This window comes from Mytilus edulis, chromosome 3, assembly GCF_963676685.1.
Source record: "Mytilus edulis chromosome 3, xbMytEdul2.2, whole genome shotgun sequence".
Classification (NCBI taxonomy): Eukaryota; Metazoa; Mollusca; class Bivalvia; order Mytilida; family Mytilidae; genus Mytilus; species Mytilus edulis.
The window spans coordinates 2187517-2320346 of NC_092346.1; the positions used below are offsets into that span (position 1 = coordinate 2187517).

Genomic DNA, 132830 nt, shown 5'->3' on the forward strand with positions numbered 1-132830 from the left:
GTTGGGTGTTGGTGGTTGAAAAGTACTTTTTGACAGTTCAATGTATTAAGTAACTTGTTATTTTCTTTTAAGCCATAATAATGATTTCAAAAACACAGTAAAATATCACCACATACCTTTTAGTAAAACCTTATGACAGGGAAACTTCTTATAGAATTTAGTACTTTTAAATACAAAGTGGGTGTATTAGTTGTAATCATAGAAATAAGATAATGACAAAAACATGAGTTTATTTACAAATAAATATGTAGATATATATCACAGAATTGACATGGAGTAGCCGTAAGCACACAAAACAATTTGTCAATAAAGATATTCTGTATACTTCAGCTTGTGACCAGATTTATTCCAATAATTGAAAGCCTTTAAGCTATAAACTTGTCAGGTTTCTATTCCAATGGATTAATAGCTTGTACTTGAGCACTTTGTATAAGCTTGTGATATAACTTTATTCTTCATTAAGTTACTATAAATGGTATGTTAGAAAGACATAATCGAGTTATCATCTCCTGACGTCAGATTTTTACAACTACAAAACAACTTGACGAATATTGCGGAAACCCCTCATTGTCTCATAATTTCCGAGGCACAATTTGAGATTAATAGGTTGTTCATTTCTTTATATCTGAAATTGAAAAAACATGATTATTCACAGTTAATTTTTCACAGATTTTCAATGAATGCACTTTCCACATGTAAAATTTTATACCGATCATTTTTTGCCAACAGATATATTCTAATCAAGTGTCAGCTGCACTTGTAGTGCATCTAGTTTTCCAAATGAAAAGTAATTCCCAGTTGAGAAATTCTATACACAAACTTTTAAGTATGAGCAATTCATTATAATTGTTTATGCCTTCCATTGTTTTATTTAATATTAAACAAATGTTAGATTTGGTGTACTTTACTACTATTGCAACCTTTAACCAATAATTTATTATACATTCATATTGTTATTTTATCACAAAAGCAATACAGAGTTACTTAATGAGATACCTGGCGAAATTGTAGCATTCTTAATTTACCAAAATCCATAAATATACAAAAACTGCATTTCTAATTAAATGTGTGGTAAACATTAAAAATACCTTTTACCCAATTTTTGTTATTTTTTTTTTTCATGGATTCTAATTTTTACTGCCATTTAGATTATGTATCCACCTTGATCAATGTCATAAGTCAAACATTAAGATCTTCACAATCTCTTTTCATTACAATAAATTACTCAGTTTTTGTTACTGATAATATCACTAATTTAATTTTAACTCTTGTTTAATAGCATAATGGAAAAGTTGGTATCTTTTCATGAAATAAAAATCAATGTGCACACACTTGAATTTAAAAGATTCAAAAGCAAATAAGTAACCCTTTAATTGCTGATCTTCAAAACAAATTCACAGTGAAGGGGTACACAAAATCTTTCTTCCCTGCAAGTTTAATAGAACCCCAATCACTGGCCATGGAATAAGCTGAGCTTTTCAATGCTATGGGTTCATTTTTATTGTTCAAATACCAATTTTTTGAATATATGCATGGGTAAAGGAAAAACCTCAAATTAAAAGGTTAAATTAAATACACATTTTCTAAAAGCATCTATACAGACTTTGTCAAATTCACAAAAACACCAATCCTCAAAAATTGGTATCCAGGAAATAAATCAATCTGCTGTAGACAGTTAAGTTGGTGCCCACTGACTGCCTTCAGTCATGCTTCAGTGATTCCCTATATAATCAACCAAATTTTGTTCACTGAAATCACCCCTCCCGCCTTTTTCCCCAAATCTGCCTCTGGTAGATGACATTCCTGTAACCCATCAATTTTGTGTTAATAACTCACCTATGAGATGAAAGTATTTAGAAGTATTCTGCCAGTCTCTGGTCGTCTCTCAACCTCCTGTCTAAAGCCATGTACTTATGTGGTGCAGTTTCTTTATGTCTGAAAAACAAAACATAATTCATTACCTGATTTTCAATCAAATAATATCTCTATTTCATGAAATAAAAATACTTAAATTTCTAAAGGAAAGTATGTATTGAGGGGTTTGAACAACACTATTGTTGTACCAAACCTAGCACAATCAGTGAATGTAAACAAGATATTGAATCGAAATAATAATTAAATAAGGATTCAGAGAACATACTTCCTTTATCCCTAGACATATCAAAAAGCTTTTAACTGTAAAAAAAAAAAAAAATACAAAAAAAAACCCACTAGTTTTGACATTGTCCAGTATTTGTCATATAAATGAAAGAAAGTTTCAAAATAAATTATTGTGTCAATCATATTATTTTAGCCAAATATTTTCTAAAAGAAAAGTATTAATCTTAGTTTGAATTTTTAATTGTTTTCCATCCAACTGTTGCTTAGTATATTTCCTTTCAGACTGGCTTTTTAAATCAGTTTTTAATTATTCTGAGGAAAGCATTTCTCATACATTAATTTTATAATGACATTGTATCACGAATTTAGTGTAAAAAGGGTTAGCACTTTTAACAATTTAACAGTTTCAATCATCAACTAAGCATCTATAAAATCATTATAACAGACAAGAGAAAGAATAATTCCCCCTAGTTTTAATCAATATCAACTAGATTTTCTCTGTTTTATTTCCAAAATATTAATCATTGACAGATTTTGACGATAAATTATTATTAAATGACTTTTAGCATGTAAGGCTTCCCATTTTCCCAATATAAATATTTACGCTTATTAGAAAAGGTCACCTGTAAATAGTTTAATGGGCCTAGACAGGAATATAAAACCATCATGCAAAAGGTCATATGCACTTTCAATGTGATTAAATATAGATCGTGTGTCTATGCTTCACTTGCAAGGATCTGCCAACACTCCTTCCTACTTTCTGTTATGGTAGATTTTATATCAACCAATGAAATTTCTGCCTCCAAATTTTTGAAGGTGTTAAGCATTATGACAAAACCTGAGGTTCCTAAAAGGTCTTCAAAACAGAAACAGAATGGAGTCTTTTCAGATCCTTGTATCAGCTGCCTCCATTTTGAAAAAAAAGGTCCCACACTTATTTGACTCCCCGAAAAAGAGGTGTCCTGAATTCAAGGTTAATGATTTAGAAACTTAATTTCATTGCACTGGAAACAAAAGATATAAATGTAACAAATTTTAAGTACCAAAACTGAACTCACTTATTTAGTATATTTACATAATAAATACTAACCTTGCTAGTCTGAGTTCTAACATGTGGATTTTAAATAGTGTTTCCTGACAGAATGTCATATATTTTTCCTCGTCTTCCTTATTACAAGATAACTGGTTCTGGTGGTACCACGCCTGCTTCTCTGTTAACATTTGAGTTTCCTGTTAAGTATATGAACATATGAATTAATGATTACCAAATTAGCTGACACGTTTCTTTTTATTACAGGTACAGCTATTCTATTTTTTCATAATCTGTCATTTCTAATCTAAATGCAGTTTTTATTTGCATCTGCTCCAGCATTTTGAAGGCTGCATAAATTTTTTGAAGGGAAGAAAACATCATTAATAATAGGATTTCAACCATTTAGATAAAATTACAAAATCAAAACATACATGATACTGCATGAAATAGTTATCAAAGGTACCAGGATTATAAATTAGAAGCCAAAGGCGTGTTTCGTCTACATAAGACTCACCAGTGACACTCAAATCGAAATATTAATAAAGCCAAACAAGTACAAAGTTGAAACTGATCCTAATATGTATCAGATATTAGAATTCTATTTGAGTATCATTGAAATACTGACCTAGTCACATTATTGTATAAATAAAAAAAACCTTGAAAGAAGTTTTTAATCTACACTATGACAGTGTTAAGTACATTCATGAATCATACACCATTAATAATTTATCCATCAATTTATTCCTAATTGGTAAATGGGATTGGAAGTAGTATTTTTTTAATTTTAGATGACATTCATATAAACTATATATACATGATATATATAGACTCAAGTGATTTAAACCATTGATACTGGTCCTATAGGCAATCTCACCTTCATGTAAGTTCGAAAAAAAGAAAGCTTATTTCAATGTTTTGTTATAATTCAACCGGATGTTCCTGAAGCTACAGTCTGGATGTTATACATCAGACATAGGAAGTGATGTTTAGTTTTTACTTATGTTACATGAAAATTACAAGAAAGTATGTCAATAAATCTATGTTGGACATATATCAAATATAGAAAAAGGGATGGAAAAAAATCCTCACTGAAAGCCATTTTTATCTTATTTAGCCTTTTTCCAATAAAACAAGTCATAGATCTGAATGATTTTTGTATGATGTAACATTGAGAAAGGAAATGAGGAATGTGTCAAAGCGACAACAACCGTGCATATTTTGTCATAAGATATTCTTTGACTTGAAATCATTTTCCTCCCTTTAATCAAGTTTCAAAGACAATGGATATTTAAAATGTTATTTTCAGCAGCTGTTTATGTTATGAAACTTTTGTAGAAATCCTCCCTTCTACAATGTTAACTAATTTGTTTGCAACATTTTCAGTTTTAATTTAAATTCCAACTTCTGTTATTACATGTACAAAATATTTATTAAAAGTATTTTGAAATTAATATTGTAAAGCATTTGATTTAGCTTGCAGGCATCAAAACTTTAATATACTCAAGTTTCACCTGAGCAATTTAATAACACCTGACAATTTTAGCTTTTCATTAAATCAAAATAGAACAGATTGTTTCTGACAAAAGTAGTTGAGTATTATTAGCTTGGTTGCAAATAGTGTCATATGAATAAAAGGAGATTTGGGGTATGCAAGTAATGAGAAAGAATAGAATGACACACACACACACAACTGAGGCAGTCAAGATTTCATCCATGTATCAATTTAGGACCCTGATTTACATGTTGGATAATATGATATGGATAAAAATAAATACAGAAACCTAAACAAAAGATAAGGGTTTAGCTATCTCAAACTCAGGCTGAAATAACCTATTTTAGAATTAAACTAATCACAGTAAATATATTTAGACATGTTATTCTCTGTTAACTAAATAATTTACTAAGATAACTCATTTTCTAAAATATTTTGATAAAATTGCCCAACATTATTTCCCCTTGTATTCAACAAATTCATTTTCAGATATCTGATATTAAATTTATAAAAAAAAAACACTTTAGGCTATGTCATCTGATTTAGATATGTAATTATGTGTAAAATAACATTTTGAATATTTTAGGATTTCTACCTCAAAGCTAAAGTCTAATATTGCATTTTTTTAATTTTCTATTCCTGAAGATTTTTAAGCAGCTAACAAACTGTCAGATTATTTCATATAGTATAAATTATCCACGAAAAAAATAAATTCATGGCCAGAAAGTCCAAAAAGGTAAATAAATGTAAATCTGTAAAACAATATCTTCTAACTTGTTCTTATTACCCTAAAAAAAATTACGTTAACTCAGCAAAAACTTTCACATGAAAATATATATTCAATGTTACGTTTTCTCAAAAATTACCTCAGGTATACTTATAAAATTGAAATTGGAAACTTCTCTAATGTTACATTTCAAGTTTGTATCAATGCATAGAGAATAAGAGAAAAGAAATTTAAGGGAACTGATAAAAACTTAAACTAAACTTGAAAAACACAGAAAGTTCAATACAAGAACATTTACTGAAATCAAAGAAAAAAATAGCTCATATCTGTGTTAGCTTAATGCAGCCTGACTTACTTTATTTTATTTAAGTAGGGTCTCAGAATCTATTATTTTTAGCCAGACATTTCCATAAAAAAGATGGATATCCCTGTCGATAGCAGAGACCACCAGACAAGATTGACAACACACCATTGTGACAAAGTAATTTTAAGACTGAACACAGTTTTATCTTCTGACAACTCATGAATTACAAATCTAGCGACTATATCTGTTTTAATTTGAACCCATGTTTTTACTGTTATCAGATCATCAACGTATTGATTTGAAATTTCCAAGCTAATTGACTAAGTTCTGACCTTTTCATATCTAGCTTGAATCAAATTAGCTTTGTTAATCAGTCTATCTTTCAAATCTTTCAATGCCTCGGTCTTCAATGTGTACGCTTCCTCTCTCGTTATTTTATCGCCTTGAACGATTCTGGCAATAAATGGCGCTAAATAATCTATTTCCATGTCTTGTTTTCTCATCTTCTCTTCCAACTGTTGTCGTTCCTACAATAATAAAATTGACAATGAAAACAAAAGTTCCTTTAATAATTATAGACAATGAAAACAAAATGAAATTTCTACAGTAATAATTATAAATAATAAATAAACTTTCCAATAACAAAATGAATTAATTCCCTTGCTACCTCCCACAACATATGCAGAGTGGTTGCAAATAACTTCAGACATTAAGAGATGTTTTATTTTAGGCTTTACAAGGCTTTTATTACTTATGTATGTATAACCATATGAGGTATACATCAATTATACAGCAACCCAACAACTCAAAAAAAAATAGAAAAATTTGAAATTACATTTCTACAGAATATAGTATGATGGTTGAAAACAAAATTGAGTTTAGCTATCACCTCTATGATAGCTTAAAGTGAACATCAATCATTTTACACAAGCATAAAGATTAGACCAATAGACAAAATATTATCAGTTGCCCTTAAAACAAATTTCCATGGTATTTAGTCAAACCCGTCGCTGACATTCATTAACTATATTATCATGTCACATCTTAAAAAGTCCATTAATTATAATCATCAACGATCAATACAATTTGCTTGATATTTTCATGTAACCTTAAAACAGGACATTTCACCGCTGTTGTTTCCTAATGATGCATTACAGAAATTAAAATGTCTTTTGGTACAAGGCTCACACAAAAAATATCTTAATGCAATATTGGAGTAGCTTTATGAGGGTCTGGACAGGGCTATTTAACAGAATAAAAATTAATGAGCATACACAATAATGAAGAAAAATGAGCAAAAACAATTTTTGAGAAAAATGATCATAAACAATTATTACGAAAATTTAGTGTAATCAATTACATGTATTCAGAAAAAAGCAAAAACAATTTTTGAAATAAAATTAGCATAAATAATTATTGAGAAAAAATAGAATAAATAATTATTGAGAAAAATAAGCATAAATAATTATTGAGAAAAATTAGGATAAAGTTTGAGTAGTTTTAAATTGGTCATTTCATTGCCTTTTATAGCTGACTATGTGATATGGGTTTTGCTCATTGTTGAAGGCTGTGCAGTGACCCATAGTTGTTAATTTTGGTGTCAATTGGTCTCCTGTGGAGAGTTGTCTCATTGGAAATCATACCACATCTTCTTTTTGATATAAAACAATTGTTTAGAAAAATAAGCAAAAGAAATGATTGAGAAAAATGAGCAAAACAAAAAATAGAGTATAGTGATAAAAAAAAAAGAATACTGCAAGTAAACCACAAATTCAATTGTTTAATGAAGAACAAATTTTCTATTAGCATGTATCGAGACTTTTGCAAAACCAAGGAATTAATTATCCATTAAAACATTTTTTTTTCTTAATTAATCTATGTAAACTAAGTTCTTGAATACCAATGAAAAGAAATGAATTCCACAGAAGATTTATAAGATGGTGAACTTATACATAAAGAATAAAAAAAAAGACTTATGGAACGAAAAAATGATGGTTCAGAAATTAAGACTAAACTCAATCCAGACCCTCAAAAGAGCTTAAAGACCATGTCATGTTCAATTTTATAAAGTTATACAAATTAATTTAAGGGCATGGTCTGAATTTTATAAAAATTGTATCAATTGAGAAATATCTAATTATCTAAGTGCATTGATTGCTTTGTTTTCTTTTCATAAATAAGAGATGTTCGGTAAATGTTAACGAGACAGAAACTAAACAAATTAAGTACACAGTAAATACTCCAATAATTCAAAGGTAAAACTAATGACACAAAAAAGAGCATTTGAAATGCATGGCATGTAAATGATGATAATATGCGGCAAACATTTATCTGTTTGTTCCGCAGAACTTTGCCCTAACGGAAATTAAATCTGCTGAAATGCAAAATGCCATCGATTGTAGAAAATTAGCAGGATTCAATACTGCGTGTAGTTAATGGTAAAATTGATAACACCAGTGAAAACAAATTAACCAAGAACATCTAATGAAGCTTAATGGTTTGTCATCCAAGTTTCCTCCTTAACACGATTACCGTAATTGTCAAAACTTAATGTCCATTTGTCTGAGTAGAAAAAATTGTCTTCAAAAACTCTAGGTAGACTACTTTTGTGACATAATTAGCTTGAATTGGTTTTCTGGGATGATATTGTAAAAATATAAAAGATAATGTATAAAAGGGGTGGACGATCCAAAAGGTAGAAACAACATTGATAAATAGAAGGTAGACAGACAAAATAACAACAACAACAAAAAAAGACAAACTACAGAACAATTTTGAAAATTGATATCCTGGCCTGGTAAGAACTTAAAATAAATAATCTTGAAAGAGACAGGATAAAAAAAATTATTCTGCAACGCAAAATGCAGAAAACATGTGATTAAAGTGAAAATAAATCCATTTGCCCTCCTCCAAAGAATATAAAATTGTCATCTCCATACAAAAGTAAAATTCCCCAAGTCAGTGAACATTTAATCATTCATTTTTTATCATAATATTAATTCTAAAATACCAAAATCACTATTGGACGTTTTATTTTAGAAATACTCTATTATCTTTATGACTGTATACAAGGGATTATGCAAATATGTTACAGAAGAATAACTCATAGCAATTCACCTAAAAAATATTGCATATCAAAAGCTAACACCTGATTTTAGATTCTTTAAACCTGAGAACCATTAAAATATAAATGTCACAAAAGCATTACAATTTTTGGTACAAAGCCATTATATTCCTCTCGTTTGGATATTAATTTATAATCAGGAACCAATATACAATACACTCTGGATCCATTGATGAAGTAACTATTTCACCTGCCTACGTAAAAAAATGTTACGATAATAATATTACTTTTTAGAAATTGATTCTCAAGGGAAAATGAGAAGTCTATTTTCTCTGGCTTACAATTTTGTATAACCAACCATTATTGAAAACAAGTATGGAATTCAATCAGGTTGTTTTGATCATCAAAAAACTTAAGTACCTTTAGGTATAACCACACAAACCATCTTCAACAAAATAATTAAAGCATCGAGTTTTATGGATAGTCCAGAGGCTATCAATTAATTCAGTCAGAACAAGCAGAATAATTATATATAAGGCCAAATAAAAATATATGTGTGGTTCCAGTTAACATATCTACCCTAGTTTTTAGTCTTTATAATAGCCTACTCTAAAGAATTTTGTGTCATTTTTCATTAAGTACTGTTAAAGTCAAAATGTTGCTCCCATTGTAAAATACAAACACAAAATTTAAAAAATCCCTACCTACCTACTCTAACAGGGGCCTTGATGGCCTTGTGGTCTAGGTAGTTCTATAACTGTAATCACAAGCCAGTCAACACTGAGATTGTGAGTTTTGAACCTTGCTCAGGCTGGTGCACTTGACTTCAATCTTATTTGACTAGGATAGTGAGTTTTCCAATTGAAGGTCTTATGTTATCTCTGGGCACTCTGGATGCCTCCACCAATAAAAACTGGCCTCCACAAAAACAGCCCAAAAGTGGCGCTTTAAAGTGACATACCCAACAATCAATCAATTAATCAACCTACCCTAACTTTTTTTTTAGATGAAGCTGGAACCACAAATATGATTTTAGTTGGCCTTACTCGACTGGCTGCCATGTTACACCCACTTACAACAGAATCAAGGACAATTAGACCAATGATTCATTATAATCTTGTCTGTTTAGATCGGTCAGTAAACAGACTTTCCAACAAGTAGCCTTGAATGTTTTGTTGTCAGAGTTGTTTTTGAAAGATAAATGTCTACTGGCAGTTAAAAAGTTGTTTTTATTGTTATGCGTTTACTTTCTACATTGGCTAGAGGTATAGGGGGAGGGTTGAGATCTCATAAACATGTTTAACCCTGTCGCAATTTTTCGCCTATCCCAAGTCAGGAGCCTCTGTTAGTCTTGTATGATTTTTAATTTCAGTTTATTGTGTATAATTTGGAGTTTAGTATGATGTCCATTATCACTGTACTAGTATACATATTTTTTAGAGGCCAGCTGAAGGACACCTATGGGTGCAGGAATTCTAGCTACATTGAAGACCCATTGGTGGCCTTCGGCTGTTGTCTGCTCTATGGTTGGGTTGTTGTCTCTTTGACACATTCCCCATTTCCTTTCTCAATTTTATTTATGTGACTGTAATTAATGTAATGTACTTACCAACTCTCTACGATGTTTCTTAGCTTTCTCATTCCTCTCTGTATCATAGACTGATATATCTAATTCTAATGTCGTCTCTTCTTTTGTTCTCTCGTTTAGAATGTCTTTTACCTACAAGTAAATTTATGGAACCAAAATCAGTCAAACAATATTTTGAGGTAGTTACTACTGTGTATTCATTATTATTTGTGGCATACCAAATTTTTGTTGATTTCATGGGTATATCAGGGGCGGATCCAGCCATTTTAAAAAGGGCAAAGGGGGGGTTCCAATTACATGTCCCATTCAAATGCATTGATCGTCCAAAAAAAAGGGGGGTTCCAACCCCCGGAACCCCCCTCTGGATCCGCGCCTGTATATAGGTCTGGGTGAACCACAAGTTTAAACGTTGAACAAAAGTTAAATTTTCTTTAGGCTTATTTACCAATGTTAACTTATACAGCATTTGATATTTGGTGGAGAGTTGTCTCAATGACAATCATACCACATCTTCTTATCATTGTATCAAATGTGGAATATGATTAAATCACAAAATCATATACCTAAGAAAATATGATTCTCCCTTAATATCCACTAAAAACTGGAACCAACAAAAATAAATAGATCAACAGTACATGAAGTAATTTTGAGGGATTATTTTTCTAAAAGTAATTCCTGTATACAGTCAAATCTGCAATAAAAGTCACCTGTATAAAGAAACCCTGTCTCAGGTCAGGTTATCCTCTTTAAAATACTTATACATTATGAACCTTAAATCAGAGGTCACCTCTCTTACAAAGTCAATCTTTTCTATTGTTGAGAGTGTGACTTGTATATATTACACATGTTACTGTATCAGACATTAGGAGAACACTGGTGTAGGGTAAACACATAAAATAACACTAACCTCATCTTCTGAATCTCTAACTCTGGTCCTACACAAATCTTCTGATTTTAACAAGTTCAGGAGCATCTGATATAGTTCTACTTGTTTGTTTTGTCGACTTGAAGCATCAACCTTAAACATAAACATTGATTTATAGGTGAAACATTAATAATAATATTTTTTTAATATCGTGAATATTTGGACGTCGTTATGGGATTCTACAAATCATGTTGAAATTGAAATCATTTTTTATTTCAATTAATTACATCCAAATTCATACATAATTGATTATTTGAGCACTAATTTTAACATCCAGTGGCAAATGTTTCATGTATTTTTCAGGGCGAGAACAAATTAACAATAATAAACAACAAATGGTAGGGTATACAAGGTATTCTGACAGGAGTGATGGGCAGGATATCATGACTATCCATCAAAATATGACTATGACATTTTGTTTTGCAACTGAGCTTACTCAAACAAATATGGAAACTATAATAGATGCAACAATTTATAAATCAATTCAACTCTAATATTATTTCAAACAAATTAATCCTTGTAAGGTATTGAAATTGAAAACCAAGGAACAAACAACTATATTGTAGGTCACTACAGCCTTGATAGTTTATAAGCAACAACCATGTATACTCCAACTTGCCCAGCATTACAAAATATGAAACAATTTAAAGAAAAATCCAAAAGGCCTGCACGTCCACAGTGCCAAACAGGATAAGTTAAAAACAAGTATGGCAGACGGCAAAAGACAAGCAGTTAATTATATGATTCTGACTTTGTGTAAGTACATGTAGAATGTGGCAGAGTTTAATCATAGTTGAGAGAGGGTATCTAGGGAAACTTAATCTGCAACAGAAAAATCTATTTTTTAACAAATGCCAAACTTAAAGTACAATACAGTTATCTCCTAATTGATAACATTCAAATAGAGTAAACCGTGTCATAGATATCTGATTTAACACTGTATGGCTTGTCTATAAACATTGAACATAACACAAAAACAAAAACTTTTAATTGAATTTTTGATAATTCAGTTCATAAGATAAAACTATAAACTTAAAATCTAGGTCAAGTAAACAGATATTTGAGAAAGTCACAGTGTTAGCATGGACGTATTTTAGTTAAGAGTACAGACATTTCAATCATAGCTGACAGCTTAATTAACTAGTTAAGACTGTGGTATGCTTAACTTGTATTAACTGACTTTACAAGATGGATGTTAATTTAAGACTTGACTTTCAACACATATAGTGCTTACAGGCATTCTCACTTATCATTCACTTAAGAATGGCGTCACTATGTTCAAGCACAGCTGACTTTCAGATGCTCATAATAGAACAATGAAGCACATATTTTCTAAAGATTTTAATATAAACTTTGGCAAAACTTTGAATTCAAAAATCCATGAAAAGATTTCCACAATCTTTAAAAATTGGTCTTGCAGTTCTTAATTTTAACTGTTGTTATTTTTTTAACTTGAGAAAATGATTGGACAATATATAGTTTAACTGATAAGATTTTACTACACATAGTTTTCTATTGACATATTATTTGAGGTGGAGATGATTCACCTTTCCTCCATAATGACCCCTTTTGACGCCAACCCCTTTACTACATAATGACGCCTTTTGACGCCTGTGTAGTGCCTCAGTTGAAATGTCTCACATATATTGTACCAAAAAACTTTATCAGACTTAATAAGATTTGCATCTAATACAAAAAGGATATTCATGAGAATCTATGACTGGAACTTCATTGATGAAATATTTGTTTTTGCAATGCATTAATACTTTAAACCTGATGAATTTTTTTTAATTAAAAAAATCCTATGCAAATCAAGTATTTCAAAACAAGAATGTGTCCATAGTACATGATGCCCCACTCGCTCTATCATTTTCTGTGTTTAGACTATGGACCGTGAAATTGGGGTAAAAACTCTAATTTGGCATTTAAATTAGACAGATCATATCACAGGGAACATGTGTACTAAGTTTCAAGCTGATTGGACTTCAACTTCATCAAAAACTACCTTGACCAAAAACTTTAACCTGAATTTGCACTATCATTTTCTATGTTCAGTGAACCATGAAATTGAGGTCAAAACACTAATTTGGCATTAAAATTAGAAAGAACATATCATAGGGCACATGTGTACTCAGTTTCAAGTTGATTGGACTTCAAATTCATCAAAAACTACCTTGACCAAAAACTTTAACCTGAAGCGGGACGATGGGACGGAAGGACAGACGGAAGGACAGATGGAGGGAAGGACAGACGGAAGGACAGATGGAAGGAGAGACAGACCGACAGACGGATGAACAAACAAACGCACAGACCAGAAAACATAATGCCCCTCTACTATCCTAGGTGGGGCATAAAAAGTATCCATGGAGGAAAGGGTTCAGTCTGATGGCAAAATGTACAAATTTCTTTATAATTGTACCAATTTAAACTTTCAGACTTTATAAGAAGTTGTTTCTAAACAGTTATAATAATTGAAGCCTGGTATAATTCATCAGTATGAACTAGTTAGAAGGGAAATAACTTAAACAATTTTTGTATTTACATCATTATAACAGAGATATGTTGAAGACATATCCACATCCCTGATACATGTAGTTCAAAATGAAGAATATAAAAGACAAATTTTGGACTTGAGTACTAGCAAGTACCATGTTCAAGTACTTGAGTATTAAATAGCAGAGTTTTGTTGTAGAAATCCCTAGACAATATGTTAAGAGTTATCAATAAAGTAATATTCTTACCTGGAAAGCTTGTTGCATGTCAGGTGAGAACTGTAAGGTAGCCCCTTTCTCTGCCCAGTTTGCTGGTTTGACAAACTCTCGTGTTGAGGCAGCAATCCTTGGGTCTTCAGTGTGGTAGGTTATCTGCATTTTGTCTTCTGATACAAGGTAAATTAATTCAGCAACATCGTCACAAGCTGGTTTAGATACATTACGATTGAATTTCTTTACCATTTTCTAAAACATGAAAAAATATTTATGATACATATTCAATGCTTCTTAGAGCACAGGATTGAGATTCTTTTTTTGCAGAGTTTATCAAAGAACAAAATTTCAGTTATCAATTCCTGGAAATTAAAGTAAAAATTTAAGACAAGAAAAAAAGTCATGCTTAAATGCCTAATGATGAGAGAGATTATTCGATTGTAAGATGTGAGATTGTCTTCTCAATGAATTCTATATGAATAAAAAAATTGGTTGACTGATAGTTTAATGCTCTACTCTGGCACAGATTATAAACTAATGTTCAAGTTTATCGAATTCTATTCTTCAAAACACATCTACATGGAATGGTAACAATAAACCAAGAGAACAAGATAAACTAACATATAATACAAATACGGAATGCAATCATAATTACAAATAACCCAAAGACTGGTTAACAAGAGATAACTCTTTAAAAAGTATGTTAACTTTACCAAACCTCTTGACCGCCCGCCATACATCCCCAAATCAATAACCGACATTTTTGTCACAAAAATCCTGTTAAAAAGTACTTTACCAAACTTCTTGACCATGGATACCAAACTGACATATAACAATAGTTCTTGTTGAATTTCACTTTCAGCAATCACGACTATTGGTAATACATGGGTGGTCAGTAATTTTGACAATACATGGGTGGTCAGTAATTTTGACAATACATGGGTGGTCAGTAATTTTGACAATACATGGGTGGTCAGTAATTTTGACAATACATGGGTGGTCAGTAATTTTGATAATACATGGGTGGTCAGTAATTTTGACAATACATGGGTGGTCAGTAATTTTGACAATACATGGGTGGTCAGTAATTTTGACAATACATGGGTGGTCAGTAATTTTGACAATACATGGGTGGTCAATACATGGGTGGTCAGTAATTTTGATAATACATGGGTGGTCAGTAATTTTGACAATACATGGGTGGTCAGTAATTTTGACAATACATGGGTGGTCAGTAATTTTGATAATACATGGGTGGTCAGTAATTTTGACAATACATGGGTGGTCAATACATGGGTGGTCAGTAATTTTGATAATACATGGGTGGTCAGTAATTTTGACAATACATGGGTGGTCAGTAATTTTGATAATACATGGGTGGTCAGTAATTTTGACAATACATGGGTGGTCAGTAATTTTGATAATACATGGGTGGTCAGTAATTTTGACAATACATGGGTGGTCAGTAATTTTGACAATACATGGGTGGTCAGTAATTTTGACAATACATGGGTGGTCAATACATGGGTGGTCAGTAATTTTGATAATACATGGGTGGTAAGTAATTTTGACAATACATGGGTGGTCAGTAATTTTGATAATACATGGGTGGTCAGTAATTTTGACAATACATGGGTGGTCAGTAATTTTGACAATACATGGGTGGTCAGTAATTTTGACAATACATGGGTGGTCAGTAATTTTGACAATACATGGGTGGTCAATACATGGGTGGTCAGTAATTTTGATAATACATGGGTGGTCAGTAATTTTGACAATACATGGGTGGTCAGTTATTTTGACAATACATGGGTGGTCAGTAATTTTGACAATACATGGGTGGTCAGTAATTTTGACAATACATGGGTGGTCAGTAATTTTGACAATACATGGGTGGTCAATACATGGGTGGTCAGTAATTTTGATAATACATGGGTGGTCAGTAATTTTGACAATACATGGGTGGTCAGTAATTTTGACAATACATGGGTGGTCAGTAATTTTGACAATACATGGGTGGTCAGTAATTTTGACAATACATGGGTGGTCAGTAATTTTGATAATACATGGGTGGTAAGTAATTTTGGAATAATCTGAAGTGCCTGGAGAGACATTTTTGCCAGGTTAATTTTTTTTAAATATGGTTTGGGTTAAAAACATAGTAAAGGTATTTGTTATTCCTAAAAAACCAAATTACAAAGTAAATTCTGATGTCAGTCAACTGAACTTGACAAAATAAAAATGAGATTGAATTATTTTTATTTTACTTTGAAAGTTTTACTTACAACAATAGGCCTTTCATTTTTTGAAGATGAACCATCTTGAGGGCCAAACTTTTTGGGTCGTTTTCCAAAGTCAATATGTTTATAGTATAAAAAGTCATCTCTATCAGAATATTCCTCCATCATTTCTGCTGGTGTTTCTACACGCTTGATTAAACCATCCACCCTTGCTTCATTATAGAATATCATTGTCCTCTCATTTTCTGGACCAGGAGCACTTGATTTGTATTGATGCTCTGTCAAAGAAAAAACATTTAAAAACTCGTTAATTTTATATCTAGATATTATTGGTAACTTATTGCAGTCAACTTTTATTGTTGGAGGAAGAATAGACAGAAAGAAAAACTGACCCTAGCCAGGAATTCTAGCAATCCTTCTCAATCAAGATTGGAGTCAAGCACATCTTGACATGAGCTGGGTTTAAGCTCACAACCTCAATTCTAGTGAAACAGTAAAAGAACTACTTGGACTGGTCAGTTGCAGAGGCCTCAAATTAGTTTAAGCAATATTTACACAACTTGCTAGAAACTAGTCAAACTCAAAGATAAAATCCATTTACCTAAAAACAATAATCTTGAATGAATAGAATAATTTCAATTTGCTATGTCAGTGATGAGGTTCCTGACTCAACATTTCATTTCTAAATACAACAACAGTCAATCTAACATGTTACAATAACAAACAAAATGTAAATGTGACATGGGAAATAACTCTACCACTTCACAAAATCAAATGTAATGTGTTACTTTTTCAGGGGAAATAATTCTATTCCCGTCCCATAAAATGTGATCTTACAAGACCTTGATGTTTTACTTTAAAAATTTAATGTCTGACAAAAGGACCTCTTAGCATCAAATGAAAAGAAATCCATCCAGGGGAGATAATATTACAACTGATATATATAAATATTGAGATATGCCAGAAATCACAAATGTTACAAGGGAGTAATGAATGACATCACTTGTTTAAAATTATATTTTTTGCGAGTTCAAAATGTGAAATGTAAGAAATAAAAGATAACGGAGTAATGAATGACATCACTTGTTTAAAATTATATTTTTTACGAGTTCAAAATGTGAAATGTAAGAAAATAAAGAGTATTTCAACTAATTTTAATTATTAGCATAAAAATGAGCACATTTATTATCTGTACAAATTTTAGGAAAAAATCACTGATGATTTTTATTTTTCAAAATAGACAAATAAACAACAAGAGTGCACACGCTGAAATGTCTCGCCTTCTATACTAATCATTGATATTATGTTGATAGTCCTAAGTATAAAGCTTTATTACAACTGTCTCATTAACTTAACATTAACCAAAATAATTAAACAAAGACCAATGAACCATGAAAATGAGGTCAAGGTCAGATGAACCATGCTAGGCAGACATGTACAGCTAACAATGCTTCTATACAACATATATAGTTGACCTATTACTTATAGTTTAAGAAAAATTGACCAAAACACAAAAAATTAACACTGTGCAATGAACTGTGAAAATGAGGTCATGGTCAAAAGAAACCTGCGCTACTGACATAAAGATCATAAAATATTTCCATACACCAAATATAGTTGACCTATGGCATATAGTATTAGATAAATAGACCAAAACTCAAAACTTAACTTTGACCACTGAACCATGAAAATGAGGTCAAGGTCACATGACATCTGCCTGCTAGACATGTACACCTTACAATCATTCCATACAACAAATATAGTAGACATATTGCATATAGTATGAAAAAAACAGACCAAAACACAAAAATTTAACTATAACCACTGAACCATGAAAATGAGGTCAAGGTCACATGACATCTGCCCACTAGACATGTACACCTTACAATCATTCCATACAACAAATACAGTAGACCTATTGCATATAGTATGAAAAAAACAGACCAAAACACAAAAATTTAACTATAACCACTGAACCATGAAAATGAGGTCAAGGTCACATGACATCTGCCCGCTAGACATGTACACCTTACAATCATTCCATACAACAAATACAGTAGACCTATTGCATATAGTATGAAAAAAACAGACCAAAACACAAAAATTTAACTATAACCACTGAACCATGAAAATGAGGTCAAGGTCAGATGACACCTGCCAGTTGGACATGTACACCTTACAGTCCTTCCATACACCGAATATACAAGCCCTATTGCTTATAGTATCTGAGATACAGACTTGACCACCAAAACTTAACCTTGTTCACTGATTCATGAAATGAGGTCGAGGTCAAGTGAAAACTGTCTGACAGACATGAGGACCTTGCAAGGTACGCACATATCAAATATAGTTATCCTATTACTTATAATAAGAGAGAATTCAACATTACAAAAAATCTGAACTTTTTTTTCAAGTGGTCACTGAACCATGAAAATGAGGTCAAGGACATTGAACATGTGACTAACGGAAACTTTGTAACATGAGGCATCTATATACAAAGTATGAAGCATCCAGGTCTTCCACCTTCTAAAATATAAAGCTTTTAAGAAGTTAGCTAACACCGCCGCCGTAGCCGCCGCCGTAGTCGCCGATCACTATCCCTATGTCGAGCTTTCTGCAACAAAAGTTGCAGGCTCGACAACAAAAATGATGATCTTCTTTCAAAATCCTGAAAACTCAATGAAAATGACTTAATTTTCCAGAATTTTACACACATGTACATGCATACATAAAGAAACTATTCCAAATGCTCTTTACAAAAGTCTGGTTGTGTTTATCATTTAAAACAAAATAGTCCAAAGGTTTAAAATGTCCAAGAAACAAACATTTTGAGTAAATGTCTAAAATCTTAATCCCATAGATATCTTAAATACTTATTTTATATTAGGAATGGACTAGGTGAACAATTGCTGGTATGCAAATGATTGTAAAAATAATTTTTGAGAGATCAAAACTGTATTGAATGCCCTAGAAAAGCATTTTGATATCCTATGAAAGGGAGATAACTATTAAATACCTTTGAGACAATGAGATCTTCCAGGATCAAAGTGTTCTGTTACCCATCCAGATCTGTGGTTACTGACTCTCTGTAGGAGTTTATCAATACGGTGAGCGAAATATTCCTTCACTGTTACCAAATCTGTCACTGCAAGAAATATAATTTTAGCATAAAAGTTGTATTACTATTCATGTAAAAATTGAATCGTTTATGGAATGTTGAAGTTTTGACAATTTTTTATTTTAGATGAGATGGTGGGGCACTGTTTATATTTTTTAAAACTCTGCTGCCAAAAGATGAAATTAATCTGAACATTCAAATCTAAATTTTGCATTTATTAATTTCAATTATAGGCTTATAAATGCAAAAAAAACCAATTGCTTTCATCTTCACAACAGTTTTCTTCCGAGAACTAATCATTTGGAGGAAAAAATACTTTACAGAGAAAAAAATCCTTTTTTAAAGAGGCTCAACATGTGGATATTTGAGAACAGTTTTATTGAAAAATATAATTGAGTATTCAAAAGAATGAATCATTATATCACCCTATTTGTACAAAAGTGTATCTAATTTCAGACTAATTTTATTTTCAAAGGAAGACTACTGTATAAAGTAAGGTCATGAATGTATAGACTTACACTCCCTGTTTTCGTAAATTGACAACTTAGATATCAGTCCATCTTTCATCAGGTAATGTGCAAACTTCTCTAGCTTGGCTCTCTTGTACAACTTGACCTTCTTCCCATGTGGACATCTCATCTGAAAATCTGCAAATAATTAATAATACAAATATTATATTCAAATTAATCACCAATAAAAAAAATAATCCAATATTTAAAATCAGATGTTTCACTTTCCTTTGTAAGATTTCTTTGTTGATCCTATAAAATCTGAAAACCCCTAATAAAAGGTCATATTTGGATGACCTGTAATGCAAATTTTGTTTTTACCTTTAAAGTTATATCAAACGAGTGACTAGTGAAAGATAATGTTTATCCAATTCTCAAACCAATGCATGTCTACATCATAAACGTAGTCTTCTGTACACAATTTTATCACTTTTTACACATCCAAATTGTATAATCCTAAACAAAAATTCTCTCAGTCTATTATGATGTGAAAAAATGGCAGGTAATTAATTTTGAAGCCCTAGTTTACCAATTGTCATCTTAGTAAACAATCAACAAAAAAGCATTGATATTAAGCACATTTTCAACTTGTACATTAAGATATATTTCAATGACAGATCCATGCGTGTTCACTCACAGCAATCACCAGATTTTTACAAGAAAGGTCATTCTTATTTCACCGCATACAAGAAACATAAGGTGTTCTATGATTACCTTTAAGAGAGAGTTTAATTATTTCCACCCAAGATGGCGGCATATCTAAATGCTCTAATTTTTTGGCATCATTTTCTTCATCTTCATCTTCGTCCTGGGCAAATTAAAAACAAACGTGAGAAACTGTCATATAAATCAAAGGCATTGAGATACAAAGAACTGACAAATGAAATTTGATCCAATGAAGTTAAAATTACATCTAATTCAGAAGTAAGAATATCAATAATGGTGTGATAAAGGTGAGGAGTTAAATGTGATAGGTTATTATTAAATTGGAAAATCTGTTTTTTAGTTGAGAACTCATTCTCCTAATCATAATTTTAAATAATTTCTATTTGGAATTCCTCATCTTTTCTTTACTAACGTTTTAATTTTTTAATGTAATTTTAAAGATTTTTTTTAAATAAGAATAACTGATAATAAGTTATAACGAACAAATATTAAAAAATCAATTAAGGAGGCTCGAGGGTATAAAAATTTCAAAAAAAAATTAAACATTTGTTTTTCATTACACATTTTATTCATTACCTTTTGTAGTTGTTACTTTATCATATGGTACAAAAATCATTCAAAACAATCAATTCGTGTTGGCCCCAGATGATTTTTTTAAATGTATACATCATTGAAAAAGTTCCAAATTATGTCCCTTTGGTGGAAATATGCCATTTTTTGGCTTTGAAATTGAAATATCTTTTTTAACTCATCGGTGACCTATATTTTTTAATACAATTTCCATATAAGCTGTACATAAACTAAATTATTGTAAAATTTGAGCGATTTCTGTAATAAATTTCTTTTTTTATCTCGACATTACCTTTATTTCTCCTATTACTTCAACAGAAAAAAAAACACCTTTACAAAAATATATGCTTCTTTCGAAGGCAGATTGTGAGCGCAAATGAATGGTGACCCCACTTTTTTATTTTATTTTTCTATTAACTATAAGATAAAGTACATTTATAGATAAATATAGAGAAATCCTATATAAATGATTTAGACCCGTGAACCCCCTTAAATCAACAATTCCTGTTTTAAATCATATTGATTCCGACCTACATGTATGATAAAACAATAAAATATATTAAAAATAAATTTTTATAAATAAACTAAACCTTATGTATAAGAATTGTGCATGTTATCATCTGTAACTATTGTCACAAAAAAAATATCATATATTTTCCTGAATAACTTATAATCAATCTAAGTCATAGGAAATTTTTATGAAAAGAGTTCTTAAGTTAAAATATCTCAAGGCATAACCTAATATGCATGACTTTGAAGCAGAAACTTCACAAAACAAGACTGTGTTACTGACTTTTTGACATAATTACTTTCTAACAAAGAAGCATGCATTTTTGTTATTTCAACTTTCAGATAGCATGCTCGTATTATTTTAATTTTTTCTCTCAAAAAAATTTCAGTTATTATCTAAAAATCATGCATTTTTGTTATTCCAACTTTCAGAGAGCATGCTTGTAGTATTTAAATTTTTCTCTCAATAAATTTCAATTATTATCTAAAAAGGTACTGTCATGCAAAGCAAAATGGAATCTCTTGTGAATACATATCTCTACACCTCGTTAAAAAAGCCTTGTTTATACCCATAGTAAAATATTTAAGCTATATAATACACTGAGGGAATGTTTTTTTTGTCACTGGTACATATTACGATTTATTAATGATCATATTGGTTGATCATATGCAGATTATAGAATTACGTGTTAAAAATCACTCTTGTTTAAAAAATCACACCATCCAAAACCATATTAGTGAAACATGAATAATATTGTGACTCCTGAATAAAAAAAAACATTAAATAAATGATGACAATTTACACAGCAAACACAAAAAACAATTAAATCATTAACATTTCAAATGGATTCCATTTCCAACGAATTAAAACAGCAAAAATTCTGAATGTCCAGGTTCCAATGAAATAACGGTCAAATTTTTGCCTTCTCTCTGTCGATGTCATTTGCAAGTTTCTATATAACTCCACATCTGTTAACAGTACACCAAGTACCTTATAGACGTCTAAATGTAAACGATGAAGCTATCTGCCCAAAATTTTCAAATGTAAACAATGAGTTATCTCCCCATGTTATATGAATGGAACAGCTTGTCCTTTTTGAGACCAAACATCACTTTAAACAAGAACACAGCAAGCTTACCATCACTTAAATTACTAACCTGATTAAATTATAAATAAACATATTACTTTCATCAATTGTTTTCTTCACAATGTTTTCAAAATGCATAAAATACATATTTGAATTATTTGATCAGAAAAAGTGAAAAGTAGGAGTATTCTGTATAGGTTTGACATAAACAGTTCTGATCTTACAATCCCACGGTTGAATCAAAAATATTATCAACCAGAACATCTTATAATAGTCTGACTTTCCTACTGACAGTTTGTGTTTGCTGCTGCACTTTAAAAATTAAATTACTTATTTACAATATTGAAAAACATGTTAAAATAAGTCATATAAATTTAGATTATCGATCAAAAAAGAATTATGGTAATAATATGAATTCATAGTCACAATATAATAAAATGCATGATACATATATTGAAGCACACACCCCACATAAACTTTAACCTCGTTGATAGTGAATTGTGTGCTTTCCCGAGTTACAGATTTATTTGTCATATTTGTGGATGATGCAACCCTATAACTCATTGCAGTTTTGGCCCTCTGAAAAATAAGTCATGCACCGATGAATGTGACCATGCTATAATTAGTCATGCAGAACTTACTCCTATAACACCATCTGACTAACAAAAAACATCATGCTATGAATAATTTTTCATTCTAAAGCATTAAGTTAAGAAAAAGTAAAAATCAGTCAATTGTAACATTTGTAACTAATTTCTTGCAACTACATGTAGTCAAGTGAACTCATAAATATTGGAATTGAAGCATAAACCTTTCAAAAGTTAACTAAACATTTTTGGAACCGATCAATTTATTGTTGTAATTATAAGCCTTAGAAATAAAATGCTTAAGTGAGACAACTTAGTCTGGATAATTTAACCCCAGATTTAATGAATCTTTGCTTGGAGAAGCATGGTAGCAACATGCAGCCAAATTTTAACAAATCTCTCAGGTCAAGTTCTTTTTAAACATTTTACAAACATCTAAGTGTTTTATTTTCTGTAATTGGCCATGACACAAGTACAGACATTATTGCTGGAAAAAACTGAAGCACTTTTCAAAGTGATTGTTTATTGTCAATAATTCAAGCGTCAAATATTTCAAAATAGCATTAAGGTACACTTAAACAACTAACCATTTGTAAAAAAAAATTGGTTAACATTGAAATAATTTATGACATAAAAATATAAAGTGAAAAATCTCACTTTTGAGAGAATTCAAAAAAAATATAAATCTTTTCTCATAAATTTGAGTACCGAAAAATACTCACTATTTGTGAAAGACTACTTTTCTAAAGGTTTCAATATTTTGATCAAAATAAATTATGCTGTATTTGTATGATTTTTTTTTTTTGAATAAAAACTAGCTTCTTAATTGAGATATTATATATAAATTAATAAACCTTCAATTTCAATTGTGAAAAAATCAAATGACCTTAATTACACAAATTTTGTTATTCATTTTTAACTGTGATTATAAAAAATAAAAAAAATTAACTAGTTTAATACTGTAGTCAAGACCTGGCTGTATGTTTCCAAAATTTTGCAATAAACATTACATTTTCCTTGACTGCAATTTTTACAATATTTTTCAATTAACAAAGGGCCGAAAGCAATGCCATCTAAATTTGAAATTGATCTGTGTTTGGTGCTAATAAGCATAATAACATTTGGTTGAGGCAAATTAAAATCAATGTGTAGAAACAGCAAATTTAACATTTTTTCAAATTAAAAGGAACATAACTTAAGGTGGTACCCAACACTTGCACTAAAATTAATTTGGCTCGTTTAATTTTCATAAAATTTTGTCAAAGTACTTACTTTGACCCTTTAACAAAAATATACAAATTTCAAAAATTTTGAACCAACTGTTTTGTCAGAAAAATTACACTAGTTATATAGCAGTTTGACAAAAGCCAATTTTGATCATTGAGAAGCTAAATATTCCTTTTACAACACAACGTAATTAAAACATTTAGCTGACTTTACAGAGTTATCTCCCTGTAGTGTTAGGTACCACCTTAAAAATAGTGATAGTGATGCCACCAAAATTCAAACTTGATCTGTGTTTGGTGGTAATAATAAGCATAAATCATTCCCTTGGTCAAAAATCCATTTTGTTGTTGTTAATATTCGATTTAAATTTTTTATCTAAATAATTCTTTTGACAACTCTAATAATACCTCTTCATCCTCAAAGTCTTCAAATCCATCTTCTCCAGGAATCTTTAATGGTTTGTCAATGGAGGGAAACATATATTCCCACTTTGTGCAGTCTCCAAGGTCATAGGTTAAACCCTAAATAAAAAAAAATAATAGAAATTAATGCAACTGTAGGTATATGCATTAGATTTCATACATAAAACTTGTAATTTCAGAAATTATTGTGAGATTTAATTATTGTGATTTAGTAAAAACTTACAAAGATTTATATTGAGTTGAATGTCTCTGTGGTATCTTCCGCCCCTGTTTTATAATTACCTTCACTCCCTCAGAGCAATCCTGCATGTTGACCCAATAGTTAACATGATTCCAGACTGACTCTATACCAAGGTAGTTAGGACTATTGACAGGATGTGAAAGTCCTGTAAATGGCTCAATGAAGAAACTCTCTGGTACTTCTCGCTTTCCAGATAAGACTAGAACCCAGGAGTGAATTCTTAAACCATACAGTGGATCTGGTGGTGGTTTCTCTAACTCCTGAAATCATAAAATAAAACATTAATGCCCATTATGCCTTGCTTAGAATAACCCCCTTTTAATTCAAGATGTCCGGAAAAATAGAAAGGAGATGTTTGATAGTTCCAAAACATGCACCACACTGTCTATTGTGCTGTGTTTCATGTTTCAACATGATTTCACGTGATTTCAAGAGTATGATTTTGGTAAAAAAACATTTCATGTACAAATTGCTTTTGGTAAATAATTTCAAATTCATACATTTCTTTTGGAATATAGAATAAAACAATTACTGTCTTTTGTTTAGGTAAATATGTGGTTTAATTGACTTTTGGCCTCAGTGAATCTCTGTGTTTCAAAAGTCAATAAAACTACATATTTACATCATCAAAAGACAGTAATTGTATAATATCCTTTTATTGAATGGAAATTTGGAATTTTTAAAATTTTGATCAGTTTAACTTTTAATGTCGAAATAGATCACTTTGGACTTATTTTACTTTTTAATGCTTGAATATTAGGTTGTGCAGCTATAAGACAGTTAAATTATTCTTATTTGTTAGCATAGCCATGCATCTTTTATTAGCTAATGTTAATATAGAAACACTGACTAGTCTTTTGTTACCTTTCCCAAAATTTACTAAACTGTCAATAAAACAATTTTATAAATGATGACCAACTTTACAAAATATTAAAATATTTACAGCAATTTTGTCTTCTTCCTCTTTTCTCCTTTTCTCTTCCTCTGCTTCTTTTTCAGCTTTTTCTTTGGCCGCCTGCTTCAATTCAAATTTACTCCTCAAATCACGAGGAGGTTTAACTGTATATTTCTTTATTTCTTTTTTCTTCTCTTCTTCTTTTTTCTGTTTATCCAAATAAATATTAAATCGAAAGTTTAAATTGTTGTTTCACTGGTTTTGGTAAATTTATAATGATGTGTATGACATAATTGAATGTTGCTTAGGAAATGTATTATACTCAAAACATACATGCACATTTATATATTGTAAAGGTTAAAACTGTTGATAATTTCAGCATCTTAATTTCCATGTGAGTACTAAATTCTCGCGTTAATGATACATTTTTAATGCAAATCAATATTGAGTCTATCTGTAAACCCTTTCAAGAATGATTATGACACATATTTTATATGATTGTGAATTAAATAAAAAACAAGAACGTGTCCACAATACATGGATGCCCCACTCGCACTATAATTTTCTATGTTTAGTGGACCGTGAAATTGGAATAAATTCTCTAATTTGGCATTAAAATTAGAATGATCTTATCAAAGGGAACATGTATATTAAGTTTCAAGTTGATTGGACTTCTACTTTATCAAAAACTACCTTGACCAAAAACTTTAACCTGAAATTCGCACTATCATTTTCTATGTCCAGTGAACCGTAAAATTGGGGTCAAAACTCTAATTTGGCATTTAAATTAGAAAGATCATACCATAGGGCACATGTATACTAAGTTTCAAGTTGATTGGACTTCAACTTCATCAAAAACTACCTTGACAAAAAACTTTAACCTGAAGCGGGACAGACGAAACGGACAAACGAACAGACCAGAAAACATAATGCCCCTCTACTATCGTAAGTGGGGCATAAAAATAACCAGCAAACAGAAGTTTCCTTGTATACAGTACAAAATTTTTGACAAAATAACACAAATGATGAATGTGCAAGAACAAAGTTCTGCATTTTAACAATAAGTTACATTTTCTAAAGGTATAAATAATATTAAGACAGTCTGTTCTGCTCGAAGTTTAAAAAAACAGAATATTGTAATTTTTCAATTAAGTGGTATTGTATTTTATATATTCATTTTATATATATTCATTTTATATATATTCATTTTTATATATATCCATTTTATATGTATTCATTTTATATATATATTCATTTTATATATTTATTTTATATATATTCAAACCTCTTCTTTCTTTTTCATCAGTGGACAGATCTCCCTCGATTCGTCTGCGAGACATGTCTCATGTGTAGCATACCCGCTGACAACGTAAGAATCGTAACCGGCTCCAGCTAACAGGGAACACAGCAATGTACTGTACTCAAAACAATTCCCTTTCTGACGTTTTAAAACAGATGGTGGCGATATCAACCTCTTTGGCTGGAAAAAAAGACAAAGATATCAATACAATTCAATGTTATCACTACCATTTATTTTTTCAAATGAAACAAGTAATCAAATATAAAATGTTATGGCATCTCTATCCTGACTCTAGAACCATATAAGTCTTAATTTTGTTAGGACAGAAAATGTATTCTTTATGATTTATATTGATCAAGAGTACTGGTAAGTTTCTCTTTTATGGGATGTTATATCTTTACACAAGTTTATTATATTTTGAAGCTTAAAGAATATAGTTACTAACAAAAAAATAATCTATGGTTAAATCTTGACTTGATGTAATAAAAGTACAAAAAATAATACTGTTAAATCAGAAACTCAACACATTTTTCATTGGATTGGTTCACATCAAAATGATTATAATGCACATTTTTACTATTTGGATATTTAATAACATAAATTTGTCAATAAATGACATGAGTCAAACTAATAAATTTCATATTTTGTATTTTTCACATTTTGCATTATGAAACCTCTGCATTTACTACTTAATTTAATAAATCATTGAGACTTGTAACCAAATAAAACATAAATTTTTTTATTATTAAGATGTTAATTTAAACTACCATTTGACTGATGTAAAATTGTTGTTGTAAATTATGACAATTACCAATTCATATGGAGGCTCTAATGTCTCAAAATTCAGATAATCTGCAACAAATTCTGAACTTCCCTCCCAACCGTAAAATTCTTTAAATTCAATCTGTGTTGGTCTGATGGTTGTACATACAAATTTCTAAAATCACAAATAAAATATATATATATACATACATGCATTTATTAAATGTAATTTACAAATAAAATAGAAATTTTAACATGAAGAAAGCAATACAGCCTGTTAAATAAACCCTTCTAAACTCTCTTTTGCAGTGATCAATGGTGAACTCATCATACATACAAGAAAAAAATATCAAACTCAGTGGTCATATAATTAATAATTCAGGTTTTAGAAAATTCTTATACAAAAGTGATTTAATCTATTGACCAAAATAATATTACATGTACATGTAATACCTGGGTTTCTGTTTTATTCAGTTATCATGCTGAAAAATAGGTTATGTAGGAGAATGAATTTATTTTTCAAGCATTTTTTAACTGGTTTAAACAGGGAAAACAATCTGATTTTAAAAGAGCTTTTGCAATAATAACAAAATAATCTGAGGATTAGAGTTGGTCGGGTTTATAGCAGAAAAACATGTATTTTGTAAGAGCCTCATTCATAATTAATTACCTCTGTCCCACATTCATTGATTGGGTTGAGAAGAAGAGGTTTCCTGTCTCTGTATAAGTGTACATATTGTAGTCTAAAATTTTCTGCATATTGTAGCACCAAGTTTTCTTTTGGTAAATTGTCTTTATAGGAAGCAGGGAATTCTGCTGGATCAAATTCCTGGGCTGTTAGTCTGGAAAAAAATCAGCATTAAATCAAATTCATTAGATGTGAAGACTGGTCTAATAACTAGATAAAGCATGCACTCAATGTAAGGATACATGTATATATAATTTATTTGTATGTATATTGGTCTTTTGATATCCACTGTGGGATTAGTTTTATAAACTCTTTCTTTATTTGGCACTTTTCTGATTCTGGTTTTACTGATAAATATTTGATATACAAAATTATAAGCCTGGTATCTTTGAATCATATGATAGTTTATGTAGCAACTAGCAGTAGTAAGTGCCTGTGATATCAAAACAGAACAGATACAAGTTTCAAACAAGCTAGAACGAATACAAAGGCAAGCAGCACGCTTTATAACAGGCGACTACAGAACTAGGCTGCATAACAAACATGCTTACAAAAATAGAGCTACAGGAACTAAAATTGAGACGCATGAGCCCCGCTATTGATCCAGACGACTTCCTCAAATCAGCAAGACCAAGACGAACCATCACAGCTAAAAATTTTCAAGCCACAAACATAGTTGAAAAACATGTGAGGAACAATACCAGGTGTTTTGACATTCCTACTAGTAAAACACCGCAACATTCAAATTCATTTTTTGTGTCCACAATAGTAAATTGGAACCATCTAGAAGACACTATTGTTCGCGCAACAAGTGTAGAGAGCTTTAAATCTGCTCTGGTGAAACATCAATAAATCGACGGCGCCTTCACTCCCGTTGTATAAAAGCCAGAATAGGGCTCTTCACGGTTAGTTCGGCCATATTGGATAGGGAGCAGATTTTCATAATAGAGGTAAAAATGGTGTGAAAAATACGGGAAAACATCATTAAAACAGAGCTGTTGCTTGGAAACACACATAGGATTTCCCACACTTTCATACCATTTCCACCTCCTTCCAAAAAATCTGCCCCCTATCCAATATGGCCGAACTAACCGTGAAGAGCCCTATTGGTAGCTACGACGTACCCATACAGATACAGATATAAAACCATGCTGACAGTCAGCTAATTAAGTTGTGGTGATGACCATATTGAGGGCATAGTTTTTTTTATTAATTTGTTTATTTACAATTCGCTCTTTAACTTATTCTTGGCAATGGATATAATGCATCAAAACATTGCCTTACTCTTGAATCGTTGGAGGATGCACCACTATTTTGTCAAGCTCCTTTTTCAACGCCTCAGCATCGTCGGTTAATTCTTCGGCTGTTTTGCCTTCAGCTTCTTCTCCTAGTTCATCTTCATCTTTATCTGGATCGGGGGTCTTTGTATCTTCACTCGGTAAAGCGAATTCGTCCTCCGAAGCCATGATTTTACAAACGAGACGAACAACTCATTATTTAAACACAATACGCGCTCATAGCAACAAACTCTCTTTGAAATATAGTGCATCGACAATATAAAAATCATGATCGCTCAGAAAATAGATATGTACGTAATGCTAGTCAAAATTTAAAGCATAACAAATCATGGTATTTAAATTGCATAAAATACTTCTGGAAATCATAAAACAATTAATTGCTAATTAAAGATAGTCGCGCATTAATCTATTAATTTACTTCCGGTAATCTTTTACAGTTATTTCCCTTGTTTTAGTTACAAAGTTAGCTTTCAAAAAAAGCTTGACATAGTTCTGATCTCAAATATTACAAATCAGAAAATTTAAATAAGACTAGTACTTAGTCCAGGGACGTAGGTGTCTTTTTTTATGTTTGGGAATAGTTATCAAAAGTACCAGGATTATAATTGTTTATAATTTTATATATAAAAAAAATCTAAATATTTAAAATTAAAACCACTAGACTACTCTTAAATTTTGAAGTTATCTATTTTGAATTTTTATGAATATGATGTGAATAGTGCAGAATTGTTTAATTTTGTTAAATTCTTAGTTGGTGTTCGTTTTTGTCCTGTTTTGTGAGCTTCATCTTTTTTCATTACTCTGGAGTTCAGCATTTTTGTTAGAATAGTACTATTTTATAATCAGTTTGTTTTTGTAATTACCTCTGGAGATCTAATATAAAAACGAAAGAAATGATAAAAAAAACCCAATTATTATAACTACCAAAATTATACTTTTTACAGGGTTTGTAATAACATAAACAATACAATGGGTGCCTTTCAGGAGCACTTGAGATTAATACCCCGTTTTTGGTGGGGTAAGTGTTGATTAGTCTTTATTTTTGTATTTTGTGTACTATTGTCTGTCTGTTTGTCTATTGCCTTGTAGTCATGGCGTTGTCAGTTTATTTTTTAATCTATGAGTTTGAATGTCCCTCTTGTATCTTTCGCCCTTCTTCTATTATAGTTTTGTCCCTTATTTCTTGAAGTAATTTTAAATATGTTTAGATATTATAAATATGTATTAAAGACTGATGATATCCTTCTCTCTGAAGCTCTGAGTGTCTCTACATCACTAAATAGTTTAAACAAAAATAGTTGGTATAGTTGTATTGTTATTCTTATGAAATATCTTGATATATAGATCTTAAACTTGTTAAAAATTCAAAGATGGATTTAAAATCCCTAATTTACCGGAAATTAAAACTGAAATATTCTTGTATTTGGAAATCTGAACTTTACAATGATAGACAAAATAAACAGCATGGAAATAAACTAAGAACTTACAGATTATGTAAAGAAAATATTTGTATGGAAAAATATTTATTAATTTTGAATGACGATGAAAGGTGACTGCTCACTAAGTTCAGAGTCAGTGCACATAAATTAGAAATTGAAAGAGGCAGATATTTGGGGCCTCGAGTGGAGGATAGAATATGTAAATTATGCAACACCGAAGTTGAAGATGAAATTCATTTTCTTCTTCAGTGTCCTGTTTTAGAAAATAAAAGATCTGAATATATAAATTACTTAAATAAGGTAAACAAAAACTTTAAAAGCCTCCCAACTAAATCAAAATTAATATGGTTAATGTCATCTAAGGATAATGTTATAATTTAAAAAGTAAGTTTATTGTGTACTTTATTCAAAGAGAGAAATTAAATACTAGAAACAATTACGTCACCAGTAGTTTGTCCATCTATATTATATTGTAAAACTATACATATTATTCCTGTAGAAATTATTCTGCTGAGAAAGACTTGATTTTGTTTAATTGTTAAATAATCAATGTAATCAATATGTAATCACTTGTATGAAATTGAACTTAATTGGACTGCTAAAATTATTGGGCATCATGTTTGACAATAATTCTTATATGATTTGCATATCTATAAATACTTGAATTTAATTGGTCAATTAGAATTTTTCTCTAGGTTTACACTTCGATAAACCATGTTTCCAAATCTACTTTCGTAATCTATTCATGCGTGATACACATTCTTGCAGGGATACTGGGAATTTCAGCAAATTGAGATTTAAAAAAACAAATGCATAACAGTTGTTTCTATTCTAATGCATAATAACAAAAAAGAAATTAAATGAATGCACTAAAGCTACGAAAATGTATAAAAATTAATTTAAATAAAATTCTGCGAAATTTCATGAAGGATTTGGCGAATTGTCGTCATGGCAAAACACAACGTCATACGAATGAAAACTTTCAGGGGAAAGATCATTTCGTTTAATACGTCTAGCTTCAAATTCGAATAATATCTCATTTTAAAAATGAAATTTCGGAGGAAGGTGCTATTTTGTTTTAGATTCCATTGCATTTATCGAACATTAATGAATTATAGAAAGTCAAGATGGCGGCCAACTCCTTAGTTACGACCTGTCAGTTGTGCATGTGATGGTGATTATAGTAGCTTTACACCAAAAAAAATGTTAATAAAAATCGAGAATATTTGGCTTTAGAATTATAAGAATTAAACACATTTTTTCTAGAGGTCATTGATGTGTAAACGGGGCTCTTAGCCACAAACTTTACATAAGGACTTTTATTCAGTTTGTGAGTTAATCGCCCCGGTTTAATCCTATAATAAAAAATCTTTGTATTTGTATTTGTCATGTCTTTTTTTTATGTTTTCTGCATAAAATTTATATCTATCTGTATTCCTTGGGTCTTGGTTGTTTTCCCTATCCAAGACTAGGATTACTTAAGGGGGAGAAGATGACGGGATTTGTTGTGTGAAATGTACAATAGCACAGAAAATTCCTGTCAGGAAGGAAATCTTATCATGATGCTAAGAAATATAAAATATTTTAAAATCTATAGCATTTGACCTCCATGACTAATAAAACCAATGCACTTCACTGTTAAACTTAAATTGATGAGCATTTAGGCAGCAACCATTTGATTTTCTGAGGGGGGCTATGGTTTTTTTTTCTGGACAAATTATTTTTTTCGCCAAGTCGAAAACAATTTTTTTCTTTCAATTTTAGCATTACATATAGTGGCAGCTGAGGGTGAAACAAACAAATTTTTTTTCTCAGAATCAAAAACAAATTATTTTTTTCTCCTAAAAATGGAAACAAATTTTTTTTTCCAAAAAAAACCATAGCCCCCCCCCCCCCCCCCCCCCATAAATTCAAATGGTTGCTCCTTATAATGAAGGTCATATTACAAAGTGTGATAAAGATTGTGAGTGATAAAAAAAAAACATTTAAGGGTCACTTAGCTACAAGATACCTAAACAAGGGTGCACACGCTGAAATGTCTTGCCTTCTTTACTAATCATTGATATTATATTGATAGTCTTAATATAAAGCTTTATTACAACTGTCATATAAACTTAACATTAACCAAGAAAACTAAACATTGACCAATGAACCACGAAAATGAGGTAAAGGGCAAATGAACCATGCCAGGCAGGCATGTACAGCTAACAATTCTTCCATACAACAAATATAGTTGACCTATTGCTTATAGTTTAAGAAAAACAGACCCAACACAAAAACTTAACACTGAGCAATGAACCAAGAAAATGAGGTCAAGGTAAAATAAACCTGCACGACTGATATATAGATCATAAAATATTTCCATACACCAAATATAGTTGACCTATTGCATATAGTATTAGAAAAAAAGACCAAAATTCAAAAACTTAACTTTGACTACTAAACCATGAAAATGAGGTCAGGGTCAGATCTTATCTGCCAGCTAGACATGTACATCTTACAATCATTCCATTCCCCAAATAAAGTAGACCTTTTGCATACAGTATAAGAAAAACAGACCAAAACACAAAACTTAACTATAACCACTGAACCATGAAAATGAGGTCAAGGTCAGATGACACCTGCCAGTTGGAAATGTACACCTTACAGTGCTTCCATACACAGAATATACTAGACCTATATATTGCTTATAGTATCTGAGATATGGACTTGATCACCAAAACTTAACCTTGTTCACTGATCCATGAAACGAGGTCGAGGTCAAGAGAAAAATGACTGACGGGCATGAGGACCTTGCAAGGTAGGCACATGCCAAATACAGTTATCCTAATACTGAAAATTCAGAAATTAATGCGAGGTTTTTATTATTGCGAAAAATGCAACAGAGTTGTAAACGCAATAATTTAAACTCGCATTTTGAAATGTTTTATATGAATTAAACAGGATTTTTCTCAAAATGTCAAAATCATAAAAATAAAAACCACATTTAAGTCTAAAATGACAAAATCGCAATAATAAATGCACGCAATAATTTCTGAATTTACAGTACTTATAATAAGAGAATTGAACATTACAAAAAATCTTTAACTTTTTCAAGTAGTCACTGAACCATGAAAATGAGGTCAAGGACATTGGACATGTGACTGATGGAAACTTTGTATCATGAGGCATCTATATACAAAGTATGAAGCATCCAGGTCTTCCACCTTCTAAAATATAAACCTTTTAAGAAGTTAGCTAAAGTTGCTGCCGCCGCCGGTTCACTATCCCAATGTCAAGCTTTCTGCAACAAATATCGCAGGCTCGACAAAAGTTGATTTCTGAATTTTTTGTTCAATCATTAATGAAAATGAAACAGTGAAATAATAATTCAATTTAAGCAGCCAGTAGTTCTATTTTGTCAAAATAAGTGATGAAAACTTCGATGATTAGTTATTCACTTGCAAGTAAATAAATCGACTTCATTGAATTTGTATTAATGCGAACTTCAATTTAACCCCTTAGATAGAGATGGATTACACATGATTGAAGTGTGTTAGGTTACTGAAAGAAAAGAATGTCAACATTGAAAGTGAAACAAAGGTGAATCATTTAATTGACTGATTCGATCCACAAAAAATCATTCTTTTACAGGAAAAATTGTAAATTAACTTATTTTTTAACCGAAAACATGAAATCAAAGAGACATAGAAAAATCCATTTGCACGAGGACCATGTCTATTTATATCAATGTTTATGTTTATATCCTGTTATGTGACCGTCAGTTGTTCCCCTTTAATCCATTCAGAATTTCAGACACCAATTTCCAAAATTTCAATCTATTTAGCTGTGCCCTAGTGCTTTGGCCTGTTCAGATGAAAAACCAGAGAACATTGTTCATCCAATTATGGTGCAGACCTGATACTATCGGAAGAAAAAAACATTAGACCTTTGGCTCAATGACATCATTCAACATAATAAACATGTATAACATAAACAATACTAGACCAAAAAGATATATAGAGAATATACACAGTGATGACTGCTGTAACCATATTTTGACTATTTTACTGATTATGTCTGTTTTGTTCACGCATCGTTGTAAAAATAATGGAATTTGATACGACTGTCATAAAAGTGAGAGGTTTAGTGCTATAAAACCAGGTTCAATCCAACATTTTCTACATTTGAAAATGCCTGTACCAATTCAGAAATATGACAGTTGTTGTCCATTCATTTGATGTGTTTTATCCTTTGATTTTGCCATTTGATTAGTGACTTTCTGTTTTGAATTTTCCTCGGGGTTCAGTATTTTTGTGATTTTACTTTTTAGCAAACAAAAGGCTCCACGATAATATATCTTAAGCAAAATAATAAATCATATATTGTACAAATATATTTATTAATAATCAATAACAAATTTTAGTAGCCCAACTTTGCATTTAAGCTTGTTTTTCCATCTCCTGACTGATCTGAAAAAGAAAGAAGAGGAAATTTAATATTCCTGAATTTCCTGTCTATCATGTCTCAAAATAACTAAAAGGACATTTTTACTTTAAAATTCAGGGATAAATGGGAATTTTTTTTTAGACATATACCAAATATACTCAATATTTCTATCCTTTGAACAAACATACAAGAATTTTTTTTATTCAAAAGATAGATTTCGGTAAATATATTTGGAATATCATCTTAACAGGGATTTTGTTTTCAAACTTTTTATTCCATATGTATACCTGTCCTTTATGTAACACTTTTCAACCACTTATAGGTCTTGTTAATTTGTCTATTCATTTTTTTTTAAATTAACTAGAAAAACTGTAATCATTCTACCAAATTCAAACCAATCATCCGATATTAATTCTAAAACAAGAATGTGTCCCTAGTACACAGATGTCCCATCCACACTATCATTTTCTATGTTCAGTGGACTGTGAAAATGGGGTAATAACTCTAATTTGGCATTAAAATTAGAAAGATCATATCATAGGGAACATGTATACTAAGTTTCAAGTTGATTGGACTTCACCTTCATCAAAAACTACCTCGACCAGAAACTTTAACCTGAAGTGGGACAGACGGACGGATGAACGGACGAACAAAGGAACGAACGAATGAACGATCAGACAGACACACAGACCAGAAAACATAATGCCCATAAATGGGGCATAAAAAAGGGTAGGTGAACAGTGGCATTATGCAGTGAAAAAATCTAGAAAATTCACCAAAAAATTAACATGGGTTTTACCATAATCATTCCAAACAGACATAAATAAAAACATAAAATACAAAAATTACCTGATGGAGGCACCCACGTAGCATAATCTGGGTCTGTAGAATTATAGTCACCAGTTATCTTCCCCTAGTAAATAAAAAAATTAAACATTATTTTTCAAACTTGTGTTAAAAATATGTCATAGTTTTCCTAATTTGTAAACATTTAATGTATGTGATGCAAGTTCATTTGTAAAACCTCTTGCTATAAAAGTGCAGTTAAATAATTGCAATATTATTGATTTAAAAAATATACCTTCGTTGAAATACCATACTACAAAAGTAACTGAACTTGCAAACTACCCAAACTTAGAAGTGCTTAAACAAACTATGAAAATAAGGAGATGATGTATTATTGCCAATTAGACAACTATTAACCAGGAGTTCTAATGAAAATATCAGCAATGAAAAATAACCATATGGCCTTCAACAGTGAGAAAAAAAATTGGTGACTATGCTTATGTAGAACAACTCTAAAAACAAAAGCATAAGGTGAATTATGTTTCTTCTTTAATCATTATTCAGTTTCCAGTGAATTTTGGGATTAGAATAGATCTGCTTTTTTATACTGATAGTTTGATAATTGCTCGTATTACAAATATAGATCACTGATTATAATTAATCTTCATTTAGTTTAGAAACTTACTTCAGTATTTACTGGCTTCTGTTTTGGGTGTTTTTTCTTCTGTTTATCTTTGGTCTGTTTCTGTTTAGATTGCAATGCATTCATGTCATTATCTCCCATGTTTGTAAATTTGGAATTATCTCCCCCTGAAGAAGGATCTTTTAATCTTGCTGCTATTTCTTCATTAGATTCCTGTGAAATGTCCATTGCTTCTTGTTCCCTATCATTTTGTTTTGTTTTATTGTCTTTTTGAGAAGAATTCTGAGATTTATCTTTCATAGTCTTGATGTCGTCTGCATCTCCTTGAAGTCTTGATGAAGGATCTTCACGAGGAACTTTACCACTTGGTTCCTCATCTTCATCTTCTTCTTCCTCTATAAAATCGTTTTCCCCTGTTTCCTTGATTTCTTTGACTGGTCTTGATGGCTGTAATATATAAAATAACAAAAACGTAACTTTAAATTGAAATAAGAAAAAAACAATACCAGCAATGGGTTTAAAATGACTTTTGATCATATCAAAAACTAGGGTTGAACTAAGAGTTATAAAAAGATAAGAATTCCTGTTCCACTAATGGTTCCTCTATGACAAGTAAACAAAGAGATTTCTGTTTAATGTTTTGAAGACTTATGTTGTTTTTCTTTTTCTTTTTGTCATGTGTTTTCTGTATTTCAACCATTTGTGATTTTTGATTGCCAACTTCATCAAGCTTTGAGGAGACAATCTGGTTTAAACATGAGTTAAGATAATACATGCTATACATGATTTGCTGGTAATGGAATGCTGCTTGTTAAAGTGTGTGAACAAAATATTGTTTACTGTCTCATAAGATTTAACAAATTAATAGCAAAAGATTACTCAAAATACTATGGTGTATGCAAACAATATTTTAGTAGCATACTCCAAACTTTTTTTTACTTCATACTACAAAAATGTACTGTATACTCAATGTGGCTTGGTATAGGTTGTATTACAAATCATTAATTACCACTAATGGTCGCTTCTGCGTTTTAAGTGACTTGATTTTACCAATAACTGGAAGTTTAATCTGTATACCAGGTGCTTTAGGTACTATCTGAGGACTGAAAAAAAAATTGAAAAAAAAAATATCAAACTGATTTCCTAACCCCCAAAAATACCGTTACATTTTGTAAATAAATACATACATGTAAATGTTTTATTTTTGGTTTTTACAAATGATCTATTTTTGGTTTTTATAAATGGTCTATTTTGGTTTTTACAAATGATCTATTTTTGGTTTTTATAAATGTTTTATTTTTGGTTATTATTTTGTTATATTATTCTTATTATATAAATTTTTCAAATTCACTTCATTGACATTTAATGTCATTGATAAAGTTTTCCAGAGATTTGAAGAATCTTTCTGTAGACCCAACTTGCAAATTTTGCACATGAAGAGCTACACTCAACAAAGTGTTGTTAAAATGTCATGGTCAATAGGAGGTATTGTATTATCATTTGACATTTTTTTTTCCCACAACTAAAACTTAAAAAATAATTTCAATCTCACAGCCATCCTTAAAATGTTAGGTATCACATAAATGCCCCCCCCCCCACCCCCCCCCCAAAAAAAAGTTCCTCACATCACATGATAAATCAACAAAGAATTTTACAGTCATGTGACATTCAGTGACAATACCTTATTAACTCAGGTAATGATGCAGGTTTTGCAATATTGACAAGCTTTCTGATCTTCATCTCTTCCTGTTTCAGTTCCATCAGTTGTCTTTTCAATGCCATTTTAGTTTTTGTATCCATGACTCCAGACTTTATTGCCATCATATAGGCGTCAAGTGCATCAAGGTCATCATTGTCCATGGCCGCTGCATCTAAAAATAGAATCTGGTAGTACAATATACAGACTTTTTAAATAAAGAATAAATATAATCAGGTAGATTTGAGAAAGTATTGTTGTAGAAAAATCTTTCTTTCAAAAGCCCAAAAAATAAATCATTTGGGAATGGAAGTTTTATTTGTGAACATGGGTTGAATATCATTCAAGGTTGTCTTTTTCATTTGTTGTTTTCAAAATTATCAAAGAACAATTTAAGAAAGTAGGAATTCTTAAGCCCCTTTCTAGGATCCAACTTTAATTTAAATAACTTAGAAAATCAGACAAACAAATTGAAAAATATATAGAGTAATTGAAAATGAATCAACCAATCTAAATTTGAATCGCTAATTCACAAATGTTACCTGATTTAGCTTTTTCTAGCTTTGCTTCAATTTCTTGTATTTCTTTAGTAATTGTGTCATGCTTTTCTACCTAAAGAATATAATATAAAATAAATTTGTTTAAAATCAAAATGATGACAAGGAAAAAATTATTAAAGAAAATAAGAATCCCACTCAGCTTCTTCTTTTCTCTTGTTATTATCTCCCATGTTTGTAAATTTGGGATTATCTCCCCCGTAAGTCGGATCTTTTAACATTGCTGCAACCTCTGCTTTGATTCCTGTGAAATTTCCATTGCTTCTAATTTTGTTTTTCATCATCTATTCAGGCACTTTCCTCATAGAGACCAATTGAAATTAACACTTACATCTGAAAACATTTACAGTAAAATACTATTTATAACTGATTGTAAGCAAGTAATACTAACCAAGCTTTTATATGTTTCTGTTTTTTGTTCTTCTTTTCCTGCTTTTTTCATTCTTTGTCGTCTTTTCTTCTCTATATCTCCTGTTCTGTCTAGGTATAAGTCTTCATCGCTATCATAAAAATCATCATCTTCCCAATTCTTCTGTTTTCTCTTCCTGCTTTCTGTGAAACAGTGAGGAAAACATTGGATGCATATCAGTGACACTTGTTATTAAATTTTTCTTTCGTAAACAAACAATTGTTAGTCAAAAGATCATAGTTTCTAAACAGTAGGATTAAATAAGTATAAATCTGTATGATTGGTAACTATTGTGGTTTCATTATTATTTGTTGGATATCAATTTTCGTGGGTACAGGTTAACCTCGAAATTAAATGATCAACAAATGACATATTTTCTAAAGGTTTGTATGCAGACCTCAGCAGAACCACAAAATTAAGTATCCACGAACATACAAGTTTTCTTACAAGTTTTCTTTTATCATGTTTATCCACCAAAAATTAGTACCCACAAAATAAATGAATCCACGGTAGTATTTCTCAAGTTTTCATTCAGACTTAGTGGTGAAAACAACAGATAAACAATAACATTTCCGTATATTTCTAAATTACAAAAAAGTACTTACTGCCTACAGCTTTCAAGAAATTAGAGATCTTTTGGGGGAAATCGGTGGACTAAATTGGGGTATGTATCACTACAAAATTATTTATAACAATTTTTTCTTGTCATATATTTTTCTTAACAGACCCACTGATGCTAATGGCAAAAAAAGTCCCAGGTGTAATTAACCTGCAGCTTGACTAGGCTCATTTAGATTCAGAGCTTGACGGATAGTATGGACATTTGTCTATCATGAACAATATATGTCGACTTCTACATTTCTTTTTTTTCTCTTCCAGAATGCTGTTAAATAGTTTGCTACATGAAGTTTATGGGTTCCTCCATTATTAAATTTTCATCCATGAGGATCCCTCTAAATTCCCTATTTTATTCCTATTTACCATGTGTAGATGCTCGTAACAAGTTCATTCTATCCAATATTCTACATCCTTCTAAAGCACATTGTAGCACTGCTTCTTTCTTCTTACCAGAGACAATAGCCTCAGCAATTACTGGTTCCCCATTCGGTCCATCAACTGGTAACCTATAATAAGTACAAGTCATAATTAATATAATACCATTCAAAAGGTCAAACAACCAAGGAGACTACATTCCAGTATTCCAATGAAACATACATGGATCAGACTCCATTCTACTTTTAATTAGAAAAAAATATCAATGAAAGCAAATATACCAGACCAATTCTTTAACAAAATATGACATCCATCTGAAAACGCTTCAATTCAAAAGTTGCTGCATTTAATCTATCCATCTCTTTTCAAGGTCAATAGACATACCAATCACACTCAGGAGATTGTTAACATGTTCTCATCTTTATTGAAAATGGTCAAAAATAATTTTAATCAGAAATACAGCTATAAGCAATCAAGCATTCCATCATATATGCATAAGACCCATTATATCCTTAATTTGTGGATTAAACAAATTCTTTGTCATGGATTATAGAATTTGTAATAATATTTACAAGTTTTTCATTTTTTTTATTTACCCCCACTGTGTACCTTCAATGAGACAACAAACAAACAAAAATAAATAAAGATATAAATTGACTTACTCAACCGCACATTTGTATTTCCCACTTCCTCCATCTGTTACGATATATTCTGGTTCTTCGTAACCTACAAATACATGTATAATATACTACGTAATTAATCATTTATCAATAAAAGGCGAATTTTTTCTTTGTAGTAGAAACTGGGTGTTTCAAATAGTCAGTGCTCTTCACAGGCCGTTTTAGCATCATGGTAATTCTTCAAACTGCATACATTTGAAATTGTAAATTATGTCTCATTTTTAATAAAATGCAAATTATAAATGATCTTTTCATTAAGAATTTAATATGTGTGTAATTCATACAACACACTGTTTACACAGAGATATGTCTCGCCTTTAGCAGAAGAAAAAAAACACAAATCTGATGGAAAGCAACATTGTTAATTAATTCAAATTCAATGAACCATGAAAGTACAAGGACATAAATCTCTGCAGAAATGAGGTGGGCTGATGCAAATACAACTGCATATCAAGTACCATTGACTTACATTAGTGTTTTGCCAATAATGACTTATCACATATACTCGATACAAAATTGTTTGAACAAAAAGGTATTCCTATCATGCATATACACTGGTGTCAACGTGATGATCTTAACTGCAGTTACGATCATCCCAATATGGCAGACACAAATTTAGGGAAATTTTAGAAGGCTGATTTCTCTACTTTGACAGCTTATTTTCATATTTGTATTATGTCAAGAAACATCTTTATAAGCATTGCCATTTAAATATTTTTTCTTACATGATGGAAAAGCAACAAGAAAAATGAAAATCGAGATACAAAAAATCACGATGATGATGGTAACTTCTATTTATTTTTATCAACGATGATCGTAACTTTTAATTTAGATGATCGTAACTGTCTGTTTCAATGAAGCATTTTCTGATAAATAAAGCAGTCTGGTATGCGAAAAAGTGTACCTAATCACCAAATATTGTGATAACAACTTTATATTAATTACATATATTTTTATACAAATAAAATATTTGACATTACATATTAATTGCCAGTTTGGTAAGAGTTTGAGTTACGATCATGGCGATCATCTTTTTATAAAAACAAGTCCAAGTTACGATCATCGTGTTTTTTTATCTTGATTTTCCTTCTTCTGGGTGTTTTTCTATCATTTATGAAAAACACATTAAATGGCAATGCTTATAAAGATTTTTCTTGATACAAAACTAATCTGAAACAAATCTGTTAAAGTGGAGAAATCTGCCTTCTAACATTTCCCTAAATTAGTGTCCACAATATTGGGATGATCGTAATTGCAGTTACGATCATCACATTGACACCGGTGATATAGCAGTATAATTTTTGCCTCCCTAACTTTGTCATAAACAACAAAAACACAGAATCTGTAGTATCAACCTTACCCTCTCTTTCGTAAAATCCTTTCAGAGCCTTCTTAGGATCATCAACATAAAGATCTTCATTTTCTAACTTGATTTCTTCAGAGGGTGCATTTGTACCTTCATCTTCAATAGCATCATCAGCTGTAAACATACCATAATAAATATAATGTTAATTCACAAATTAATATGTGCATTATTTTGATTTTTTAACAACTTGAATTAATTTAGGATTTATTTGGTTCGGTGGATGCCAGTTTGTGCATTATAGCTATTCAATTATGAGTATTCTAATGTTATAAATGTAGACCACAGCAAATAAAATTGCAGACAATTTGAAGTGTTGTTGTCAATTTTGAGTATATTTTAATGTTATGAATATATGAAGTAGGCAGACACCTAAAAGTTAACAAGATTATTTTACTTAAAAGAAAACTTGTAAGTTGCCCATTGGCTCTAACCTTTTCTAAAACAATCAAAATCAGGTTATTCAAAAGTGCTGAATACTGGAATTTTGATATAGTTTTTTTTTACTGTTTCACTTAACAAATAAACAATAATTAGGTTTATGTACCATGTACATAAATTTTTAATGAAAACCTAAATCTGATTGAAAAAATCCAGATCCTACATGTATGTCTACACTCTGCTTACAACAACTTAACAACTTTTACAAGACTCTTGATTTATTCTCTGAACTGGTAATTAATTAGATTGCATCTCAAAAAAAATTAATGTGAGTATCATTGGGACAAACCAGAGGATCCCAAAAGATCCCTAAAACAGGTAGTAAAACAGAGTATTTAACCATTTTGAGCAAAGTACATAAAGTATGGACACAGGTTCTGTTTTTTTAATCAGATTATAAAAACTTGTGGATGTAATTTTATTTTAAATTTACCCATTCCCCAAGAACAACCACCATCATCTTCTTTCTTTCTGATTGCATCTAACTTTTTTTCTTGTGCTGCCATGTCTGCATGTCTTAATACTTCAGCTTCTTTTGTTTGTCTTTCTCTCTGTTCTTTAAGTGCAGTGACTGACAAATCTGATTCTTCTTCTTGGTCTTCACCTGGTCCCTAAAATATTTCAATTTGTAAATCTTAAATGATAGAGTTAAAAATATTTAAAACAAAGCTTTACATGTATATGAAAATTATGAAATTGGACTGTTACACCTTGAAATCAAGTTGAGAAATAACTTTTTAACAAACCAGCGGCTCTCAAGAGCCTCAGTCTAAGTTGTTCACCATGATTATTTTAAAAATAATTTGCTTTAGTTAACATTTTTCATTTTTTGTTTTTACTGTTCACAGTTTACTTCATCTATTATTGTTTTACAATCTATTGGCAGTTGAAGAAACTGTTATTTACAATTTGATATATGTTTTTTGCGTGAAAGTTGGAAACTCAGAACTTTCATATTAACGTAGTTATATATCATGTATATATGCATCTAATTGTCTTTTTCATTAACAAAATGTTCATATTGTTAATTATGTTCTCAGCAGTTTTGTATACCTATGTATTAATATAAATTTCATGTTGCTTACACATGATAATGTTGTTATTTAAATGTGCTATAGCATAATTGTGCTTATTGCAATAAACGTATTTATCTTATCTTATCTTAACACAAAATAAGTAGAAAATGTCAATTAATGGGCAATAAGCATGATAAGTACATTTACTTTAGCAATTATCAAATGGCTATCTAATTGTAGCCAAATTGCATTGGTTGTTACAGCCTAAATACAACATGTACAAGGAGATGCCCAACCCCCTTCAGCAGTATTGAGCTGTTTTGAAGACAACATAGAACAAAGATGTATAGACCTTGGGAGTTAATAATAAAGTTTGCAAAGAGCTAAATATCTGTTTCCATAAGCATCATAAAAGTTTTCAATCTCACATAGCAACTTGAAAGTACAATAATGTTTGCCAGTAAACATCTCTCAGGATCATCATGATCATGAGAATAATACTCATATTTAAAAAAAAAATATATGCATGAAGAGCACTACTACTAGTGTATTACATAATGTAAAATTTCATCAATTTATATACATGGGCTTGCAATCTCTGACAACTTTAACATGTTTACTGCTGGTAGAGCATGTGCATAAACCATTTGTAAACATGATAAACATCATGAAAAGGTAAACAAATTAATATGTCTATGTAATTACTGAATGTAGATCACATTTCGCTTTTAAAAATGCTAAAAACAACCATGTGATCAAGTCATTTAATTTTCCTTCCCTCGGATTTTACTGTTATTGAAAGAAATAACTTAAAGCACTGTTAAATGGAAGTCAATTTCCCATTTAACACAATGTTTAAATATTATCAAGAAGATATCAAATACATTTAAACAGTAAAATAATCTTGATGATGACAGGGTTAATTTTTAGTACATGTACATGTGTAACAAGTGCACACCAGCAGACAATTGTTCCTCATATGGTGTGTCCAAGACTTGTATATATATAACCAGGGATCTCCATGGCCTATTTAAAGATGGCGCCCCGCCATCGTTCAAATGTCTTGCGCCATCGTCAAATGACTCGCACCATCGTTAAATTGTCTTTCGCCATCGTTTAAATTTCATCGTTTTTTGTAGCCCGACGCCATTTTTTTTATCAACTATAATCAAATGCATGTAATTGCATAACCCGTAGGCTTTTCATGTTATAATCCAATACAGTTCTAACGCCTGAGGGATATTCGGATTAAGATCGCTAATCACTTGTACCTGAGCTTGTACAGGTAGATCAACAAACCAGACAGGAGAATACTATCTGATGATAGACGATCCATTTGTCGAATTAATCAACTAAGTTTCAGCAAATGATTATGATAATTTAGATTAAATAAATAAATTAATAATCCAGTTACAAAGAAAACAGTTTAACAAGTCGAACATGTGCTTTATTTTGACTTACGCAATCAGCATCCCCCTTTTTTGAGAAGTACAAAATAAGACGCAAAACTAAATATTATTTCATCGCAAATAACTCGAGAACTGCTGTAACGATAATTTAGAATTCCTACACTGTTTGTAATGGTGAAAGTTCCTCCATTGTTCAATTTTCATCCATGGAGATCCCTGTATAACAATGATGACCCTGTAGGAAATCAAGTTATGTATATTACCTGTAAAATATAAAGCCTTGAACTGCCTCCAAATTTCAGTACATGACCAACATGTACACGATAGTATCTGTTAGCATACACTCTATTTTTATTTATCCATGTTCCATGAGTACTGTCAAGATCATAAAGATACCAGCCAATGTTCTGCTTTTCAGATTTTATTTTAGAAAATTGAAGAACAGCATGATGTCTTGACAATGACGGATGTTCCATTGTAACATCACAACTTTGCAGTCTTCCAAACACATAAAACGATTTGACTAAATCTATTTTGTCAATAATGACCCCATTTTTCAAAACTTCAAGACTATATTTGTCATTACTAATTCCTCCCCAAGATGGCTCCTTGTACGGAATAGGTGTTGATGTCTCTTTCAGTTGTTCCGCTGGGGATAATAGGCTCAGTTTGTTTGGGATAGTTCCTTTGTCGTCAGTTTTATCTATGGCTTCTGTAGTGCCATTATTGGGTTCTAATGTGCTAGTAGCTATTTCATTTTGTTTATATGTTACTATGCCTGGGACTTTGAATGTATGTGTTTCCGCCATTTCGACAGGGACAGTGTTCTTTTCTGGTTGTTTTTCGTCACCACAAGTTTCAAACTGTGTACCAAGTTCACCATTAGCGGTCTTCGACAAATCACCAACGTTTTCTTCGGCCATGATTTTTGGAATTATCTCCCTTTGGCGTTTTCAAGTCCCTTGTGTACTCAGACAAAAACATCTGCGTTTTCCATTTGACATTAGACTGGTATAAATAAAAGATCAGAATAAATACAAAAATCAAATTAAAAACACTGTCAAGTATCAATTAAACACAAATGTATACCGTTAAAATATGTGAACTATGTTCTAAGCGGCAAATATAGGGTGCGTTCTAAAAATCCTTCTTGGGCGCATTAGATTCATACACATTAAAAAACATTTAACGCGAACATATTTTTATGAATAATTAGGTAGCCAGCCATAAGTTCACAAAATCAATTCTTTCGGTATTTAAAGAGTTCAAACAACCAGTATGAACATCCAAGAATAATAGTCTGATTGTTTGATTGGAATGTCGGAGGTGTACTGGTAAATTTGTAAACATTTAAATTTGAGAACCGTTTTCAATAGCATTTCCAGCAAAAGTAAATATAAAAAACTACAATTCAAATAAGTGAGTATAATGAGAAAATACTACAACAGATAAAATGTACGCCTATATAAGGCAGCAACCATTTGATTTTCGGGGGGGGGGGGGGGGGGGGGGCTATGTTTTTTTTTTGGAAAAAAAGTTTGTTTCCAGTTTTTTGAGAAAAAAATAATTTGTTTTTGATTCTGAGAAGAAAAAAATTGTTTGTTTCACCCTCAGCTGCCACTATATGTTATGCTAAAATTGAAAGAAAAAAATGGTTTTCGACTTGTCGTGAAAAAAAAAAATGTCCAGAAAAAAAAACCCATAGCCCCCCCCCCCCCCCCACCCCGAAAATCAAATGGTTGCTGCCTAACAATTGAAGTTTTTATACATACTTGTAAATTATTTTGTATCTTGCATATATATATATACTATATAGTCATCACAGTTCACTATTTGTTCACTACATGTTAAGTCGAAAGCTTCTTCCTAGGACGAGAAAGACTCCGGTGCCGGAGTGTGGAATATTTTGGAACTGTGGCGCTATCTACATGAAAATGGAGGTCGAAAATTGTGATAAAATTAAAATTAAATGATTTGCCACAGTTCAATTACAATTAAATTAACATTTGTTGTAGCTTTATGTTAAACATATTCACATTATGTACAGTGGCTTAAATACAATAGTTAATTAGCCAGACAGGATCCTCAAAATATTAGATTGAAGATACCATGATTCTCAGGGAGAGTGACATACAAATTGCCTCCCGGAGATCATTCCAAACAGCAATAGTGCTTGGGGGAAAGATGACTCAAAATAGTCTTTATGTAGGCCGAAACTTGTGTTGTCTTCTAGTACGCCTGTCATATTGTGCCAGGTAGTCATTATTGAATTCAACAAACAACAGATAACAGCAAACGTAACAAATGAGCAACACGAGCCCAATTAACACAAGAACTTGGGCCGAGTTCTGCTGGTAAAGGTAGATGAGGTGTTCTTGTCGGGTACAGGACAAATCGGCTCCAGGTCAATTCGTTACCAATAGAAAAGTCAAACGTGGTTAGTCAATTTTTCTTTCCATTTAATTTGAGTATAATAGCCATTTTGTTCATAAATAAATAAAGATTTTTGAAAAAAAATAGAGTTTGTTTGCTGTTTAAAATTTACTCAATGATCTTATTCATGATAATTCGTCCTTAGGTATAACAAGATGCGGTATAAGTGCCAATGAGACAACTCTCCATCCAAGTTACAATTTGTAAAAGTAAACGGCTATATGCCAAAGTATGGTCTTATTAATAATTGATTTTAAAAACTTCCAAATTTATATCAAGCAAAAAAAAGATTAACCAAATTGTTGTTTTAACTATTTTGAGGTAGTTTTTGATGTTTTATTACTACTAAATTACAAATTTCCATTGGAACTTCTGTTATGCATGACACATAACTTGTTGATTTATTATATAAAAAAAAAATTAATTTACTTGCAAAACGTAATGTTAATTTTAGCTGCCGAAATCACTACCTTGCGTGCCGAATTAACCGGGTCCTAATTAGACTAGATGCTGAATTGACCATATTTGGTGTTGATTTGACGAGGAATTCTAGTCGGCATTTCGGCACCAGATCAAATCGGCACCCAGTTTAGTCAAATCGGGAATTAGTTAATTAAGCACAGAAGTTACTTATTTCGGCACCTTTGATTAATTGTATGTTTTGCAAGTAAACATTTCGCGACGACGCTTTAATAACTCCGGTTGTGCAAATTAAAAAAAAATTACCGGCCCAAAAAGCGGCCATGCCGTTTCTAAAAGACGGAGAAATCCGCCGAAGAGCCGGGAGATCAAAGGAAAAAACTGGAGATGAAAAAAAATAGATTAAATACAACTTTGACAAAATTGAAGAAAATGGTAATAGACACAGAAGAGAGTACTGACAGTAAAGCATGGAAAGACGGAAGAAGAATTGTGAAGCTTTAAAGTCTGGCAAAAGCGCTGAAAAATTGTCAAAACTGCACGGCCGAGCTGAATCTGCTCAACGTAGAGAAAGAAAAATTACAAGGACGTGGGAGCTATCTTACTATTCGTTGCTTTAAGTGTAATATGCTGAATAACAATTTAACAAATAAGACACATTACGGAACAAAAGGACCTGCTATTTTTACATCAACACAAAAGCTGCAATAGCTAATTATGAGTATTAATACATGTAGCTGCTTAACGTCCAGCGGCAAATATTTAATTGCACATTTATGACATCAACATGTTATTTTAATGAAACTAAAAGAAATGAGAAAACGTATATGCACCCGTGATTAATTAGAAATTTTAACAAAATCTATGGCGCATATGGTGGTTGAATCGGGTCTGGTTTTGGAAGATTTGAAATATATGCATAAAAGTAATTACTACCGTGGTGTGCAGTAAGTTCAAACCGAAAGACATTATAAATGGAACTCCAAGAGTTACAGACAAAACAACTATCCTCAACAAATTTGTGCAATATTTTTCATGACGAGAACAGTTATTTTCATTCATTGATAATGAAGTCTATAATACTATCTTGAAAGGAAAAAAATCAGAATCAAAATATTTTTTATTTTTCATGCCAGTATAGCAAATTATATAGAGAATTGTCATTGTACGGCCAAATTTAACAGAATATCAATAAAATAAGAAAACCGACTGCATGTGCGAGACCCTCATGGGTGGACAAGGTCGTATAACACCCCTATTCGTAAATAAAATAATAAATAAAGAGAGCGTCTCATCCTGTTCTGGACTTGAAATTGGTACATAAAAAAATTGCCGAGTTTAATTGATATTTTAAAAATATATGATACTATATGTATGTAGAAAATCTGTCAACAAAAGTCCGTTTACAAGATTTCAAAAAAATATATTGGTATCATTTTTTGGTTTGATTTTAAGCAAATTGGTACCAATAGATGCAGAATTGTCACAGGTTAGTTTGTTTAATTGGTTGTATTTTTTGCGTCATTGGTAATCATACCACGTCTTCTTATTTGTATAAACATATCCCTATTGTACTTCAACATATTGAGAGTTCAAAATTAAGGTATCGGCAAATGTTCACTTATCTTAGACAGACAGACCAGAAAGTGTATATATACACACGTTAAAACTCGTCGCTGTTGTCAAGCTAATGAGCAAATATGAACTCATTCAGTGAGGTTGTTTCTGAGAAAAGGAACAAACATATTGTTATACGATCAAACAGCTCTACTTCTAAAGTAAACAAACGAGTAAGACTATAATCATACATATACGCCGTATAAAAGGTAATGTAACTTATCTATTGATAAAGACATCGTTCAATATTATTCCGTCTAATACCGGCTGCTGTACTTCCTATGAAATGTTATACTACAACTTCATTTTCCCTCGTTTCAATCCGTCTGAGCGTCATTATTTTTGATATACTTGTCGTATATTAATTTTGAGAAATATAATGAATTATATCAAATATGCATATAGCTGAGAAAATCCCGGTTTATCTGAAAATTCTGAGAAAAATCCGGATAATCTGAAAAAAAATCGAGATAATCCCGGGTTTATCGGAGCTTAATGTAAAATACTGAGAAAATCATAGTTTATCTGAGAAAATCATACTTTATCTGAGATAATCTATGATTGATTATCTATAAAATGGGTTCAGATGTGCCATATCTATCACTTCACAATTTTTATAGAACGCAACGTTGATGTTTACATTTTTCCCGGACACCGGGTTCAGTACACATGCAAAATTTGCATGATGTCATTTCCGATAGTGCTGTCGGTCATGGTCATCCGTCATGGGCTGAAAATAAAGATGACAGTGTTTACAAAGCTTAAGATACATGTGTAGGATGTTAATGTAAGCAGTCACAAGCATTTTATGCTATATGAGACGTTTCAAGAGCTGATAAATGCGGTCAAAGCCATTTTTCAGTCTCCTTAACGTTAATAATTTATTGGATGCAACTTCTCTGCAAAGTGACTTCATAAAGTGATTTTAGATTTCCCCTGGGTTATTTTCATCATATATCCATCCTGTATACTATATCTTACTTCTGCTTTGCCAACTTTGTATTGGGAATTTATAGACTTAAGTTATTTTTTGTCTGTTCAGATGTGTCATCCTGAAGTTCTAGTTATTTGAGCTACAAATAAGTTAGATATTGCCATTAAAAGTCTGAACATTGTTAACTTGGGAAGTTTAAACCTTCAGTTGTTGATTTTATAGACTCACTTGAGCTTGTAGTTGTATATCCTCAATCCTCAATCTTGAGGCCTGTTGGCACGAATTGTCCCAATGTGCAGTTTTCCTCTCTGGTGCGTTTTCCTCAACGTATTTTCTTCTTTGTGCTTTAAATTGGTATGCGCTGGTTAAGATTGGAATTGATGAACAGCAGTATTAAATCTGCCTGTTCTGTCGATGTAATGTGGCACTGTTTGTAGTTTGGCTTTTGTGTAAAGGAGTAAGTTTGGTAAGTGCCATATTTGGCCCCAATTATAAAGTTCATGGTTACAAGACAAAAATTGTTTTAAGTTGCCTTAAAGACATGTGAAAAAGTTAAACAGAGCTGTTTTTGTCAAAGTTTAATTCTAACACAACGATTTTTACATTCCAAAACGGTCAAGATAAGGGATTTTGGTGAAATTTGACAAAATCAGCGGGATTTCAACCAAATAAAGGACCAGGAAACATAGAGCACAGGCGTCGACAAGCTTAATATTCAAATAAGACATGTTAAATGTCTTCACAAACATTATTTTAAGGGGGTTCGCGGGTCTAAATCATTTATATAGGATTTCTCTATATTTTTCTATAAATGAACTTTATCTTAGAGTTAACAGAAAAATAAAATAAAAAAGTGGGGTCACCGTTCATTTGCGCTCACAATCTGCCTTCGAAAGAAGCATACATTTTTGTAAAGGTGTTTTTTTTCTGTTGAAGTAATAGGAGAAATAAAGGTAATATCGAAAAAAAAAGAAAGAAATTTATTACAGAAATCGCTCAAATTTTACAATAATTTAGTTTAAGTACAGCTTATATGGAAATTATATTAAAAAATATAGGTCACCGATGAGTTAAAAAAGACATTTCAATTTTAAAGCCAAAAAATGGCATTTTTCCACCAAAGGGAGATAATTTGGAACTTTTTCAATGATGTATACATTTTAAAAGTCATCTGGGGCCAACAAAAATTGTTTGTTTTGAATGATTTTTGTACCATATGATAAGTAACAACTACAAAAGGTAACAAATAAAAATTTGAAATGAAAAACAAATGTTTATTTTTTTTCTGAAATTTTTATACCCTCGAGCCTCCTTAAAAGATCTTTGTTGTCGACGTATGTGCTCTATGTTTCCTGTCAAATAATCTTTGGAATTTTACCCATTTTCATTGATTTTTTCGTGAAAAATCAGTATGAGTACAACTTGTGACGTCATAATGAAACGCAGAAACGTAAAATTTTAAACAAAATGGCTTATTTCCTATCTAGTCAATGTATTAGCTATAATTTATCGTGATATTGGTCAATAAATCCGAATTTGAAATTTACGCTAAAAAAGTGGGCCATTTTAGGACCTTATCGAACATACTCCTTTTAAAGTTGTTTATTAAATTTCCATTATCTTATAACATGTATAATCCCCAATATTGTAAATTATTTTCCACCAAATGATCCCTGCCATTGATAATTATTGCATTATGATCATGACGACCCTTCGAAAGCATGAAATGTTTTAGTAATGCTAATGAAAATATAGATTAAGATACAAAATCTTAATTCTATTACAAAGAAAAAGGTTCAACAAATCATACATGTGCTTTTATTGATTTACACAGTAATCCATTAGCTCCCGTTTTTTAAAACAGAACATAATAATAACAATTATTGACCATTATAAATCAACATAGTAGTTAAAAAGTAAATACCTGATTATTAACTGCAACTTGCTGTAACTTGATAATCTGAAGAAATTCCATTACATGATATATACATGTCATAATTCAGAATTCATTTCGTAGTAAACAATCAAATAAATACTCCTGTTTACATTCAGAATTGCATGGTTTAAATGTATTACTATCATGACTATGGAATTTGCAATTTAAAACTGACATTATAACCATTTCAATTTTAAACTTTTGCCCTTCAGAAATCAGTATTCATCTTTTAACAGGTATGAAACTTCTTGTCATTAATGATTTGCATCAATCCTCAGTTTGTGAATTCTTTATTGGATTTGCCAATACTACTAAGGGGATGGTTGACAGAAAACTGAGCCTCATTTTGAAGTCCTAACATATTTACCAAAATAGCTGGAAAATGACTGCCAAACTCCTGACAGGAAAAAAAAATTGATGCTAACTTGGATAACTATGTTAAGGCCAAATAAAAATATGTGTGGTTCCAGTGACCCTACCTTCCCTACTTTTTTGTCTTGAAATTAGCCTACCCTAAAGATTTTATTGTCATTTTTCATTAAGCACTGTTAAAGTCAGAATGAAGCTCCCATAGACTCAAGGTAAAAAAAAACCATAAAATTAAAAAAAATCCCTACCTTCCTACCCTAACTTTTTTTCAGATGTAACTGGAACCAGGGTTTCAGCTAGGATTTTGAAACCTTTACTAATGTCCCTGGATTAAAAATTACATAATGTACATGATAATATGAATGCATAGTTATCTTTTTCTTTACAGAATGGGGTTAAATGAACCAAGTTGATTGTTCAGCTACAAAGAAACTAAAATTATCCAATATGGCTGAAGAAATTGCTCAAGATAGCCCTGCTATTGAAGTGTGTCGTGTGGAGGAAAGACCTGAGCATGGAATGATGATATTACAAGGCCTCAACAAACTCAAAAATGATAAAATTCTTTGTGATGTTACACTAATTGCTGAAGGTTAATTATATTATATTTATTAGTATGTACAAGTCAGATGTTGTTTAAAAACAATATAATTAAGAATGGAAATTGGGAATTTCAAAGAAACAATAACCTGACCAAAGAGCAGATAACAGCCAATGGCCACCAATAGGTCTTCAATGCAGCGAGAAAATCCTGCACCCGGAGGTTGGCCTCAATACATGTAGAAAATCCTGCACCCGGAGATGGGCCTCATATATGTCAAAGATCACCACTATCAACATTCAATATATTTATAGGCTGATAGATAAATTATATGGTTCTTGAACATTGAAAACTTTGACTGCACAAAATAAATTACATGGTTCTTAATATACATTCAATTTATAGGCTGCAAAAGATGAATTACATGGTTTGTTTACATGATCTGAAAAAAATCTACTGTTGACTCATATTTAAAAAAAATGCAATAAAAAATGAGATATCATATATGAAACAATGGAAGCAAAATAAATGCATGCATCAATTAAGACAATTTCTAAATGTTCAGTAATTGTAAATTTCAATGTACAGTATTTAACTGAAACTAGTAAAGATCTCCCATCACCACCAAATTCCTGAATATAAAGGGACATAACTCTATAGGATAAATGATAAATAGATAAGCTTTATTTAGAGTCAGCATAGTCATGATAACTACTGGAAAAAAGGCTAATCTAATTAATGTGATATGAACTAAAACAACTATTGACAGTCATATTAACTTGTGGAGTACTTACCTTCCCCTTTTGTCTGGATAAAGATGGAATGATATGGCTGAGAAACATGCATTAGATAAGGCACAGTTGTCAAGTGACCTTTATTGACCAATACTAACATTATAAATATTTGTAAATTCACTTTACTGCATCTGGAAGTTTTCATCTAGCTAAAACTGAACTTTATAGTAAGGCTCTTAAGGCCTACTATAAACTTAGAAAGGATTTTATCAATTTGTCTCCTGGAATAAAATCTTGTGTTCATATTTTTGATCATACCCTTAAACCCATTCTGTTATATAATTCAGAGGTATGGGGAGGTTATAATGTCTCTTGTAATAAATTACAGTCTTCCTTATTTAATCTTGAAAATGTTTTTAAAAATCTTAAGTGTGAGAATCTCCATCTTAAATTTTCTAAATTTATACTTGGTGTACACAAAAGGAGTGTCAATTTTGCTGTATTGTCAGAACTGGGACGTTTCCCCTTACATTATGATATTGTAAAGTCAATTGTAAAATACTGGTATAGATTTGAAAATCTTACAACTGAATTCAGTCTATTGAAAGATGCTTATAAATGCAGCCAAGAGCTTCACAAATCTAACATAACTTCTTGGTTCTCATTTGTTAAAAAAGTGTTAGAAGTTTTTGAAATTAAACAAGAAGTAAAACATTTTGGACAATATAAATTTTTGAACATATCTAGTAAATTAATTCACACTAAATATATTAGCAATTGGTATGCTAGCCAAAATAAAGCTTCTGATGGAAAACTGTTTAATTATGTGAAATTTAAGCAGAATTTTGGTTATGAAAATTATCTCTCTTTAATTAAGAACTTTGATTTTAGAAGATCTATATGCAAATTACGTATTTCTGCTCATAAGCTTCAAATTGAAGTTGGTCGTTTTTCAAATATTCCACGAAATGAAAGAATTTGCAAAAAATGCTCCTCTGGCTGTGTTGAAGATGAAATCCATTTTTTAACTAACTGTGAAAATTTTAAATCGGATAGAGATGCTCTCTTTGACTTTGTTTGCCAAAGAATTCCGAATTTTTCTATACTTGATAATCAGCATAAATTTATTTATTTATTAAACTGTGAAGACAATCAGGTCCTTAATGCTGTTGGTAAATTTATTAAAGTGAATATGAGTTAGTAATTGTATTGTAACTGTATGTAAAAAATTGTTTGTATCTATGTATCTTTGCAAATCAATATTCTTTTGCCTTATTCATGTATGCTCTGTATGCCCCTTGTGGGCCCTTAATTGGAAATAAAATATGTTCTGTTCTGTTCTGTTCTGTTCTGTTCATACCTGCCAACTTTTGAAAGTGCCCATGGGGGTTTTAGTGCGCGACAACAATTTCAAAGGTTAAATTCTTTGCGACATATTTTGCGTGTGCTGTTTTGTGGTCTAGAAAAAGTGTCATATTTGTATGATGAGCTTAGAAAAATTACGTATGACTAACAACAATGAACAATAATGTGTTTTTATATATAATTTATTGTCACTATGGTAAAAAGTATTCAGCTTTTCATCAATTTAACTCCCTTCTTTTTCAGGTCAGAAGTTTGAAGCTCATCGTGTAGTACTGGTATCCTGTTCTGACTACTTCAGGTCAATGTTTACCAGTGGAATGAAAGAAAGTACACAGAAAGAAATAGAATTACGAGGAATAACAAGTAAAGGGCTGGACAAAACATTAGAAATAATCTACACATCAACCACTTCTTTGGAAGGGGATGATATATTTGATGTGATAGCTGCTGCCACTCACTTACAAGTGACTCCCGTCATAGAATTTTGTGAGAGAAACTTTCTTAGCGGAATGAATACAACTAATTTTTATGATTTTATTAATACGGCTAAATTGTATAGTATGAACAATGCATTAAAGCAAATTGATGTTTTTATAGCCAGAAATTTAATGCATATATCAAAGGAAGGTACGTTACATTTATTGACTAATGAACAAATGGTAAACTGTCTGAACAGTGATCAATTAGGTCTGAAGGAGATCGACATTTTCCATATAACGTGGGAGTGGTTCCTTCTCAACAGTAACCAGGAAGATCAAGCTATAGAACTAATGAAATTGATACGATTTCCAATGATAAATCCTGCTGACTTAGTGCAGACAGTTCAAAGGGTTGATATGATGATGACCAACCCAGAGCTGCGGCAAATGGTACTTAGTGCTCTTAACTATCACGTAGTTCCTCATTCACAACCTTTAGAAAAAACATTCAATGTCCAGTTACGTAGCTTTGTCGAGAGATTAGTCAGCGTGGGTGGTAGGGAAATTCATCCCAACCCTGGGCTGCATGATGAAATTCTTGTGTTTGATTCTAAAATAACGTCTAATAGTTTATTAAATAGGACCGAGTTAGCTTCCCTTCCAAGTGCACTTAGTCATATGCAGGTTGTAGTGTATAATAACTTCTTATATGTGTTGGGTGGCTGTACCACACAGTGTGCACATGGAGAATCAGCCGTAAATTCTGTGTTACGTTATGATCCTCGTTTTGATACATGGTTTCAGGTGTGCCCCATGATTAATAAGAGAGCTTACTTCTTTGCTGGAGTATTGAACGATAGAATTTACACTGTAGGAGGAAAATTTAAAGATGGCAGCTTAGCTACTGCAGAAGCTTACAATCCTACCGATAACATTTGGGAACCAATCTCTCCTATGCCGATGTCATATCATGCTCATGCTGGGGCGGTGTATGGGAACTTTATCTATATCTCAGGTGGATATAGTGGAAATCATTTTACCCCCGACATGCAGCGCTATGACCCGGCCACAAATCAATGGGAGGATATGGCAGCCATGTTAACCCAGAGAGGATGGCATGTGATGTGTGCAGCTCAGGATAAACTGTATGTGTTCGGAGGGTGTAATCTAAATGTTAACCAGCAAGCTATGCCTGTGATGCAGTCAGAGTGTTACGACCCATTGACTGATCAGTGGACAATTATTGCTCCTTTATCTGTTTCACACAAAGAAGCGTCTTGTGTAGTATATAATGATCATATCTATGTGTTAGGCGGTTACAATGTTCAGACAAAAACTGGTCAGAAACTTGTATCGCGATATGACTTGTATACTGGAATCTGGGAAACGGTTGGTGCTCTGCCACGAAGTCTAACTGGAGTCGGGTATTGTACATTAAAACTGCCAGCATATAACATCGATGAAGTTGATTAAATTGTATGATTGTCAAGTTGTTTAACAAGTTTAAGGGGGTAGACATGGGTTAAGGGGAAACAACTCTTTTGTCCGTTGTGTGTTTGTATAAGGTAACATCAATGTTTTTGAAGCTTTTTGAATCTTTACTTATTCATGAAAATGATAGTCAAAAATACTTCAGTGATTTTTAAAGAGTTCTTTCCCTTAACTAAGTTTATCCTCTTAAACAATATTGTGTGAATTTGAGGCAAGAATGTGATTTTTTGTCAGGTATGAAAAAAAAATATAGTTGTGTTTCCTGCCTTCATACATTTTATGAACATTTTTGGTTACCATGGTAATGGTAAGCAGTTTTAAAAATCCCATAATCATGATAATAATCTTCAAAAATATTTTTCAAGAAAAAAAAATATTTTGTTAACCTTGCTGCAAATGATCCTCCTACCCATAAGACATGTAAGACAGGAAAGTGAGGAAACAAGTATATGTATATATTTTTTGTAGCCTAACAAAAATTTCAAATAATCTCAATATTTCTGAGAGCTTTCATTCAACAATTTAGCATACTCTCTTTAATATTGATAATTTTAAATATCAATTGCATGAAAGTGCAGGGTCCTCAGTAAATTGGTAATACAGTGTATACATATATAAATATATCATACTGTTAATCCAGAAATTATTGCGAGTTTTATTTATGCATAAAATGTGAGTAGCTGAGTACCACAATAATAACAACAAGGATTCTGATACATGTATATATATCTTTTAACAGAATTAACTGATATCACCATATGATATAAAATAATCTTGAATGTTTGTCCATTCTTGAAAAATTGCAGTAATAAATTAACACAATAATTTCTGAATTTACAGTACATGTATATATAATAAACATGATAAACGTATTGTCTTGTGTACAATTTAGCATTTGTTAATCAATTAGAGGCACTAATATGTGACATTCAGAGGGGACTCAAACATTAATTTGACAAACCTCCAGAAAAGGACAATCATAGAGCCTTTGGCTTTGCAATATGTCCAACTAATTTATGCAGATTTTCACCAGTAAAAGACTGAACATGTTGATTAAGGCTCAAGTGACTTTTTCACCTTGTTTTATAAAGTTCTTTAGATAAATTTTAATGAAAATTGGATCTGTTTGATAAAAATTCTTAAATTTATTTTTGGGCTCAAATGACATGTACTTAACCTGTACTGTGCATGACAAAGTAATAATATTTTAAAGAACTCCAATGCAGTTGATTATGCAAATTTACTTACCATGCTTACTGTTGGTTTATTTGTTTGTGGAAACACAATTTTGTGGAATTAGGAAAACTTTATTTTTATGGATTTTTGATTTTTTGATATAGCATAATTCTGCATACAACCTAATAGAAAATATATACATTGTTTAATAATGAAATTTATGGTTTATCTATTACCAAGAAATTGGCGAATATTGGTATCACACATATAATAATGAATCCTGGTACACAGCAAGTTCATTTTATGTCTGTAATTGTTTTGTTTGCTTTTTGATATACAAATTCACATATTTTCAATACAGAATGGTGAACAAACAGATGATGATATTCAGAGATCAAACTCAGATTTATGAATATTTGTTTTTTAATTTCTTATTTTGTACTTAACAGTAGAAAAAACTAGCAGTTATCTCCCTTTTATCATGCCGATGTTACATGTACTGCTTTTTTATTCACAAACATTTCATTTTGGCAACAATTCAATAATTCACGGAGGTAACAACTTTTGCTTTAAAACTTGTGTTCTATAAAATGCCTTCTTTATTCATCTAAATATCTTTTAAAAAGAAACACAACTTTGTAACTTCATCAGTTTATATCAATAAGAGCAGTAAAACCTCATTTCTTAAAATACATGTACGGTTTTTTTTACACATTTTCAAGCAAACACATTCATTTTCGCTGAGTTAGTTCACATTTTGATACAACATCCATGTTTATAAAAACTTGACATTTTTATTCAATAGCTGCCATGCAGAAATTTTTAACAATTCAGATTCAATAGCTGCCATGCAGAAACTGTTAACACTTTAGATTCAGTGACTGCCATGCAGAAACTGTTAACACTTTAGATTCAGTGACTGCCATGCAGAAACTGTTAACACTTTAGATTCAGTGACTGCCATGCAAAAACTGTTAACACTTTAGATTCAGTGACTGCCATGCAGAAACTGTTAACACTTTAGATTCAGTGACTGCCATGCAAAAACTGCTAACAATTTAGATATGGTGGCTGCCATGCAGAAATATTTTACAATTTAGTTCCAATGATAGCAATGTTTGCAGAAATTGTTAACAAGTTAGATTCTGTGGCTGCAATGTTTGCAGAAAATGTTTGCAATTTAGATAAAGTGGCTGCCATGCAGAAACTGTTAACAATTTAGATTTAGTGGCTGCCATGTAGAAACTTTACAATTTAGATTGTGGCCACCATGCAGCAACTAATTACCATTAAGTTTCTATTACTGAAATGTTTGTGGAAATTGTTTACAATTTAGATTCAGTGGCTGCCATGCAGAAATGTTTACAATTTTGTATCAATGGCCACCATATTTGTAGAAGCTGTTCACATTTTGATTCAGTGGATGTCATGTTTGCAGAAACTGTTTACTATTATGTTTCATCTCTGCTGTGTCTGTAGAGATTGTTGATGTACAAATGATGAGTGAACGGAAATAGAGTTGGGATCAAAATTTGTTTCTTTGATTCATGTTTGTTATGAATGTAAAACACATATATACATGTATATGACAAATAAACTTTTTACAAAATGAACTTTGCAGTTTATTAATTTACTTAATGTGACGGGGGATAAGAGCCATAAATAAGTCAATTTATTTGGCCTTTACTCAAGATAATGTTATTGATAAATAGACAGATTTGTATAATTTGGACAATTAAGTGCAGACATGTAACTTGTGCTGTCAATTTTACATTATAAATTAGTCAACGTTGTTATATTTGATCTAAACAAGAGTGCACACGCTGAAATGTGTCGCCTTTACTAATCATTGATATTATGTGTAAAATCCTAAATATAAAGTTTTACCATAAAACTATCACATAAACTTAACAAGATCCAAGAAAATGATGTCACATAAACCAAACAAAAAATACATGTAGTTGTACATCTTGCAATCATTCAATACACTAAATATAGTTGACCTATTGCTTATAATTTTTTTAAAACCAGGCTTATTAAAAAAAACTTAACGACCAATGAACCATTAAAATGAGTTAAAGGTCAGATGAACCATGCCAGGCAGACATGTACAGCTTACAATCCTTCCATACAACAAATACAGTTGGTATATCGCTTACAGTTTAAGAAAAACTGACCAAAACACAAAAACTTTTCACTGAGCAATGAACTTTGAAAATGAGGTCAAGGTGAAATAAAACCTGCGAGACTGACATGTACTTCATAAAATATTTCCATACACAGTAACACCAAATATAGTTGACCTTTTGCATATAGTATTAGAAGAAGAAAAAACACTCAAAAACTTGACTGACCGCTAAACTATGAAAATGAGGTCAAGGTCAGATGACACCTGCCAGTTGGACATATACACCTTACAGTCCTTCCATACACCAAATATACAAGACCTATTGCTTATAGTATCTGAAATATGGACTTGACCACCAACCTTAACCTTGTTCACTGATCCATGAAACAAGGTGGAGGTCAAGTGAAAACTGTCTGACAGACATGAGGACCTTGCAATGTACGCACATACCAAATATAGTTATCCTATTGCTCATAATAAGAGAGAAATTAACATTTACATGTACAAAAAATCTCAACTCTTTTTTCAAGTAGTCACTCAACCATGAAAATGAGGTCAAGGACATTGGACATGTGACAGACGGGAACTTCATAGTATAAGGCATCTATATACAAAGTATGAAGCATCCAGGTCTTCCAACTTCAAAAATATAAAGCTTTTAAGTAGTTGGGTAACGCTGCCGCCGCCAGATAACTATCCCTATGTTGAGCTTTCTGCGACAAAAGTCACAGGCTCACCAAAAAGGATGGACATTTTACACGTAAGGAACTTTTAAGTCAAAATAGCCATGTCCATAGGTCTTACAAAATATATTTTACAATCATTGTCATATTTGTAAAATACATCTTTAAATTGTGAAGCATCTTCTTCGATAATCAGACAGCATTTAGAATGCTGGCTTCAAAATGATGAAGGTTCTAGGTTTGGTATTCAGCTGAGTCAAAACAAACAACATGAAAGTTGGTGTTTGCTGTTTCTCTGCTAAGCAGACATAATTTAGAATACTGGCCTATAATGTGGAAGGTTCTAGGTTTGTTATCCAGCTGAGTCAAATGGAGACATGAAATAGGTAGCTGCTGCTTCCTAAGCAAACTGTAGTCAGAATGCTGGCCTCGAATGTTGAAGGTTCTAGGTTTGATGTCCAGCTGAGTCAAAACAAAGGCATGAAAATTGGTATTTGATGCTACTACTCTAAGCTGACAGTATTTAGAGTGGCATTATGTTGGTTGTTGTCTCAATGATGTTTATGACAAATTTTATCTTTTTCCTTGGTAAAAAAAAATCAATGCAAATGATTATAAATCTTCTCTACTAAGGCTCAGATATTTATGACACAAACAAGCACATACCATTATTCAACTTTTAATCAACCATACTTATTACTAATATAATGTTTTCTCATATTTTATACAACTACATTTATCACAGTTTTAATTAAATTGTTTATAAATATGAATGCATTTTTATTATTATCTATAATTACTTTAAAAACTCAAAACTTAAATATTCTTTCTTAAACAAAAGCTAACACAGCATGTGCCAAAAATACAGTTTAAATTGTAACTTCAGTACACAGTAAAAGCTATTGCTTGAATGAAAATGTAACGCTTTATCTATATTTTCTTCAAATCCTCCTCATAAATTTTCCATTCGAAATAGAACAATATTTTCACATAAAAAATAATATCCTAAACTTCACAAGAGTTTCCCTTGTTTTCATATATTGTATATTACCCCTTTAAGAAATCCTATTCAAAAAATTTAACAGCATTTTGAATATATGTAGGAAAAATCTGTTAATTTATTGTATTTGAAATACATAGGAATTTCAATAAGGAAAATATGATGTCCTTAGACAAATTTAAATAATCTGAGACCATAGGCATACACATATTTTAACACTTGTCATTCATACCTGCCAACATTTTAAAATGCCTGTGGGTGTTTTTAATTGCAAGAAAGATTGTAAAGTCCTAAAAAAAAACTTTAAATTTACTTAAATGTTGTTTATTTGGGTCCTCATACTTCTACAATCCTATAGCCCTGCTAAAATGGATTGTTTTGTTTTAAATTGTGAATAAATTTGTTCTTTTAAAAATTTCCATTCCAAATCTTTCATTGGGGAAATTACCACAAACAGTGACAGTTGGCAGGTATGGTCATCTAATCTGCTGATTCAATAATAATAAATAATGAAAAGGGGAAGTAATACACTTCTTAAATGAATAATTTAAGACCCGTTAACATCAACAGTTATAGTTTGTCTCTCAACGAGTTTCCTGAAAAGTCCGTCTGGAATGTCCATTAATTGGCTATAACTTCCTATTTCCGATACATGTCCGTGATCTATAACGGCTATCTGGTCTGCTGACTTTATAGTGGACAAACGATGGGCTATTGTTATTACTGTACGTCCAACCATCAGTCTTTCCAAAGCTTCATGTACTAAATATTCACTCTCAGCATCTAAGGCACTAAAATATACAATGATTAATTTATAGAACTATGTTCTCAAAATTGTCTAAAAATGTTTTTTATCCAAAAAAAATGAGTAAAATAACACAAAGAGGTCATGTGGATCAAAATTTGAATTTGTTCTTGAATCTGTACATCAATTATTATTTCATTTCTTTGACTTTTTATATATTTTGGTACACCATGGATGCCCATGATTGCATTACACAAGACTTGAACAATCTCTCCACCAGCACAACATTCAAGCTAGATCTGTAACTCATCAGGGTTGTATTTTGCTATATATCAAGGTTATGTCATTTTTTTGATAATTTGGCGTAGACAGCAAATATTTGGTAGTCTCTGCTACAAGTGATCGCAACTTGTGTAAATTGAGAGTTGGGGAGTGGCCTCAAGTGATTTGTTTAATGTTTCCTTGTGTTTTGTTTATGATTAGACTTTAAATTTGATAAAGTATTGACAAGCTTTATGCATTTGTAATATTCTATTATTATAATGACATTTAAGATATTTTACATCAAATTTCTATTATGCATTAAATCTTACCTGGTTGCTTCATCAAGAATTAGAATTTTTGGGTTCTGCAATAAAAATATGTAAATTACATGTACTGGTGTTTGTTATATTATATAACTCGTAATTCACATGTACTGGTGTGTGTTATATTATATAACTCGTAATTCACATGTACTGGTGTGTGTTATATTATATAACATGTAAATCACATGTACTGGTGTGTGTTATATTATATAATATGTAAATCACATGTACTGGTGTGTGTTATATTATATAACTCGTAATTCATAAACAAAAGTAAACAAAAAATAAATTGTAAAAGTCCAGCATTATACAATGTACTCAAATTCAACATTTAAAAAAAAGGATATTTCTGGATTCAAAGTCTAGAAAAAATGCTTCCGACCATTTAAAAAAAAATGTATGTGGCCAAGTGATGACATAAAGGTAGATAACTCCTTACCAGAGACAATTTGTCAGTAAATTTCAAAATAAATACTTTTTATGAATAAAACATAAGGTATGTGCTTTAAAGCAGACATCATTCCAAAAATAAATAAGATAAACTTTCAAAGTATATATGACAAAAAACAGCACTTTTGTTGTTGCTCATCCTAATGGTTACTAAAAGATCTTAAAACAAGAATGTGTTCATAGTACACGGATGCCCCACTTGCACTATCATTTTCTATGTTCAGTGGACCGTGAAATTGGGGTCAAAACTATTATTTGGAATATTTGGAATTAAAGTTAGAAAGATCATATCATGGGGAACATGTGTACTAAGTTTCAAGTTGATTGGACTTCAACTTCATCAAAAACTACCTTGACCAAAAACTTAAACCTGAAGCGAACGGACGTACGGACAGACGAACAGTGGGGCATAAAAATGTGACAGTGTCAATAGTGCCAAGATTAGAGCAGAAACTGCGTTAATACCTTTCAGGATCACCTCAGATGGTCCATGGTACTTAAAAACATTTGTAATGTTCATTGATTAGCTTCTGGAGTATAGCTCAACAAGTCTCTTTTTAGGTTTTTTTTGTTCCTTTTTTGCTGTTGCGGGGGAGGTTATGGCCTTGTATTTGATTGTATTTTTCATTGCCTCTTGCTATCTTCATTTTCCATTTTAAGCTCTCTCATATAACAAAGCAAATGAAGATTCCAGCATAGTATGCAGGCATAACAAAGGTAACAGGTTGGACCTTTCTACAAAATACTGACACTGTGACCTAACACCACAATATGAAAATCAATAACTAAATTGCTACAGTACTTTTTAAAATTACCTTTTTCATTTTATGGAATGGGATTTTAAAGATTACTAAAAATACATTAGATAAGATTTTCAAATATTTTTAGCAATTTAGCACATATATATCATGAATTATTAATGATAACAGTGCTTTAAAATGTTGTTAGTTCTGACATTACCATCAAATTAAGTTTGTTACCTTAAGGATGGCTCTGGCTATTGCAACTCTTTGTCTTTGTCCACCTATCAAATACAAATTTTTCTATACATACTGATATGTTTTCAAGGTGCAAAATTGCATTAAAAAATTATTTCATACAATAATACACCATATACTATATAACATCTAAAAGGTAGGGTCGAAAGTATGGGGAGGGTGTTTTTGTAATATCTAAAAGGTAGGATCGAAAGTATGGGGAGGGTGTTTTTGTAACATCTAAAAGGTAGGATCGAAAGTATGGGGAGGGTGTTTTTGTAACATCTAAAAGGTAGGATCGAAAGTATGGGGAGGGTGTTTTTGTAACATCTAAAAGGTTGGATCGAAAGTATGGGGAGGGTGTTTTTGTAACATCTAAAAGGTAGGATAGAAAGTATGGGGAGGGTGTTTTTGTAACATCTAAAAGGTAGGATAGAAAGTATGGGGAGGGTGTTTTTGTACAGGAATAGTAAAAGGTAGGATCGAAAGTATGGGGAGGGTGATTTTGTACAGGAATAGTAAAAGGTAGGATCGAAAGTATGGGGAGGGTGTTTTTGTTCAGGAATAGTAAAAGATACCAACTTTCATGGATTGAGGAAAAATGTTATTATTATTATATAATAATGTTAGGGGGAAGATTTGGAACCTGTTAACATGTTTAACCCAGCCACATTCTGTATGTATGTGCCTGTCCCAAGTCAGGAGCCTGTAATTCAGTGGTTGTTGTTTATTGGTGTGTTACATATTTGTTTTTTGTTCATTTTATGTACATTTATTAGGCCATTAGTTTTCTTGTTTGAATTGTTTTACATTGCCATTTCCTTTTATAGCTGACTATGGGGTCTGTGCTTTGTTTTAAGCTGTATGTTGACCTATAGTTGTTTACTTCTGTGTCATTTGGTCTCTTGTGGAGAGTTGTTTCATTGGCAATCATACCACATCTTCTTTTTTATATAACAAAGTATAAAGATGATAAACAACGCCAGTACCTAGAATCTATACTTCAAGATCAGTGTGTATTATTGGTGAAGTTGATATGGACCAAGTGAATGTCTAAAACTTCTCATTATTATGTGAACCAGTACCTGACAAAGTCTGTCCTCTTTCTCCCACAAGTGTATTGAATTTATCTGGGAATGAGTTAATGAAATGATAAGCATTGGCTTTCTTTGCTGCCTCGTATATCTCTTCATCTGTAACTGTCGTAGGGTCTTGTGATCCATAGGCAATGTTATCTCGTACTGAGCATGAAAATAATACAGGCTCCTACAATACAATGAAATTTTATCTATCAACTAATATAGGATTTGAACTCCAAATGAACTCACACTGGCTTAATCAATTTTAAGAAAAATACAGTATTAGAACATATATTATGCCGACCTTGGGAGGGCTGTATAGGCAGTCAAGGTTACAATATTAAAAACTCCCATCATCATCATATTTCATGACATTATGCAAAATTAACTTATCCAAGTGCTTAATACATGCATCCTTAGTATGCTAACAGTAAATTAATTTTTTTTTAACCATAGACTTTTCTGATAAGATCATAAGTTTTGAAGAATAATTATATAATATTTCCCCAAGAAGTATATACTATTACACAAGCATGGATATACCACAAAGGACAATATTACTCAATATAAATTTAATAACCCTTTTATAAAATAGTGCAAAGTATTTTGACAACATTGATGATACTTTTATACTTTCATGAAAAAGAAATTCTTGCAGTTTAAAAAAAAAATTGTAGTATTTTAACTTCATATCCTGTTTTTATAATTTTTGTAAATCTAAACTATGTATATATTTTCTGTGCCTTAGTCTGCATATCTAAATAAGTACATCCAAATCTTCTTCTGAACAGAAAATTTGGCAGTATACAGATTATTCACCTTGAGAAAGACTCAAGTGTTTCATAATCTTCTTTTATGTGGTGCACATTGTAGAGACACTAAAACAATATCATTCCAAAGTTGCAACATCATTACTTACAACTTGGCTCTATTTAATGCTGAGTTCACACGTAATTCGAATTCGATTCGCATTAACTAATTCGAATTAGTTTAATTCGCATTCAAAACGTTTAACGTCCTAATTCTAATTCTAATTCGAATTGGAATGCGCGTCAAATTCCCTTTACTGTCCTAACAACGTTAACTTTTAATTCGGATTAACAAAAACGTATTTCTAATGCGAATTAGTTAATTCAAATTAGCCAATTCGAATCAATTCGAATCAAAAAAGAAGAGTTTGTCAACGCGATTAGGGAAATTGATTCGCATTTGATTCGAATTCGATTCGAATTAAAGGTACGTGTGAACGAGGCATTAGACATCTGAAATGTAACATTCAGGTCTGAAAAAGATCTTAATGTTCAAGGAGCATGACTCATTATTCTTGTTAGTTTATGATCTCTCAGATGTTTAGATCTGGACCACAACTTTTTATCAATCAATATTTTTAATGTGTATTTTGACTGAAATGTCTTGGCTAAAACCTTAATACTATACTTTACCTGACTAACTGTACCTATCTGACCCCTTAGCCAGGTAGGATCTATCTTTTTTATATCTTCTCCATCTAATGTTACTGAACCTAGATTAAAGGAATAAAACTCAAATTTTCAAAATGGCTTCAAACAGTTGCTATATATGGTTTTAAAACAATTTGTGAAAGATCAAAATGTCTTTGCTGCATTGAACATACTTTTTTTCTTGGTGTTTGGTGTTGGTGTCTCCATAGGATGAGTTCTTGTCAGTGGTTGAAAATTATGTAGTAACCTATAGATCCATTATTTACTTAATTTGTTAGGTTGCTGTCTCATTGAGGCTTAATCCGTATCTCTTTCTATTCATTTTCATTAATGTGTTTGTAAAAGTCTATCGGTAAATAATTTGCAGAAACCATTTTTCAGTACCAAATTTTCCCAAGAACCAATGTACATGGTTGCTTCAGTAACATATTTTGAGAAGAATCATTAGGTCTCAACAATGATGAACTGTAAATGTATTTGTCTCAGTCCTTTAAAAGGCTTTCATATATAGCTGATATGGTAACATAACTTGTAAGCTCATAATAAGAAAAAAACTTATTTTTTTCTATTTGCCATGGTTACAATGATTTAGAAGGACAGTAATATATCCCAGTAAAGAAAAACATTTGTTTACAAGCTGCTAGTGTAACATATCTTGTAAAGGGTAATAATATATCAGCAGTAAATAAAATATATTTATAACTTGCTATGGTAACATACCTTAAAAAGGGTCATAATATCTCAGTAGTAAATAAAATATGTTTATAACTTGCTATGGTAACATACCTTGTAAAGGGTCATAATATATCAGCAGTAAATAAAATATGTTTATAACTTGCTATGGTAACATACCTTGTAAAGGGTCATAATATCTCAGTAGTAAATAAAATATGTTTATAACTTGCTATGGTAACATACCTTGTGAAGGGTCATAATATCTCAGTAGTAAGGATCCAACCGTTGATTTCCCTGAACCACTTGGACCAACGACAGCAGTAATGGACCCTGATGGCACTAATAATGATAATTTATCAAATATCACAACATCATCCCGGGTAGGATAGATAAATCGGACATCGTTAAATTCTATATTACCTATTACTGGTGTAGTTGGAATAAGACCACCTGTAAATATAAAAAATTTAATTATTAATTGTTTTATATTCAATTCACTAATTCAATAAGACAGTTTAGATGAAGTTCTTTTGATGCATTCTGATTGGTCACATTTTGATACTGTGGATTCATTCATTTTTGTGGGTACCAATTTTCATTGATAAAGGAAAACTTGTAAGTTCCTGGATATTTAATTTCGTGGTTTTGCTGAGGTCTGCATACAAGAGGGGGGTAGGAGGGGGTCCTGATCCCGAATCGCTGGCTTAAAAAAAACAAAATCCTGAGGTCCCGAAATTTGAAAAAAAGAATTCCCAGATCCGGAAAGGGTCAATCCCGAAATCCCGAGCTTAAAAACACCCAATCCCGGAGTCCTGATAAAGGTCCTATCTCTCCTCATACAAGCCTGTCATTTGATGAACATTTAATTTTGTGGTTTACCTGTACCCATGAAATCAATGAAAATTGGTACCCAACAAACAATAATGAATCAACAGTATACTGACAGAAACAATGACAAAGTCAACACCAACAATGACAAAGTCAACAGAAACAATGACAAAGTCAACAGAAACAATGACAAAGTCAACAGAAACAATGACAAAGTCAACACTAACAATGACAAAGTCAACACTAACAATGACAAAGTCAACACCAACAATGACAAAGTCAACACCAACAATGTTTTGAGTATTTCAAAAATTGTAATCTATGGTTTTGCATAATAATCAATAACAAGAGGCTCTCAAGAGCCTGAATCGCTCACCTTAATTCTTTTGGTTAAATCTCTCATCAATGATTATTTTGGCTTTTCAATTTATTTAAATGTTTTTTGGATCGTCCTATTTTCTTCAAAAGCCAAAAAAAATAATCATTTTCTCCTATGTTCTATTTTAGCCATGTTTCTTGACATACAAGGAAATAAAATATAAAATTTATACTAGATACTCTGAAACTCATTTAGCCTAAGTTTGGCTGAAATTGATACAGCAGTTTCAAAGGAGAAGATTTTTTAAAGTAAGTCAACATGATGAACAAATTGTGAAAAAAGTCTTTAAAGGGCAATAACTCCTTAAGGGGTCAATTGACAATTTTGGTCAAATTGACTTAATTGAAGATCTTACTTTGCTGAACATTTTTGCTGTTTACAGTTTATTTCTATCTATAATTATATTCAAGACAATAAACAAAAACAGCAAAATTTCCTTAAAATTATCAATTCAGGGGCAGAAACCCAACAACAGGTTGTCTGATTCATCTGAAAATTTCAGGGCAGATAGATCTTGACCTGATAAACAATATTACCCAACGTCAGATTTGCTCTAAATGCTTTGGTTTTTGAGTTATAAGCCAAAAACTGCATTTGACCCCTATGTTCTATTTTTAGCAATGGCGACCATGTTTGTTGATAGATCATAACTTCAGATACAAATTACAAACTAGACACCATAAGGAACATTCAGTTAAAGTTTGGAAGTATTTGGCCCAGTAGTTTCAGAGGAGAAGATTTTTGTAAAAGATTACTAAGATTTACGAAAAATGGTTAAAAATTGACTATAAAGGGCAATAACTCCTAAAGGGGTCAACTGACCATTTCCGTCATGTTGACTTATTTGTAAATCTTACTTTGCTGAACATTATTGCTGTTTACAGTTTATCTCTATCTATAATAATATTCAAGATAATAACCAAAAACAGCAAAATTTCTTTAAAATTACCAATTCAGGGGCAGTGACCCAACAACAGGTTGTCTGATTCATCTGAAAATTTCAGGGCAGATAGATCTTGACCTGATAAACAATATTATCCATGTCAGATTTGCTCTAAATGCTTTGGTTTTTGAGTTATAAGCCAAAAACTGCATTTGACCCCTATGTTCTATTTTTAGCAATGGCGACCATGTTTGTTGATAGATCACAACTTCGGATACAATTTACAAACTAGATACCCTAAGGAACATATAGTTAAAGTTTGGAAGTATTTGGCCCAGTAGTTTCAGAGGAGAAGATTTTTGTAAAAGATTACTAAGATTTACGAAAAATGGTTAAAAATTGACTATAAAGGGCAATAACTCCTAAAGGGGTCAACTGACCATTTCTGTCATGTTGACTTATTTGTAAATCTTACTTTGCTGAACATTATTACTGTTTACAGTTTATCTCTATCTATAATAATATTCAAGATAATAACCAAAAACAGCAAAATTTCCTTAAAATTACCAATTCAGGGGCAGCAACCCAACAACGGCTTGTCTGATTCATCTGAAAATTTCAGGGCAGATAGATCTTGACCTGATAAACAATATTACCCAACATCAGATTTGCTCTAAATGCTTTGGTTTTTGAGTTATAAGCCAAAAACTGCATTTGACCCCTATGTTCTATTTTTAGCAATGGCGACCATGTTTGTTGATAGATCAAAACTTCGGATACAATTTATAAATTAGATACCCTAAGGAACATTCAGTTAAAGTTTGAAAGTATTTGGCCAAGTAGTTTCAGAGGAGAAGATTCTTGAAATAGTTTACGACGACAGACGACGACAGACGACAGACGACGACAGACGACGGACGACAGACGACGGACGACGACGGACGCCAAGTGATGGCATAAGCTCACTTGTCCCTTCGGGACAGGTGAGCTAAAAACGTATCAAAATACATTTCATAGTACATGTATAAACATAAAACTTGAAGAATAAATACCTATGATCAAACATTGTCAAACAGTCACTTATTAAACATTTCAAAACTGTGTACTGTTGGAGGAACTATTTTTACAGTGCATAATAATTATAAACAAAAAAAATAAGTTGATTTAATCAAAACTAAAAGTTTTAAATATTTCCATCATAAATTTCCACCTGGATAAATTACCACCTGGATGATATCAACCTGTAATAATTACCACCTGGATGATTTCAACCTGTAACAATATCCACCTGGATGATATCAACCTGTAATAATTACCACCTGGATGATATCAACCTGTAACAATATCCACCTGGATGATATCAACCTGTAATAATTACCACCTGGATGATATCAACCTGTAACAATATCCACCTGGATGATATCAACCTGTAATAATTACCACCTGGATGATATCAACCTGTAACAATATCCACCTGGATGATATCAACCTGTAATAATTACCACCTGGATGATATCAACCTATATTATTAATTCGTACATTTTAACAAATTTGATTCGTTTAGGGATAGTCACATGTTAAACTATATTTTCGAAGGTAGAGAGAAAACGGCGGATAGCAAAAAGCATATTGACCAGCAAAAAGCATATTGCATGGTAATTTTCAGAATATCTAAAAACCGATTTACTTTGTGACGTCATGTAATGAATTTCAGGATATTGTTTAACGTTTTGAAACAAATGATATCTGTGATCGATTATTTGACGAAAAAAATCTTCAAATACATAAGATGTCCAAAAAAATAGTAAATGAAATAACAACTAATATGTTGATATTGTCAAGGGGACAATGTAATATCTATAAAGTTCCAACAAACCTAAATGACGATTTTGATACAAACATGGTCGGAAATTAATAATATATCAAATATAGCCTTTGTATGAGGTCAATACAGGATATATCGACCCAAAGAAGTATATCGACCTCGGACTTCGTCCTCAGTCAATATACTTCTTTAAGGTCAATATATCCTTGTATCGACCTCATACAAAGGCTATATTTGTATAGTAACAATATCCACCTGAATGATATCAACCTGTAATAATTACCACCTGGATGAATCAACCTGTAATAATTACCACCTGGATGATATCAACCTGTAATAATTACACTTTAATACAAACCATGTACTGGAATAGAAGAAGTTCTGTCTGTCAATTCCCACAACCTTGTACTAGCACCCAGCCCCTTCATCATCTCAGAGTAAAATGATGTCATACCTGGGAAAAAGAAGAAAAATCAATTTTCTTACAGAAAATAAACTAGCAAAAAGATAAATCACAAAAATACTGAACTCATATGAAAATATGAAATAGAATGTCTCTAATCAAATGGCAAAATCAAAACCTCAAACACATCAAACAAATGCATAACAACTGTCATATTCCTGACTTGGTACAGGTATTTTTATATGTAGAACATACTTGAAACCTTCCAGTTCAATTGAGTTTACCCATTGTTTCTGCTTAGTTCAGTGGTTCTTGTTGGTTCATGTCACATATTTGTTTTGTTCTAAATTATGCCTTTTTATAGCAAACCATGAGGCATGGGTTTTCTCATTGTTGAAGGCTGTACAGTTTCCAATAATTGTTTACACCGACTGAGATCTAATACTTACCACCTAGAGAAACACCAATGTAGGCAGCATACAACAAGAATGCAGAGAGATCACCAACTGAGATTTGAGATTCTGTCATCATTGTTCCTCCATAATAAAATACAGAGAGAACTACACAGTTACCTGCCAAACCAACCTGAAAAATATCAACACAAAAAATTATATGTTTTATCTAATAATGTCTGTATTTTACAAAAAAAAACAGAATTTTGTGTTCGATTTCTTTATTTTCAACTTTGTCACATAAGGGGAGATAACTCAGATATTAGGGTAGGTAACTCTGATACAATTTATTTTAATTTAAAGAATGTGTTGTGAATGTACCTATTTTAATATATAGCAAGCAAATGAGTTCAGTGTGGGTGGTCCCATTTTTATTTTTCTTATTTGACAGCATATTATTATAGCTATCTTTTCATATTTTATCTATAATTCTATGGCTTATTTTCCACACAAAATTGGGGTTTCTATGCATAATCTATTCAAAATCTGACAATCTTTCACAATATTTTAGCATGAAAAAAGCCTGGAGAACCATACTTTTTATTATATTTTGGAAAAATGCATGATCATGATGATTTAAGCTACATTTTGACAAATATTGAAAATTCTATGGATTTTAATCTAAACCCCCATCTAACTTTAAACCTGCTTAAGAACAAGATAGGAAAAGCAAATAGATCTTTATAAATAACAGCTCTCAAACTCCTTTAATTGAACCTGTTATAATACTTTTGTAGCCTGCAAACTAAGAATCTACTGGGCCTCTACTGGTACTTACTGAACCAAAGAACATAGCCCTCATAAGAGCCTCTTTATAAGTTAAGTCAAGAACGTGTTTGATCCCTGTATTATAACGATCTTCTTCCGTAGTTTCATGACCAAACGCTCTGACTGTTCTTATATTGCTAATCTTTTCCTCTGCTATCTGTAATTTAAAATGATATGTATTGCAATGCTGTAAAGTACAAATAGTATTAATATTCTTTTTTTAACTTTAGAAGCTATAACTTTTTTGGGGGAGAGGTGGGAGTTTGTGTTTTCATCTCTTATGCTATCTGTACTTTTCAATGTGTGATTTGTTATTGCCCCCTTGACAGATAACATTGTATCTTCAAAATGTCTAACTCAACTGAGAACCAATTAAGGATGTTTGGTCTTTTCTATTCTTTTCTTTCCTATTACTGTGGATTCATTATTATTCTTTTGATACTAATTTTTCGGTGATTTCGTGGGTACAGGCTAAATAAAGTATTCAAACAAATTTACAAATTTTCTATAAGGTAATATGCAGGTTTTGGCAAAACTGAGCATCAAATAATTAACATTGAATTCACATTACAAAAGTTTTATCATCCTCATACCTGTGTTGTGTTTGCTAGTGAATCCTGAACATCTTTTGTGATGGCACGTAAAAATCGTCCATAATATCGAGCCATAATGGATACTGGTGGTACTATCAACAAAGCTATACCTGTCAACTTAGGGGACACATACATCTGAAAAATAAAAATGATAGAACTTATATATTTCAAATTTAAATATGAGAGGCTCAGTAAAACCTGCTTTTCAGCGAAAAAGCAGTTTTGTAAGGTCAACATAGCTTGTCTTGTTGTGATCTGATGTAGAATTGCTTATGTATTTTTTTTTACCTCAATTCAAAGGTCACCTTTCTTATACATGTTATAAGGCCAGTTTTCTCTTGTCCCAAGTGTGACCTTTACATGTATACATAGGTTTGACTGTAAGTGTAAAATATTTGATAAAGGCAAAATTCTTGATTTTGTTTTGCCTGTTTTTTATCTTATCTTTATTTTTGGGCAGTTTTTCTTAATCAATTTAAACCCATAAAATCTCTAGTCTAAAAGCCCAACCGTACGTTCATAAAAGCTTAAACAAATTCAAAGACGCCAGGAAACATAAAATTTGGCCGAATCAGAAGTCTAATAAAGATATAAATCCAGTAGCCATGGTAGCTGTTTGAAAATCCTCTGTATTTTTATTGACCTAAAATATAATTTAGACATGTTAAATTACTGTTAACATGGTAAACCTACCATCATACCAACTCCACCTGTGGCTTGTGCGACAGCTCGAAGTCCGTCAGATATGTTTTGAGTAACAGACTGGCCTACAAGAGTTGTGTCTGCAGATAATCTATTCACTAACTCGCCAGTCTTTGTTTTATCAAAGAACCCCATTTCTTGACGCATTATTGATGAAAAAAGTGTTTGTCGAAGTCTATTAATAATTCTATTTCCTGAAATCAGATATAACATCAAAACATGAGTCAGAAGTACATCTATTCTGACAAAATTAAAACATAAAGTAAAACAGGGGATTTGCCAACTACTTAAAAATCTGTTGGAGAGTTATTTCTTTGGCATTCCTACCACATCTCCTTATTTTAAATAAATTCTGAAATGACTCTTAGCACTCTCAAAAAACTCTCTTTGTATTCTTATCTATATACTGTGAATTCATTTATTTTCATGGGTATCAATTTTCATCGATTGAGGAAAACTTGCATTTACGGGGATATTTGATTACGTGGTTTTGCCAACTTCTGCATACAAAGACAGTCTGACTATCAATGACTATATAAAAAACTTGTAATTCGTCAAACATTTGAATACATTGTTCACTTGTATACTTGAAAACCAACGAAAAATTGGTATCCAACGATTAATAATAATTTCCACAGTATTGTTTATAATTGAGCATCACATTATTCTCCATTCTTTTAAATCTTTATCACAATTATTTCTTTTATATTCTTAAGAAAACAGAGATTACGAGATAACAATTGAGAGCATATTATTTAGTTATATAGACTTAAAAGGAGAAAAGCAGTTGTGCCAGTGCATCCACCTAATTGCTATTTATTCCATTTCGGATAAGTTCTAAAATTACATCTTTTTCATCCAGTTGAAGCTATCTGGGACCCTGTTTAAACAATTCACCATGCATGATACTTTTTAATGAGACCTGTTTAAACTACCGTAAATACTTCAAACAAAATATTTTTTTAGTTCAATTTTAATTTCGAAAAAAGTGGATCATACTATATCAAAGTTTCTTGATGATCACTTTCTAAAGTTTTTTCTCACTCAGCTCACTACTGATGACCTCCATTTTTCGGCCGGTGACCCAAACAGGAAGTTGTATAAATGACTGTTTTTCCCGGAATGGACTAAATAGTGATAAGGTGTATTGTATTGATGGTTACTTGTAATGATTTAAATTATCTCCCTTACTCCAAGGGTCATGTAAATGCATGATTATTGATGTTTTTCTTCCCTTATTTTTTCCTACCTCATGTTCATTTATTGATGTGTCTTCATAAATATCAATTCTATATGTTTATTGGAGCACCATATTATTCTACAGTCTTTAATTTTTTGTATGGCCCATAATTCTCTATTCTGTTAAGTGTTCACTCCATCCAGACCCTCATAGATTCTAGCAGTTTGTGTGAGTTAATACACCTTATTGCTATTTGTCCGTCATTACTGGATATCACACAGGTTCCCGTAAAATTTTGACGCCATAAAACAAAATATCTGATGCCACAATGGAAAAGTGATTGTTGTTGACGTCAAAAGTTCAAGCGGCCTCGTCAGCAGGGATTAGCGATAAGGTGTATTATATTTACATGGTGAACATGATGAATGTGTGCACTATTTTATTGATTTGGCATACAATAAAGTCAATCAAATTTCCAAATATTTACCTGATACTGACATTAAATAAACTCTTCCAAAGTTTGCTACGGCACCAACAATAAATACACCAACCATTATCTGACAGAAAGTAGTAAGTTTCTCTTTCATTTTTTCTTGTTCAGATGGTGAATAAATAATATCTATAACTTTTCCAATACAAAATGGAACTGCCATGGAAACACCACTTGATATGATCAATAAAACAACAGCACCTAAAAAACAATGAAAAATGATATAAATACTGGCCAGAACAAGTGATATTATTCTTTGTGTTCTTTAGGCTTGTTTGTCTAAAAGTAAAAGAAACCAAACAATATGTTTATGATTGTAATTTGCATTTTCAAATAATTTATTTCATGTGCAGTTGGTTTTTTTTTTGGTAAAAACATTATTTGATGAGGATATATATCATGTTTATCTAATTATTGCAATTCTCTAGCAAATGAATTTATAAATCACATACATGTAGCACCTTTGATTTTTACCAGTGGTAAGTCATATACATGTAGAACGTAAGCCATTTGGATTCCTCATTTGTTCCTCCAATTTTCCTTGCACTCTTAAACAAGTTCAAATAGATTTCTCTTTTTCAAATTTCAAAATGAATTTATAGAATAAACTTGTTTTGATCTTAATGGTCAACATTGAAGACCCATTGGTGACCTTCTGTTGTTGTCTGCTCTATGGTCGGGTTGTTGTCGCTTTGACACATTCCCCATTTCCTTTCTCAATTAATTTTTTTAAGTGAACACACTTATACAATGTAGTACAATTTCTTAACATTATGTGTCACTTAGTAACTTAAACAGCTGCATAAATTTACATACATGTATGTTTTATGTATTTTAACATTTTTGTTTAGGGGCCAGCTGAAGCTTGCAGGATTTTTCTGCTGTAGTGAAGACCCTTTTGTGCATGTTGTGGCCTTCGTCTGTTTTTGTGCTCTTTGTCATATTCCCCATTTCCATTCTCAATTTTATTTAAAATGTAAATGTTTATGTGCATGATAATGATGACAGTTCTCATGTATTTTATTTTCATCTATGTGTAGAATAGTCAGTTTAAACATTACTGATGAGCTGTATGTTGTACTTTTTTGTATATGAATGGGTTCTAAATAAAGATTATGATTATTTACAACATGTACAATGCAAACTAGTCTAATCTGTTTAATAAATGTTTTATAGTACACATGTCCTTTTGTGTCGTATTGTTACACCACTGTCTCGGGTTAGGGCGAATGTTGGCATCAGATAAAAAGTGCAAACCCGCTGCTTTTCTTAATGCAACTGTCCTAATGAAGGTAACAGATGTTCAGTGGTTGTCGTTTGTTGATGTGGTTCACCATTGTTCATACGTGTTTCTCTTTTCTGTTTTTTTTTAACATACATGTAGATTAAACTGTTGGTTTTCCTGTTTGAATGGTTTTACACTAACCATTTTTGGGGTTTATAGCTTGTTGTTCTGTGCTGAGACTACTATAACACAATCTCTGTGTTATAGTAGTCTCAGAACTTTTCTGTGTGAGCCAATGCTACATGTTGAAGACTGTACTTTGACTTATAATGGTTTACTTTTAAAAATTGGGACTTAGAAGGAGAGTTGTCTCATTAGCAATCATACTACATCTTCTTATAAATACTGATTAAATAAAGGTTGTTATTATTATCATTCTACAGTCAGAGCTCAGACATAAATAAGTCTGAATCTGCTTTTGACTCATAGAGGTCTAAATTTGTAAGTTTTAGGATTAGTCTCCCTTTAATGCAAGACAAAATACGACTTACATAAGTCAAATGTTGTTAAGCAAGAAATAATTGACCAGAATCAAAAAGTTGCAAATATCGACTCCTACAAGTCGATAAGTGATCAAAATTGGTTAACTTCAAGACCCACGCATATTGATAAGGAGGTCATGCATCTAAATCAAATAATGACAACATTGAAAGACAATGCTTTGTCTTCTAAAGAAAAATATGAATGAGAGTCTAAAAAATCGGAGATAATGTTAATTAACCTTACAATGCAACCACCTGGAACTACACTTAATGAGGAAAAACATCTGTGTTTAGCAAGGATGTTCAATTAGACAATTACATATAGATAGCTCAAGTCCTTGTGAACTCTCAGACAGGTTTTTGCTGTCATAGGTTGTGTAGTTTGGCCACCAAGTGAAATTAAGTTTTTTCATCAACATAAATAGACCTAAACAAGTCTGTCATTTTATGACTTAGATAAGTCTAAAATTGAAAACTCATTTTATGTCAAATACATGTTTTGACTTCTTTAAGTCAAAAACAAAAATAGACTTGTTTATGTCTGAGCTCTGACTGTTCTATCCAGTATGGTGCACATTTTGTGCCTTATATGCTATCCAGATAACACTTGCCTGACAACTTCCATCTCTCTGGTTTTGCAAGAGAAAACAATCTCCTTATTTCATATGTCTTTTTCTTTAAGTTGTCAGGTGCCTTTTTATTGGTAGCTTTGACATTAGTAAATCTTTTTAAAATATGGAAGACTTTGGGTTTATCACATTTCAACTTCAAAAATTGTCTACCAATAACTGATGACCTATGTCTGATATTATTAGAAGTCAATCTTTGACTTAGCAAGATACAATTTCTCATTAATATGGTCATATTTATTGCATCAGATCTCCAAACTCTTGGGTTTATGTGTATCCGGCTGTGTATTACGTAAGATTTTTCAATAGTCTGACAGATGGACCACTGGTTGACCGGTTATTTCATGTTTTGATATTTTTTTACAACACTTCTCTTCAATAATGTAAACAGTAGACATCTATAAACTTGATCATGATGATTGGCCTTAAACTTCTTTCCTTAAATACAAAAATAACATGTTCCAAATGTTGACATTCATGGGCGCAGACATGTTGGATAGACATAAATTGTGTATTCTAGTCCCGTTACTTGCACGGTCATATCTTAAAATTCTAGTGATGAAATTACATTTTTTTTAAAATTTTATGAAATATCCTTCCTCATTTAATCATTTATAGTTTATCCTATTTTTCATAATTGCAATGGATGGCAAATAAAAGTTCAAAATTTAATGATCGGAAACTTTCATTCGTAATTTAACTTATTTCACAAATTTGCTAGAGACTGAAAGCTGATAAAAATAAAAAGAAGATGGTTCGGTTCAAAAACAGGTTCATATACATTAAGTGAAAGTGATTAAGCAATTTTCAGAAGGGGGACCCAGGTTAAAAAGTTGTGTGTGAATGTGTTCTAAATATATGTGCCCATTCAAATGCATTTATCATCCAAAAAAGGGGGGTCCAACCCCTGCCCCCCCCCTTTTTGGATGCGCCCTAGTCCAAATAATTATGACGTCTGGCAAGTCTTTTCCTGGGACGCCTGCCTATGACGGTCCTAGGAAGGGATCCCAGAAAAAATTTAAATAGCCTCGCCAATTTTTATAATTATTTGGACTAGATGCATCAATTCTTCTATACAGTTGACATGACAATTAATTTGAGGGTACAAATGAATTTTGCCTTTAGATGCCTAATGTTCATTTTCAGCTACCTTTAGGAGGGTAGTAATGCCTTTTACCATCAGGCCTCAAACGGTCATTTGCGAAAACCATGACAACCGTTAGCATCAAATTGGTTAAAATCTTACTGGGATTCGTCAAAATCTTAAAGTGATTCGTCAAAATCTTAAAGTGATTCGTCAAAATCTTAAAGTGATTCATCAAAATATCTATATTGTGATTCGTCAGAGGTCTCAAATAATTATCGTTAACATCATTTTTGGAAAAAAGATAACGAGATGCTTCAAAATCAGTCTATTTTTTTTTATCCTGGAAAAGAAAGTGTACACTTTATCGTCAATGCAACAAAAATTATGTAAGAATTTTTACTGTTATTCATCATGAAGGTACCCCATTACTACCCTTCTTTAGCACTGCAACTATTACAACTGTTCCAAATAAAACAAGAAAAGAAAGAAGTCAACATTATAAACATGCATGCATGGTGATGTACAACTGTACAATGTATAATGATCAGTGTCAAACTGTATTTATAGATTATGGTTTAGATGACAAACGTTCACTGTACCAGCTCAAGCGAGAAAATGCGATAGAGTTGGGATGACCAATGATGATCTGTTCATAGCTATTTTACCAACAATGTTGTCAATTTCATTGACGATGGCACATGCAACCATAGTTTTTAGCAATAATTATTCATATCACTGTACTGTTCCGAGAAAGGAAATTATCAGTCACAAAGATCAAAAGAAAGTTTTGTAAAGTAGCAATAAATACATACAACCATTTTTCACAACAATTTAAGTGTTAAGCTAGTACTGAGAAACCAATTTTGTTTCTCGCAGAAATTTATGAAGTCTATGTATAGTATTTAGATTTTAGAAAAAGTTGAAAAATACAGAGGTCACTTAAAAAAATTACTAATGCATAATGTATATATATTTATATCTAGCCAAAAAAAAAAACCAAAGGGATTAAAATTTTTAGGAAAAGTTTGAGATGTGAGTAGAAGGTATCCTTTCAACAGCTTAGGTTCTCTTGCATTGGACTATTACTAGTATATAGAAAAAAATGTAAAAAGAGGGTTCACCATTGTATTTGATCAAATTAACATATAATCCTGAACATGAACAACTTTCAAAACACATTCTTTATGATTCAATGAATTTTACTCTACTAAAAAAAAATTGATTTTACTTTAATTATATTTCAGATATTTAGTGTGTGAAGTTGTAACAGATGGCAGGAAACCAGAGTTTTCACAGATGGACTTTCTTCGTTGTTTGAAAGATACAGTATCAAAATATCATGGAGATTATGGCACAGGGTCTATTATGACTTCATTATTTGGTACATAAATGTTATTGTTTGTGTTTGCTGTTGGATTGCTGTCTCTTTGACCTTTACTCAACATATTTCAAAGTCATACATAAGAATTTCTGTATTCCAGTTGCATTTTCTCACTGCCATTTTCAAGTTTCCATTAAATCAGGAAAATGTATGAACAAACAAACTGATTCAGTTATTGGAATAAACTGTAATGAATATTTCAGTTCTTTGCTTTACTTGTGTAATTGCATTCTTCTCTAAATAAGTAATTGTAATTGTAATGTAAGGGATGTTAATTGATTTTTTTACATATACATGAGGGTCTACACAATCCAATGTCAAACTGAATTGCTATCATTAACTGTTTAATAGCTGCTATTTACTAGTTCTTCATATATTTAGCAGTCTTTCAGCTGTTCTTAGCATTCAATCTAAAAGCAGCCAAAACTGCCTAATTTCACCATTTATTAGCAAGGCAGGGGTGTCTTTGTTTTTGTATTCTTTATTTTTTTTGCTCATTGTTCCATTCTCTGTAATTTTGGTCCTTTTATCTCTATTTGGATAAGGTACATATTTGTATCATTAAAACATGAATATTCATTTATTTCAGTGAAATATTTTAACCCAGACACTGGGATCATTATCATACGAGTTAAACGTGGATGTCATCTGATGATCCAGTCAACTTTAACCTTTATGACAAAGGTCAAAGATTGTGAAGTCATGTTACATACTGTTCACATAGGAGGTAAATATTTGTTAAAGTATATTGGAGTCTTTTTATTTGTGATAGAATTCCATTTGAATTTGATTCCCCTATTTGCTTTGAACATGTCCGTCGCAAAGTGGTTAATAAATCCTTTATGTGACATGTGACGGTTGCCATGTAACCATATCATTTTGACTAACAATACAATCAACACCTTTATTAGTTAGTCCGTTGTTGTCGTTAGCTATAAAATGCAATCAGCTGATTATTGATTTTCTGTCAAAATCTTAACGAGTTCAAGGTGAAGAGTTCAAGGTGAATTCCGAGTACTGTCTGATCAGGGAAAGTCAGAGAAACCCGAAAAAAGTAAATAAACAAGATGGATAAAAATAAATTGTTATATATATTTCTTTCGCCAAATTCTTTCACAAATGACAAATTTTAATCGACACAATTATTATTTTTTAGCAAATTGTGAAAATGTTGACGGCCAGCTGCAACCCTGTACCCTAATATATAACTACCAGTACATTAAATATGAATCAGGCTGTCTGTGAGAGACATAACTACAGAAAACTTCTTTTCATCATATCTTTGTAACTTTCGACAGTCCATTATTTCATTCACAATTTGTAACCCCATAATCAAAATGTGACAAACAACAGACATATGGAAAATATTGAATACCTTTTACATGATATAGAAGAAGACATATGAGACAGCAACCCAAACAAATATCCAAACAAAATCTAGAGATCAAAATACAGTCATAAACAATATTTCATTTAATGGTGTCCAGACAATAGTGAAAAGTTTGCCTAAAAATGGCGTTTATTAGACTTGTTGTGCCATAGGCAATCTTGAACAATTAATTTAAGTATAATACTGAGTTGCTTAAAACATTTGGCAACTGGATACCCTTTTATCCAATGGTATATTTGGTCGATACATGTAGTACTATGTTTAAACTATTGGCAAACTTATTTGTGATAACAAATTACTGGCAACCAAGTCCTGAACAATCAAAATGTGTTTTTTCTTCATGATAATTAAATACAAGGGTAATTTGACTTCAAAGTACCTGAAGGAATTGTTTAATGATATTATATTTTTCTTGGTTTTTTTCCAGGTACGCTGAAGTCATGCCAGAAATTTCTGATCAGATATCATCAAAAACAACTAGCTACATCACTGAAACAATGTAAAACTAAAGGTTAGATAAACTATAATTGGGGATATTTTGTAAAATTGAAAATGGAAATGGATAAAGGGACAACAACCCGACCAAAGAGCAGAAACAGTTTAAGGCCACTAATGTGTATTGCTTATGATATTGTATCAATTATTTTCAGTGATTGACTTTTGTCAAATTAATAATAATGTTGATTAGAGAATTTGGTGATCTTTGTTAAATTTATTCCTAACTTTTTTACTCTTTGAGATGACCTATGGTACGGTAAAGACATCTGTACATTGTTGAAGAATTGCATTAATTACATCCCGAGGTCTTTTAGGTTCTTGTACATGTGTCACGTTTGCTGTCTCATTGATGAATACCCAAAAACTTTTTTTATTGATAGTTACTCAAAAGAGACTAAATTTGCAATATATATGCTTAGGTTTTACTTTCTGTTATTTGATCTACAAATAGTCTGATAGTGTTCATTTGATTTTTTCCAAAATGTGACACAGATTCCAAAACATAGAGATAAGGTGTGTTTTAGTTACCAAATGAGAGAGTAAAATGGAGCATTCAGCTCAGATCTATCTAAGGAATTTTTATTTCAACCAGATTATTTTCAGTATTTTACTTTTTCTTTTCAGAAGAGAAAACTGTTGTAGGAAAAGCTGTCAAAAGAAGTGATGCAATTGTAAAAGCCAGTAATCTGAAAAAGCTAGAGCTGAATATTTTGTCAGATGTAACTTGATATTAATTTGAAAGTCAAAGACATAAGAAAAGTATGAAGATGTTAACCATTGAATAATAAAATGTCCAATTAAAATGCGATGCTTGAACCAGAAAATATCATCGACTCTTTGGTGACAGTACTCAACTCAGACGTTATTGTTCAATATGCATATGAAGACATGTTAAAAATATTGAATCGTGTTAAGTTAATAAAAGTCAATAATCTGTTTGTTTGTTTGTTTGTTTGTTTATTGATATAAATGCCCCTATCATCACTCTTTTCCATAAGAGTTTTTGTTGGTGGTGGAAAAACAGTGTACCTGGAGAGAACCATTGACTCTAATCAATGATATAACTTATAAATATTGATGAAACCTGACTGTAAAACATTGCTGTTGGATAGGCTTAAAGAATTATAATCAAGGTCTTACATACTTTAAAATTGCAATATGTGTAATATAGTATATAGTATAATATGTATGTCAATCAATATGTGACACAATAATAAAATAGATTATTATTATTTTTATTGTACATAGTCTCTTATTGGTGCAACTTCTCCATTATAGCTGGACAGGGTGTTCAAATTTTTCATTGTAAGGAATAAAATCCTCATCTGACATGCCCAAGGGGAGATAATTGATTTTTGGAGGTAGGTGGTTTCCCTTTGTGAGTTATCTTACAGTTTTAGTTTAACTATGTCAAGTGATTAACATTTACTTTAAATGATGTAGTTAACTACTTTTTCTTTTTTTCACTCATTAAAATAAATATAACCAAAGAGCAGACTGCTCTGCAGGATATGATTGCCATTGTTTTCATTGACACATGTATACATGTAGCTGGAATCCAAAATAATATTATCCAGCTGCTGGATAATATTATTTTTAAAACTAATTCAACTGCACATGTAAAATGTAATTTACGTAATCTGATAGTTACAAAATAGCCAATCCCGGAAACAAGTGTATGAACAATGTAATTATTGTGTTTTATTTTTGTACTACCAATTCCAAGTTTACTTTCCACAGCAGTCACTGAAACTCAGAGTGAGAGAAGGTATTTCACTTCGTATCTTATCACCTATTTTCCTACGTTAATTCTAGGAGGAACCCCATTCCTAACTCTTTAAATATTTAATTTCCTTTGGGTCAGTGGTCATGACTCCTTTCTGTAAACATTCCTCGGTTTAAATTGCGATCATTTTTAATATAATGCGGCGTTTATCAACAGAAAGAGTTAATTTTTCTCTATGTGTTGTACTGTATTTTGATTCAGAATTCACAGAAGTTACTTCCGGAAGGGAGACAACTCGAAACGATAATATGGAAGACTCCATTTCGCCTGAAGGGGTGTTGTAGTTACACCTTTATGATGTGGACTACATTTATTTTAATTTAAATGATGCATATGATTTAAAATTATGCAACAACAATAACCCTCAATAGCAGACATACATAGAAAGGATCACATGAGTTTTAAATTAATCAATATTGTGGGGAATCCAGAGCAGCCATTCAATTTAATACCCCTTGAAGTCAAGAAAACCATACGCATGCGCATAATTACCTAAACAAACCCTGAAGCAAGAACGTATATTAAAATACCTAGATGGTTCTCTATTTCTTTATGGAAGTACAATATTAAATATCAGTTTCATAATGGTGACATATAAGAAAAACTCCACTTCAGTTCTTATATGACAGAAATAGATTTATCAGAATTCAGAGAACTCTCGCATTTTTATCAAAACTGGGGAATTCCTTCTGACGTGTTTCTAAATTTATAATAACACTAAATATAAATACTGCTTAATTCTGATTTTCCGTGTTGTTAAAAACACGCATATAAGTCCAGGGAAATATCAAACATGAAGATTATGAAAAGAACATTATAGGAAAGTTTTCCCTTTGTTTGTTTTTACCTTTTAAAGCAAGACAATCATAAGAATCTGAGATGTTCCTTAATGTTTAGAATAAAATGGTTGAAGTGAGGGCATGGCCCTGAGCCAATGGTATAAGTCTACAGATTGCTTGAAAGCAATCGTATCGCAAAAAACATCTTGATACCAGATTTCTGTTTTTTATTCAATAATTCTATACATGTACAACTAATCTTATAGTAACACTGTTCCAGGACAAATGTTAGTGTTGTGTATATTTCAATAGTGTATCAAAACAATTCAACAGTTATAGAAAGAAATCAGTGAAAAACTAATGACTATCATATATAATAAAACCTCACAATGGCCCTTTTGAAATTTGTCAAATGAGCCAAAGACAAAGTAAAAAGAAAAGTAAAAGTAAAACTATTTTTGTTTTCCCAGTTCTGTAATTATCTTTAAGGTCAATTTTGGTTCTGTAAATCTTCAAAAATAACTAATTTCAAAGGCAAATGGAATGTCCAAAAGAAACCTGAGCAAATACGCACCAAAATACTGTAAATTCAGAAATTATTGCGATATTTTTATTATTGAGAAAAATGCGATAGGGTTGTTATCCCAATAATTTAACTTGCATTTTGAATTTTTTAATATGAATAAAACAGGATTTTTCTCAATACCGCAAAAATTAAAATCGCATTTTTGACTTAAATGACGCAATAATTTCTGAATTTACAGTAATTGTTTACAGATAAATAAAATGAAAAGATACTGATTATATTTTTTAACAACTGATTATATTTTTTAACAACTGACTTTTATCTTTATCAATATAGGTACTGTAAATTAATTTTTAATGCTGTTTACTTTGTACATACTATTCATTCTGATATTTTTGCCATTTAAGTTATTTGTTCAGCAATGACAATAATAAATGCACACAACTTCTAAAACAATTTACTGCACCAAATAATAGTGATGATACACATTTTACAATCTCGCACCATTTTTAAAAAAGTGCTCAGATAAAATTATTTTATTTTATTCAGAATTTTTGAAGCACAAGATATTTGCAACATATATTTAATTAACCCTTTCCTCCATGGACATTTTTTTTTACACACTTGATTTCGCATAGGAATTTTTCATTAAAAAAAATCATCAGGTTTAAAGTATTAATGCATTGCGAAAATGAATATTTCATCAATGAAATTCCAGTCAAGATATTCTCATGAATATCCTTTTCATATTTGATACAAATTTTGTTAAGTCTAAAACAGACCTTTCAAGGTCAAAGCATTTCAACTGAGGTACTACACAGGCGTAAAAAGGCGTCATTATGGAGTAAAGGGTTAAACAAACAAAAACTCATTAAACATACATATGTTATTAAGGCAATTGTTTATAGAGATACAAATTATATTCTGACAGTGACAATTGAAAATACATTAATATTTGACTGCAAAAATATACATGTAGTTCTACAAAACCAGTAAATGCAAATATATCCCTATTCATTCCATCAATTGCATATTTCTTTCGATTTAGTTAAAGTTATAAAAATGGCAGTACATAAAATGCTTAATTAAATGTTATTACTGCAATGAGAGAATGTAAATTACTAAAAAGAATTCAATACATTTAACAAAGCAAGTATTAAACAGGGTAATACAATGGGATTTTCTCTCAAAGAATTCATTAGCATATGTAAAATAATGGAATGTTTGTTGAAATAATATTATAGTTACAAATAACAAGAGGCTCTCAAGAGCCTGAATCGCTCACCTGAATTTTTTTGGTTTAATCTCATATCAATGATTATTTTGGCTTTTCAATTTATTTAAATGTTCTTTGAATCGTCCTATTTTCTTCAAAAGCAAAAAAAAAATCATTTTCTCCTATGTTCTATTTTAGCCATAGGAGCTATGTTTCTTGACATACAAGGAAATGAAATATAAAATTTATACTAGATACTCTGAGACTCTAAAACTCATTTAGCCTAAGTTTGGCTGAAATTGATACAGCAGTTTCAAAGGAGAAGATTTTTTAAAGTAAGTCAACATGATGAACAAATTGTGAAAAAAGTCTTTAAAGGGCAATAACTCCTTAAGAGGTCAATTGACAATTTTGGTCAAATTGACTTATTTGTAGATCTTACTTTGCTTAACATTTTGCTATTAACAGTTTATCTGTATCTATAATAATATCCAAGATAATGACCAAAAACTGCAAAATTTCCTTAAAATTACCAATTAAGTGGCAGCAACCAAACAATGGTTTGTTTGATTCATCTGAAAATTTCAGGGCTGATAGATCTTCACCTAATGAACATTTTTACCTCTGTCAGATTTGCTCTAAATGCTTTCGTTTTTGAGATATAAGCCAAAAACTGCATTTGACCCCTATGTTCTATTTTAAGTAACGGCGGCCATGTTTTTTGACGGATCAAAAATCGAAGCACACACTTTGTGCAGGATAATCTAAGGAACAATCATGCTAAGTTTCATCCAAATCCATTCAGCAGTTTCAGAGAAGAAGATTTTTTAAAGTTAGCAAATATGATGAACAAATTGTGAAAAATTGTCATTAAAGGACAATAACCCCTTAAGGGGTCAATTGACAATTTTGGTCATATTAACTTATTTGCAGATCTTACTTTGCTGATCATTTTTGCTGTTTACAGTTTATCTTTATCTATAATAATATTCAAGATAATGACCAAAAACTGCAAAATTTCCTTAAAATTACCAATTAAGTGGCAGCAACCCAACAATGGTTTGTTTGATTCATCTGAAAATTTCAGGGCTGATAGATCTTGACCTAATGAACATTTTTACCCCATGTCAGATTTGCTCTAAATGCTTTCGTTTTTGAGATATAAGCCAAAAACTGCATTTGACCCCTATGTTCTATTTTAAGTAACGGCGGCCATGTTTTTTGACGGATCAAAAATCGAAGCACACACTTTGTGCAGGATACTCTAAGGAACAATCATGCTAAGTTTCATTCAAATCCATCCAGTAGTTTCAGAGGAGAAGATGTTTGAAAAATTGTTAACGACGACAGACGACGACGACGGACGCCAAGTGATGAGAAAAGCTCACATGGCCTTTTAGGCCAGGTGAGCTAAAAAATAAAGATACATGTATATCTTAACAATAACAAAGTCAGAATATAAGGTTACTGACTGCACATAGTTCTTGAAAACAAAATAAACAGCTGCGCCATGAGCGCATGATACGCCCGACGTCTTGTGTGGAAGTTTTATGCAATAATCATAAATAGTTTCTGAGGAAGTTTTAAGCAATAACCATTTATTGTTTTTGAGACATGGCGGGACATGTGAAACCCCCCCCCCCCCCCACCCTGTTTTTTTTTTTACAAATATCACTAAAATAAAATTTCGAATCAAACCAAAAAGTATACAGATCTTTAAATTAGTATAACAAAGAAGTGTGTACAGTTTCAAGCAATAATCATAAATTGTTTTTGAGATACGGCGCGACATGTAAAAAAAAAACCTCCCCTTTTTTACAAAATACTCAATAACTCAAAAATAAAATTTTGAGTCATCACCAAAAAGTATACAGATCTTTAAATTAATATAACAAAGAAGTGTGTAAAGTTTTAAGCAATAATCATAAATCGTTTTTGAGATACGGCACGACATGTAAAAAACCCCTCCCCCTTTTTTACAAAATACTCAATAACTCAAAAATGAAATTTTGAATCATCACCAAAAAGTATACAGATCTTTAGATTAATATAACAAAGAAGTGTGTAAAGTTTTAAGCAATAATCATAAATCGTTTTTGAGATACAGCGCGACATGTAAAAAAAACCTCCCCCTTTTTTACAAAATACTCAAAAACTCAAAAATGAAATTTTGAATCATCACCAAAAAGTATACAGATATTAAGATTAATATAACTAAGAAGTGTGTAAAGTTTTAAGCAATAATCAAGAAACGTTTTTGAGATACGGTGCGACATGTGAAAAAAAACACACCCCTGTTTTAGTTACAAAGTGCCGTAACTCAAAAAGTTTAAATCTTATTTTCACCAAAAAGTATACAGATCATTTGACCATCATAAGAAACAACTATATTAAGTTTCATGAAATTTGGATAAGTCGTTCTCAAGTTACGGTGCGACATGTTTACGCCGGACAGACGGACAGACGGACGGACGGACGGACAGACGGACGGACAGACGGACGGACACCGGACATTTGTATACCATAATACGTCCCGTCAAAATTTTGACGGGCGTATAAAAATGCATCACAATTTCAAGCTCTCCTACAATTGCATAGTCTATTGATTTCTTATTTGTATGTGGTGCCTAGCCATTTTGAAGAATCCAATATTAATTATATTTTCCATGAAATTTGCTTCATAACTAATAGTCATATTTATAGGTAATTTCGAGAAGAAAATTATTTTCTAAATTATTATAACTACGGTAGCTCTAGCCCAAGTTCCTACCAGATGACTTTGAAAGATTGTTACTGTTAAAAATTACACCTTGATTAAATTGTTTTCTTTTTTTAATGACTACTATAAAGATCGTACAAAAGTTAAGTAAGATGATGAAATAAAGTTTAATATAATAAATAATACTGTTTTCCTTCCAATTGACAAACTTATGTTTGTAGCACTTATCTGATACATATGACACACTTGTAACCAAAGGTGGAGGAGGGGATCAGGCAAACCCCTCCTGAAAATTAAATAATATTATTAGAGCCTATCAAATTGAGATTCACATTGAAGTTCAATAATCCAAAGACGAGATTCACATTGAAATTTGTCTACAGTCAGAGCACCATTAGCCCCAAATAACCACACCCCTACTACCCTCTCCTCAGGGACACTATAGCTACAGGTAGTATAAAAATAGTCTTTAATTATGAAATTTTTACTTTACAAAAGTTCATGTCCAGGTAAATTTCATTTTCAATCAAATCATTAAAAGAACAAACATTATCTGTGAACACTGGTGGGTGAAAATAGTTTATAAAACAAATTAACATATTTTTTTATTTACATAATTCCTATATTCACATAGTATTTAATTGATGATTTGTTTTATCAAAATGTACAATCACCATGACAACTAGGCAAGAGTTATAAGTTCAAAAGTGAAGTCTGTCCAGCAGTGACTGAATCCTTCCTTGCAGAGTGGTCATGATGTCAGTTGTCTGGTTCAACCGTCTAACTAACAGGAAACCACCAACCATTAAACTCACAACACCAACTTGTATAAAAGAACTGAGAACCTATAAAAATGATTTCAGAATAAACTGTAGAGTGAGTGCATTAATCTAAATACTTTCCTTTAAATTTAAGCATTGTTAAATTATCTATTTATCTCAGATTTCAGATATATATCAATCAGTTAAATTGAAGTCTGGAGCTTGCATGTCCTTAACTGGTTGTAGTCCTTTGTTAATTTATGTATCATTGTCATTTTGCTAAGTATCTTATGTTACCTTTTCAGACATCGGACTCGGACTTATTTTAAAACTGGGTTTTACTGTGCATATTGGTGTGTGTTTTTTCTACATTAGGGGAGGGTTGAGATCTCACAAAACATGTTGAACCCTGCCGCATTTTTTTTTGCGCATGTTCCAAGTCAGGAGACTCAGGCCTTTGTAACTCTTGTATGTTTTTTTATTTTTAGTTTATTTATATGTTTTGGAGCTTAGTATGATGTTCATTATCACTAAACTAGTACACAATTTTATTTAGAGATCAGCTGAAGACCACCTTTGAGTGCAGGATTTTCTTGTTGTGTTGAAGACCCATTGGTGGCCTTTGGCAGTTTTCAGCTCTTTGATCAGGTTCCATTATCTATTTGACCGATTCCCCATTTCCATTCTCAATTTTACTCCATTGTTTAAACTGGATGAAAAGTGTAATTTAAAAAAATGTTTTTCAACAATTTCGCAATTTGCCACTGAGGCTCCTCTAAAGATTTGAACCTCTTATTTAAAGTATTACCTTATCCTGTTGTTGTCTCTTGGCTATACATAAGTGATATCTTTCTCTGGAAAATGAAACCTATAAAAAAAAAATACATAAATCTTTAAGAAAAAAAAAATAGTTGAATAAATGCCTTTAATTTTTGCTGAAATTATAGTAAAATACTTGCTCCTGATAAGTAATAAGATTGTTTTTCAAAGTGTAAGTTTTTCTCTTTTTGCTATAGCTTTCAACCAAGTTTTTTAACCAAATACTGCAGTTTGACCCCTATGTTCAATTCATGGCGGCCATGTTGGTTGATCAACCTAGACAAATACCACATACTTAACAGGAAACACTAATACGACATACTTAACAGGAAATACAAATACCACATACTTAACAGGGAACACTAATAGTTGGAGCTAAGAAGTATTAGTTAAAATCATATGAGCAGTTTCCGAGGGGAACATTTTTAAAGAAAAGTGTACGGGCTACTGATGATGGATGAAAAGTGATGGCCACAGCTCTCATGGCCCATACAATTTTCTTACCATAGTATATAATGGAACCCAAGTGTTAGGGAATATCCAATGCAGCATATTATCAATCTTCTTACGTAACAGGAACATCTTGGAATTTACAGATTTTCTCATCTGAAATAATAATATAATATTAGCTGTTAATTAAGAAATTTGGTGATGTTTTTATAATTGCGATATTAACTGCAGGATAAGTTTCCAAAAAAAAAAATTTCCCAATTAAAATTTTGATTACTTTATTTGTATTTATCATTTCTCTGAAATCACAATAATTCATCTCTCATTTTTGTCCAAATCAATTATTAAACAATCACAACAATAAATGCAAGCACCAACTTCTGTGCTTCTCTCTTTAAACTTAACTATGCTAGGTCAAATATTAATAATAATTACCTCTACATAATTGTACATGGCTAAATCAACTATAGCCTTGGCATCTGGGTTTCTGTGTTCTGTGTAAGCTTTCAAGGCAAGTTCTGCAATAAACAAAAGATGCAAAAGAATGATGATGTCATAACAATTTTACATATCATTTAAACAATGGCCATATATTCCTGAAGCTGCAGACTAGAAATTCAAACTTTCCTTCAGATACTGTCTTTTGATTTTGAAAAAAGTTTCTGTCCAGATTTCCTAAAATTCTCTAAACATTTGACAAAGTTTTGGATGTCTAAAAAAACTTTAGCCACATACTCAACCTAAATGTTGTCACTCTCACCACAGTCGGAATTCAAGATTAACATTGCCTTTGTGACTTATTTCAAAGGCTGGTCAGCAATGTTTTAGCAGTCTTTTAAATACTAGGTGTGACCACCAGGAGTAACATTTGGTCAACTGGCCAAAATTGAATCTCAAGTAAAGTTATGTTATAGGAATAGCTGCAGAACCATAGATCTTAGGTCCTTATGAAATATTTTGACAATTTCCAGACCACCATTGGTTCTGCAGCTATTACAGGAGTTGTGTACAGAATAAAGTGACACAACAATGGAGAAATATAGATTCCTACACTATAACTCAATGAAAACAATGTAGACAACAACACAACACACTTATTATGAATGGGACACAAGAAGGTGATGTAAGTAAATTGCTTTGAAGAATGTTTGCTGCTCTTTTTTTTACTTTTGTAAGATATTCAGAAACCTCAAGTTTGATATATGTAGTGCATTGAACCAATCAAAATCTACTAACCCCCTTTACTTATTTTATCACATAAAGTATAGAAATCTTACAAAGTCCTTGCAATCTTTTCATAGTTTATGAAACAAAAGAGATGCTAATGTTAAACGCTTGAAAAATCTAGAATCATTTTCAGACAAATTTTCAATTGATTATATCTCTAAAACAAGAACAAGCACCTGACATTGTTTTTTCTTTTCACTTCTGTTATTTATATACTATCATTTCATAACTGTCTTTTAAAATAGCTTGTTATTTTACAGAGGAGTGAACATTCTTAAGCAAGATCCCGATGAAATACTCACCTAAATCGTCACTATGTTTATCCAGCATGTCATTCAACACAATACAATCTTCAAAACCCTGAAAATCAATCATGAGAATTATCATTTAAATAAGTTAACAAACAATAAAAACATAATGCCTAAATTATAGACTGTAAATTTATTACTTTTTTATTTGGGTACCAATTTTCATGTGTAGAAGGAAAATTGTACCTTTGTTGATACTTGATTTAATGGTTTTCAAATTCTTTAATAGTGGATTTGTCTGCACAACACAAATATTCTTGTCTGCTGTGACACTTCTAGGGCAATAATCTAGGGAACGAATGTAGAGAGAAACAGTTATATCTAGTTTTATTACCAAATTTGTCAGAGTTCCACTGGAGCAATTTGTTTGTTATTTGAATTGTCACTTGCAAGAAAATTTATAAATACACGTCTGCAACCAATAAATATGAAAAATAAAGATTTCTCCTTCAATTCCAGAGAGTTTGAAAGCTTACATACACAATTAATTCCTTGGGCATAGAATTGTACTAACTGGCATGATCTGATATCTACGAATATATTTAATTTATCTTGCTTGTTACAAATAAAATATGGAAAATCATGTTTTTTTCTCCTCTAACTTTGAAGAGTCTGAAAGCTTACACAATTCATTCCTTGTCCATAGAATGGTACCATGGCATGAGCTGCATCTCCCATTATCACTACTTTATCCTTGACATGGTATGGACTACACTGAAAAAAAAGACACAAGTTGAGGGAATAGTGTTGTTTGGTGCTGAAATTGGACATCTATCCAGTCAGCCGTTGTCTTTTAACATATCATAATATTTTTTTTTATATAGTTAAGAAAATTAGTGTAAGTTTAAACTCTGATAAGTTCAGGGCATATAAAATCTGAATTCTTTGTCTCCGTTAAATCATTCCCAACGTTATCAGACACAGGGTTTTTGAAAGCTTGACATATTGTATGGGTATCTGTCTTATCAGGGTTATTGAGAGCTTGACATATTGTATGGGTATCTGTCTTATCAGGGTTATTGAGAGCTTGACATATTGTATGGGTATCTGTCTTATCAGGGTTATTGAGAGCTTGACATATTGTATGGGTATCTGTCTTATCAGGGTTATTGAGAGCTTGACATATTGTATGGGTATCTGTCTTATGCTGAAGACCATATTTTTACCACTTGATGTCTTTAGTGTTAATTGTTGTTTCCTTGATGTATACCCATAGGACTGCAATGGCTTGATATAGAGTAAGAGTTATTCTTTAATTTGTATGCCAAGTGAATTCTGCCCTTAGCTGATCATTCTCTATTTTTATATGAACCTCAATTAGACCCTCATTTTTAGGTGGATGAATCTGAAACTATCTCTTACCTTTATAGAAACCATTGGAAGAGCTTTACTAGATTGGTAGATTTCCTTCAGGAATTTCCTGAAAAATAATTAGATATATTTTAGTGAAACACATTTTGCAGCAGTTTTAAAATAAGAAAATTTGTTTTCAAATATTTATCCCTATTGTCCATCTTAATTTTTTGAAATAATCATCACCAACAAGTTAACAAAATATCAGTTATCCTCCAGAAACAATTTTAAAGAAGGTACAAATGTTACCCAAACTATAAATTGCTGTCAGAAAAAATCAATGGAACTGTATATGAGCTCACAAAAAAGAATATACTCCTCAACCCAAAAATGTGATTGTCTCCCCTTAAACATGTAGGACAGCAATTAAACTTACTCTCCTATCAGAGGTATAGAGTCTGGAAACATCCTCCGGAAAAAATCCATGACATCATCTTCAGTCTTTATTTGATTAAAATTTTCAAATGGCATAAATAATGTTAAGGTATATGATTTATCCAGGTTTGGCAAAGCTATCATCATGAATTCATTTCTTGGCCAAATATGTAGGTAGTTCACTCCCATGGCAAACTGTGAACAAAAAAAAATCATTTTTTATTTTGTATTTAATGTAAGACTTTATGAAAATAATGTTAAACCTTTATAATAGTGCTTAACTGTTAAAATTATTCAACTTGATCATTTTTTTGGTGAAAAACATAAGAATCAGTACTGCTTCATTTTATTTATATCATGATGCTCCTAAATCCATAATGGTTGACCTGAAGTTTTTGTTGGGTTTTGAGTTTCTCAATCTTATATTTCCTGTGTAATATCTTTCTATATCGTTGTTCAGTTTTTGATTGTTCTTCTCTTTGGCCATGGTGTTGCCTATTTTTGTAAATAAATGGGATTTTTTATTATTCTTCTCTTTGGCCATTTTGTTGTCTATTTTTGTTAATAAATGGGATTTTTTATTGTGCTTCTTTTTGACGATGTAGTTGGTCCAAGGACACAGTTATCGTCCTTTGGTTTTCGTTGTCTACAAATATAGTCCCTAGTGTGAACAGTGTATAACTTGCATGTTTTATTTGATACTATTACCCAATTTATTTCTTGATATTCAAAGCATGAAATATTAAGTAGGGGGATGTAATTACATGTCAAAAAAATTTGGGTGCTGAATCTTTATGTAAAGTAGTGATTTGGTCCAGTTGTCTATTTTTATTGAAATCATGATTTTTGGTTGTTCTTCTTTTTGACCATAGTGTTGTTTATTTTTATTGAAATCATGAGTTTTGATTGCATTGTTTCTCCTTTCCCTTTTTAACAGCAATGAATGTTAATGGATGAAATGTATATAACCATTTTGTGTTACAGACTTACATCATTTGATGGCGTTGCAGGAATTGTTAACTCCATATAACCGTGAGGTATATATTCCTGGTTGTAATCCAATAACGTATCTTTCATCATCTGACGTCTAATGGCAGAGAAAGCTCCGTCATTTCCAACTATAAGGTCTACTTTATTCTTAACCTCTTTGCCTTCCTTCCTAATGAAGAATTAATAATATATATTAAACAGTTCTCTTCAAAATAAATGTGCACCTAATTACATGTTGATATGTCCAATAACTACCTTAAATTTAACTTCAACAAAAGATTGGACAGACTGACACATGGATAGGTGGGTTAACAATCCAAAAACATAATGCCCCTTTAATATGGTAGGAAGTGCATAAAATAAAACTTAAAAATGTTCTAACAAAAAGATTGGGCAAAAAAATAAAACTGAAAAAAAAATTAACAAAAAAGGTTGGGCATAAAAATAAAACAGAAAAAAACTAACAAAGATAACAACAATCCAACACACTACACTCTTGATATTTGTAAGTACATGTACTAAGCCGGCCTCTTTCAAAAAAAGAAAGGGCAAATGACATGTTACAAATTACATGTGTCAGAACTGAGTTAAATTCTGGATTTTCCTTCATGCAGCCTCTTGCAAAAATCCATTTATACAGACTTACCAGATGGCCTCTGTTTTCTGTTGTAGGAATTATCAAACTTAAAACCAGTATATATCTTTTCCACTCAAATTTGACTTACTCTAAAGTGTTTCAATAAAAAGACAATGCCACTAATGCTTTGATTTCTTTCTTAAGTTCACTTACGTCAAAAATGTCAATTCCCCCGTGTTAAAATCACACTTCAAGAGCTTGTGGTTAAAATGACAGGTAACCTGAGGATTCTTCTCTGCAGCTGGAATAATAACCATCAAGATTTATTACAGGGTCTAGATGGGGATTACAGAACAGAGATTTATTACAGGGTCTAGATGGGGATTACAGAACAGAGATTTATTACAGGGTCTAGATGGGGATTACAGAACAGATTTATTACAGGGTCTAGATGGGGGTTACAGAACAGAGATTTATTACATTGTCTAGATGGGGATTACAGAACACAGATTTATTACAGGGGTCTAGATGGGGATTACAGAACAGATATTTATTACAGGGTCTAGATGGGGATTACAGAACAGAGATTTATTACAGGGTCTAGATGGGGATTACAGAACAGAGATTTATTACAGGGTCTAGATGGGGATTACAGAACAGAGATTTGTTACAGGGGTCTAGATGGGGATTATAGAACAGAGATTTATTACAGGGTCTAGATGGGGATTACAGATCAGTATTGTTTTTATCTTCCATAAATGCATGTTTGATGACTCCAAAAGAAAAGGGACCACAAAATTTTATAAAATTACAGCTAATTTTCTAAACAATCTGAAGGATGTTACTTAATAATTTATATACTTCTTGGTAATTTTCACATTTAAGGTTCCAAAAAGAGTGCTTATCATGCTCCCTCCTTAAGTGAAAACAATTTGAACAATTATTTTTAGACCGCTTATCTCCCTTGTCTTCTAATGTTTGTTATTGATGAGCCATGTTACTTAATTATGACTTAAAAATGTTTTACATTGATTTCGGCATGGATTCCTCGTAAATTCAGTTTGAAGCATAGTGTAAGAAACACTAGACTGCTAGACAAATCACATAGTTACGTCAAATTTACAATATAATCAAAGTGATCAAAAGCAATCTATCTTCAATAACATACCTGTCAGTAGGACTTCATTTAATAACCTTCTGTCCACAGAACTGATAAACTGCAAAATTAATGTGAAGCAAATTTAACAGTTGTTTAGAAGTGTTGCTTTCAAGTGCCTTATTTTATGTATTTAATGCGTTGAATTTAACGTAAGTTTCAGTATTTTTTTGGTTTCATTTCTCATGTATATAACCATAATAAATTCACTTCTTTCATGTTAATCAAAGTTTTAATTAGATGACTGAATACTCAATAAACTACTATCCTCCCTTTTATATGTTAGAAGAGTGTGACTTCAGTGCTTTTTCATGTTGTGGCTAGTCTCTTTATTTACCAGGAATAATTCATTTTCTTACACCAGACAAGTAACAGCATTGGAACTGTATGAATTTACACAATGAAGTTATATTTGTTTTTCAATCATGGGAGATTCCTTTTAAGAATAGATCATAATTCTATCCTGTATACAAATGTATGTAAAACCCTCTTTTTAAAGAGTGTGGACTCAACCATCCTTGCAACCTGACAAATACCTGATCGCTCTTTCCATATGGTATTGGATGGCAAGTACCATCTAAATCATGGATCATTCTGGCACGCATTGGAATAGCAGTCTTTAGAACCTCATCTTCAAGTCCAACATGTTTTAAAGCTTCTCTCCCTCGACAGGACAAAGCCAGATTTATACTTCGTCCCTTTACAATCTCCATAGTACGTATATCTGAAATATACAAAACAATTTACCATTGTAAACCTAATATAAAATGTGACAGACTGTAAAACTCTGGTCAGAAGATATAGAAAAATTTAGTCAGGTGTTTAGACCTCAGATTCAGATGTTTTTATCAACATTCTTTTATATGGTCCTTAATGCAACCATCTAATTCATGTAATTTCAAAATTGTCTTTTTCCTGACTTAGATGAGAGCGTTGTCTCATAGGCACTCATACCACATCTTGTTATATCTATTAGTTGTGTAAAAATAATGGTTTAATATCACTTGACATTTTGTCAATTGGCCCTGTGTATTAGCTGAGAGCTGATAGATATGAGATATGTATAAATGACATGGTAACCCAATAAAACATCAATTCAGAGAAATAAAAAATTCTCAAATCCATATCTTAGGAACTACTATTTCTCTAATTACTTATCCTTAAATTATTAGTTTAATATATCCCTTAGTTTATTACATTGGACATCTAAACATATTTGAACCATACCATCTCTCATTTCATATAAATCTACTTTATATTTCCTCTTGGCAAAAAAGCAAGCATTCAAGGATCCCACCTATAAAAATCATTTACAAAAACAATGATTAAACAATTTAATCAATCATACATATCAAATATACACAATTAACCATTATAAAATATCATATAAACAATAAACATTTTAAAACAATCATTTATACAATTAATAATCACAAAATAGCTCTGTGTGTGTATTCAATTGGTAAAATATTTGTAAGGGTTCCGTGGAACCCAGTGTCTCGCCTACTTTTGCTGTTAATCACAAACTCAACAAAAATGAGGAAAAACATCAATAAAAATTTCCCTCTCGATACTGTCTTTTGATTGAAAGAAGCTTCCAAGTCTGGTAAAAATCCAGGATAGTTTATGAATTTATTAAATGTTTTATAAACTTTAACTGCGGACTGTATGTAATGTTAACTGGAAGAAAAACTAAGTCCATTTATAAGTAAAATACAGAAAAAGTGGATTTTTTTTTTTATAAAATTTACTTCTGAATATATCTTATGATCAGAAACAAGCTTTTGTCCAAGTTTGGTAGAAATCCAGGATAGTTTAGGAACATTATAAAAAATTTAAAAACTTAAACCACAGAGTGAATGTTTTGTTTCTGGCAAAACAACTAAGTCCATTTATAAGTAAAATACGGAAAAGTGGAAATTTAAAATTTTACAAAATTTTCTTCTTGATACTATCTTATGATCATAAACAAGCTTCTGTCCAAGTTTGGTACAAATCATGGATAGTTCATGAAAGTTATTAAAATTTTAAAAACTTTAACCACAGAGTGAATGTAATGTTTCCTCGCAGAAAAACTAAGTCCATTTATAAGTAAAATACGGAAAAAATGGAATTTTATTTTTACAAAATTTACATCTAGACACTTTCTTATGATCATAAACAAGCTTCTGTCCAAGTTTGGTAGAAATCCAGTATAGTTTAAGAAAGTTATTAAAATTTCAAAAACTTTTACCACAGAGTGAATATTTGTGGACGCCGCAACGACGACGGAATGTATGTACGCTTAGTCACACTTTTTCGACTAAAGTCAAAGGCTTGACAAAAGCAGGATAAAATGCATTATTGAATATTTTGAATGAATATTTTATTTGCAAAAGCATATATAACATGCTATGGCAATACATAATATATTACATAATGTGACAAAAGACTGATAACAGAGAACAATACAATAATAATATTGTAGTTTGTATAAGCTTTGATATCTCTTCTGAAATATGGGGAAGTTTTTACAAAATAAGTGATCAGAATTATGTTTTATCGATATTTGTATAAGAATTCCAAAAATACATGTATTTCCTTGATAAAATACTGAATCCATAGATAAATTTCAAATATCTATACCTGAGTGATATATGAGGATCTGGAATATGTTTTTGAAAAAATATGAATAAATCAATTGTCACTGTTGAACATGTTGAAACAATTAAAAACAAGTTAAGAAATGTATGTAAAAAAAATTAAATGGGGGGCTAAAAAATAGTAAATAACTTGTCAAAAATTGAAAACAGAAATTTTGTAAAAGTTTAATCATCATTAACTCATCAAGACCATCAAATATACAATTTCCCACTACTATAAACATGATAAAATGGTTCCTGTATTAAAGGGTCACTTCTTTTTTTTTAGGATTCAATGCTCATAAAAAAAAAACAGCATTATTTGACTAAAGGGTGTTAAATGTTATATTTATATGCAGAATTAAAAACTTGTTTTAAATTCAAATTTGTTTTTCAAACTGTTATTCAACTGTTCAACATTTGCAAAATATATAAAGTTGCATGATGTGTCTCACTTAAAGCTCATCATAGGACAAATTTTTATGTAATCACATGCACTGTTTTAAATTAAAGTGGCATACAGTGTGTTTAGTGAGCAAGTGTATAACATAATTTCTGACAAGTACAAAATAAATGTTCTGACCCCTGTGAAAAGTTCATTTTATTATTTTTATACATGTTTTATAACAGTTCTAATATTCTAAAATAAAAATGATTGCACTAAAAATAAAGTAATATTCAAATCAGTTATTGATGACTTACCAAACCCCCGCCTACAACAGCTACATGCTTAACTTGTTTTTCACCCGACATGCTGATTCAGACTGTCAACTTCTGAAAACTATTTTAAAAGCATGTGAAAAATAGTGTCAAGGACATATTTGTTGACAAGCTCACTGATTGGTGTATTGTAGCACAGCCTTCTTTTCTAAATATATTTTTGGTTATACTATTCTTTTTCGCTAATTTAAACAAACATTTTCTAATTTGTGTTGTTATATTTAGTCACTAATCATCATGTACCCGTGTTACATCTTTCAAAATTTCTATTTCAATAAAAAATACAGCAGAGAAAATAAAATCCGCGAAAAGGGGAATAACTTTTTAACTTCCTCCTGGATCTTTCTTTGCATAAAGAAACAGGTATAAAAAAAATGGATAAAAAGAACTATTTACGTTGTAATCTAATACATTGATAGTCAAAATTAATCAGATTTACAACATCGATAACTTCAACTTTAGGTTATTGTGGGAATGGCACACAAAAATTATATTTTTTATGAGATTGTAATTGAGTGCTCCCTAATATTTATACGTCGCCATGATACGGACTACGTCACGGGCACCTGTTTCCTGTAACGTGCATTCCAACTACTGAGAAAAGTCTTCAGAGCATGAATCTTTATAATTTGTTTATGGTGAATTCGTTGTGAACTATTTAAAAGAAAAATAAGTGGTTTTCTGTAAGTAAAATTACATGGAAATGTTCAACTGTATGCATGTTCAAATATTTGCGAAAAAAGTTTGGGTTTGATATAAAATCTAATTTTCATTTAACAATAAAACCCTTGTTGTACATATATGATTAAGATATTTTAACTGGATAGGTACAGTCCTGTCAGAAGGGACTAGTTCACATAAGGAATAAGTTTTCCTCAAATGGCTTTAATGTTAAAAGAATTCATTAAATTCACATTTTTACACCTTAACTTAATAATATCAAGGATTTGTACTATACAAATCCTTAATAATATTACAAAGTTTTGTATTGCCTATTGGTAAATCATGGATTCTCAAGGAGCATAAACTCAAGATATAACAGCTTCAAGTCCTTTAAAATTCTTTATTACTAGTAAAAACACACAAAATACATATATATGTATAAAAAAACTGTCATATTGAACACTGTTTTTTATCGATTCTTACTTATTTGGGAGAATAATGTCCCGTTTGATAGATTGCCCAATCTGTTGAGTATCAATTTATACTAAAGGTGTGTGCCTAAACCAAAACACTGGAAGCACATTTTGGAAACAAGTTGTTCACACATGTTGGATAATGCCATAAATGAGGGGTTATATCTCTACAATGAATGACCATTGGAGGTATCCGCAGCTACATTTAGTTAAAAAAAAATTGCAAGGGTTCCGTAGTCTTGCCTACTTTTGCTGTTAATCACAGGCTCAACAAAAATGAGGAAAAAATTTAATAATGATTAATTCCTCTCAATACTATCTTTTGTTTGAAAGAAGCTTATTCTGTCCAAGTTTGGTAAAAATCCAGGATGGTTTACATGGTTTATGAATCTAATAAATGTTTCAAAAACTTTAACCGCAGACTGTATGTAATAATAACTGGAAGAAAAACCCAAGTCCATTTATAAGTTAAAAACTGAAAAAATGGATATTTAAAAAGTTATTTCGGGATACTATCTTATGATCATAAACAAGCTTCTGTCCAAGTTTAATAGAAATCCAGGATAGTTTAAAAAAGTTATCAAAATTTTTAGAAACTTTAACCACAGAGTGAATGTTATTTTTGGTCAGAAAAACTAAGTCCATTTACAATTAAATATGGAAAAAATGGATTTTTTTTTATTTTACAAAATTTACTTCTGGATACTTATCTTATGATCATGAACAAGTGTCTGTTCAAGTTTGGTAGAAATCCAGGATACTTGTAGTTTAAGAAAGTTATTAAAATTTCAAAAACTTTAACGAGTGAATATTTGTGGCTTTGCCACTGGCGACAAGGACAGACTGTAGGATCGCTATGTCTCGCTTTTTCGACAAAAGTCGAAGGCTGGACAACTAGGTTTAACCCTTTATTTTCTTCGAAAATGACGATGTATGGTTTGAACATGTACAAACTCAAGTTTATAACATATGTTTTTCACTTGTTCCGGGATCGGTTGATAACAATTCATTTGCAGTTTTTCGTAACTAGCAAAATAATGACTAGTAAAAAGAAAATTACAATCATTTTTTTTTACAGTTTTGTTGATTAATTATATTGAAACCAAAATACCCCTAAAATTGTAAATTGATTTGGACTGATATTAAATGACTGTGGACTTTCAGGAAAAAAACTCCAATTATATTTAGATTTCATAACACAAGACTAGTCAAGAATGTTAGTTTATAACAATAACAAAGAAAGTAAAAGGTAATATAGATGTTGTTAATTGATTAAAGTAGATAGATTATTTAATTATTCCCTGGTGAGTTTATGTCACTAAGAGTTTGTTATTGAATATCCTATAGGTTTATCATCATTAGTTACAGAGTGATGGTATTGTAATCATGGGCTGTGGAACATCCCGAGTTAACCCCGACGGGGAAAAAGAAGCAGCCACACCCAGACCTAACCCAAACAAGAGCAGAAATGGATTAGTACCGAATGGAGAAACTAAAACATTTGATAAGAAGACAGCTGTGGATTCTAATGCTAACATTCCCAGTCAAAGACCAGGTAGGACATGAACTGTGCATTTTGGCCTTAATTATTACATGTATATACTGCAAATGCATTTATTATTTCAAATTTTAGGCCTAAATGCATTTTTTTTTCAATATTGAGAAAAATCCTGTTTAATTCATATAGAATATTTCAAAATGCAAGTTTAAATTATTGCATTTACAACTCGGTCACATTTTTCGCAATAATAAAAACCTCCCAATAATTTATGAATTTACAGTAACTTCTTCATATCCTTTTACTTGTAATAATTAAGCCAACAGTTACTTTCAAATTACAGTTTAATTTGGTGTCATTTGTGTGCATATTTGGACACAAATTGAAGACTCTTGATCTACACCCTAAACATTTTTAAAGGGAAATCACTGATACGGTATACATAAACAAAACAACATTTATATATGATATAATGAGGATGCTTGTATACATTTATGTACACATTTTTTTTAATGTGTTTGGAGGCCTTGAAAAAGTCATACATGTATACTTTGTCCCTCTGCCAATATTTGATAAATTCATTGTATGAAAACTTTTTATACATGTAAATTCATTTAATCTTGTCAATTGCTAAATACTTTCAACTTTTACAAGGAGCTTGGACATGTATTTTGTAATTTGTATGACAAACAAGTTAAATACTACATATGTATCTTGTAATAAACTTTAAAGATACAAGTATACATAAACAAAGTAAAAATCAATTGTTTAACATTTGATAATCTGAAGTTTACTATATGTGAACAAACAAAATTTCCGTTTTAATTAATTGATAGATTTCATGTTGAAACAACCAAGTACCAAGTTGTACAGTATATCACATGTAATTAAACCTGATCCCACAACACTCCTAAACTTTGCCTCATTGAACAATCAATTAACAATTTATAGGGAAGGAAAGTGGTCAGGTAAAAAAAATAATTAATTATTTATATCACATCATATAAATGTTTGTATTTCGTTGCCATGTAAATAAAGTGATAATCTTATATAGGATCACACTTATAAAAAATTAAAAAGTTTATGATTTTCTGAAAAGAATTCAGTAAATTTGTTTATCTAAAAAGAAATCAGAATTATGTCTGTGATATACATATGATATAAACATATTACTTCACTTGTGCATTTCTCAGTCTGTTTGTGAAAATATTTTATAATCTTAATATTTCTGAAACAAATTGCAATGAAGGTTTTACTTTAAATGCTACTTATTTCATGGTTTTACTGTTTAAGTGTGGCCTTAGCAAACATTTAGCATGAAACATTTAACAGGCTATTATTTGAACTTGGAATTATTTTTAATTATGGAATTTGCATAATTTCTTGTGTTTAAAATTTTTAATAAATTCCATGTTTATTTGGTATTATTATCTTTTGAGTGGTTAATAACACTTTCTATACAATGTATTTTGGTTAGATAGTGTTGTGCGCGGCACAGTACATTCTATTGAAAATATACTATTTTCTTTGTAATAGAAAGTATTGTGCGCAGCACAGTCTTACTGAACATTTCAGTACAGAATAAACATGAATTACTAAAAATTTCAATAACAAGATTTAGAAATCAAGCAAATTCCATAATTAAAAATAATTCCAAGTTCAATTAATAGCCTGTTATTTGTATTTCAGACAATTTGTGAGGTTTTGTTGTATGAGCTCAAAGATAAGCACATAACAAACTGAATATATTTTACATTTGTTTCAGTTCCAAAGTCTGTGGCTTTCGAAGTTTTATTGGATGAGAATAAATCAGACAGTTTGATAAAGAAACATCCTCCAATGAGAATTCAGGTAACAGTTATATTCTCAAATAATTATGACATGTATATACAGTCAACATGCAGATCAGCCAAATTTTGTCAGTTTTTCCCAATGGTATCCTATTTTTTTTCAACCTGGCAAAATGTCATGGTTCTCTTACGGCAGTCTGTCTCCTGTAAGTCCCAGTCCCACTAGACCACGATCGCACCATGCTCACTGCGATCTAAAATAAATTCAGATCATGGTGAGGTCGCAGTATGAGCAGCATGTTATTGTTAATTTTCATTGTTTTCACTATGATACTACGTCCTTATTACGCTTCTAACACAATCCCGCTACGATTATACCACGTTCTCACCATGCTTTTTCTACGATTAACCCGATCTTAAAATCTTCAAAGTTGACCACGCTCATCACGATCTTGAAGACCTCACCACGACCATGATACGACCTTACTGCGATTTACAAGATCGCACTACAATCGTCAAAATTTGCATTTTTTTCACAGATCGTAGTGCGATTGTGGCCTAGTGGGACTGCAGTATTACCAATAAGCAATTAAAACTTGTAGCCAAGATAAAACCAATATTGCTTAAAGTGGTGTTAAATACCATGAATAAATCAATCGCTTTATTGGGTAGCCCAAACAGTAACAAAGACATACATTTTAACCTGTCCACTATGGGAGGCCACTCTAATTTACCTAGGTAAATGTTGTAAAAATGTTGAACACAATAAAGCTGAATTGCTAATGAATTAAATAAGTTGAGTCCAAGTATTAAGTTGGGTGACATTTCATTCCATAGGATTAGCACAGGAGATTATCTAGAATTTTGTCCAAATGACAAAATTCACCTGTTCTGTAGTTTAAAGGTTGCTAATTAGAGGTCAATGTCTACACTGGTTGTCTTTAATCAACTTGATGGATTACTTGGTATAATTTTAGTCATTGATTTGACAGAGAAGAATAAATTGATTTATAAAGAGGAACCGAAATGATAAACTGGTCTTAACAATAGTTACAACTAACAAATTTAAAATTGAGTAGGTAAAACACAAATAATAAAATCTGAAAGATATGTATAGGTCACTTTTTCAAACTACCCAACATGATAAAGTTGAGAATTTTGATCAAATATATAATACGGTTGCTGATTATATCATATGTTACATCTGAAACTTAATTGTTATATTAGCTACATTATGGTTCAGAGTAACACTTAATAAAAGACCGACTTGACAATATAAGTTTCCTATCAATGTCTGTAGGAATGTCATTATATATACATGTACTGTAAATTCATATATTATTGTGATGTTTTTAGTATTTTGAAAAATGTGACAGGGTTATAATGATAAATCACAATAATTTAAACTCGTATTTTGAAACTTTTTATATAAATTTAACAGGATTTGTCAGAGTATCACAAAAATTAAAATCGCATTTTAGTCTAAAATCGCAATAATAAATGCACACAATAATTTCTGAATTTACAGTAATCCCTGTTCATGATATTTCCTGTTTATTTTTATTAAGAAATTGGAGCCTTTGAGCTTACCAGTTCTGACTCCAGAAATGTTAGCAGAAAAACAGAGACTGGCTGATGAGAAACGAGAAAGGGTAAGATTGTTTTACTGAGTCTGAGCTTTTTAAAAAATGATACTAGTAAAAGGGAAGTAACTGATGTTTTGTAGTCATCATTTAATAAACAGTTTTGTTGAGTTATTTATCTTTGAAAATCATTGTTTGCCTTTCAAAAGTTACCCTTAGATTGTAAATATTAAAAAAAAAAAAAAAAATTTAGGAGAAACTTTGCACATACAGTACCTGGCCAAAAGTATTTGTCACCTGCATTTTTTTGCTATTAAATGTATTTCATATAAAAACACATTTTTTTCAAAAAAATATTTTGAGAGCATTTATGGTTGGATTTTTATCAACAAGGTCTTAAAAGACGTAGAATTGTCTAAAGTATGTTTGTCTATTTGGTAATAGTTTTGTCTTTAGGTGTTTTTGTTTTCTCTTGATTTAAACACATACAATAAATTAATTTGGTTGAATATATAGCGAATTTCTGAACAGAAAATAATATTTGTGTTTATCTTGTGAACAAATGAAAATGATCCACCAAAAAAAATATAGCCAAATGAACAAATAAACCTGTGACAGTTCTGCTTCAATTGGTACCAAGTTGCTTAAAATCAAACCAAAATTGACTCCAAAATATGTTTTTGCAAAAAATGTTGTTTTATATACAATATATAGTGAAAAAATTCATGGAACGAATACTTATGGCCACACTCTGTTCATGTAGGTTAAGATCATTTTCAAGCTAAAATATGTAGCATGTCATACATTATTTTTGTAGGCCAAAGTTTCCCTTAGTTTTTCGTCTTGAATATTACTTCTGGTGGATATCTCCAGTTTTGGAAATTTTTAAAAACTTGGACTACTATGTTTATTATGGAAATTTCATATAATTTATAAAACACAATGTATATAATAGCATTCTCATTATTTGCCAGGAATTACAAAAAAGAGCAAGTGCATCTAGAAAGAAGTCACAGAGACGAAGAGAAATTCTGAAAGCTCAAGAAATTGCACAAGACTTACAGCAAAAGGAGGTAAGAGAAATATGATATCTTATAACGAAGCCAAACTTAATGAAACACCACCTTTGAAAAAAAAAGTAAAAACACAAAAATACTGAACTCCGAGGAAAATTCAAAAAGGAAAATCAAAAATCAAAAGGCAAAATCAAAAGTCCAAGCACATCAAACGAATGGATAACAACTGTCATATTCCTGACTTGGTACAGGCATTTTCTAATGTAGAAAATGGTGGATTGAACCTGGTTTTATAGCTAGCTAAACCTCTCACTTGTATGACAGTCGCATCAAATTCCATTACATTGTCAACAATGCATGAACAAAACAAACATACTCAAAGAGTAAAAATGTCAAAAATAGGGGTAAAGGACCATTATGTTTTCTAGTCTGTGTGTCAGGTTGAAGATTTTGATTAAGATTTAGATTAAAATTTTGTTAAATTTAGTATGGGTTACATTAACTTGGATCCCAGTACACATGAGGGGTGTTAGGAGGGGTCCTGATACCAAAATTCCGTGCTTAAAAACACGAAACTTGAGGTCCCAAATTAAAAAAAATTTCAATCAAGACGTCCTAAATTTCTAAAAAAGAATTCTCGGATCCCATAAGGGTCAATCCTGAAATCCCAAACTTAAAAAACACCCGATTCCAGAGTCCCTATAAAGGTCCTATCCCCACTCACACTTGAAGTGAACATTTTAGAGTATATACTAAAGATGGAACTGTGAATGAGTAGGGCATTGTGTCCAAATAAGTTAATTGCCTTATAAAAATTAGAATTAAAAAAAAATCTGAAAGAAGTTTAAGTTATATTTTATTTTATTTTAAACTTTTATAAGTGGAAGAAAATAGATTTAAAAAAGCTAATATTAAGTCTTGCTGCATATTTGGCATGGAAAAATTACAAATTTAGAAAATTAGAAAATGAAATCGTAATTTGACATCAGAAATTCACTATTTGATAGCTGCTTAACTTATATGAAGTAGAGTTATCTCCCATGGACACAATATTTTTTTAAATGACTTTAGAAAGTGCACTATCAAACTTATAAGCCTAGAAAGATATAACTTATATGAAGTAGAATTATCTCCCATGGACACAATATTTTCTTATACGACCTCAGAAAGTTGACTAACTGATTAGCATAAAAAATATGATTTATTTGTATTAGAGTTATCTCCCATGGGCAAAATATTTCCTTATACAACCTCAGAAAGATGACTGACTGATTAGCCTTTAAAGGCATAACTTATTTGTAGTAGAATTATCTCCCATGGACACAATATTTCCTTTAACGACCTCAGAAAGTTGACTGACTGATTAGCCTTTACAGGTATAACTTATTTGTAGTAGAATTATCTCCCATGGACACAATATTTCCTTATACAACCTCAGAAAGATGACTGACTGATTAGCCTTTAAAAGTATAACCTATTTGTAGTAAAATTATCTCCCATGGACACGATATTTCTTTATACGACCTCAGAAAGTTGACTGACTGATAAGCATATAAAACATAATTTATTTGTATTAGAGTTATCTCCCATGGGCACAATATTTCCTTATACAACCTCAGAAAGTTGACTGACTGATAAGCCTTTACAGGTATAACTTATTTGTAGTAGAATTATCTCCCATGGACACAATATTTCCTTATACAACCTCGGAAAGTTCACAAACTGATTAGCCTATGTAGGTATAGTTTATACTAGAACACACCTGTGATATCGCTATTAAAGTATATAACTATGCGTAAGCCTTATTTTAGTATTGGTATTGTCATCTGATAAAGTCATGCCGATTATAAGATACACAGTTTTCTCTGCTTTCAACTATTTCTGTTTGAACCCATCGACCTGTAACTTATCAATTATTGGTAATATTAATTATTTCGAAAACAAAAGGTCCTGCAATGGAGTATTTTTTAATCAACAGCATTGTCCTATATTAGTTATAAATAAAGTTGAATTCTTTGATTTGCTGTTTAACGTCATGCACGCTAACAAATTGAAAACTGTACCTACACTCCTTATTTTAAGTCCAGATTTTTAGTATTCGTATTGTTATCTTAGAAAGTCTTACTGATTAAAATACTACAATAGGGAACAATTTGACAATGATAGAATTTAGTATTGTAAACCGGACTCAACCCTGTGTTTATGACCCGTGTATATAACAAAATCCTTAATACACCGTTTGGTGGTGTGCCAGTCAGATGCGGAACGTACAGATAAAGTAATCGGTAACAGGTGAAAATACTATTGGTATCGGTATCGGACTCGACCCGGAACTTCTTAATTATTGGCAATATTAAATATGGGGAAAACAAATGGGTCTTGAGTGGTGTAATTTTTAATCTACACCTTTGTCCTATATAAGCTATATATAAAGTTGAATTCTTTGATTTGTCATTTTTACCCGATGACGGCTGACAAATTGAACCTCGTTTTTTAGTATTATAGATGTAGAAGAGGTTAATTTAAACATATTTATTTATAGTGGATTGGGGAACAAGTTTTGCAACTTATATCAATCCCTTTCCACTTTGCGGGTGTGAGTGCTGCCTTGTAGCGGCATGATCCTGCTCTTTTTCAAAATCTACAAGGGTGTCTTATGTGCAAGAGATATGGCTCTCTCTTAACATTTTTGGTCCCCTTCCGATGGACTATCAGTTTCCTCAAGACCATACACGCAAATGGTGTCAAGGGAGAGCCGAAAATTTTCATCCCGAAACGGGAAGCGAACCAAGAACCTTTGTGTTAGTAGAAGAGGTGTATCCCATTGTTTATTTGAGTTAACATAGGTACATTGAATTCAAATACTGTTTAGAATTTTTGAAAAACCAAAAAACTGCAATTTGTCCTAAATTCCAAAAATGGTACCAATAAAATTAAAAATTTGAAGAGGTTTTTGTCATGAGGGATAGAACACTTGCATGCATTTCTTGGTAATATACCTTTTATTTATTCCTTTCAGGTTCAGCAACAGTTTTTAACTAGAGAAAAAACAGTAGAAAATTTAAGGTCTGCAAAATTAGCAGAAATACAAGAAAAACAAAGATTGCAAGAAGAAAGAAGAAAAAGAGCAAGAGAAAGGGTAAATTTAATATTTTTTTTCTTTCTCTTTGTATGATCACCTAAAGATGTTTAATGATACACTACAGTTCTGCTGAATTGTGCTTTTAAATATCTTCCTCCTGTGTTTAGGAAAACATTAGCTTTTACTTATTTCTTATTATAATTCAGGGGTGAATGAACAATTTAAGGTGAAACTTTATAATTATATTTGATAAATAATAAATTTTCAAAAATTAAGATAAAATGAAAACATAAATTAAAATTGAAATACTTCTTCAGCAAATTATGAATTCATGAAGGAATCTGGTGAATATTATAGAACATAAAAAAAAACTATCATTAATTATATTCAACCTAAAACATTTTGTCCCTGTTTTCAGAGGTTGTCCGAAAGAAATAGTCATTCTAATGTAACAACGTTTGTAACGTTCATTTTGATTGGATAACATCACTTTCTTTCATGGCATCAATTGACAATTGATACTATGGGACGTACGTGCAAGGGCAGACGGCATATGACAGATTTTAAATACATGTTTTAACGTTGTTTTCTGTCAGTTTCATTAGAATGGAGATAACAATATTGTATTTTAAGCTCCGACTTAATCAATTGGGGATTTGATGGTCGCAAATACCCGTTTACTGTCTCCGCTAACGCATCGCCAGTAAACTTAATTTGCGACCATCAAATCCCCAATTGATGCCGTTGGAGCTTAAAATACAATACATTTATCTCCTAATTATAAGAGTCCTGTTTTCACAGGAAATAGCTATAGTTTTTAATTAAAAGTTGACATTATCTCTCTTGATATTTTAGGCCAAGAAAATTAACACAGAAGATCAACAGGAGGTAGGAATGTTGGAGGTTGAAAAAGACGACCATTACAATGCTGATGATGGTATGTATTCTAAGACTTTAGTTTTGTATAGCAAAAACGGGGTGGAATCAGAAACTGTGAAGTTATAATGGTAAGATGAATATGTCAGAATTTACAGAACTGAACAAACGTTTTGGTTTTATTTGTCTATGGGATAGGGATGTTAATAATATCTAATTTATAGCCTGCATATATACCATTGCTTATTTAATATGTTAAATGTGTCAGTGTCTTGATTAATAAAAAAAAATTTATTAAACAAATTGTTTTTATGATGCATAAAAATATTATTCTTTAAAAGTGATAAAGATATTAAAGCTTATTTCTTTCAAGATGCACCTTTTTACAAGTAGTCTTCTGAACATTACCAATTTTCTTCTATTAGATATTGTTGTATATGGTCCGAGACCACAATTGTCGTCCCTTGTTTTTCGTTGTTCATGAATATAGTCCCTAGTGTTGACAGTGGGTTACTTGCCATTAATTTTTATACCACTTCCAGATTTATTTCTCCATGTTAAATGCCTCAAATTGCAAGAAGGGGGGTGAAATTACACTGTAAAAAAATTTTGGCTGAATTTTATAGGAAAGTAGTGATTTGGTCCAGCTGAAAAAGGTTAAAAATTAGCACTTCGGAAGCTGTCAAAAGATTTCAAGATGCCCTAAACATAAAATTGTCCATATTTTGAGTTAGAGGCGATGAAGTTTTCTATAATTTTGATATAATTTGTCCCAAAAGAAGTACAACACATTGTGAAAATTTCATTGAGAAAACGCAGGTGGGACTTTTTTAATTTTCATTTATGTTCTAAAAGAAATGCACTACGAAATAATTGTGGTGATCGGATCAGAATCAAATACAGGGACTGAGCATTGGTTTCTTTGAAATATGACTCAATTGTTTGCCTACAACTATAATATCTCAAACTAACCAATCATCAACCCCTTTGTCATCAGTTTATTATACCCCACGCAACAGAATTTCACGAAACCTTGTAGATAATAAGGACATACTATGTAGATGTGCATATCAACAGGAAATTACGGTTCAATTTTTTTTCTAGGAGTTATGCCCCTTTGAACTTATTTGCTTCAATGTACTTCTGCAACAGTTTGTCATCTCAACTCCTCTGAAAACACACAACAGAATTTCATGAAATTTTGTAGATAATAAGGACATACTATGTATATTGATAGGAAATTATTATTCAATATTTTTCCTTATACAATTTTTTTTTCTTATACTTATTCAATTTCTCCAATGACAATGTGGGGACGTGGGGTATGTGAGCGTGCTCACTAAGGTTCTTTAATTTAAATGTAACAGCATTATGTTAAAACATTTTATATGAATTTGGTTAAATATACTTACCATGAAATTACATTTATATTATATAGAATATGTTTGCTTTCACAACATGTTCTCATCGCAATTAACTAGGTGATTAAAAATTACATCCATGAGATGTACTCACCTACGTCATAGTTCATCTACCAACCCTAAAGAGTCCCCTTCAAGCTGCAAATTGTATTTGTATAATGCCTAAAATGCTTAAAAGCAACCAAGAGCAATTTAAGGTGGTGCATATGATAACACTACAGGGAGATAACTCTGTAAACATCAGCTGAACATTTCAATCACATTCTATTGTTAAGGAAATGTTAAGTTTATCAATGATCAAAATAAGGGTTTGTTAAAGTGCTATATATCCAATGCAATTTTTCTAATAATTAGTGTGGATCAAAGTTTTTGAAATTTTTGTCAAAGGGTCAAAGTACATATTTTGTCAAAATTTTATGAAAATTAAACAGCCAAATTCATTTTTAGTCAAGGTGTTTAATACTCTTTAACCAAAATTAAGCTCTAAAATATGATTTCAGCCAATAAACAATCTACCTAATTGAGGTAAGTTAACTTTTGACACAGAAACTATAGTAACTATATTTTTTGTTTGTGACCTTCAGGAATTGTCAGAAAGATGCTTGACCTTGAATGTTTATGATATGTAAGTTATGGTTTTACAAGAATGGTCAGATCAATATTAAACATTTGCAACTTGATACTCTTCCTTTGAAATGTGAGAAAAAGTTGAGAATTTTTTCCCCAATGCGTTATAAAAGTTATATCTATTTGTCAGGAATGTTTTTGTGCTGATTTTTTTCTAAAATTTGTCATAGAAAACAAATTGTCAAAACATATTTCAATTTATTTTTACTACCAATAGAAATTGCTGTGCCTAAGAATTTCATTTATACATATATTTACATCAAGGAGCATTCTTCCCTAGCTCTGTTAACATTTCAGATAATTCTAGGAGTAGTTTACGATTATTTAGTTTTAGTAAAAAAAAAAAATCATTTAATGTTTTTTCCAGTTGAAAAACATATTTTTTTCATCTCTAATTCTATATATATTCTTTATTTTATTTTTTTCTCTTGGGGTCAAAGGGAGTATATGTTATGAATTTGGCATCTCTGTTTTGATAGAAATGAATTATAATTGTTTGATTTCTGTTCTGTTTATTTGTTTACATTGATGCCCCACTTCCGCAATGGTATAACTGTTGGTCAGAAATAGACTTAAAGAGACCATACTTCTATTTCCTAGTCACTTTGGGGGTTTGATGAAAGGAGATCTTTGGTATACAGAGACATTATTATGTCATTAAAATTAGTCTAAAAAATGATATTTATAGGTGCTAATATAAAAACCAAATGACATAGAAGTTTACAATTAGGTTACTGAAAGGCCTTCAACAATGAGCTAAACTTGTACAGAATAGTAAGCTATAAAAGTTCCTAAAAAGACAATTATATAAATTATAACAAGAAAATTTACAGCCTGATACATCATATGTGATTATATAATTCTCAGTGTTAAAAATAATAAAAGTGAAACCATAATCTAAGTTAGTTGGATGTATTTAAAAAATGCATCCATAAACTTTTTGGAATGTTAGTGGTTAGTGCCATTAGCATTATTATTCTTGCATGTAAATAAGAAATGGTATATATCATCACCTCCTTTTTTACAAATATTTCACAGAACCATAGATTTCAGTTGTTATTTTAATATAATTTGTCCATTCTAAGTTTGAACTCTTACACTGTTTGATTTAAGCATGAATGCATGGTCACAGGACTTTTGCGCTTTTTTACCTGTAAAACGATAGAACAATTGCACTTGAAATACTATGGACATTTGTGCTTTAAATGTTGATTCACCTGTATTAAATTGAACGGACATTTGCGCTTTTTACCTATAGTCGTCCACCTGTTATTTTATTGAGAAGTAATATTACGCAGATGAATTAACTTCTATTTGTCATTATTACAACAAATGGTGCACAATCCTTCCCTGCTCACTATAATGAACAATTCTGTACTCACTCATTTTGCTATTTTTATCTTTTTGAAGAGTACAAATATCATTTAACAACATTCGGTGAATTACAATAAGATTTGTTATATTGGTAAACAGGCACCCCAGAATTGAGAAAGAACTTTATTATTTATTTGAAATATCGACGAAATACCAGTCAGAACAGATAAAAAGAGCTAATTTTGTTAAATCCTTGGGCTTCAGATATTAAGTGAAAACTGACCTATGATGACTCTACGTTTTTTTTTATGTCTTTAGAATGTTTACTTTTACTAGTTTTAGCTTTATACAAACTTTGATCAATGTGCTATGAAATGTGCTATGCAATGATTTTTAATTTTTAACTCTGCCAGGTCAAACCTGCCGTTCCCAAGCCCAGATAAAAGTGGATATTCATAAAAATAAATATTGCAAAAGCGCAAATGTCCTATGTAAGAAGCGCAAATGTCCTTTTTTAAAAAGCGCAAATGTCCTATGATTTGAAGCTCAAGTGTCCAAAAATCAAAGCGCAAATGTCATATGAAAAAGCTCAAACGTCCCACGCCAGAATGCATAGTTTCATACACTTCTATATATATATTTTGTATTTCACTAATTCATTAAGAGGTTTCATTAATGTGTGTTATCTATTGATTCATTCACTAATATGTTGTCATTGATTTTAAAAAAATTGTTTGTTTCATGTTATTCTCTTTTTGATGAAGAAAATATGATTGTGTAACATTACATTTAACTTGCAATATGTAACTTTGTGTCAAATGTTTTTGAAGTTGCTGTTTTTTAGTAAAGACTATTCTATTTAAATATTAGGTGGTACGAGAGGCTGTTTTTTAGTAAAGACTATTCCATTTAAATATTAGGTGGTACGAGAGGCTGTTTTTTAGTAAAGACTATTCCATTTAAATATTAGGTGGTACGAGAGGCTGTTTTTTAGTAAAGACTATTCCATTTAAATATAAGGTGGTACGAGAGGACTTCCACCCCTTCCCCTTAACCAACATAATTTATTTAAGTAATATCCATACATTAAATTATTAAAAAATAAATAAAAAATCACCAACCAAAAATCACCCACGAATTTAACTTTCCTAACTTCCCCGAAACCCTACCCTTCCACTCTCCCAACTTAATGAAATAGTCCTTACTTTAGAGGTATATTGCGCACCTGTAAACATTCTGCTGTTGCATATATTCATTTAAAAGAGACCCTTCACCTGCTATGTATTAGCTGCAAAGTTTTGGAAAATATCATGTCTTAAAATTGATACTACTAGGGAGTGTTTGATGACATTGACTGGCCCTTGTACTGTTGGTGCACAGTTAAAGAAATAGAGCGTCAATGCTACAGATGGATGTCATGTACCTATGTTAAAATCTGATTCTATTCAATGTGTCTTAAATGTTTTCAATTGGCATTTATGATTCAATGTTTTAGTATGCAAATTATGATTTCTGGTAATTTTACTAAAAAATTGTGTTTTTTGCTTTTCTGCATAGCACATATCATTTAGTGTCGAAGAAAAGACTTGAGTTAGAATTAGAATAGTGTGTTAAGATTCAGTGATTTGTCTTCTGGCAAAAATTTCCAAATTAACTAACATGTTAAACATCATTATCGCTATTTTGTGCATTTTTCCTTTGATCTTTTTTTGTGATAATTTTTAATATCATGCTACTCGCTTGAGATGGAAAATTATCGCTAGAAACTAAGCATGCATGTGGCGTTGCTAACGAAATTGACATATATAAGCTTTATAGCTTGTTGTTCGGTATGAGCCAAGGCTCCGTGTTGAAGGACATATATTGACCTATAATGGTTTACTTTTTTTTAATTGTTATTTGGATGGAGAGTTGTCTCATTGGCACTCACACCACATCTTCCTATATCTATGAAATTGACAATGTCGTCATTGGTAAAATAGTGATAAACAGATTATCATTGGTCATCTCAACTCGATTGCCTTTCTCGCTTTCACTGTCCCGGCTCAAGCGAGAAAATTAATCTCGTTGAGATGATCAACGATAACCTATAAATATCTTAAAATGCCATCTTGTAGTACAAAACAGAGGGATTCATATTGATATAGCATTAACATGTCATTATTCTGAATGTGATTTTTCTGTTTGAAATTTGGCATCTAACATCCATCAAGACATCATTTTTAAGAACTGCCTGTGTGTTGGTATTAACATTTTAATCAAAATATTAGTCATCTAGATTCATCTTTAAAAATATCAAACTCCAACCCATGAATGTGAGATTTTCCATTAACTAAAAATCATGCATTTATAATGATTTTAAATACTTTTATCAGTGTCAAAATATCAATTGATCAATAAAGTTTGTAGTGAGGTACTGTAAATTGTTTATTATTCATGGAATACCAACTTTTGTGAAATAATTGAGATGGGTAAAAAAAGTTTTTCTAGTATTTTTACTACAGATTTTGGCATATCTACCAAATCAAATGTCCACGATAAAATATAAGTTTTCCTCAATCCCTGAAAAGTGGAATCAATGAAAATAAATAAACACACAGTCATCTTTTTTTTTTCTAAATTAAACATAGTCTTAAATAAACTTTTTTGTTATACTTAACAATCCTTTATGTTTAAACAGAGACACGGCTGAATGGAGATTGATTGATACTTAACAGTATTTTATATTTTCAGCGGTTTCATGGCTGAATGGAGATTGATCGATACTTTTAACAATATTTTATATTTTCAGCGGATTCATGGCTGAATGGAGATTGATCGATACTTTTAACAATATTTTATATTTTCAGCGGATTCATGGCTGAATGGAGATTGATCGATACTTTTAACAATATTTTATATTTTCAGCGGATTCATGGCTGAATGGAGATGATAATAATAATGACAATCCATCAGAGCCGGGTGACAGAGTCTATAATGGCCGAACAAGTCCATCTAAAAACACGAATCATAGAGAGTGTCCTCCAAGTGCTTCAACTGTTGATAGTTATGACAATGCTTATAATCGTAAAACAAGTGGTAAAACTCGTGCAGAACAGATAAATTCACAAACTGACGATTTCTTTGACTCTTGATGACAAGATTATTGCTATATATAGTCATGTGACTTTGTTCAGGAGATAGTATCTCAAAGGTTTTTGCCTGTATCTTTGTGTCATATTTCATAGTATAACTAGTGATGCGGTACATGTAGTACCCTACAATTGAAGTGGATTTAGTCATTATCACTCTTTCACACTTGGGTGGGCCAACAATTCGGTAAAACTCAAAGTTTACACACACAAAGTCATGTGCCTTCAAATTGGGTCAGACTTGTCCGGCTTTTTTTATTATTAGTTTAATACTTGTATCTATATAAATATATGTAGAATTTTGGAAAAATAAGTTATTAAAGATTGTTTTTCATTATTTTTGACAAAATCATTTTAAACTTGAGTTGGAGGTTCCATGTTGTGTAGGGTAGAAATGTCATAATCCACACATGGTGTAGTGCATGGGTAGTCTGACTGATCTAGTATTGTTATCATCAATTATATTTTTCTACAATTTTTTCATACTTTTATATTTTGTAGTTTTTTTTTTATACAAATGTTGTTACTGTAAATTCAGAAATTATTGATATAAAAATAAAGAGATGTGGTATGGTAGTCATTGAGACAACTATTCATCAGAACAAATATTATCGCATTTGTTGATCAAATCAGATGAATAAATGTGATAATAGGATAAATCATGGGAAAAAATAAAAACTAGTTATGTGTTGACCATTTTCAATGCAATGTGTAGTACAATACTTATCCTGTAGCATTAATTGCAAAAATACTGAATTTACAGTAATAAATTAAAATAATAATTACTGAATTCATAAGTCTATGTGAAAAAGGTTCAACTGTGTTCTTTTTACTTAGTTTTGTTAGCATGAATTGTAAGTTGATATTGTCAATAACATTTATGAAAATATTTAATGTAATTTTTTATGCAGGTCCAGAATTAGTTGTTTTTACATTGTCAATTTTCAATTCCATTTATGTCTTTCATATATAAAATAGCATGTTTAGATAATGAATGCGACTATCATTTGCACTTTTTCATTAGATAAAATTTGTATGCCACCAATGAATAGTATAGTTCTTTAGACTTCTTATGCTTCTAACTAGAATTTGTAGGTTTTGCTTTTTGAATTAAGATAAAAAAAACAATTTCATTTCAATGGCTTTTGATCCCTCCAAATTTACTCCATTTATAAAAACAACATTTGAATAATGTAGAAAAGAAGCGTTTCCTGTTTTATCTGTAAAATTCCAATTAAATTTTAAAAACTTGTTAACCTGAGACATTCAAACCAAAAGAATGGCAGTTGAAGAAATTTAAAAACACAAAAATATTCCACTTCAGTGAATTGCACAAATCTTGCCATACACTGAAAATTTAAATACAGGTAAAATATTTATATACCACAAAATGTCTAGTCCTTATATATGTTCAGGTTTATTTATGGAAAATGCATTGGATATTTTGTTAACCTGAGTGTATGATTTTTTATTGTGGCATTATATGGCTGTCTCATTGACCTTTATATCAAACATATTTACACTCATTTTTGTCAATTACAATAAATAATAAATTCTTCAGCATATTAAAAAGAGCAATACATAGAAATTCTATATATATATTATATATTCATTAAGAATTATCACATTTAAGTTTTGAAAACAGAGACTGTCTTTTGTACTTTAGATTCAGATTTGTTTCGTGTATATATCCAGAATCATACATGAATTAACTTTCTACAAACCAATTATTTTATGTATTTGATGCAAGATGTTTGAGAATTAAGTCCCTCTCAAATAAAAGAAGCTTATTTGGTAACTGAAAATCTTAGATTAAAATACTATTTAGTGCAGCTACCCTGAAATTCATCCACAAGTTAATTAGGGCTCTAAATGATTAAAATGTACCTCCCAAACAGAAATAGTTACATTCATGTAAATTCATTAGCTTTATTTAGTAAGCAAAAATATTAAAAGCAACAATTTTGTCAGAGTAGGGCTTTACTTTCATGTAGGTGAATTGTTAGCCTGATACATACCTTTATTAACATAGAGTGATGATACTTATATGCTCAGTGATAATTTAATGTGTTCATATAGGTCGGGTTTTGATTATTTTTTACTTTATCATTTAGATCTACCATTAATTTAGATAGATTAGGTATCATGCTAGGCTTAACTGGGGTGCTGGATGGGGTTTACAGAAAAGAGGCTCTTAAAATATTGAAAATAAAAAAATAAGTGAAGGAAGAGTTAAAAAAAGATTAATCAGGTGCAATAGTATTTAGAATTACTGAAAAATAAAAGAATTAGGTAATACTATGCTGATTATGGAAATGAATGAAGTACAACATAAAGAAATTATAAAATTATGGTAAAATAGAAGAATTTTAAAGAATAAAAATTATTTATAAAGATAAGATAAATGCAGCAATAAAAAAAGAAGACATAAAGGTATAGCACTCCCCATCCAGACCCTATTAATTTGCAGGCGTTTGCGGTGAATGATTAGAAAATTGTAGTATTTGGTTGAAATATATAATCAGTATTGATGAATAGCCAAATTTTGTGAAATAGGTTATAGTACCTGTTAAAAAGATGATATGTTATTTTAATTTTTCTTTATACCATGTGACCATGTCAAGGTGTTGTGTTCTTTATTTTATTTTACAACCATTTTTTACCATTAAAATTGTGGCTTTTTTCAATAATAAAATTAAATGAAATACATTTATTCTGCTATATTGAAATGAACTGTTAACTCTAGACTACTATTCAAGAAAAAGGACAGAATGTTTTTCATTGTTAAGCAAATACTTTTTGGAAATGTTGAATCTGCACAAAATAGAGGTCATAAGTTTTGATTTCATTTATATTAAAGTTCCTATTCAAAAATTAAAAAAATAATTTAAATTGAATTGTGTAGATCTATTAAATAGTTTTGCCTGTTTTAACCCTGAAAATTAGATTTATATTGAAGTATAGTACATTATATGATTATTGCAGTTATATTTGAAAGAAGATATGTATATATATCACCTTATTTATTATCTGTTCATTTAGTATTGTAAACAATACATGTATATTCATCAGTATTATGAAAAAACATAGATTTATCATTTAGATTAATTAGTGTTTGGATGTAGTGTATATAAGAAAGACAACTCCTTAAAAGCAACACATATAAAAAGGATTTTTGATTTGCAATTACTGAAAATCTGTCCAGGTTGTTAATGTTTAATTTCTATTAGTGACCTTGCTTATTTGTAAGATTTCTTATTTTTGCCAAGTATTGGTTCACTAGACTTTAAATAAAATTTCTCATGTTTTTATTATAGAAATGCAAAAAAGCTTAATTTGAAATAGAATCCCAAGTTTAACAAAATTATTAAGATATTGTACAATACATTTAGTATCAGCTGTATGCTTAATCATTAGAAATGTGCAAGTGAATCATTCCACACACAAAAGATATCTTGAGTGCATAAAAAGGTCAGCATGTCAAGGGAAATCCCTATATCCATATTAAAATATCAAGTGATACCTTTGACTGTCTGTCTATCTTTCAATCTTTCAGTACATCCTTCTGTTCATCCCAGAAGTATTTTCACATTGTATGATCCAAACTTGAGCAGAGACATTCTTCTTTTATAATTGAACTATTTTGTGTACATTTATTTTGATCTTTCTTTACATAATAAAGAGTAACAAGTAAATCACCTCATGTTAAGATTTTACAACTCCCCACCATCATATACAAATATTCAGGGTAATATGAAATTTTAGGTTTTTTTTACATACATATATGACTTTTGAAAAATTATGCAAAATTTACAGTCTTAGATTAGGGAATAATTTGAAGATGCCTGACTGACAATTTTGGACCCTAATTTATTCATCACAGTGTTCTAGAGTTCTTATGAATGTTATACGAAACCGATCATAGATGATGGTAGTTGTTTAGTGCTTATGAAACCTTGGTTTATCTACATCACGTTTTGCCTTAAATGAGAAAAATAGTTATGAGATTGTTAGTAATTTAGTTATAATCACATGTATCCGTTTTAAATTTCACACTGGGTTGTATTTTTACAATCTTTAAAAATTGGAAAAACCATAGTTACACCCTCTTAGATCACCTGTAATTCATGAAAGGAAAAGGTGTGATAGTACAAAGGAGTAGGTTCAGTAAGACCCATATTTGGCCCCAAAATATAGCAGTTTTAGAAAATTAGGAAAATGTAATCTTTAGGCTATATTTTGGAAAGTAAAATGCTTCTGCTACATAAATAAATGCTGTTTTTGACAATATAATGCACAAATATCGCGTCCTAGCATCATTAAGTCATGCTATATTACTGAAATCTTCAAAATTGTAGCATTTTGGTTAATTTTAAGACGGTTTCCGTCTGAAATGAAAGTGGCCGCATTCGTGTTCATTCATAATATTGAAATGTAAGTTGTATTTGATGATGATACAAAACATATATAAAGGTTTAGGATGAACATGGATGCGGCCACTTTCTTCTTTGACAAAAACCATCTGAAAAGTGATGTTTTTTGGCATATTTGATAGATTTTTCATATTTAAGCTTAATTCAGAGCGTTTTTAATGACTAAATCAGTTAAAATCTTTCACATAAAATAATCGAATCAATTGAAATAGACACTTAAGTGTTTAAAAAGTGTCCAAAAACTTTTGTTAGATGAACCTGAAATTTGAGGCCAGATTCGGACCTTACCGGACCTACTCCTTTACTTGCAGCTTCAATTCGAAAATGAGGTATTATAAATATAGCACTAAACTCAATGGTCAAAGGGTTTTCACAGTCATCCTTGTATTAACTGATTGTCCTGTGATATGACTAGCTGGCAATAAATATTGTTACTTTTTGCAAAAGGTAGTAATCAAAGATTATAATGATGTTTTGATCCCCTGAACAAAGAACCTATTTTTTTCTATTATACATTCAACTATAGGCACTTTGAAAATCTAAACCAATTGCTCATTATAACTTTCTCTTATTCTATATTCAAAGTTCAATTTTTCATGGTATAAAGGAATAAAGGATCTACTTCTAGAAATTGAATTTTAGGAACAAATTAATTTATTCATTAAACTGGTACCAAGTATTTGTTTTACATTGTTTTGCACAGTATTTAGAAGAACCAGTCTATGTTTGTTATTGTTGTTTAACTGAACCAGTATTTATTTCTCTGTGATATGTATTGTTTGTTTCTTCAAATTTTATAAACGATTTATTTATAGCACACACATAGATTTATATAATTTTCTTTTTTGTATATATTTGTACATTTAAGGAGAAATATGTTTGCAGATTTTTTGGCGATATAGTTTATGAAATAGATTATAGAATTGTTGAAAGTGTATGTATGTTTTCATTCCAATAAAAAAATGCTGATGCTTGTTGATATTTAGTAAAAAAATTTGTGATGCTTTCCATACAAATTCCCAATAAAATTAATTCTAGATCATTAGAATAGATTTCTATAAATGAACAGTGATATAATGTCCACTGCCACACATATTTCTCCTGTCCAAAGGCCTATATTATAAGGAGGATTACGTGGAATGATTGCTAATAAAGCAACTATCTTCTAGAGACAGCAGGACATGGGTGTATGCTTAAAATGTAAAATCACAAAAATACTGAACCCTGAGGAAAATTCAGGACTAAAAGTCCCTAATCATATGGCAAAATCAAAAGCTCTATCACATCAAACCAATTGATAACAACTGTCATCTTCCAGACTTGGTACAAGCATTTTCTTATGTAGAAAATGGTGGATTGAAAAGAGGGACGAAAGATACCAAAGGGACAGTCAAACTCATAAATCTAAAACAAACTGACAACGCCATGGCTAAAAATGAAAAAGACAAACAGAAAAACAATAGTATAGTATACATGACACAACATAGAAAACTAAAGAATAAACAACACGAACCCCACCAAAAACTAGGGGTGATCTCAGGTGCTCCGGAAGGGTAAGCAGATCCTGCTCCACATGTGGCACCCGTCGTGTTGCTTATAGTCTAATTCGGTAGGTCGCATTCATGAAAGGGAAGGGGATTGTAGTTACGACGTAAGGAACATATCCGATATCATTTGTGAAACGGTTATTCCATAACGGTCAAGCAACTCATGATGGCGTCCGTAAAATTTACGAAGGGATGATTTCAACTTCACCATTTGGAACTCTTGGTTTAATAGCTTCCTTGTGAGCAGTAACCCTCTATCAAGAAAATCATGATAGGAAATGCAAGCACGGGAATATCGTATCAATTGGGAGATATATACCCCGTATGCAGGTGCTGGTGGAATGTTGCTACCTAGAAATGGAAAGTTCACAATTGGAAAGCTGAAATCATCTCTTGTTGTAAAGTTTTGTTTTCAACCGACCCTCATTGTCAATTTCTAGATGTAATGAAAAGTCAATAATATATAGCTACTGACTCACCAAGTTGTCTTCATCTGTGTCGGGCGCCCTGTTCGAACTCCATGTGAATCAAGAACTATAATTCCCGCCACTTGCGGGTCTGACTAAAAACCAAACTACGGAACATGCTAATATACGGAACTTAACAAACTCCCCTTCTTTCTTTTGAAGGAACTAACTGTTCAATAATGTTGTCAATAAACGGAGATGTTCAATTCCTTTGAACTCATCAATATAATCCACATAGTCTATATATATATATGTACACTATTTACAAATCTGGCTTTAGAAAGTTACTCATCCAAACACCTGTTCCCTAAGACACCATCTTGAAGTGCCCTGAGCAGGTTATAGCATGAAGCTCCTTTTTTAGTCAAGCAATCAGCAAGTTGATGTTTTGTTTCAATCCATTTGACCGATACTATTTGGTGCATTTGAATTAATTCTCGAATGCTGCTAATTTCAAGCCTAAGCCTTTTTTCGGATACTTGTTTTGTTGATTTAATGGCATCCCACAATGAATGACAGTCCGTTAAGCAAGTTATTGGCAATTGAGTTGGATCAGCTTTACCATACATAAGCTCTGTATATAGTGAAGCTATAAAAATACCACTGTCAATAGCATCAGCCATAGCCAGGGTTTCTGCTGCTAGTGTGCTTCTTGCCACTCTTCTTATTCTTTTTGATTGCCAAGTTATAGGCGAAAAAAGTCCATTTTCACCAACAAGCACAATGAAATGTCCTCCTTGTGTGCCTCCGTCAGATAAATTACCAAGGGAAGAATCACTAAATACTACAAGTCTAATTGCATTATCATTTCCAAGTTTTTTGAATTTCAAAGTGACAGTTTCAGATTTTAGATTCTTGATTATTTTGTTTGCTTCATTTAAAGTTTGTACGTTTGCCTTTTTAAGAGATGAAGCAAGGTTTGATGCATCAAAGATCACATCTGGTCGACTTTGTCTTGCAATCCAAAGTATTTGTCCAATTTTAGATTGTAAAAGTTCTCTTTCTTCTTTGGTAAGAAGTTCTTCTTTGACTCCCATACGACTTTTTTCAATAGGAATAAACTTGAGACTGTTTTGATAAGTGTTTTGTCTTAAATGCAAGTCATTTTCATGTTTTGATAGTTCTATTCCAACATATGGGAATGACCCATTTTCCTCTAATTCTTCTTTTTAACACAAAATGTTGATCTTATACTATTTATAACTTTCTCTTCAAATTCTTTTGATCCGCCCCATAAAAAAATCATCAACATGACAAGTGAGTACACCTTCTACGCTGCCTTTATTGTTTTTCCAGAAAAATACAGCTGGGTCAACCTTGGATACACTGACTTTACATTGTTCAAGAACTTCTTTTACTCTATTATACCAACTAAGAGATGCATCTGACAGACCATAGACACATTTGCGAAGTCTCCAGATAATATCTTTGCACTGAGCTTCTATTGGTGGTTTGACATAAATCTTTCTTTCTATTTCAGCTCCTTGTAAAAAAGCAGTTTTAATGTCCATTGTTCGTGTTTTCCAACTTCTTTGAGCTAAAATAGCTAGAACTAATCTAAGGGAATCTGTTCCACAAGTGGGTGAATCTTTCGGTATATCATCTCTGTTGAATTCTTCAAATCCTCTGGCAACTAATCTTGCCTTATGTATTGTTCCTTCTGATGTGTCCTTCAAACTACATATCCATCTCGTAGAAATACACTTTTGACCGGTATCTGTGCATTCTTCATAAACACGGTTGTTTTTCCATGAATTTAGTTCTTTTTGTTTAGCTTCCCTGAAAGATACATCTTCAAAAATCATCACACTATCGTCATCGGATCTAGGAAGTTCTACTTCTGGAGCAACATTTTCTAATTCCTCCAATTTACTCAAATCAACTGAAATTTCTGCTCCTTTAAGTGTGTTAGGTTCCAAGTATTGCAAGTTAAACCAGTTCTTATTACTACCCGTCACCTTTCCCGCACGTCCAGTGACCTTTGCAACACACTGTTCACCACTTTCAGCATTTCTATATTTTACTGTTTGTCCTATTTTCATGTCTGCAATTTTAGGTCGTTCTGTTTCTGCTATTGCATTTTCGACTTGTTCTTCATTATTTGCATTTTCGACTTGCTCTTCGTTATTTGCATTTTCAACTTGTTCTTCATTATTTGCATTTTCTACTTGTCCTTCATTATTATCAATTTCAATTGTTTCAACATTACTATCACTATCGTTTTCATTATCAGTGTTACTGTCACAATAACTTACAAATCTGTTTTCCTGAATTGGCATTGCCTTAGAAATAATTCTCTTTTCTTCTTTTTCTCTTTCAGAATAATTAGCATTTTTGTTTTGTTCTGTTTCAGGTATTGTTGATACCTTAGTTAATCTGCACTGATGCACTCTTACAAGCATCCCACCATGTCGTACAAAAACAACAGCTCCATCCTGTCCAATCACAACGCCAGGCCCTTTCCACTCTTTGTTATCTGGTCTTTTATAGTAAACTTTATCACCTGTCTGGTAGGAAATACCACTTGGACGAGTTTGTTTTCTTAATGCTCTGCGGATTCTTTCAGAACATTCACTTCTGGTGAAAGCTGTTCTAGCTGAGTGCAAGGTCTGAATATGTTTTCCAACAATTTCACTCATAGTGGTACCCTCAAGGGCAGGCAGCTTATCTGTTAAAACACTAGGTAGGTTTGGATTGCGTCCATAAACTAACTGGTATGGACTATACCCATGTTCATTATCTAAAGCATTCTTTGCCATGAGAGCCCAACTTAATGCAATGTCCCAGTCACAATTATTATCTGCTTTCAATTTGAGTAATGTGTCCGTAAGAGTTTGATTATGCCTTTCTAGAAGCCCATTACTCCAAGGACTATAAGCTGCAGTAGTTTTCACTTCAATGTTAAAGTTCTCTGCCATATCTCGTACTTCATCATTATTGAATTCACCGCCATTATCACTGTAAAGACGTCTTGGTGAACCATGTATTGAAATCCAGGATTCCAAAAATTTCTTTACAAATTCTGATCCCTTTTTTGTTTTCATTATACTCCCTGCACTAAAGCGTGTGAATTCGTCAATTATATGAAGATACCATACATTGTGTCCTAGTTCATGCAGATCAACTGCTACTGTTTCGTTAAACTCTGTTGCTAATGGCAGTCCAACTACCGGTTTAGAACTTGGTCTTTTGTTGGTCATACAAATGTCACAATTTTCACAAACTGATCTTAAAAGCTCTAATGTCTCAGCATTGTTCATTCCAGCCTTATTTAGAAGTTTAGATAAACGGTTAAATGTTGCATGTCCAAATTGTTTGTGTACTTTAACCAATGTCTTGCGTTTCTCCGCTGTACTCATGTCATCTGTGATATTAAGTACGTTCTCCTCTACGTTAACAGGTAAATTTTGTATTTCAGGTTTTGTTTTCACAATATTTACACAATAATGTCCACTAGATGTGAACTCCTATTCCACTGGTTTGTCAAACATTATTGCCCTATCATTCTTTAAGTCCAGTACAGTACCAGCCTTACTGAGTAACAAAGGGATATCAGCTTTTACAATTTCAGTTTCAATTTTGCAATTGATACTTCCTATCTGAGCAGGTATAGTGGCACGCATAAAAGAGTTAACTACTTTTCCATCACCAAACTTAAACGCTCTACTACTTGTCACTGTAGTAATGTCCCCAGTTCTCTCTAAAAGCTGTTTAAACCAATTTTCCCCACACACAGTACGAGTACATGCAGTGTCTATGATTGCTGAACATGCTGATTCAAGTACAAATATTTCACTGACAGGTGGCTGCTCTTTTGTGAAAAGCGTTATATTGCAATTCTCTACAATTTCACTTTCAGACTCAACAAAATAAACAGAATTTACTTTGTCAGGACAGTCCTTGGCCCAATGAAAAACACTCTGGCAGATAGCACATTTTGTTCTTTTTCCAAACTTGTTTAAAGGATTAGTGCCCTTTTCTTTTGATTTACCCCCTTTATTTTGTTGTGTATAATATACCGGTTCTTGTTTTATTGTTATACTTGGAACATTACCAGTAACTTCTGAAGGTCCACACATTCGCCCACCAAATATACGTTGCAATGCTGACTTCATAGAGGTATATTTAACATCACTAGATGCTGTTAAGGCTAGTTGTTTGTCTCTAGAAGACAGGCCAGCATTATCTAATAGTTTGAAAGCAAGGACAGCTTCTGGGAGTGTCATATCATATTTTTTAGATTTGCTATATCTTTTGTCGAATTCAATAATGTAGTCTGACATTGACAAATTTTCAGTTTTTACAAACGTATCAAAATTTTTGTAAGCTTCGTATGCTTTGTCCTTATCATCTCGTAAGAACGCCTTGTCCAATTGTGTTATCAGTTTTGCCATGCCGTCTTCCTTGGCCAGATCGGCAGCCGGGACATCCATAGCCACTTCCCGTGCATTTCCCGTAAGTGTAAGTGAAACAGCAAGTGCTTGTTTGTCAACTTTCAAATCAGTAACTAATTGCCAGACGGAAATTTCATTCTTCCATGTTTCGTAAGTCATTGACCTCGGGTCAAACGTAGGTGGATTCTTAAAACTTGTTGCCATTATGATCGCTATGCTCTGCTACCATGAAAAGTCAATAATATATAGCTACTGACTCACCAAGTTGTCTTCATCTGTGTCGGGCGCCCTGTTCGAACTCCATGTGAATCAAGAACTATAATTCCCGCCACTTGCGGGTCTGACTAAAAACCAAACTACGGAACATGCTAATATACGGAACTTAACAGTAAGTCAAGATATGAAGCCGACACAACTGTATCTGTAGTATCCTTTATCTCCAATTCGATGGGATAGATGCGTTCCACATAGTCACCAAATTTTGAATTGTTTAGTGAAAGAACGTCATCTATATAGCGGAAAGTAGAGTTAAAGGATATTGCTAACTTCTTATCTTTCTTCCTAAGAAGTTCCTGCATGAAGTCAGCCTCATAATAATAAAGAAACAAGTCGGCAAGTAGAGGGGCACAGTTTGTTCCCATTGGGATGCCAACAGTCTGTTGAAAAACACCTCCTCCGAACGTTACAAATATGTTGTGAATCAAGAAATCAAGCATCTTGATAATATCGGTTTCAGAGAATTTTTTGTTTGAATCAGAGTGATTCTTTACAAAGTATGATTTATCCCTCCCTAAGACAAGATACTTGTATCTACGTTGGCCATTCTTTTTTATGAAGCAAAGTAATACCAACTCTTTTAATTTGTCTTTTAGTTTGGAATGTGGAATACTTGTGTACAGAGTAGAAAAGTCAAATGTTTTAATACTGTTACAAGATGAAAGAGAGTTAGATTGTATGTACTCTAAAATATCTTTGGAATTTTTAAGTATCCACATCTGATTCACGCCACCTCTAGAATATGCAGTTTCACAATAACTTTGAAGCCCGTCTTTGATTGCTGATAAAATAGATGTTAATAATTTAGAAAGAGGTTTCGTGGAGCACTTGGAAGACCCAGCAATATACCGTTGTTTGTAAGGACACTTATGTAGTTTAGGTATCCAATACAGTGATGGAAGATCCAGTTCTTCTTCTTTGGTTGAAATACCAAAGGAACAAAGAACAGACCTATGATTATCCAGGATTTCCTCTTTGGTAAGTGTCGTGAGGGTATATGTTGAGTTTCCAAGTGAATTGTCTATACCTAATTCGTTTATCAAGCAATTAATGTAGTGATATTTACAGACAAAAACGATGTTATTTGGGGCGTTGTCTGCGGGGACAACAACATATTTATCATGGAGGTCGGATAAATGTTTAGCAACATTTGGGTCTTTAAAGATTGACGTAGCATGGGAATTGATGGACCCATTCAGTTTCTTAATCCTGATTTGTATTAACGACCTCACTGCCTTAATCCATTCGGATAGAGTGTCTACGTCTTCCTTTTCACGTTTAGCCCATTGCCTGGCATAATCCTCGACTGAGTCCATCAAAATTTTAAAGTTGTATTTCCAATTGATGGATTTAGGCTCACGACATTTCGGACCTTTCGATAACACATTTCGTAGAGAAGTGTTATTAACAATGTTAAGGTCACCGGTAATAACGTGGCCAGCAGGATTATATGTGAATTGGGA

At 31.4% G+C, this 132830-nt stretch overlaps 7 protein-coding genes across 13 annotated transcripts; 3 read left to right on the forward strand and 4 right to left on the reverse strand.

The window, feature by feature from the left end:
* Window positions 1–213: 213 nt before the first annotated feature.
* Window positions 214–30286, reverse strand: LOC139515609 (dynein regulatory complex subunit 7-like). Of its 2 annotated transcripts, XM_071305226.1 has the most exons (19): window positions 30046–30267; window positions 28744–28915; window positions 28123–28248; window positions 27297–27491; window positions 26060–26218; window positions 25158–25376; window positions 24861–24974; window positions 23281–23298; window positions 20520–20613; window positions 19815–19943; window positions 19195–19323; window positions 16224–16456; window positions 13975–14190; window positions 11216–11326; window positions 10330–10440; window positions 5989–6183; window positions 3191–3330; window positions 1837–1935; window positions 214–625 (listed from the first exon to the last, which is right to left on the reverse strand). In XM_071305226.1, exons 1-18 carry the CDS (start codon window positions 30225–30227, stop codon window positions 1854–1856), a joined length of 2625 nt encoding a protein of 874 aa, XP_071161327.1. In that variant the 5' UTR covers window positions 30228–30267; the 3' UTR covers window positions 214–625; window positions 1837–1853. The 2 variants fall into 2 exon arrangements, with proteins under 2 accessions (XP_071161327.1, XP_071161328.1); XM_071305227.1 differs by lacking the exon at window positions 23281–23298 and having other exon boundaries at window positions 30046–30286.
* A 5576-nt stretch (window positions 30287–35862) lies between these two features.
* On the reverse strand, window positions 35863–47249 carry LOC139515612 (kanadaptin-like). The gene is made up of 12 exons (XM_071305233.1): window positions 46183–47249; window positions 43928–44105; window positions 43051–43170; window positions 41673–41736; window positions 40999–41141; window positions 40000–40160; window positions 39594–39663; window positions 39037–39226; window positions 38365–38458; window positions 37398–37802; window positions 36776–36839; window positions 35863–35949 (listed from the first exon to the last, which is right to left on the reverse strand). The coding sequence occupies exons 1-12, from the start codon at window positions 46840–46842 to the stop codon at window positions 35900–35902; spliced, it is 2199 nt and encodes a 732-aa protein (XP_071161334.1). The 5' UTR covers window positions 46843–47249; the 3' UTR covers window positions 35863–35899.
* A 3795-nt stretch (window positions 47250–51044) lies between these two features.
* LOC139515614 (kelch-like protein 9) lies at window positions 51045–60967 on the forward strand. 3 transcript variants are annotated; one of them, XR_011662812.1, is made up of 4 exons: window positions 51070–51176; window positions 54017–54220; window positions 56512–59440; window positions 59595–60967. XR_011662812.1 is itself a non-coding variant. In XM_071305235.1 (3 exons), exons 2-3 carry the CDS (start codon window positions 54028–54030, stop codon window positions 58158–58160), a joined length of 1842 nt encoding a protein of 613 aa, XP_071161336.1. In that variant the 5' UTR covers window positions 51045–51176; window positions 54017–54027; the 3' UTR covers window positions 58161–60967. The 3 variants fall into 3 exon arrangements, 2 of the variants coding, with proteins under 2 accessions (XP_071161336.1, XP_071161337.1); XM_071305235.1 differs by having other exon boundaries at window positions 51045–51176; window positions 56512–60967; XM_071305236.1 differs by having other exon boundaries at window positions 51077–51163; window positions 56512–60967.
* A 1861-nt stretch (window positions 60968–62828) lies between these two features.
* Window positions 62829–80546, reverse strand: LOC139515613 (ATP-binding cassette sub-family B member 10, mitochondrial-like). The gene is made up of 13 exons (XM_071305234.1): window positions 80020–80546; window positions 77639–77842; window positions 75963–76165; window positions 75270–75404; window positions 74687–74833; window positions 73906–74041; window positions 73412–73507; window positions 69382–69588; window positions 68446–68525; window positions 67010–67190; window positions 65928–65971; window positions 64504–64538; window positions 62829–63956 (listed from the first exon to the last, which is right to left on the reverse strand). Exons 1-13 carry the CDS (start codon window positions 80270–80272, stop codon window positions 63713–63715), a joined length of 1965 nt encoding a protein of 654 aa, XP_071161335.1. The 5' UTR covers window positions 80273–80546; the 3' UTR covers window positions 62829–63712.
* Window positions 80547–80708: 162 nt separating this feature from the next.
* LOC139515615 (ribonuclease P/MRP protein subunit POP5-like) lies at window positions 80709–85312 on the forward strand. Its single transcript, XM_071305237.1, has 5 exons — window positions 80709–80808; window positions 82369–82505; window positions 83095–83232; window positions 84323–84406; window positions 85018–85312. Exons 1-5 carry the CDS (start codon window positions 80789–80791, stop codon window positions 85119–85121), a joined length of 483 nt encoding a protein of 160 aa, XP_071161338.1. The 5' UTR covers window positions 80709–80788; the 3' UTR covers window positions 85122–85312.
* A 5951-nt stretch (window positions 85313–91263) lies between these two features.
* LOC139515616 (kynurenine 3-monooxygenase-like) lies at window positions 91264–102969 on the reverse strand. Its single transcript, XM_071305238.1, has 14 exons — window positions 102759–102969; window positions 100663–100732; window positions 99972–100159; window positions 99448–99496; window positions 98493–98580; window positions 97703–97871; window positions 96714–96907; window positions 96347–96404; window positions 95609–95698; window positions 94979–95036; window positions 93885–93967; window positions 93504–93605; window positions 92989–93048; window positions 91264–92264 (listed from the first exon to the last, which is right to left on the reverse strand). Exons 1-14 carry the CDS (start codon window positions 102807–102809, stop codon window positions 92121–92123), a joined length of 1404 nt encoding a protein of 467 aa, XP_071161339.1. The 5' UTR covers window positions 102810–102969; the 3' UTR covers window positions 91264–92120.
* A 339-nt stretch (window positions 102970–103308) lies between these two features.
* On the forward strand, window positions 103309–123133 carry LOC139515611 (ensconsin-like). 4 transcript variants are annotated; one of them, XM_071305230.1, is made up of 9 exons: window positions 103309–103459; window positions 105260–105467; window positions 107176–107261; window positions 108769–108852; window positions 109758–109856; window positions 112819–112938; window positions 113737–113818; window positions 115763–115803; window positions 120027–123133. In XM_071305230.1, exons 2-8 carry the CDS (start codon window positions 105299–105301, stop codon window positions 115798–115800), a joined length of 678 nt encoding a protein of 225 aa, XP_071161331.1. In that variant the 5' UTR covers window positions 103309–103459; window positions 105260–105298; the 3' UTR covers window positions 115801–115803; window positions 120027–123133. The 4 variants fall into 4 exon arrangements, with proteins under 4 accessions (XP_071161331.1, XP_071161329.1, XP_071161332.1 ...); XM_071305231.1 differs by lacking the exon at window positions 115763–115803 and adding an exon at window positions 115679–115703 and having other exon boundaries at window positions 103326–103459; window positions 120027–120145; XM_071305228.1 differs by lacking the exon at window positions 115763–115803 and having other exon boundaries at window positions 103315–103459.
* The last annotated feature ends 9697 nt before the right edge of the window (window positions 123134–132830 follow it).

Excerpts from the sequence above, each read along its gene's own strand:
- LOC139515615 (XM_071305237.1), top strand. The coding sequence starts at position 80,789 with ATGGTTCGGTTCAAAAACAG. Across the intron at positions 80,809-82,368 it reads ATGGTTCGGTTCAAAAACAG|ATATTTAGTGTGTGAAGTTG; the intron begins GTTCATATACAT and ends ATTATATTTCAG. Across the intron at positions 82,506-83,094 it reads TATTATGACTTCATTATTTG|TGAAATATTTTAACCCAGAC; the intron begins GTACATAAATGT and ends CATTTATTTCAG.
- LOC139515616 (XM_071305238.1), bottom strand. The coding sequence starts at position 102,809 with ATGTCGGGTGAAAAACAAGTTAAGCATGTAGCTGTTGTAGGCGGGGGT. Across the intron at positions 100,160-100,662 it reads TTTATATGAAATGAGAGATG|ATATACGTACTATGGAGATT; the intron begins GTATGGTTCAAA and ends TGTATATTTCAG. Across the intron at positions 96,405-96,713 it reads TCTATACCTCTGATAGGAGA|GAAATTCCTGAAGGAAATCT; the intron begins GTAAGTTTAATT and ends ATTATTTTTCAG.
- LOC139515613 (XM_071305234.1), bottom strand. The coding sequence starts at position 80,272 with ATGACCATATTAATGAGAAATTGTATCTTGCTAAGTCAAAGATTGACT. Across the intron at positions 68,526-69,381 it reads ATATTATGACCCTTCACAAG|GTTCAGTAACATTAGATGGA; the intron begins GTATGTTACCAT and ends CCTTTAATCTAG. Across the intron at positions 63,957-64,503 it reads ATTCTTGATGAAGCAACCAG|TGCCTTAGATGCTGAGAGTG; the intron begins GTAAGATTTAAT and ends TGTATATTTTAG.
- LOC139515614 (XM_071305235.1), top strand. The coding sequence starts at position 54,028 with ATGAACCAAGTTGATTGTTCAGCTACAAAGAAACTAAAATTATCCAAT. Across the intron at positions 54,221-56,511 it reads TGTTACACTAATTGCTGAAG|GTCAGAAGTTTGAAGCTCAT; the intron begins GTTAATTATATT and ends CTTCTTTTTCAG.
- LOC139515612 (XM_071305233.1), bottom strand. The coding sequence starts at position 46,842 with ATGGCCGAAGAAAACGTTGGTGATTTGTCGAAGACCGCTAATGGTGAA. Across the intron at positions 44,106-46,182 it reads CAAGGCTTTATATTTTACAG|GGACCAGGTGAAGACCAAGA; the intron begins GTAATATACATA and ends GAAATATTTTAG. Across the intron at positions 35,950-36,775 it reads TACGTGGGTGCCTCCATCAG|ATCAGTCAGGAGATGGAAAA; the intron begins GTAATTTTTGTA and ends TTTCTTTTTCAG.
- LOC139515611 (XM_071305228.1), top strand. The coding sequence starts at position 105,299 with ATGGGCTGTGGAACATCCCGAGTTAACCCCGACGGGGAAAAAGAAGCA. Across the intron at positions 107,262-108,768 it reads ATCCTCCAATGAGAATTCAG|AAATTGGAGCCTTTGAGCTT; the intron begins GTAACAGTTATA and ends ATTTTTATTAAG. Across the intron at positions 108,853-109,757 it reads CTGATGAGAAACGAGAAAGG|GAATTACAAAAAAGAGCAAG; the intron begins GTAAGATTGTTT and ends ATTATTTGCCAG.
- LOC139515609 (XM_071305226.1), bottom strand. The coding sequence starts at position 30,227 with ATGGCTTCGGAGGACGAATTCGCTTTACCGAGTGAAGATACAAAGACC. Across the intron at positions 11,327-13,974 it reads ACATGCAACAAGCTTTCCAG|GTTGATGCTTCAAGTCGACA; the intron begins GTAAGAATATTA and ends TTTATGTTTAAG. Across the intron at positions 1,936-3,190 it reads TTAGAACTCAGACTAGCAAG|ACATAAAGAAACTGCACCAC; the intron begins GTTAGTATTTAT and ends TTTGTTTTTCAG.